We start from the raw sequence: 136416 nt of genomic DNA on the forward strand, positions 1-136416 counted from the left end.
ACACATTTATTAAAGAATCCCCATAATTAAAGGTGTTCTTATATTGTAAAACATGTAAGGATACAGGTATAGCTGGATAAGTTTACAGTACTGTGAAGACGTATTTGCCTCCTTTCTAATTTTCTCTACTTTAGCATATTTTTGAAACGGAATATTATCAGATCTTCAACCAAAACCTACAATTAGACAAAGGGAACCTGAGTGAACAAATAACACAACAATGACATACTTAATTGCCCTCTTACTACACTCAATAACTGATTGTGCCACCTTTAGTTGAAATTACTCCAACCAAACGCAAGCCTGTAGTTGTTGATCAGTCTCTCACGTCGCTGTGGATGCATTTTTACCCACTCTTCCATGCAGAACTGCTTTAACTCAGCGTCATTTGTGGGTTTTCAAGCATGAGCTGCTTTTATTTTTATAAAAAAAAAAAATACAAAAATCACCTTTATTTAAATAGGCCGTAGTGTTGAAGTAATTACAGTTTAGCAATTAACACTGGAGTGATAGGTGTGCAGAAGATGAATGTGCAAGTCAAGATACTGGGGTGCGAGGAGCAACAAACAAAAAAAATAACAATATGACAGCTGATGCTTAAAGTTAGTGAGGGAGATATGAGTCTCCAGCTTCAGTGATTTTTGCAATTCATTCCAGTCATTGGCAGCAGAGAACTGGAAGGAAAGGCAGCCAATGGAGGAGTTGGCTTTGGGGGTGACCAAAGGCCTGCCACAACATCTCAATTGGGATTAGGTCTGGATGTTGACTAGGCCATTCAAAAAGTTTGAATTTGTTGCTTTTTAGCCATTTTCATGCAGACTTGATTGTGTGTATTGGATTATTGTCTTGCTGCATGACCCAGCTGCACTTCAGCTTCAGCTCACAGTAGGATGGCCTGACATTCTCATACAGAGCAGAATTCATGGTTCATTGTGTTAAGGCAAGTCGTCCAGGTGCTGAGGCAGCAAAGCATCCCAAAACCTTCACAATACCACCACCATACTTGACTGTTGGTATAAGGTTCTTACTGTGGAATGCAGTGTTTGGTTTTCGCCAGGCATAATGGGACCCATCATCCAAAAAAATTGCAGTATACTTTTGACTTATCTGTTCATAGAACATTCTTCCAAGAGTCTTGATGATCATCCAGGTGCTTCCAGATGCTTTTGGCAAACTTCAGTCAACCTTTTGGATGAGATGTGTCCAATTATGTTTGGTGAAAACATGTATAAATATATATCTGCAAAATATGACACAGATAATGCCCAGTTATTCCTTCCATCTACACAAAACACCATGCTAATACACGGGAACACAGGAACACCCCCCCCCCCCCCCCCCCCCTCCCCTCTACCGGTATTAGCTTCACTGATTAACAACAAGAAACAGAAAGAGAACGACCTTCACATTCCATGCTAAAAAAATAATTATTCAACCCAAAAACAAATAATAATAATAGATGAATGAAGACAGTAGTAATGAGGCAGCTAAGGTGACGTCTCTAGAAACTGCTGAAAGTCCCCCCAGACATCAGTATATTCATATAATATATAATTCATATAATAGCTGTGCATTTTTTGGCTGCAATGACTGCCAATTGAATGAATCTGGTTTCGCTCTGAATATTAACTGGTAAAACATAATTATCTCCAAGAAGAGCAAGGGAATGATCTAGTGGTACCGTCATATTAGTGACCTGTGATAAGATCTGAATGTCTTTCCAACAATTGCTTAGTTCAGGGCAGGACAAAAACATATGCATAAGTGTGCCCACTCCCGTTTTACACCTTGGGCAACATTTTTCATATTTAGAATTGGTCTTATACAGTCTCTCTGGTGTAAATGTAAAATATTGAATTGCATCAACTTGTGCCTTGTGTTAAATGAAAGACGCTGAGCATCTAAAAAGAGCATCCCCCATTTCTCATCCTCAACAATGAGACCAAGGTCATCATGCCACTTCATGCAAGCTTTCAGCAAATCTTTTTACCCCTTTCCTTTCCAGCCACAGTTTCTCAGTTATGGTTACTCGTGGGCTGAATCCTCCCTCCCTGCTCAGAGGCAATATAATGCCTTACCTATAGGTACTTGAAGAAATGAGTTTGAGGTAACTGAAAACGAGATGCCAGTTGTTGAAAGGATAGTAGTTCTCCTTCTCTATAGAGATTACCAACTGTTTTAATTCCTTTGCTGAACCAAGAAAATGTAATACCATCTCTCAGGGCTTTGGGAAAGATGGTGTTATTATAGAACGGTGTTTGTTCATACAGTAGATCTAAGTCCTTCTGTTAGTTTACAGACTTCAATATATTTAAAGTGTTCTTCATGAAAGGATTGTTTATGAGACCTAGCAAAGCTTTAGTTGGGCTAATATAAGGTATAGATGCCAATGTAGCAGGGGTCAGACGCTCCTCCCCTATTTGTGAGGGTGAACTTGCAGTTGTATCTTGCCATACCCCCACAGCCTTTAAGAAACCTTCCTATTAAGTTGTTTGAAAAAAACTTTGGGAATAGAAAAGGGCAAGGTTTGCAAAAGGTACAAGAATTTTGGGAATATAGTCATCTTTACCCTCCCAATAAGAGAAATTAGTAAATCCCGCCATCTATCCAATTCTTCCCCAACCTTTTTGAGAAGTGGAGTATAGTTCAGTTGATATGTCTTAATAATTTCAGAAGGGATTTGCAATCCAAGATATGTCATTTTCTGTGGTTTCCAACAAAACGGCTGGTCTAAGATTGGGTTCTGCATAGCTGCCCTGTTAAAAGGCATAATTATACTCTTCGATAGGTTTATTTAATATCCTGAAAAAGTCCCATATTCTTTCAGGATATTAACTAATGTTCGGAGTGAAATTTCTGGTTTAGTGAGGTAAAGTAAAATGTCATCAGCTATTTAGCGAGACCAGATGTTCACGCCCACCTATACAAACACCATGGATGGATGGATGAGATCTAAAAGCTTCTGCCAGTGGCTCTACAGCCAAAGAAAAAAGGAGCGGACTAGCGGGACAACCCTGTCTTGTGCCACATGATAGGGAGAACTGTGAGGAAATGTTTCCATTAGTCAGAATCTGAGCTACCGGACATTTGTATAGTAATCTAATCAGACCTATATACTGAGGTCCAATATTCATCCTCTGTAAAACTTCAAACAGGTAGTTCCATTCTATGCGGTCAAAAGCTTTTCCCGCATCTAATAAAGGTTCCAATACAGACAGATTCTTGGCCAATCTCTACATAATGCATAATATGAAATCATCTTCTGATATTATCAGGAGATGAGCGGTTTCTTACAAAGCCTGGTTGGTCCATATCAACCAAGTCCGGAAGAACCTTATCCAGTCTAAGAGCTATGAGTTTCGCAAGAATCAATATTGTTTAATAGAGATATTGGTCTATACGACCCACAAAGCAGAGGATCTTTCCCAGGTTTTAACAAAGCTGTGATCAGTGCATGTTCAAGTGTGTCTGGGAACTTTTCTGTCTCTATGGCATAACTAAACATACTGCAAAGAGGCTCAATTAGTTTGGGTAATAATAATCAATAGGGAATTAGTCTAACCCTGGTGATTGTCCCCCAGCAGTGTTGAAAATGGATTTCTTAATTTCCTCTGATGTAATCTCTTTCTCCAAGTGCTCTCTATCCTCATCAGTTAAAGTTTGTAAATTGAGTTTGTTCAAAAACTCATGCACTGTGGCAGGGAAATCCCCTTCAGACTTGTACAATGTGTCATAAAACTCCCTGAAGACTAGATTAATTTTCTGAGGACTGCGTTATTGGGTAGCTTAATAGAGCTAATAACTCTACCAACATCCCCTCATCTTATCTGCCAAGCAAGCAACTTTCCTGCTTTATCTTCATGTTTGTAGTAGTTTTGTTTTGTTCTCCTAAGAGCATTTTCCACTTTATGGGTTGTCAAGGTGTTATATTCCAATCGTTTGAGTCATATTTTTGTAGAGTTGAGTCGTCAACTGTTACACTATGTTCATTTTCCAGATCTCTTATCTCTTATACATCTTACGAGCACCTGAACCAAAGGATATGTTTTCCTCCTCAGATACGCAAGGAGAGCTTCCCATAAAATTAGGAGGGAGGCAGAGTTGTTATTGGTGCTAAAAAAATATGTCTATATGAGTGTTCAGAAATGTTACAAATGTGGGATTATTTAGTAAGTATGTGCCAAACCTCCATCTTCTTGAGGGTGGTTTTGTTTTACTGACTGGTACTGAAGCCAGCAGGGCAGAATGATCTGATATACATCTTGGTAAGTACTTACACCCAGTAGTTAAACTTCCATTGGCTGCAGGAATAAGAAATAAGTCAATTCTAGAGTAACTGTTATGGACAGGGGAGTAAAATGAGTGTTCTTTAACCTTTTGGTGGTGAAATCTCCATAAGTCTACAAGTCCAAAATATTTCATTTCTGCTTTTAACATTTTAGCTGCCTGTGTGAGGTTGACACTATTAGAGGAAGATCTATCACTGGAAGGGTCCAGTACCAAGTTAAAATCCCCTGCCATTATTATCTCTGATGATGGGCACGTTAACTTCAAATAGATGTCTTGGTAAAATGTAGGATCATCATAGTTAGGCTCATACACGTTCCCAATGGTAATGGAATCAGTGTTAATGAAACCTTGAATGATCACAAACCTACCCCCTTTGTCTTTAACCTGAGATTGTATCTGGAAGGGGCAATGCTTATTAATGAGTATGGCCACCCCTCTTGCCCGAGAGGTGAAAGATGAATAGACCTACGCACTTTCTCTTCCGTTTATCAGAGTCAGTGTGTCTCCTGAAGAAGAGCTACAGTATATCAACCGTATGCTGCTTTAGATCATTCAGAATTCGTTTGTGCTTGACTGGGCATTTTAGTACCCCTAATTTTAAGTGTCATAAATGTATAGTTATTAGGTGCCGACATCTTTAAAGAAAATAAGAAACAGGGAAAAGGAAAGAAACAAAATTGCATTGAGTCTATTCAACTTGTTCAAAAGGAAATTATGAAAGTATAAAGTAGTAAACATCTCAATAGCTAATACCCTGACCCTACCACAAACCCACCCAACCCCCTCCCCAACTGAGGGAGTTAAAGAACCCATATCCTTAGACGCTAGTCTTTAAACTAGATGTAATGTACCTGCTATGCATAGCACTGCTCGAATTAGGTTAATTCTAAATGACATGTATATGGAATTAGAAGTCCATTGACTGTTCCTTGTAGCATGAAAATATTGTTAGTCAAGTAACACAATACAATTTGGTTACAACAATAATGACCAGACTATTTAGCCCCACTTGAGCATGTGTCAACAACAACAACAACAAAAACCTTGGGTACGTTCATAGTCACCAATAGAGCCTACCCGCACACCCAAATGTCAACCAATCGGCAATGGTATCCCCATTGCGCCCTGAAACCTGTGCCGCGCGGCGACAAAAGCGATGACCACAAACGCACCCGAGCAGGTCAAGAAAAAATACATCAAGCTATGATGTATAAATAAAAACATTTACCAGATGATAACTATTATCTCTCAAATATACAATAGGGACAAGTAGTTAAACCATCACCATCCTCCTGAATTCACCCTCCCCAAAGAAATATCATATATATACACACATGTACGCACATACAGAAGTGTAAAGCTATCACCTAGCTGGTAATTAGGCAGCAAGCCAGTGTGTAGCTTATCCCTGCCTCGGTATCACTAACATTAGCATATATCTCTAACAATAAACAAGCCAGAAAACGTAATGGTAGCATACTAACATAGTCAGGCTTGAAACCCAGTCAAAAGCCACATAACTATTTAACCAAACCCGACTGGACCTCTCTGCGTAAAATAAAAGTATATAGAAAAAATGTAACTACCTGGCATAGTGTGTACACCCTTGTAAACTTAGCGAGCTGGCTAAATAGCACAGCCAACATTAGCTATGATACAACTTCAACTCGCCAGTCATTATCACGCTAGCCATCTAGCCAGCCATCCAACCAGCCAGTCGATCATATAGTAATTTTGTTGTTTCCTCATGTGCTAACAGTTCACTATCCACTGTATCCAAGTTCAAAAGACAGTTCCTCGGGGTGCAGTAGACATGTAAAAGTCAGGAAGTTCTTTCCTCATGTATGTTTCAGCCATCTTCACAGAGTCAAATGTGCGCTCACCATTCTTGGTTTCGATCCACAAAGTCGCTGGGTAGCGCAGGCCATATGCCAAGCCAGCCTGATGCAGAGGTCTCTTCAGTGGGGAGAAAGCCATCCTACTCTTGTGTAGTGTGGGAGAAAGATCCGGAAAGATCATGATTCTGGCATCTCCGTACTTGAGCTCTCCTTTTGCTCGGGCAGCAGAGAGGATGCGCACAGTGTCATGGTACAGTAGAAATTTAATGACAAATGCCCTGGGTGCAACCTGGCCAGGCAGCCGCCTCCGTAGGGTGCAATGGGCCCTCTCGATCTCCAGTGGTGGGCGCGGGACATGGTAGATCCAGAATTTTGGGAATCCATTCCTGTATAAAGGAGATTGTGTCTCTTCCCTCCACAGCCTCTGGGAAACCTTGAAGTCTCAAATTAATTTTCGTAATAATCAAATTTCTCCTCAAGTCTTCCAACTTCTTGTATTTTTGGTCCACTTCCTCGCAGACGTCCAGGATGGCAGCCTGGTGGTCAGCATGGTCTTTTTCTAACTTTGTCACTCGTTCCTTTGTGACTTTCTGGTCTTCGTGGAGTTTATCGACCAGTACATCAATTTTGCTGAGGCGTTCAGAAAGTGTCTCTTGGATTTTTGTTATACCCTTGTCCATCTCCATTCTGAACCATGCTGGTGCTTCTTCCGAGCTAGCATCTGCTGAGGCCGAATAAGGGCTGTCAGAGAGGGGCGTTTTTCCATGCCTCGTCTGAGGGTTTGACATATTGGGCATCTTTTGCTTTGGCGATACAATAGATGTTTTAACTTCCAACTCACTATTAACGAACAGGTAAACTGTGTCAAATGCCTTAAAATTGTTTGAAAGTTCGAGGACGCTACGCAGACGCATCTTGTTAGAGCTTCGCCATTGCCGGAAGTCATATGTATATATTTTAATAGCTATATATAATACAAATAGAGGTGCGGGCGATGGAAATGCTTTTGGCGGTTGATCTGCTTCTGTTCTGTGGGTGGCACTGTGTGCTCTTTTCGAAGGATAGGTCCCGGTCTCTATGGGGCCATGGGATTCAGGGTGTCGGGGGTGGTCTGTCGGGCATTGGGTTGACAACCCAACTCGGGATGAGGAGGGGTTTTAGTGGGTAGAATAGTGGGGACCAATTGGAGGTTTACTTTGAATCAATGCAAATATCATGGTACAGCTATATAGACACTCAATCATCATGTTACTTTTTAATGGTATGTTTACAAACATATATATTATGATAAATAGAATTTAAACTTGTGTCTCGTTATGGTAATTGTTGAAATAAGTATTGCCAGTTATAATTCTAATGGCTTAGCAGATAATAATCAAATATGCTCAGTATTTACCTGGCTAAAAGAGAAATAATATAATATCTATTGTTTACATGAAATTCATTCAACAATTTTAGTTTAAGTTTTGTGGAAAAGGACCTGGGGGGGTGAAATATATTTGTCCCATGGGCAAAGAAATTCAAATGGGGTGATGATATTAATTAACAGCAATTTTGATCCAAATGTGCAAATTGTCCAAACAGATCATTGGACAATCAATAAATATGGCTTATTAACCTATACGGTCCAAATAATGATGATCCAAGCTTCTTTGAATATTTATATAAGAATTTATCGGCTCTACAATCTACACTAGACTCTATTGTTATGGTGGGAGATTATAATACGGTTTTAAATACCTCTATGGACCGTAAAGGAAATCACACTACAAATCACACTACAAACTCATGAATGTCATGGAAATATTGGAATTAGTGGATATATGGAGACTTAACTACCCTGACCTAGTGAGATATACATGGTGGAGGCTTAATCAAGCTAGTCGTCTTGATTACTTTCTTATGTCATTCTCTATTCTCACCAAATGTTTAAAAAGTTTGATAGGGGACAGAATGTGAACGGAACATCACATACTTGGCAAAAATATTACTCTTATAGAATTTCCACGTGGGTGAGGATATTGGAAATTTAATCAAAGCCTACTGGATGATAACTTGTTTTTGACTAGGACAGAATCATTTATAACTTTTTCAGACATAACATAGGTAGAGCAGATCCCCTTAATATATGGGACACTTTTAAATGTGCCTTTAGAGGCCATGCAATTCAGTACTCATCTATAAAACAAAAGCAATTTAGGTCAAAAGAGTCCATATTAACAAAGGAAATTGAAGGACTAACAGTACAATTAGATAGCAATAAAAACGGTACTATAGAGGCACAGAATAAGTTAGAGGAAAAACAAAAAGAAATGGAGGAACTTATTCAAGAAAGATCCAGTGTAATATATTCTAAAAATAAAGCGAACTGGATGGAATTTGGGGAAAAATGCACCAAATTGTTTTTTAATCTTCAACATTTCTTTACTGAAATTGTCACGCCCTGACCTTAGAGAGCCTTTTTTATTTAGAGTCTCTTTTTGGTTTGGTCAGGGGGTGATTTGGGTGGGCATTCTATGTCCTTTATTTCTATGATTTGTGTTTCTATGTGTTGGCCGGGTATGGTTCTCAATCAGGGACAGCTGTCTATTGTTGTCTCTGATTGGGAATCATACATAGGTAGCCCTTCCCCCCCCTTCCCCCTCCTTTCAGTGTGGGAAGTTGTCTTTGTTAGTGGCACTATAGCCCCATTAAGCTTCACGGTCGTTTGCTCGTTTTGTTGGAGACATTTATCTTAAATAAATGTACGCACACCGCGCTGCACCTTGGTCCACTTCTTACGACGCCCGTGACAGAACTACCCACCACCAAAGGACCAAGCAGTGTGATAAAGAGGAGTCCTGGACATGGGAGGAGATCCTGGACGGAAAGGGACCCTGGACGCAGGCCGGGGAGTATCGCCGTCCGAGGGAGGAGATGGAGGCAGCTAAGGCGGAGCGGTGGCGATATGAGGAGGCAAGTCAGCGAAGCAGGCACGAGAGGCAGCCCCCTACACCCTACACGGGGAGATGGGGAGATTACCGGAGTCGGAGTTTAGACCTGAGCCAACTCCCCGTGCTTACCGTGGGGAGCATGTGACTGGTCAGGCACCGTGTTATGGGGTGATGCACTCGTGTCTCGAGTGAGCATTCACAGGCCGGTGTGCTCTGTGCCAGCGTCCTGCATTTGCCGGGTGGAAGTGGGCATCCAGCCAGAACGGGTTGTGCCAGCTCTGCACTCGAGACCGCCAGTGCGCCTTCACGGCCCAGTGTATCTGATGCCTGCCCCACGCACCAGGCCTCCTGTGTGTCTCTCCAGCCTGGTGAGTCCTGTGCCTGCTTCAAGGACCAGGCCTCCTGTGTGTCTCCCCAGCCTGGTGAGTCCTGTGCCTGCGTCCAGGAAGAATCCTCCAGTGATGATCCATGGCACGAAGCCTCCAGTGATGATCCATGGCACGAAGCCTCCAGTGATGATCCATGGCACGAAGCCTCCAGTGATGATCCATGGCAAGAAGCCTCCAGTGATGATCCATGGCAAGAAGCCTCCAGTGATGATCCATGGCAAGAAGCCTCCAGTGATGATCCATGGCAAGAAGCATCCAGTGATGATCCATGGCAAGAAGCCTCCAGTGATGATCTATGGCAAGAAGCCCCCAGCGATGCTCTACAGTCCGGAGCTCCCAACGAGGGTGCCCAGTCCAGGGCCCGCAGCGAGGGTCCCCAGTCTGGGGTCGGCGGCGAGGGTCCTCACACCAGAGGCGCCACCAAAGTGGGGTGAGCCAGGGGTGGAGCGGAGTCTACGTCCCGCACCAGAGCCGCCACCGCGGACAGATGCCCACCCAGACCCTCCCCTATAGGTTCAGGTTTTGCGGCGGGAGTCCGCACCTTTCGGGGGGTGTACTGTCACACCCTGACGTTAGAGAGCCTTTTTGTTGTCTCTTTTTGGTTTGGTCAGGGTGTGATTTAGGTGGGCATTCTATGTCCTTTATTTCTATGATTTGTGTTTCTATGTGTTGGCCGGGTATCTTTATCTTAAATAAAAATAAATGTACGCTCACCACGCAGCACCTTGGCCCACTTCTTACGACGCCCATGACAGAAATGTGTTACAAATGGAGTCACACATGATTCACCAAACTATATTTTGAAAGAGGAAGTAAAGTACGTTAAGAATATGTTTTAATTTCAGTCACCTCCATCTCCACTGACCAAAGCTAATTGTATGTATTTTCTTCTTATCAATAATGTAAAATTAACATCTGTACCGAAAGACTCATGTGAAGGCCAAATTACAGAGGGACTTCTTGATGCAATTAAAGCCAATAAGTCTGGGATAACTCCAGGGCTGGATGGCATACCAGTGGAAGTATACCAAACTTTTTTTGATATACTCAGAGGACCATTATTAGCATGTTTTAACCACTCCTGTATAAACGGTAGATTAGCAGACACTCAACAAGGTCTGATTTCATTATTACTGAAACAGGATCCAAGTGGTGTGTGTATATATAGAAATCCAGTCCATTTAAACAATTGGGAGGCCTCTTACATTTCAGTGTTGTGATGCAAAAATTCTAGCTAAATGCTTAGTGCATAGAATTAACAAGTTTTTTTCATATATTATTCATCCTAATCAGACAGTTTTTTTTTTACATGGATGATGCATTGGAGACAATATAAGACAAGTACTGGAAACAATAGAACATTATGAAAAATCGGGGACACCAGGCCTGGTTTTCATAGCTGACTTTGAAAAGACTTTTGATAAAGTACGACTGGAGTTTATATATAAATGCCTGGAATATTTCATGGAGAATCTTTTTTGGAGAATCTCTTATAAAATGGGTTAAAGTTATATAAAGTAACCCTAGGTGTAAAATAGTAAATAATGACTACATCTCAGAAAAAGTTTGAAACTGTCAAGAGGAGTAAAACATGGTTGTCCACTTTCGGCATATCTATTTATTATTGCCATCGAAATGTTAGCTGTTAAAATTAGATCCAACAATAATATTAAGGGATTAGAAATCCATGTCTTAAATACAAAGGTGTCATTGTGCGCTGATGATACATGTTTTCTTTTAAATCCACAATTAGAATCCCTCCACAGCCTCATAGAGGATCTAGATACTTTTTCTAACCTCTCTGGATTAAAACCAAATTATGATGTGTTGGATCACAAAAAAAATTCAACTTTTACATTCCTGTGTAGTTTACCAATAAAATGGTCTGACAGGGATGTGGACATACTCAGTATACATATCCCGAAAGAAAGAAATGATCTCACTCTAATAAATTTTAATAGAACGTTAGCAAAAATAGATAAGATCTTGCTACCATGGAAAGGAAAATACCTGTCTATTTGTGGAAAAATCACCCTGATTAACTATTTAGCTATATCACAGTTTAACTATTTGCTTTTGAAATTATATTTGGAACGGCAAGCCAGTCAAAATTTAAAGGGCCTATTTATATAATGAATATGAATTCGGAGGGCAGAAATGATTAAATATTAAAGCATTAGATCTCTCACTAAAGGCGTCAGTCACACAAAAGGTGTACCTAAATCTGAAATGGTTGTCTAGTAAATTAGTAAGAATGTCTCACCCCATGTTCAAGAATGGCCCTTTTCCCTTTATTCAGATTACAACCGCTCACTTTTGGTTATTTGAAAACAAAATCATCTCCATAATATTGTTATTTTTTAAACAAGCCAAATAAAGTTGTTTACAATTTCAGTTTAATCCACCAGAAAAGACAGAACAAATAATACAACACATATTGAGGTCAAACTCAAATATACTAATTGATTAAAAAAAAATGGAAATGATGTATGTCACACATGCAACTAACACAGACATATGGAAATGTCTGGTCTACCCAAAATTACAATCCACTAATTGCAGCATTACTGCAAAAAATGGAAGAGGCAAGTGGAAGGGGGAAAAGTAAGGAACTTGTCTGTCAGACCTGTATGAAAGACCAAAATTGAAAATTGTGATAAATAAATATATATACCAGTTTCATTTAAGGACCAAAAAATTGACTCCTGTGCATATACTTTCCTAATTAGTAATTATGAATTGACACACAAAACGACGCCGGATTCAAAACTTAGAATTTTTCCATTCAAATTATTATACAAAATGATTGCAAGCAATAGAATGTTATATATATGGGGGATACAATCTTCCCAGCTCTGCAGATTTTACTGCCAGGAGTGAGCAGCATCTTCACAAGGTCCTTTGCTGTTGTACTGGGATTGATTTGCACTTTTCGCACCAAAGTACGTTCATCTTTAGGAGACAGAACGCGTCTCCTTCCTGAGCGGCATGACGACTGCGTGGTCCGATGTTGTTTATAATTGCGTACTATTGTTTGTACAGATGAACGTGGTACCTTCAGGGGTTTGGAAATTGCTCCCAAGGATGAACCAGACTTGTGGAGGCACTGAGTTTGAAGGTAGTCCTTGAAATACATCCACAGTACACCTCCAATTGACTCAAATGATGTCAATTAGCCTATCAGAAGCTTCTAACGCCATGTCATAATTTTCTGGAATTTTCCAAGTTGTTTAAAGTCAAAGTCAACTTAGTGTATGTAAACTCTGACCCACTGGAATTGTGATACAGTGAATGATAAGTGAAATAATCTGTCTGTAAACAATTGTTGGAAAAATTACTTGTGTCATGCACAAAGTAGATGTCCTAACCGACTTGCCAAAACTATAGTTTGTTAACAAGAAATTTGTGGAGTGGTTGAAAAACGAGTTGAAATGACTCCATCCTAAGTGTATATGAACTTCCGACTTCAACTGTATAGGCTGGAAGTAGACGGGGGAGTGGACATGATGCTGACAATTACATTGATGGAAGCAACAATCTATCCTCAATTTTAAAGCTGATCCACCCCCTAACAAAATGTGTGTTTTGGGTAGAGAGATGAGGTAGTTAGTTAAACACTATTATTGCACACAGAGTGAATCCATGCAATTTATTATGTGACTTGTTAAGAGCACATTTTTACTCCTGAACTTATTTAGGCTTGCCATTACAGAGGGGTTGAATATTTATTGACTGAAGACATTTCAGCTTTTCATTTTGAATTCATTTGTTTAAGAAAGTGAAAATTCCACTTTGACATTATGGGTCAGTGACCAAAAAATCTCTACTTAATCCAATTCAGGTGTGAATACTTTCTGAAGGCACTGCATATTTATTATGTCAGTATCATTGTGACGGTGCAGTGATCATTGTACACGAAGGGGATATGAGAGTTGTGAGGAGCATGTCACCACAAACCATCAAAGGAGAAGTCACTACGTATGTGAGGAAGTTCTGGAAATGACCTTTGATGTAAAAAAAAAAATCACAATTGCAATAACTTAATAACCAATGTATGACATGAAATATCTGCAACATACACAATGATCCACAACAATCAACAAAACACACATGACCATAATATACAGTACTGGCATGATTGCAATAGCATACAGTTTTTCGTAAGGCACTGTATTGAATCAATCTAAAAGTCCAATGAAACCAGATCAGTGATACAGCTGTTTAAAGCTGGATGCAATGGTGTCTCTCTTATCTTCAGTCTGAGAGTTAACTCTTCTTCTCCAGCTCACGCGCTTCACCATATTGATTCACAGATTCGCTGTCTGTGCCTAGAGAGAGAGAGAGAGACAGGGAGAGAGAGAGAGAGGCAGTAGACCACTGATCACAGGCTATTGATCGGCATTGGTCGCTCCAGTCGCCAACATGGTGTTCAGTTACCTTCGATGGTATCAGCGTTTTGTTCTGCGGTGACGCTTTAGCACCTCGACCAGGCAAAGGCCACACATCAAAGAGTGAGGAGTATTTGACCGCCTGATGAATCGATTCACACCCTGATTGTCACATACAAAGGCCCCACTGTCTTTCTCCTCCCATTCACAGATATGGGCCACAGTGCCCAGATTAGGAATGAACTCATATTCAGCACTCACCAGTTTGTTAAAAGGTACACAAACTTGGATGTATAGGCATCTAAATGTGTTGCAATATAGGAATGGAAATAGGAAGGTGTTATTATGCGTCATCTGTATGTGTGTCAGATGAGATGAGTTGAGGGACTTCTCAGGGCGGAATGGTCAAATGAAGGTGAAGTTGTGGAGAGTACTACTTATGTGGCAGCTAGTTGTCAGGGGAACAATGCCACCGTTTAAATACAATCTATCACCCTCTCACCAGCAGTCATCTGTATCATCTCGCAACACAAATCTTAGAGGTTTTTAGCTACTGTTTAGGCTGTCCCAAAGTGCCTCTATAGGTGTCTGCACATTAAGACTTTCTTCCATGAATCACACCAATCATGTGTGATTTACAAATCACTCTCTGCGCAAACCCAAAATCGATAGGGTCTTACCAGTTTGTGAACATTATTACACTGCCGAAAAAAATACAGTTTGAAGAAGGGGCGTCCAATGTTGACCCTAATAATGTGATTGATCTAAAAAAGGAGCCTGAAGTGTCAGGAAGTCGGCCATACCTCTGTCTTTGCTGATAAAGTCATCAATATGATAAACTTAAGTCACAATTAGCCCTGGGCCAAGACAATGCAGTGGTCACTGGTGGGAATGTAGTCAGGTCAGGGCAGTAAAAGTGGTCAAGATGAAAGAGATTGGTTACAAACTAAATGGTTGTATAGTGCACTGCTTTTCACAGGGCCCTGGTCAAAAGTAGTGCGCTATTTATGGAATAGGGTGCCATTTGGGATGAAATCATTGTCTCCCTTTAGGGACTGACCTCTGTTCATTTGAGTAAGGAAACAAGGGTTTTCCCTTTCCCTGGTTAACTAACGGTCACCCCTGCAATTCCACTATCCATTCTAGTGCTTCTATTTTTATATTGTGATTTATGACTGAGACTTTTATCCCTTTGATCCCAGAATGGTGAGGATGACACAATGACCTATCAATCACAGGTAATGTCACTGTGACAGACAGGTGGGGGTCACTACAATCAGACTGTAGCTTAATTGAAGTCTGGATTCATTTGGTTTCAGACACACACTTCCCCCATCACATCACAGACTGCAGTAGTGACCTAAAGTGACTCATCTTCTAATCTTACTGTAAGTCTTATCTTAGTCCTTCTAATCATATCCCTGGTGATTTGCCATTTCAACATGTTGAGTGTTTGTTTTGACATTAGTTTCATTGTATCAGTCAGTACCTCCTTTCTCTATTCCAGTGATGAAGAGAAAAGGCTTTAAAATCCTGTGAAGCCATACACTACAGGAGTGAAGAAACCTACCATAGATGTCCTGTATTCAGGAAAGGGACTTTGATTATTTTACTTTGCGTTTCCGTCTTATTGTTGCTCGACCCCTCGCAGTCCACAAATCCAGAGGTTACCACAACTTTGGGCGAAAGGTTTCCAAACATCCTCCTGTTAGCATGACTAAAGGAATATTGAACATTTGTCTTGGACCCAGGACTAGGTTTAATCAAACAGACAGAAAGTGAAGGCGAGGCGGGGAGATGAGGCGGATACACACATCTCTAAACTAACCTGTGGAGATAAACAAGACATTGTTTTTATCATAACTACCTATAGGCAATAGTGATGGGGTGTTGTGTCTGTGTGTCTCTCTGTGTGTGTGTGTGTGTGTGGGGGGGGGGGGGGGGGGGTATCAGAATGAGTCCTCTGGTCCCTATGGGACAGACAGCAACAATGACAAGTTATGCCCAAGGAGATTCCCACCTGATTCTCTGCAGATCCCTGACAGGTTAAAGCCTCCAGAACAATGAGAAGAGGTTTTCCTCTGTTCTGCTGGTCTGAGGCACACACTTCCTCATGCACCCGTTTCCCTTTGCCCAGGGAATGTTCCCAGCATTCCCCTGAGGAAGGGAATCTACTAACCCCCCAAACACATACACTCACTATCACACACACACACAGCCATTTTGCCAAGAGAGGCCGGTGTATTCAGTGACATTATGATTTGCCTTTATTTAACCATGACAACACATTCTCTTATGCTGTATCGACATTGACTGGCAGGTATGTCAGTTGAGGACAAAGAAAAGAAAGCGAGATCTTGCCATGGTTCATTCTCTGATCTGCTTCACACGAGGGATTGTGGGATTGTGGACTCCAAACGGCACAGGTCACAGACTCTCACACAGGGAAGTAGGAAATTAACACGATCACACTCAACCACCACACAACCTTTCACATCAGCCATCTGAACGTCACCTGACCATTCAACCTGAGCACAACATTTCATATCTGCTATTGGTCTCATGAAGCACATTAGTCATGAGATAATAAGAAAAAATAATATATATATATTTTTAAAGTTATAAATATTATTGTCAAACATACATTCATCGCTTTGATTACGCAATTAAAAGGAATGATACTGAATAGCCGGATTATTACAGTTTTAGAGAGCTAGCTATGTTTCTATATTCTACGGGGCTTCAAAAAATGAAGGGTGCATGTGATCTTAACAAGCTGTTGCTTCACAGCTCAGCTTGCTTAAATGGAGGTTGAGGGTCGGATGGTATCTCATATCATATCAATTAGAAAGTGACATTAATCATCTTAAGAAATGTGTCATTTCTAAATGCGGTGATGGAAGATGGAGAGAGGTGGAAGGTGTATGTCTGAGAACACCTGTTACAGTACATGCTACCCTCCTTAACCTCCTCTTCACTCCTCCCCCTCCCCCTTCAAACACCTCTCCCTCCCTCCATTTCCCCCTCAAACAGGTGCTAGTCATAATCAGACCTAGACTAAACATTCATAAAATCACACAGATTATCACACACATGTATTGTATTCACTTCCTGTAGGTCCTGTAGGTCAGTGAATGCACTATGTGTGTTTTAGAATTCATTCGGTTGTTCGTTTGTATATTCATTCATTCATTTGTGTAGGTTTTCATGTCAGATTTGTTCTTCTTTTTTTTGGAATATACAACTTCATGTAAGAGTATTGAAGATATTTATCAAAAAATAGTATGATGGAATATCCACAATAGTATTTTTTCCAATGAATGAACCATAATGTTTAAACTTGAGTAGTAAGTTAATTGGTAACCCTTTGCATGTGAAATCTATGGCTTTGACCAAGTTCAGGCTCTAATAGCCTGTGTGTGTGTCTGGGGATCTGAGTGCTAACATATATACGCCTTCCGTACCAGTGATTTAAACTAACACCACTGCCTCACAACTCAACACAAAGGACTCTGCAGTCTCATTGTGCAATTCCCAAGAAAGCCGCCCACAGACATTTATACAGCAAGTCTGGCGACCAGCAGCTCCACAGTGTGTCAGAACTTGCTTGGAAGGCGGACAGTTTGTGCTGCTATGCCAAGGACAGGAAGTGCTCGCAGAGGGACAGGAAGTGCTCACCGCTGCAGTAGCCGAGGCTGGAACTGAGATAATGCCATTGTGTAAGCAAGCCAAGTGACCTCTCCCTGAGCGCGGAGCCCAGAGGCTGGCGTCGAGAGCCCTGGCCCCCACCCAGCTCCAGACTCCCCAGGCACGGGGTGTGGGACACGGGATGAGGGGGGATGGGCACGGGGAGTGTCGTCTCCCCTTATTGCCCCCTCCCCTCCTCTGGATGGAATCTGAACCTCACCTTGTAGAGGAAATGTGGCCGCAACTCCAGACTTTATGACTTCTTCCATCAAAAGAGTGTATTTTTCTTTCCCACACACCAGGAGAGAGCCAAGGCATACACACACGAGGGTGCATGCACAAACTCTCACACACGCACGCTTTGGCCGCACGCACTCACATATGCATGCACACACACTCGCGCACACACATGCACACACACTGATAGCAAATACACACTCGCACACACACTGATAGCAAATACACACTCGCACACACATGCCTTATGGAAAAAACACATGATTTCACATGTGAAATTGCCACGTTTTTCTCACATACATTTTAATTTCACATGTGAAATTTCACACATGAAAGTTTCACGTGAATATTTTTCACATGAGATTTTGCAGGTGATGCCCTGTGAACAAAAATGACATAGTATGCTACAGCAACATTAGACAACTATACCGAAAACCCTCAAATTGCTGAAATAAATAAATGAAATCAATGATGAGCGAATAGTCAGATTTACTGAAAACTAAAATAGCAGTGCAGATGGCACTCTTTTGCTAGGTGCAGCGATGTATTTTAGGTAATGAATCTGTAGGAGACTTCTAAGTAAGCTGAAGACTTTGGTGCACAGCAGAAAGCTCAGCTGTACCCCAAATCCATAGGTTGTGAGTTCAAATCCCAGGGGGTCATATTGAAAGGTCAGCACTAAGTGATCATGTCAAATGTAATCATGTTGATTAAAGATGTTTACACCCTTTTAGCTGAACAGCATACCACTTACCTTAAAACCCCTGTACCATTTCATTACTTCCCATACAAAAAATCATGTTAAATGTGTATCGCATTTCCACATGTGAAATCCTATTTTTACACGTGAAATAGCTGTTTTCATATCTTTAGTTGAAATTTTAAAACAAAAGAGACACATGAGGTCAATTGTTCACATGTGAAACCAAATGTTGACTATTTAGATTTCAACACCAGCTTTTCACGTGAGGAGAATAACATGTTTTCAACTCACATGTTGAATTTTCATTTTTACACTCTCACATGTGGAACTCAAATGTTGTCAGGTGTAGTTTCATGGCATCACATGTTGAAATGTTGCATCCCCATGTCATCATTTTTATTTCACGAGGTCATGTTTTCACGTGCTCAAATGTTTTCACGTGTAGTTTCATATGATGCTTTTACATGGTCACATATTATCACATTAGTTTCACATAAGATCACATGTGAAATGAAAGTGTTTTTTTACATAAGGAATACAGACACACACACACACACACACTCAAACTCGTGCGGTTTCAGTCCAGTCTCATGGGACTAGAGGCAGAAAACCGTATCAGGTCATCAGTGGTAAAATAGATGATGACAGTATTATAGCACCAGATCCTGCCCAGCGCTGGGCTGGGACAGAGCAAGACCCCTCTAACCCCCCCCCCCCCCCCCCCCTAACCCCCCCTCCCAGTGCGCTCTGGAGCCTCTGCTAGCATCGGGACGGGACACGATGGGGTTGTATAAGCATCTCTCATATTTCTGTCAGCCCTCTTTGACCTGCGAGAGGAAAAGCTAAAGCCTGACATGTTGTATCTGACTGTATATACACAGCGTGATGGGAATGGCCTGCGGACAGACGAAGAAAAGACAGAGCTGACAGGTTAAGCCCTGCCGACACTGATAAGGACCCCTGCAGTCTCTGGCTGGTGTTTGTATTCCTGACCACTATGGACACGGCTTGAATCTCGACTGCTTATTAAAACATTCAAATAGTGTTAGGTGTGTGGGTGCACTAATACTCTGCATGGCTATTTGGCTGCAGCTGATTCAATCAACAGTAGGTCTCTCACCTCTCCTTGTTCTCCTGTCTTATCTAGGCCGATGACTCAGTACAGGCTTGTAGACACTACAAGTGGTAGAGTGTTCTAACACAAACATTTTGTGAGCAGTGGAAAGATGGTCATATCGGGGTTAACTAAAAATAAGTGATTTTTCTGACATTTTAAATATTTCCTTTATTGCCATGTTCAAAACGTTGTACTTCTTTTATTCCAAATTTTTTATGGAGATGTTTTTCTTCTATGACTAAATACATACACTTTCTTACTCTAGGCCTATGTCTCATTCACACATATTACTTTTGTGAAGGAGAGTGTTGTGTACTTGTCCAGGACCTGTGACAGAGTTCACCAAGTTCCTTGGCATCCACATCACCAACAAACAACAAACTAACATGGTCCAAGCACACCAAGACAGTCAGGAGACTGAAAAGATTTGCATGGGTCCTCAGATCCTCAAAAGGTTTTACAGCTGCACCATCGAGAGCATCCTGACGGGTTGCATCACTGCCTGGTATGGCAACTGCTTGGCCTCCAACCACAGGGCACTACAGAGGGTAGTGCGTATGACCCAGTACAACAGAAATCAAAGAATTTCCTGCGCCGACAGAGATGGCCGCCTCGTTTCGCGTTCCTAGGAAACTATGCAGTATTTTGTTTTTTTACGTGTTATTTCTTACATTGGTACCCCAGGTAATCTTAGGTTTGATTACATACAGTCGGGAGGAACTACTGGATATAAGAGCAACGTCAACTCACCATCATTCCGACCAGGAATACGACTTTGCCGAAGCGGATCCTCTGTTTTGCCCACCACCCAGGACAATGGATCGGATCCCATCCGTCGAACCAAAACAACGATGCCATAAAAGGGGCAGACGAAGCGGTCTTCTGGTCAGGCTCCAGAGATGGGCACATCGCGCACTGCTCCCAAGCATACTACTCGCCAATGTCCAGACTCTTGACAACAAGGTTGATGAAGTCCAAGTAAGGGTAGCATTCCAGAGAGACATACGAGACTGTAACGTTCTTTGCTTCACGGAAACATGGCTCACTCGAGACACGCTATCGGAGTCGGTACAGCCAGCTGGTTTCTTCACGCATCGCGCCGACAGAAACAAGCATCTTTCTGGTAAGAAGAGGGGAGTGGAAACTGGAAACCACATATCCTGAGGCTGCATTCATTGTAGCTGTGGATTTTAACAAGGCTAATCTGAAAACAAGACTCCCTAAATTCTATCAGCATATCAATTGTGCAACCAGGGCTGGTAAAACTCTGGATCATTGTTATTCTAACTTCCGCGACGCATATAAGGCCCTCCCCCACCCTCCTTTCGGAAAAGCTGACCACAACTCCATTTTGATGCTCCCAGCCTATAGACAGAAACTAAAACAGGAAGCTCCCGCGCCCCGCGCTCAGGTCTGTTCAACGCTGGTCCGACCAATCTGATTCCACGCTTCAAGATTACTTCGATCACAAGGATTGGGATATGTTCCGCATTGCTCAAACAACAACATTGACCAATGCGCTGATTTGGTGAGCGAGTTTTTTAGCAAGTGCATCGGCGATGCGGTACCCACAGCAACTATTAAAACTTTCCCAAACCAGAAACCGTGGATTGATGGCAGCATTTGCGTTAAACTGAAAGTGTGAACCACTGCTTTTAACCAGGGCAAGGTGACCGGAAGCATGACCGAATACAAACAGTGTAGCTATTCCCTCCGCAAGGCAATCAAACAAGCTAAACATCAGTATAGAGACAAAGTAGAGTCGCAATTCAACGGCTCAGACACGAGAGGTATGTGGCAGGGTCTACAGTCAATCACAGACTACAAAAGGAAAACCAGCCACGTCGCGGACGACGATGTCTTGTTCCCAGTTAGACTAAACAACTTCTTTGCTCGCTTTGAGGACAATACAGTGCCACTGACACGGCCCGCTACCAAAACCTGCAGACTCTCCTTCACTGCAGCCGACGTGAGTAAAATATTTAAACGTGTTAACTCTTGCAAGGCTGCAGGCCCAGAAGGCATCCCCAGCCGCGTGCTCAGAGCATGCGCAGACCAGCTGGCTTATCCCAGTCTGCTGTTCCCACATGCTTCAAGAGGGCCACCATTGTTCCTGTTCCCAAGAAAGCTAAGGTAACTGAGCTAAACAACTACCGCACCGTAGCACTCACTTCTGTCATCATGAAGTGCTTTGAGAGACTACTCAAGGACCATATCACCTCCACCCGACCTGACACCCTAGACCCACTCCAATTTGCTTATCACCCAATAGGTCCACAGACGACGCAATCGCAACGACACTGCACACTGCCCTAACCCATCGGGACAAGAGGAATACCTATGTGAGAATGCTGTTCATCGACTACAGCTCAGCATTTAACACCATAGTACCCTCCAAACTCGTCATCAAGCTCGAGACCCTGGGTCTCGACCCCGCCCTGTGCAACTGGGTACTGGACTTCCTGACGGGCCGCCCCCAGGTGGTGAGGGTAGGTAACAACATCTCCACCCCGCTGATCCTCAACACTGGGACCCCACAAGGGTGCGTTCAGAGCCCTATCCTGTACTCCCTGTTCACCCATGACTGCGTGGCCATGCACGCCTCCAACTCAATCATCAAGTTTGCAGACGACACTACAGTGGTAGGCTTGATTACCAGCGACGACGAGACGGCCTACAGGGAGGAGGTGAGGACCCTCGGATTGTGGTGTCAGGAAAATAACCTCACACTCAACAACAACAAAACAAAAGAGATGATTGTGGACTTCAGGAAACAGCAGAGGGAGCACCCCCCTATCCACATCGACCGGACAGTAGTGGAGAGGGTAGTAAGTTTTAAGTTCCTCGGTGTACACATCACGGACAAACTTAATTGGTCCACCCACACAGACAGCGTGGTGTGGGTGGACCGAAGGCGAAAGGCGCAGCAGCCCCTCTTCAACCTCTTCAACCTCAGCAAACTACCTGCCCTCCAGGACACCTACACCACCCGATGTCACAGGAAGGCCATAAAGATCATCAAGGACAACAACCACCCGAGCCATTGCCTGTTCACCCCGCTATCATCCAGAAGATGAGGTCAAAGCAGGGACCGAGAGACTGAAAAACCGCTTCTATCACAAGGCCATCAGACTGTTAAACAGTCACCACTAACATTGAGTGGCTGCTGCCAACATACTGACTCAACTCCAGTCACTTTAATAATGGAAAAATGTATGTAAAAAATGTATCACTAGCCACTTTAAACAATGCCACTTAATATAATGTTTACATACCCTACATTACTCATCTCATATGTATATACTGTACTCGATACCATCTACTGCATCTTGCCTATGCCATTCTGTACCATCACTCATTCATATATTTGTATGTACATATTCTTCATCCCTTTACACTTGAGTGTATAAGGTAGTTGTTGTGAAATTGTTAGGTTAGATTACTCGTTGGTTATTACTGCATTGTCGGAACTAGAAGCACAAGCATTTCGTTACACCAGCATTAACATCTGCTAACCATTTGTATGTGACAAATAACATTTGATTTGATTTGATCACCGGGGTCAAGCTTCCTGCCATCCAGGACCTCTATTACCAGACAGTGTCAGAGGAAGGCCACAAAGAAGCTTCTACCAGAGAAGCTTCTACCCCCAAGCCATAAGACTCCTGAACAGCTAATCAAATGGCTACCCAGACTATTTGCATTAATTATTTGTTATTCTTATCTCATACTTTTTTTTAGGTCTTTTCTTGAAACTGCAGTGTTGGTTTAGGGCTTGGATGTAAGCATTTCACTGTAAGGTGAATACTTGTTGTATTCAGCGCATGTGACAAATAACATTTTATTTTATTTCATTTGCTTGGTCTTGAAGAGTGAGAACCAATTTTCACCACTATAGACGGCCCTTGTGTCCCCTAGCTGTGGCCCGGGTCCGTCCCTTCTCTTCAGACAACAAAGGCCGATAGATGGGTGTTTATTTAATCTCGACTGTTTGCAAATGTGTATTCACCAGCACCCCATCTAAGAATTTTTATGAACGCTTGATGTTCTTAACATCATTTACATCCAGCCTCAGTCAAAATGATGCGTAAATCTGCGCTTTAGAACTTCCAGTTACCTAATCCATCATCCCAATAGGCCTACACAGATGAGATAGTCCATGTGTATTAGGCTTACATCTGAATAACAGTGAGAATAAAATACAAAACTGGAAAGTAAGATTTGAAAGTGATGGTGCATGAGCAATGGAGAAAGTGTCTCTCACCAAAGCAGCATTTTAGTTGAATTCAAACGTTTTGTGTGCATTAAAGTTTACTTTTTCGGATATTCATTATTTGATAATTGCTCAATTTGATAGGCTGTAGGACAAATTATTTTCCCATATCCTTTTAGAATGATGTATCCCAAATTATTTTGTGGTGTTTATTTCACAAACGCAAGATGTTCTAATTTAATCATAACTCCAAAATGCACAATAGCAATATTCCGTCTGTTTAATATTGAACTGTGTTTGGGCACCTAATGTGTTGTTTGTATTATGCATAGATGACAGCGCTTGTCTCCATGGGTGGCATTGCGCTCCAAATAAGGCTGGAAGGCGGTTACTTCAAACTTTTTGCGCCTCAGGGGTGGGCACTCCCACCTTATGTTGATTGGTTGCTTGTGCTCTTATAGCAAGCATCCCCACCTCAGGGTAAAATAGTCAGCTCCTGGCTATTATCTAACAGTGACGGATATTTCCCATTCAGTTTGGAATCGTTACTCTTGCGTTAACGATCATTGTTATATCTGTACAGCTAGGGGCACTTCTGTTTTGTTGTTTTTTTTGCTCGAGTTTCTGCGGTTGGTGTCGATAGAACAGAGATGAGTAGTCCGGATGCGGGTTACGCCAGTGACGATCAGACCCAGGCTAGGTGCGCGATGTCAGTCATGATGCCTGGAATGGGACACTGTCAGTGGGCAGACCCCCTGAGCCCTCTCGGGGACACCAAAGTGAAGAGCGAGTCGTGCGCTACCAGCTCCGGGAACCAGAACCGTGGAAAGACTGAGCCGCGGATCCGGCGACCCATGAATGCGTTCATGGTGTGGGCAAAGGATGAGCGCAAGCGCCTGGCACAACAAAATCCGGACCTGCACAATGCGGAGTTGAGCAAAATGTTGGGTAAGACAATACAATTATAAAGTATGCGAGCCTGTTACTTCCATGATATTTATAAAGACCAATGTGTATTTCTTTCATATTTCTTTTTTCAAATATATACATGACGAAATCCTTAGTGAATTGTTATTTTAAACAGTGTGTTGTTTTCACGTGAAAGCATAGTGAATTTATTTTACAATAAACATGATAAATATTATTGTAGCCTAGTTCAATGATTTTGGTTTGTAGCATTTGTGTAGTGACACATTTTCATGAAAAAGCTATCTGCCCTTACTTTGGCCATTCAAATATGGAGTAAGTAACTAATATAATTTCCAAATGAACTAATTACAACAATTACTGCTTTTGATCAATAATAATAGTGATGTTATCATGTTATGAAATCAGTGTTCTCCTGTTGTTGCTAAATTGGCAATTAGCTATTTTGGAGCACCACCAGTCTGCATGTCCGATGCCGCCATATAACTCATATGAGCTCTGTTCTTGATCTGTAGGGAAGTCGTGGAAAGCCCTTCCTGTGTCCGAGAAGCGCCCCTTTGTAGAAGAGGCTGAAAGGCTCCGGGTCCAGCACATGCAGGACCACCCTAACTACAAATACCGACCCCGGCGGAGGAAGCAGGTGAAGAGGATTAAGCGTCTGGACTCAGGGTTCCTGGTTCATAGTGTGTCCGAGCACCAGAGCATGGAGGGCCTGGGGCTGGGTTACCACCACGAGCATGGCTACCAGGTGTCGACTCAGTCCCTTGGCCACTACCGCGACGCCCAGGCCCTCGGGGGGGCTTCCTACGAACCCTACAGCCTGCCCACCCCCGACACCTCCCCACTGGATGCCGTGGAATCAGACTCCATGTTCTTCACCGGCCACTCTCAGGAGGAGTGCCACATGATGCCTGCGTACGCCTACCACTCCCAGGGGGCAGAGTACACGCCTCAGGACCCTCAGTCCAACCAGCACGCCAACCACATGCTCCACAGACACCTCTCCTCCCCCACTGAGCAGCAGCAAGGCCACCAGGCTGGCCCCATGCCCCCCTCCTTCAACCAATTGGCTATGTACTACAGCCAGCATTGTAGCCCCAGTCACCCCAAGCGACACCCAGGACATGGGACAGGACAGCGCTCCCCTCCCCCAGACTCCCACCCAGCGGACCAGGTAGAGCAGATGCATCCATCAGAGCTGATAGGTGAGGTGGACCGGAGTGAGTTTGAACAGTACCTGAACTCCTCCAGACCTGGGGACATGACAGGCCTGTCTTATGGGGCACATGAGGCCAACATGCAGGGACCTGAGAGCCTGATATCCTCTGTGCTCTCTGATGCCAGCACAGTGTTCTACTGTAACTACACCTCCTAACCTCCTGGTCCTCCCTGTCTCTACTACTGAAGCCATTACAGCACATAACCTGACCTCAAATGTCTCTTTCTGTCTCCTGTCACTATTTCTCTTCTCTCTTTCTCTCCCTCTCTCTCCCTCCCTGCCTCCCTTTCTCTTTATGTCTTTCTCTTTCATTCTGTTACAATTGAAGGCCAGTGGGAACAGTGGGATCTCTTTAATTTGAGGGTTCAAATTCAGTATGTTATTTTCTTTTTGTGTGAAGGGCGTTCAATGTGTATCACTGTATGAGCTAAGAAGCCATAGTATGACATCTGAATTGTAATGATGATTGTTCACACATTGGTTTGGATTTTCTCTTTGTTCTGAAGAGGAATATAAATACATTTTCTGATAATAAATCATGTACAGTTACTATTTGAACGTTTCATGTATAGCTGTTTTATACTTTTGCACTTTTGAAAAATAAAGTTTTGAACCAAAATATATGTTCCTTTACCGTTTTATGTTTTTGAATTACTTTATCCTACCTTTTCATTGATGAAATACAGCATCACACCAATTATTATATCAATGCACCTTGGTAATAAGTAACCATATAGTTATTAATATAATGTTTTCATTGTTTATTTGAATCAATGTTAACATCAGTTGAAGAGGTTACAGACCATTTAGCCTATACTTCTGTTTTATGTTATTAATAATCAAATTTGTTGAAACCGTTTTTTATCCATAAGATAGATCACTTATTCCTGTACTGTATAGACATTAGTGGTAGCCTAGATTAATTTCACAACAATATTAGAAACATGTATCAGATCATTTTTACATTTAACAAATCCTCCACAGGCCTACAGTTCACAGCCATCTGCTCACATTTGATAGATAATACATATTATATTTGAATTCTTTGTATATTCTCAAGAAAACACATACATGGTGAATAAGCTGATGGTAGCATTGTGGAACATTGTGGAACGGCTCACCGGGCAACAGAGTTAGTCCACAGTGGAAGGCTCTGGTCCGGCTTCCTGCCCCGGTTAGAATAGCGGTGATCGCAGGGTTTGACTTACAAATGACGCCTTGTTTTCGCAGCATGGAAGAACAGTTTATGTCCCGGATATCCTGTCTCTAAATGATTTAGTCTCCCCTGTCTAATGGCAGAGACAATTCAATATTTGTGTATTTACTACACCTATGCTAAATAATGGAGAGTCGTATAATAGGACTAAACATATTTATATGTTATATATATTTTCTTATAGCCAAATAAGAGGTAAACTGTATGTTTTTCATAGCATGGATTAATTCAGAAAACAGATAAAGTATATGGATATTTGATGTGGAATGGATGAGGAAGGTGTTGAGCACATCAAGACAACAATTCCTCTATATTTATAGTTGTGTGTACCATTTTATAAATAAAGATGTTCCTTTTGAAAGGAAGAGGTTCTTCTTCGAGGTGTCAAGCACCATGACCCCAGAATCCATTTTTAGTACTTCAGAGGAAGCATGTTCCAAAGGCGTATATTCCTCCACTTTGTTCATGTCCAGTGTTTTGACATTTCTCCTATGTCACACAAGCAGAGGTTGGATCTCAAGGTAAATATTCCCTGTCCTTCCCACAGACATAATGATGATGTCACTTTAGAGTTTGGAAATATTCAAGAAAAATAAAAGGTGCATTATAATTCTACAGATTAATCATATCCTAGTTTGGTTAAATTGCTCTGTCCAGTCCAATTTAATTAATCTCAACGTATTGTGTTTTTTCTCTCACATAAAACATGCAAGATGGTCATTAATCAAGCATTGCATATGACTGGGATTATTTTCTGTTTATTGTACTATTGTAACATAACCACCCCAAACACACAAAAAACGCAGATAGGCTTCCCGCTTCCACCCCAAAAGGAACATGCCCTACAGATTAAACATTTGCAACCCCACCCCCAACCCGGACTCCGGAGTAGACGTGACTTAGTAAGTACAAATCCGGGACACCCCAATTAGTGTAATATGTTGTTTCATATGGTATGTATTAATTTGTCCATCATCCATTTCGTATATGTTACGAATTAAAATTTGTATGAAATGTTACGAATTGCAATTTGGACAAAATGTAACAAATTCGCAAAATATATGATATGTTACAAATTCCAATTTATTGTTGCTAACGTTGGCTAACTATAGCTAGGTAGCTACTGTTAGCTAGGCTAGGGGTTAGGGGTAAAGGTTAAGGTTAGGGTTAAGTTTGGGATTAGGAGTTAGGTTAAAAGTTGCAAAGTAGCTAAAAAGTAGTAAGTAGTTGCAAAGTTGCTAATTAGCTAAAATGCTGAAGTTGTCTGTGATGATTCGTACAAAATACCTTTTGGGTTGCTAGACGTTCACCCTGACCAATCACCCTACTTTAGTTTTTGCCTTAACCATTTGATGAGTATGAACACATACTGTATGTCTCATCATTGTTGACTGGTCCCTGCAGCAAACCATCACAAACATGTGACTGGAAGAGTAGCAACAGAATGTATAGGGGGTAGAAATCTGGGAAGGTATCATTATCACGTTATAGGGAAGACCCAGATGCAGACAGTGTTGAAGTAACAGGTCAAGGGCAGGAAGAGGTCAGTAATCCAGATCAGAGTCCAAAAGGTACAGTACGGCAGGCAGTCTCAGGATCAGGGCAGGCAGAGGTCAATAATCCAGCGTGGTGGGGCAAGGTGCAGGATGGCAGGCAGGCTCAGGGTCAGGGCAGGCAAAATGGTCAAAACCGGGAAAACTAGAAAACGGGAACTATAGAAAAGACAGGAGCAAGGGGAAAAATGCTGGGAGGCTTGACGAACAAAATTAACTGGCAACAGACAAACAGAGAACACAGGTATAAATACACAGGGAATAATGAGGGGAGATGGGAGACACCTGGAGGGGGTGAAGATGAGCGCAAGACAGCTGAAACAGATCAGGGTGTGACAGAAATATTAAATGGGGGGCAAACACAGGAGAAGTTTATATGCAAAACAAAAATAAAACCCTGGGTCTAAGCTGGCAACCCATAGTCGTCTTGAAAGCACCATAAGTCAGTCGAGTGAACTATCCCTTGTCATAACATCTTTGGTCTGACAGACGCTTACGTGACAACCAGACTGCATTGTATAAAGACAACAAACATGGCACCACACAGAGCTGGAAAATAGCTTAGCATTAGCTGATCATAATCAGTACAACCTTCAAAAAAGTATTTTAAACATCATATGTGTCCATTACAATCTTTGCAAGAATCTGTTTGAATGATTTGTCACAAGTACATGAAAACATGTGAATAAAACAGTAAATACATTATGCTTCATACATACATATGGTATGCTACAGTAGAAACGACAACACGATATTTACAGAAAATAATGCACTTACTTTGATAGGAACACACACATGACCAAAGTTATTATTTGTAAGGAAAACAACAATGAAGGCAATGCGCATCATCAGCCAGAAAATGTGCCAGGGGGAATACGTTTGTGCAAGGCCTGTTCTGTCTAGAGATGCGCAATGTCTCCATACTTGATCTGGGGAAGCACTGGGGAAGTGCTTGGGCTCTCGTTGAAGAGAGAAGTTTGTCCGACTCAGTAAAGTCTCAAACATAAATAGTCTGCAACAGTGAAATGGGCTACTTCTTATGTGAATTAATGAGAAGGTGGAAAACAGCTCAATTCAAAATGTTGTTAGAAATTGAAATTGAAATTGACAAGTTGAAACATAGCCTATAGATAATTAGGAGGCAGCGTGCCTTGGTTTGAGGGCAGCGCGAGTTAACTGTCCTGCTGTGTAACAATCACATTTTGAATTTTCTAATTTGAGTGTCCCGGATTTACATTTACTATGTTACGTCTAGTCTATGAGACCAGGCTGACCCCCTCTATAACAGGTGACACACTTTCCCTAGGGCTAGGCTGGGGAATCCCGTCTAATTGGTGTGAATCTGTGCAAATTCAGTCTGCAGCTGGGTTTAACTTTAGCCTCTCTGTTGTGATAGCTAATGGCTGGCATAAGGACAGGCTCAGACCACTATCACCACAGCAGCACTCAGGATCAGCGGAATTGGTGGGTGGGGGTCACCTGTACAGACTGGGGTGGGGTGGGGTGGGGTGGGTGGGTGGGGAGGCAGTTACCCCCTGTGAGAGCTAATGTTATCTCCCCCCACTAATTTGATACAAATGATGCGCCAAACCGCTGAGTAAATTGTCTGTTTTAATATTCAGGCCAGAGAGAGAGAGAGGGGCAGGTGACTCGAAATATGTGTGCTCAAGAACTGTTGGAATCTCCACAGTGAATAGAAATATGTTGAGCCGACTCAAAGCTCAGAGACTGATCTACAGCTGATATTATCACAGACAAATGTATAGGAGATGACAGGCAATGTTTTGGTGTGGCAAATTGTCATTTTTAAAATACATTATAAAATACAGGGCAATAAGATGGATAACAAAAGATTAGAGAGAGAGAGAGCGAGAGAGAGAGAGAGAGAGAGAGATAGAGAGAGAGAGAGAGAGAGAGAGAGAGAGAAAGAAAGAAAGAAAGAAAGAAAGAAAGAAAGAAAGAAAGAAAGAAAGAAAGAAAGAACAAGACAGAGAGAGAGAGAGAACACTCTGATAGACAGTCTACAGCCCAGGAAACAGGTCCTTAATGTGTGTTCCTGCGTACTGTGCGAAGTGATGAGAGTCCTGAGGCCTGTCTGTCTGACAGCGAGTGGCCAGCCAGACCGGGACGGGGTGGGAGGGGAACAGACAAGGAGATTACCGCTAGGCTTGCCTGGGCGGCTCGCTACATTAACACACAAGCACTTAATCACAGCATTGCACTAATCTCACCTCAGGTAGCTGCCTTTCACAAATACAGCTTTATTCAAACACAAATACAGTTACAAATACAGCTTTGGGGTAAATTTGGGGAGTCATGTTAAAAAAAGTGTAATTCACTACCGTAAAGTCACAAACAGCTTTAGCCAGTACTGAACACAAAGAAATAGAAACACCTCAATATATGTCACAACTGAACACTATTGAAAATGATATATGTCCCTTATGAATGACACAGTCTCTGTGTTGTAATAGAAAGAGAAGACCCATTCTATGTCTTATGAATAGTATTTGTCTTGAAAAATCTGGCTTTGCCCCCGAGCCTCCAGCAGAGTATTTGTCAAGGGTTACTAGCCATATTCAGATGTGGCTAGTATCACCTTAGAACATTGGTTATGTCATTTTTACCCCAGCATGTGCTTTATTCCAGAGGACTTTTCGCACAGCATTCGTTTTTCCAAACTGCCCCCTGTAATTATTTGTTTATTTTATTCAATTGAGTCTTATGACATGGCCTGGAGGCTTTTATTCTAGGCGTTGAAATATTTCAACAGATGATAAAAGGCTAGACTGAAAACTCGTACTTGGCTGCCAAATGTATAGGTGTCCACATAATATTTATAAATTCGGTTTCACATCCACATCTCAAACCAAAAATCTAAGTGAAAGAATAGGACTAAATCAACTCAAAATGTAGTGCCTTTGAAGTTTGATTTGATGTAGTTCTATTCTTTAACTTAAATGTTTGGTTGAGATGGACATGTGAATCCAACATATCAATGTTCTTTTGTGCCATTGTCAGTGGCACAAAAAATACATCTCCTTCAAATGTTGATATTTGGTTGAGTTGACAACCTAACACAATTCAATATAACTTTTACAATACAGTATATAGCCTACTAACTTGTCGACAAGTTAAGGAATTATGTTGAATTCACATATCCAACTAATCCCAAAATACAAGTGGAAGAAAAGGATTGAGCAAGTGGCTAAAATTTAACTTAAGCATTAGTTACATCTCATTTAAATGTTGATGTTTGGTTGCGTCAACTACACACAATTCAATAGGACTTTTGTAATATAGTAAATAGCCTAAAGTTAAGGCTATCTTACAAACTAATGTAACAGCATTTATTCAACCTTAAAATGAGTAAAACATCCATGGCCACATTTTGAGGTTACTGTAACTACAAATGTCTTCTTATGCAATCATAGAAAGTGTGCATGTTCAAGATAGCATGCAAAGGTCGCAGGTCTGTGGAGATCTTCACAAATGCTCTAATAATCTGCACAGAATCTCAAACAGCGTTGATCACTTTCACTATGTACTTTTCATGTAATCTCAACTGCAATCCAGGTAATTTGGTTGTGCTATTAGATTAAACGTTGATAACACATTAACTCATTGTACAAATACAACATATTTGACATTGCATTACCATTTGAACGTTGTTGTACTTTTAGATGGTTGAAAGCATAGTGATGACACATTGGGAATTCAACAAACATCTGGCTGTCTTTTTGAGTAGGTGAATAAAGGATGAAATCTCATTGATCAACGTCTCAACCAATCATTACCCACATTTCCACATTGAAAGGACATTGTGTGCCCAGTAGGCTGGCTGTCAATTAAGTTATTGATAGCGGATTGCATACAGTATGTGAGACAGCTGCAGAAACAGAGGAGGGTGTGTCTGCTCCCTGTCTAAACCAGGGTTTGGTGTGGATGGTTGTTCTATTGTATAATCCCAGGCAAATGCACTCCTTCTCTGGGCCTGATCAGTTTCATAGCCCCTGCCTGTCAGAACGACCAGTGTCCATTTGTGTTGCCACTAAATATAGTCCACATCAAGTCAATATCTGCTCCATGCAGTGACACAATAGTTTATTTTTCCTCTGATTCGGGCCCTTGTCTTGTCTAATACGATTATAAATAGCTATCGCAGGAGTGGGTGTGGGGTGGTGTATAAAAATTATCTGGATTCCTTCATTTTGTCATAACCTCAGTGACGATATCAGTGATTCTCTAAGTGGGTCTACACACCATTTCCTGAGACATCAGCCTTACAAGACAATGCAATATTACTACACAGCTTTTATAGATGTATGCTAAATTAGTACACCGTGTAATTTATACCTGAAGGAAAAGGGGCAATGTAAACATGAACAAACTAATAAATACTAGTACTCAAATAAAAACAATCTTAACAGCAGAAGAGACACTGCGAATGTATTTACATGAAAAGTTCATAGCTCTAGCCTTGGTCGTCGGAAAAAGGGATTGAGTCAGAGGTAAATAAACTCCAGGGCTGTTCTGATCAGCTCTCTGTACTCTTGTTCCAAGTCCCTCATGGCATCTCCAGGCATTTTTAGCTTGTGTCCAAGCGGGTAGTGATTAGAAGATGACTACATCAGCAGTCAGTTTCCTCTCCGCTGTGTTTTCCTATGGAGGGCGGATAGGTGGGGGTATTGGGAAGCGAGGCCATGGTAGAACTCACACATACAGTGCCTTCAGAAAGTATTCACAGTATCCACATTTAGTTGTGTACAGCCTGAATTTAGAATGGATTAGATTTTTTTTTTTTGGGGGGGGGGGGGTCACTGGCCTACACACAATACCCCATAATGTCAAAGTGGAATTCTGTATTTTGATTATTTTTTTTAACGAATGAATCAAAAACAAAAATGTGAAATGTCTTAAGTCAATAAGTATTCAACACATTTGTTATGGCAAGCCTAAACAAGTTCTGGAGTAAAAATGTGCTTAACAAGTCACATAATAAGCATGGATTTTTCAATGACTACCTTATCTCTGTACCCCACACAGACATCTGTACAGTCCCTCAGTCGAACAGTGAATTTCAAACACAGATTCAACCAGAAAGACCAGGGAGGGTTTCCAATGCTGCACAAAGAAGGGCACTTATTGGTAGTAGACATTGAATATCCCTTTGAGCATGGTGAAGTTATTAATTACACTTTGAATGGTGTATCAATACACCCAGTCACTACAAAGATACAGGTGTCCTTCCTAACTCAGTTGCCGGAAAGGAAGGAAACCGCTCAGGGATTTCACCATGAGACCAATGGTGACTTTAAAACAGTTACAACGTTTAATGGCTGTGATCAGAGAAAACTGAGGATGGATCAACAACATGGTAGTTACTCCACAATACTAACCTAATTGACAGAGTGAAATGAAGGAAGCAAGTAAAGAATGAAAATATTCCAAAACATGCATCCTGTTCGAAATAAGGCAATAAAGTAAAACTGCCGAAAGTGTGGCAAAGAAATTAACTTTATGTCCTGAATACAAACCGTTATGTTTGGGGCAAATCCAACACAACACATCACTGAGTACCACTCTTCAAATTTTCAAGCATGATGGTGGCTGCATCCTGCTATGTGTATGCTTGTCATCGGCAAGGACTAGGAAACTTTTTATGATAAAAAGAAACGGAATAGAACTGCGCTAAGCACAGGCAAAATCTTAGAGGAAAACTTGGTTCAGTCTGCTTTCCAACAGACACTTGGAGACAAATTCACCTTTCAGCAGAACAGTAACATACAACACAAGGCCAAATATACACTGGAATTGCTTACCAAGACAACATTAAATGTTCCTGAGTAGCCTAGTTAGAGTTGTGACTTAAAATGGCTTGAAAATCTATGTCAAGACAATGATCAAAAATCAACTTGACAGAACTTGAAGAATTTAAAAAATAATAATTTGCTAATATTGTACAATCCAGGGGTTCAAAGCTCTTAGACTCACAGCTGTAATCACTGCCAAAGGTGATTCTAACATGTATTGACTCAGGAGGTTCAATACTTACCGTATCAATATATATTAGTATTTTATTTTTTTATATATATGTTTTTTACAAATGTTAGAATTGCTCTTCCATTTTGACATTACAGAGTATTTTCTGTAGTTGGTTGACAAAAAAATAACAATTAAATCAATTTGAACTTTGTAACACAACAACATATGTAAAAAGTCAAGGGATGTGAATACTGGTAGTAGTGGTGGTGGTGTTTGTGCCCAGTTTCCCCTGTATGTCAAGACTACTTAATTAAGGAAACCTCAGGAAATAGTCTCAGTGAGTTTCAATAGTCTCAACCTCTGCAGGTCTGTCACCGGACATTGTAGTTTACTCATTGACAAACAGTGAATAACTTTTACCAGTAATATGATGGGTTCAGCATAACAAGGAATAAAAAATAAAAAATGTGTTTTGAATAGAACCACCCATAAAAGAAAAGTTACACATGACTGAATGCTGGCATTTTATTGCCAAATAAATAACTAAATTAGTATAAGTTTATAATAATTGGAAACAAGGTATAATGAAGCTCATTTCTATTCACAAAACGATTTTGTTTGTGAATAAATTATATACACAATATGTTAATCGATATGACATAATATTTTAGAATAAACATTTCCTTTGATAATATGCCTACTAATATAACCAGAATTTTGTTTTTTAAAATCCATTAAACAAAATTCCTATTGAAAAAATATACTATTATCACTGGCAGTGATAATATGATAAATGTGGACCATTGTGTTTTATTTCTGTGGATTTTTGATTCTTTCCGAGAGCACCTGTCCACACTTCCTCGTCCCAATGACTCCTGTTTGCTCTATCCATGAAAGATTGGCTGGGAACATCCTCCATCCGGGAGGAAACCTTGCTCCATAAAATTCACACCGCTCTTCCCATTTTGGGATCACCAGGAGGATTTCCTAAAAAAAAATTATACATGAAAATAAAATCTAAATAAAGTGAGAGAGGGCAGAGTGTCATGGCCCGGGTCAGGCCCCTTTGTTGTGTGTGTGTGTGTGTGCGTGTGTGCATATGTGTCAGTTCAGGTGCAGTTTTAAAAACACCGGCGTAGCATAAACAACAGGGATATAGCCTCACACCAAGTGCTGAGAACGCCAGTAACAGGATTTACCCACACGGGTGCATCTGCAACAACAGATAGTCCCTAGCTGCTATGATTCTTTTCTCATATTGTCATCTATGGCGTAGGTAGGTGGCCTATACTTTAATGCTTGGTAGTTACTGTTGATAGACTGTCTAACTAATAATAACTTATTATTACGTAGTATTCAAAGTTGAAGGATTAAAATGTAAATATAACAGATTTATCTTAATTCATTAAATCAAAATGTGCCAATATGTTTACCCACAGTACTCAATTAATTAATAGTGGATCTAAAGTTAGGATTTCAGAGGTCTGTCCTGCTTTTTTAGATTGTGTCCTATACAGGAAAGTAATGTCTCTCTTTAAGTTGGAGCTTATAAGAACTTCAAATAAATTATAAACACATTGTATCATTAAAATAGCAAACAGTTTACTTTCAGTTCCCCAAGAACAGACAACGGGTTCTCCTCCATTTTTCAAGTAGACCTACAGTCTCTTTTCCAGTATCTAGGCCCAGTTTATTATTATCCATAAATTGACACCGGTTCAACAGGCATTCAACTACTGAAGGCTAACTCTCCTGCTTTCTCAGAAGTTTCTACATGCAATTAGTTTTATGTTCATAGTTGTATGTTTATAGTTCTATATAATGAATGAATATAATATTATACAGGTTTTTTTTGTACCAGAAAATTAATGCCTTTAGAAAAAGTTAAAAGCTGAGCGGAGAAGAGAAATAAGATTTCCCGCCAGAGGGCAGCCTCGCGCAGTTTTTCAGCGTAGCACGCGTTCAACTGAATATTTCCACAGGCACCAGCTGCTGCTGCTAACTAATACATCGTTTTCCCGCGGTTTGGCAAATGATTACAAAGTGTCACCAAACTATTCCTTTCTAGCAACATGGTTCATGTTGAAGTGGTAGCCTATGCCAAATAACCACTTACAATTTGAAATGGTAAGGTTACACAGGACACTACTCTTCTTATTTTTTACTCAAAATGCACCAGTCTGCCTAAACTAATCTGACGTTTTCCTGATCCACATACTGTGACATTGAGCAATACTTTTGTTGTTTTCTCGACATAGACACGGATAGGGTGGGTTAACTGGCTAATTGTTTTACCGTGTTACTAATAATAGAAAATCAATGAGCACACATGTCCTCACTCCCAATACATATCTTGGAGAAATAACTAAGATTACAGTTGTGTTTAGTACTATAGTAGCCCAGGAAAATAGGCTAAATTGTTGTTTTTGTTGATGATGATGAGCGATTTGTCTTCGGGCCAGTTTATTTTAGTTTTTTATTTTACCTTTATTTAACTAGGCAAGTCAGCTAAGAACAAATTCTTATTTTGTGAACCTATGTTTTGGCAAATTAGGCCAAATATTGTATTTGCTGTGTTTTTTGCAGACTTGTACGTTGGGCCAGAACAGAAGCAGTTTGACACTGACTGTGTTAAGAGACTCCAGTATGCCAATATAAAGTTAATGGGATGCCTACTGTGTGCCACATACTAAACCGTGTCAGATGTCAGGGCCTGAGGTGTGCAGGTGATGTTGGGATTTGCAGATGGAGTTGTTGGTAGGTAACGGAAGTGTGGACAGGTGCTCTCAGAAAGATTCAAAGATACCATCATGTGAACAACAGTGGGTCCTATATGAGCATACAGTAGAGGGAGGGGTATCCTGGGCCCTAGTAATCCCCATCACAGCTCACTGTTTGGTCACTCTACCACACAGGGTCACGGTTTAGTTTCAGACTTCTGCTTGTGTGCTCTATTTGCATAGATTTTGTTTTTGAAAGTAAATCCTACAGGGGGATGTCATTCTGTGCTGTTGTGTGGTTATGCTGTCTCATTTTAATGTTAGAACAGGGTTGTGTGTTAAACAAGAATTGCAAATTATATAGAGAGATACAGAGGGGAGGAGAGGAGGGCAGAGAAATAGCTGAGGGATAGAGGAGAGGGGGGTAGGGTGTGTTTGTGTGTGAATGTGAACAATTTGATTGAGTGTTGTGGGCTATATGTAGGCTACAGTTTGAAGGGATAAAGCCTGAGTGGCTATACTTGAATTACACATGTGGTCTTCTTAAATTAGGTTTATACAAGTAATCAATGATATGTAATAATAACATTTCAGTCCGTTGCATCACACAATTCCTATGTAGTCATATTTTTCACAAGGACTACAGTTCTTCCCATTTACAGGAAGAACTGTGCAGATACACATTTTGGTAACAGAATAAAACTGAGGGAGATTTTACCATAATTCTGTCACCAAACTTGACATCTGCACAGTTTTTCCAGTTTTTTTTTACTGTGTAAATTGTTCAAAGTAGTTATTGTGCATAAAGTTTGTTAAACTTTTAAACCAGTGGTTTTGGTTTGGATTTTTTTTTTAAAGTGAAAAATCGGAGTCTCAGTGTAATTTCATTACCGTGTATCGAAAGAGGGCTGCTAATCGCACAAAAATGGGCACTAAATGTCCTGCATGTACTCTGTATGAGATTGTTTAGTATATTTCCAGGCTTTGCCAATCTGAAAAGGAAAAGGGGGATGGGTACCTAGTTAACTGCTTTGCTCAAGGGCAAAACAGCAGATTTTTCCACCTTGCCAGCTCGGCGATTCGATCCAGCGACTTTTAGGTTACTGACCCAATGCTCTTAATCTCTAGGCTACCTGCCACCCTGTATACTGTAGAAGAGAATGTCAGATGGTTATGGCTGTAAGAGTTATGAACAGTCTGGAAATAGTTGTGTAGATCGTTGTATTGTTCAGCGCTTTTAATCTGTACTGATTGGCAGTCTTGAATGACTGGAAAATGACTTCTTCGTCATATGGTAGCGTATAATAATTATCTACAAAAAACTGTGACGATAACATAATCAGACATTTATGAACAAACAAAGCAAAATTATGAAACACTGATAATTGATGAAATACAGAATTATAGTTGTAACTGTGAAATTAAGATTATAAATGACAGGAACTGAAGGGGTGTGCATTTATTTCATTTTAAGATATCGAAAGAGTCCGCTATTGCTAACAATGTTCATAAAATGCCTACAATGGACCCAGGGCCTCAGGGTTGGCAGTAACCTTTAAGTGAACCTTGAGAGTTAGGAAGACAGTGGTGTTTAATAGTCCACTGGGACAGGAGTTTAACAGTGGGGGACTGAGATTCACCACATCCTTTTGTTGTTGGGTTGAGGGAATGTCAAGGCCACCTCAATTGAGTTGACTCCTGGCTCACTGATGTGTGTTTGGGGCCGCGTATGGAAATTCCATTTGTTTGGTGGTCAGTGTCTCGGTCGCGCTGGAGGCAGGCTGCCCATCTGGTCTGATCTGGTCTGCTTTGCTTTGCTCGGTGGCTGGCTGGCTGCTCTGGCTGAGACTGACCCCTAATCAGAGGAAGGTCGTCTGATTTAGACCCTGTCCAGAACACAGACGGATAAATCACTCCTCACCCCTGAATGCTATCTGGGGCGCTGACTGACCCTCCGCCCACCCACGTCTCTCCAAAACTAACAGCCATGTGGCACTCAGCCCTGGGGTCAGTACTCGCACAGTGACCTCTGGGCACATACAGAGACACGTTTCTGCTTTTTATTACAATGTTATTGAATGATTGAGTGAGCTATTAAGTGATCATTGTAGACTGTATCTCCCAACTGACCCAAAATAGAGGTCTACTCTGCACACTTCAAGATTGTAAAATGTAAAACATAACAATGGGATGTAGGGATGTGACGGTCATGGAATTTTGGATGACAGTTATTGGCCAGCCAAATGACCGCAGTCACCTTAATAATATGTACAGTACGAGTCAAAAGTTTGGGCACACCTACTCATTTCAGGGTTTTCCTTGATTTTTTTACTATTTTCTACATTGTGGAATAATAGTAAAGACATCAAAACTGTGAAATAACACATATGGAATCATGTTGTAGCCAAAAAAGCGTTAAAGTAGCCACCCATTGCCTTGATGACAGCTTTGCACACTCTTGGCATTCTCTCAACCAGCTTCATGAGGTAGTCACCTGGAATGCATTTCAATTAACAGGTGTGCCTTGTTAAAAGTTAATTTGTGGAATTTCTTTCCTTCTTATTGTGTTTGAGCCAATCAGTTGTGTTGTGACAAGGTAGGGGTGGTATACAGAAGATAGCGCTATTTGGTAAAAGATCAAGCCAATATTATGGCAAGAACAGCTCAAATAAGCAAAGAGAAACGACCTGTCCTGCATTACTTTAAGACATGAAGGTCAGTCAATCCAGGAAATTTCTAGGACTTTTAACGTTTTTTTCAAGTGCAGTCGCAAAAACCATAAAACGCAATGCTGAAACTGGCTTTCATGAGCATTGCCACAGGAAAGGAAGACCCAGAGTTACCTCTACTGCAGAGGACAAGTTCATTGCAGTTACCAGCCAGAAATTGCAGCCCAAATAAATGTAAGTAACAGACACATCTCAACTGTTCAGAGGAGACTGCGTGAATCAGGCCTTCATGGTCGAATTGCTGCAAAGAAACCACTACTAAAGGACACCAATAATAATAAGAAACTTGCTTGGGCCAAGACACATGAGCAATGGATATTAGACCTTTGGTCTGATGAGTCCAAATTTAGATTTTTGGTTCCAACCGCTGTGTCTTTGTGAGACGCAGAGTAGGTGAACAGATTATCTCTGCATGTGTAGTTCCCACCGTGAAGCATGGAGGAGGTGTAGATGGTGTGGGGGTGTTTTGCTGATGACACTGTCAATGATTTATTTAGAATTTAAGGCACACTTAGCCAGCAATTAGTGGGACAATTATTTGTTTTTCAACAAGACAATGACCCAACACATCTCCAGGCTGTGTAAGGGATATTTGACCAAGAAAGAGAGTGATGGAGTGCTGCATCAGATTACCTGGCCTACACAATCACCCGACCTCAACCTAATTGAGATGGTTTGGGATGAGTTGGACGACAGAGTGAGGGAAAAGCAGCCAAAAAGTGCTCAGCATATGTGGGAATTCCTGGAAAAGCATTTCAGGTGAAGTTGGTTGAGAGAATGCCAAAAGTGTGCAAAGCTGTCATCAAGGCAAAGGGTGACTAATCTAAAATCTAAAATATATTTAGATAATGTGTAACACTTTTTTGGTTACTACATGATTCCGTATGTGTTATTTCATAGTTTTTCATTTTGCAAAAATAAAGAAAAATCCTTGAAAGAGTAGCTCTGTCCAAACTTTTGACATGTACTGTCATTGTCATTGGCTAATTACTGTGTAGAAACTGTTTTGTTGTATTATTATAAAAGTATGTTAGGGTATTGTAGCCACTGTGAGAGCAGGCTAATTGAATAGTAGTAAACAAGTGAATGAGTGGGTGTGTAGAGTGATTTACCGCACAGAGGAGTGTGCTTATTTCTCCCTCTGCCCCATGGCGGAAACACAGGGATGTCACTGGGCAGATTAAAAGCCTGGCACAGCTAGCTGAAAATGGAAGGGGTGGGGGACTTCTGAGTGTGTGTGTTGTGTGTGTGGTGTCTGTCTGTCTGTTTGCAAATGTGTGTTTTGGGAGGATCTGTCTTTTGGAAGTAAGTGTGTGTGTGTGTGTGCGTGCGTGCGTGCGTGCGTGCGTGCGTGCGTGCGTGCGTGCGCGCGTGCGCGCGTGCGTGCGTGCGTGCGTGCGAGTGGGTGGGTGGGTGGATTGACCGCATGAGTCCTGTTTGGCAGACACTGCTCATTCAAAAGTTGGGAATTCCACTGATAAGGGGAAGGGAATAAGGTGTAACCCTAAAACATGATGTCATCATGTAATTTTGACTAGCAGGCATATTTTGGGAAGTTAACAAATTTGTCTGGAACAATTTTTCACTCTACTCCACATTTAACTGTCCTCTCAGGACAAATGGAATTTGTACCATTACATACTGTACTAAGAATTCTCCCAAAATATGAACATTTTTCCTGTGGTGTATGTTACAGAGTAAAGCTTAGATAAGAGCTTGATCAGCTGCTTGGTCTTTAATTGGAGTGGCTAGTCGTAGTCGTGACTCTTGTTGGTGAGATTGCAGTTGAGTTACATATAATTGATTGCCTGGCAGCTGCAATGGTTGGAATCTTAGCAGGCATTGGCCATATAAGCATATTTTAATTCAAGACAATGCATTCAATAAGCTTTTCTTTCTCGCCTCCCATAACACAGAGCAAAGCAAGGTGCTTAGTTTTGTGAATGCTGGATGTTGTTGACCTGAAGAGCAGGAGTTGACCCTAACACTTGGTGTGTGACATACTGGAGGAGTGTGGCCGTGGATTGAAGCATTACATCGGAGTACAGCCAGACAGATCTGCAGGAGCAGCTGCATAGAGAACACCAGGCCAAATATAGCAAGAGTACAAGGGCCAAAACATATCACACATTTTTTCCCATTAACAGCATAGGTTTGAATCTAACTTGGCGCCAATTAGTTATAGATGGTAAGGGTTAAAAATAGAGCGTGGTACATTATGTGTGGCAATGCACAGGGAATGTTGAAACAGATATCTGTTGTGGCAGTGTGTGATTTTAAGTGTAATCGGGACTTTGCGAAAAGAAGACAAAAAACACAAATGATCATATCAACAGCTGATTTAATAGAATTTGGCTGAAAAAGTTAAAGAAACAGAACACTTGTGTTAACATTGAAGGGAGATGAAGCTTGAAGCTTGGGTGTATTTTCAGTATCAACAAGGCATAAAGCCTCAACCCAAACCCCCTGCTTTAAAAACATTCCCCAGTCTCTTATCACTGGAGGAGAGGGTTGGAGTGAGGGGTATGCAGGCTCCAAGCTTACCTGTTTGCTCTGAGACCTTACTCCATTGTTCATGTCAGCTTCCTTTTAAGGATTCTTCAAAATGTTCAGCTCTGTTTGGTTTTGGGAACAGGCCACATGGTGGATGCACGGGGAGCCCGCAGTGGCAGTTGTGAATTCTTCCAGGTCTGTCTGTTGGGGCTCAGACAAAATAATTTCCTGGAACATCATGCAAGCACACGTAAACTCACAGAAACACATGCTGCTCCCACACACACACAATCAGCATTTTAAAATGGTATCTGCCTTGGGATGTGATGCATGTTGGCTGTTACATCATGTCACTCGGATATGTTTTGTTTTGAAACATTTGTTACTGTAAGTAGAACTGCCATTAGTATTTTCCTTGGGTTCCTTACTACAGTGCATTGCGAAAGTATTCGGCCCCCTTGAACTTTGCGACCTTTTGCCACATTTCAGGCTTCAAACATAAAGATATAAAACTGTATTTTTTTGTGAAGAATCAACAACAAGTGGGACACAATCATGAAGTGGAACGACATTTATTGGATATTTCAAACTTTTTTAACAAATCAAAAACTGAAAAATTGGGCGTGCAAAATTATTCAGCCCCTTTACTTTCAGTGCAGCAAACTCTCTCCAGAAGTTCAGTGAGGATCTCTAAATGATCCAATGTTGACCTAAATGACTAATGATGATAAATTACAATCCACCTGTGTGTAATCAAGTCTCCGTATAACTGCACCTGCACTGTGATAGTCTCAGAGGTCCGTTAAAAGCGCAGAGAGCATCATGAAGAACAAGGAACACACCAGGCAGGTCCGAGATACAGTTGTGAAGAAGTTTAAAGCCGGATTTGGATACAAAAATATTTCCCAAGCTTTAAACATGCCAAGGAGCACTGTGCAAGCGATAATATTGAAATGGAAGGAGTATCAGACCACTGCAAATCTACCAAGACCTGGCCGTCCCTCTAAACTTTCAGCTCATACAAGGAGAATACTGATCAGAGATGCAGCCAAGAGGCCCATGATCACTCTGGATGAACTGCAGAGATCTACAGCTGACTCTGTCCATAGGACAACAATCAGTCGTTTATTGCACAAATCTGGCCTTTATGGAAGAGTGGCAAGAAGAAAGCCATTTCTTAAAAAAATCCATAAAAAGTGTTGTTTAAAGTTTGCCACAAGCCACCTGGGAGACACACCAAACATGTGGAAGAAGGTGCTCTGGTCAGATGAAACCAAAATGGAACTTTTTGGCAACAATGCAAGACGTTATGTTTGGCGTAAAAGCAACACAGCTCATCACCCTGAACACACCATCCCCACTGTCAAACATGGTGATGGCAGCATCATGGTTTGGGCCTGCTTTTCTTCAGCAGGGACAGGGAAGATGGTTAAAATTGATGGGAAGATGGATGGAGCCAAATACAGGACCATTCTGGAAGAAAACCTGATGGAGTCTGCAAAAGACCTGAGACTGGGACGGAGATTTGTCTTCCAACAAGACAATGATCTAAAACATAAAGCAAAATCTACAATGGAATGGTTCAAAAATAAACATCTCCAGGTGTTAGAATGGCCAAGTCAAAGTCCAGACCTGAATCCAATCGAGAATCTGTGGAAAGAACTGAAAACTGCTGTTCACAAATGCTCTCCATCCAACCTCACTGAGCTCGACATTTATTTAACATTATTTAACAACCCGGCTCGTGGGAAGTGACAAAGAGCTCTTATAGGACCAGGGCACAAATAATAATATAATAATAATAATCAATAATTTTGCTCTTTATTTAACCATCTTACATATAAAACCTTATTTGTTCCTAGAAAATTGTGAATAACTCACCACAAGTTAATGAGAAGTGTGTGCTTGAAACGATGCACATAACTCTGCAATGTTGGGTTGTATTGGAGAGAGTCTCAGTCTTAAATAATTTTCCACACACAGTCTGTGCCTGTATCTAGTTTTCATTCTAGTGAGGGCCGAGAATCCACTCTCACATAGGTACGTGGTTGCAAAAGGAATCAGTGTTTTAACAGCGCGATTTGCCAAGGCAGGATACTCTGAGCGCAGCCCAATCCAAAAATCTGGCAGTGGCTTCTGATTAAATTACATTTTCACAGAACCGCTTGTTGCAATTTCAATGAGGCTCTCTTGTTCAGATGTTGGTAAGTGGACTGGAGGCAGGGCATGAAAGAGATAACGAATCCAGTTGTTTGTCATCCGTTTCGGGAAAGTACCTGCGTAATTGCGCACCCAACTCACTCAGGTGCTTCGCTATATCACATTTGACATTGTCCATAAGCTTGAGTTCATTTGCACACAAAAAAATCATACAATGATGGAAAAACCTGTGTGTTGTCCATGTTAATGCAGACAGAGAAGCGTTCCAACTTCTTAATCATACCCTCAATTTTGTCCCGCACACTAAATATAGTCCCTGTAAATCCTAGATTCAGATCATTCAGGCGAGAAAAAACATCACCCAGAGAGGCCAGTCGTGTGAGAAACTTGTCATCATGCAAGCGGTCAGACAAGTGAAAATTATGGTCAGTAAAGAAAACTTTAAGCTCGTCTCTCAATTTAAAAAAAACGTGCCAATACTTTGCCCCTTGATAAGCAGAGCACTTCTGTATGTTGTAAAAGGTTTACATGGTCGCTGCCCACATCATTGAATAGTGCTGAAAATACACAAGAGTTTAGGAGCCTTGCTTTAACAAAGTTAACAATTTTCACTGTAATATCCAATATGTCTTTCAAGCTGTCAGGCATTCCCTTGGCAGCAAGAGCCTCTCGGGGGATGCTGTAGTGTACCTAAGTGGCGTCGGGAGCAATTGCTTGCATGCGCGTTACCATTCCACTATGTCTCCCTGTCATGGCTTTTGCGCCATCAGTACAGATACCAACATGAGCAGCAGTTACGTTTGACTACATACGGAGTTAGTGGAATTCCCACGAGTGAGTAATGTGACTGGATGTTAATTATTTGACCCAAATGAATGTTGGAAAATATAAATGGACTGTTTGAAAATGTGAAGGGAAAAAAAAGTACATTTTTATTTTATTTTATATATATATATATGTTTATGTGAATCACATTTTTATTTGGTGTACCTCCGACAGCATTGCGAGTACCCCTGTTTTTTCTCGCTTGTAGGATCTGAATCTAGGATTACCATTTGGGAATACCTGCTATAGGGAAATGTGGAATCACAAAAGTAGAACATTTAGAAGGTACAAGTACGTTTTTCTCGGAATAGAAATGCCATAATATTAATCATTATTTATTAAGCCAAATTTCTTAAAATCAATCCCATGTACTATGTTATTACAAAAAAAGGTTTTCAATTCTCTGGTAATGCCAATATGGGAGACTATCAAATGCTTCTCAAAGATGCCCTCTGGTGGTCAAACTAGCACTATCTTGCACTAACGTAAAAAAATGGCTGGCAATTAAATAACGTGACATAGAATGCTGCAGCAGCCTGCAAGGTGTGCTGCAGTATGACACATCTTTTAAAGGAGGAACCAATGTACGGGTGAATGAAACAACGTATCCCTCATTTTAGGCCTACTGCTGCCTATCCTAACTGACTGATGTTGCTACAGGTAGGAGGAGTGGGAAGGTGGCCTAAACTTGAAGTAAAGGTTGTATCCCTGAATTGACAATGCCAAGGCAGAGCGTGACGTGCTGTGCACACCTCATATCACCTCATTGAGAATAAAGTGCTACTCTCTGAGGGTCCTCTGATCGAAAGCCCCCTAATCCTTATTACCTAAAGAAGTCTCCAATGAGATTAGGCCTTGCCTTGCTAGAAAATTAGAATTGACTAAGCTACCATCTGCTCATCTGCTGGCCCTAGTGGTCAGAATGGACAATCCTGCAAATGTGCATTAATTACACTTTCTATTATCAGTATTTCATGTTATTCTCACTGGTAGTGTAATAAGAAAAGGGGTGTCGTACATTTGAATTATTAGGCTAACACTCAAAATTAAAGTTTAATGAGCCTAGATACAAATGTGGTCAGATTTCAATCGCGGTCATGGTTTTGCAGAGAAATACAAAATGGTAAGGTACACATTATCTCCTCAGGTGGGAATCTCTCTTAAATATATGTTCTAAAAACAATGAATGACAGCTGAATAAATGGTATTATTTGATCTGGGCAGTGTACAGGCCTATTACACACAGTCCCTCTCTTCTCCCACAACACTGTTGTAGGGGAGATTATTTTAGAGCAAAGATTAAGCAAATTAACCATGATGTTGTCTCCCAAAATAACCCTTAGCTCCCAGCACAGAGCTGGCCAACAGTAGCCAAAATGCAGAGCACGGGACAACATTTTGTGGATACATTTGTGGATACACCAACTGGGATTTCTGGGATTTTTATGATGGGATATTAGGTACGTTTACTCAATCTTTTTATGTTATTGAAATTTTCATTCACTTATGTATTTGTTTTATTGTCAATGAGAGGAGTTGTTGAGCTATCGCACGTACCTGTGTTCAGGTTAATCTATGTTTAGCCTAGCTATCTTGTAGGTCTAACATAGATAACCTTGTAGGTAAAAGATAGATAACGGTATATATTTTTCTATATAACAGTGGCTTTAATATTTTGTGATGGATATGAAAGGGACTATGTGATAAATAATTACACTATATTTACAAACGTTTATTTGTACAAATTCCTGATCAGAAATAGGATCAGACTATTTTCAACTGCTTTGATATTACCAAATAGTCTGAAATAGCTAAGAATGATACATAATGAATTACGATGTTGTTTCATGGTTGTAGTTTATTGTTGTCAATAATTGCTTAACATGGGTAATTAAGTAATTGAACATGTCAGTTGCTTGGTAAGGTTCCTGCTTCCTAGTAGTCTGTTAAACCTGATGTCACCATATCCCGTAAACAACATATGCCCTCAAGATGTCACTCCATCTGCCACGAGTAAACAATTAGGCCTAACGAGGAAAATAGCTAGAAGTCAAATGTTTTGACAGGGTTTTGTTTACATCCTTTATTCATAATGAGTATTGCTCATCCTTTATTCATAATGAGTATTGCTAATGGGACTTCCCTCTTGTGATAATTCTGTAATCATAATGATCATGTGTTCACAAATCCGAAATAATTGAAATAGCATACCCATTCAAGTACATTAGGAAACACAATTGTTGCATTTCCCCCCCAGACTCTTATGACCTATTTCCCATGTAGATATTTTTTTTTACAGCACTGTAAGAATAATATAATTTTTCTGAATTGTTTTAACAGCACATAAATTATCACAATGACCTTCATTTTTCAAAATTATATACTACTGATTTCAGTCTAATGACTGATGACATGATTCTGCAGCCATAATGAATGACGCCAACAAAGATCAAGCCTGCCTAACAATGTTTACACAATGTGTTTGTTTAGACAACTCCTTATTACATTTTTGACACTGGAAAAATCTAGAAGAACCTTGAGGGGAGTCAACCTGCTAATGAACCACTGTCCAAAACTATTCTGTCGTTTTATTTGATTTAGAGAAAAAATAACATACCACTGGTGATACCACTGCAATGCAGGTTTGATATTTATTCTTGAAAGTTAATCTGATATACTACAACAGATATCACAATCTCATAATAATCAAGTAACTAATGTTTATCATTATTTCTTCTTCATCCGTCTCCCCTTTCTCTCTGTAGCCTATTAACCAATCAAAATGAGTGACGTGGTGCTCACAAAGTGCGCCCAGGACCAGTTCTCAGGGAGTGGGCACACAGTGACCACGTCACGCCACCCATATATCACAGACCCCATCGCCTCCAAGCGCATCTGCTTCTACAAGAGCGGTGACCCTCAGTTCAGTGGCCTGCGCATGGTCATCAACAACCGCACCTTCAAGACTTTCGATGCCCTCCTAGACAGCCTCTCCAAGAAAGTCCCGCTGCCATTCGGAGTAAGGAACATCACCACTCCCCGAGGGGTCCATGCAGTGCACACACTAGATGAACTGGAGGATGGGAAGGCCTACATCTGCTCTGACCAGCGGAAGGTCAAACCCATTAACATGGCAGTAGCCAATAAGAAGCTACCACCCTGGTACAATGCCCGCCCCATGAGCGCCCGGCATCGGGCCTTGCAGCTGGCCAAACAGAACCCTGGCAGGCCCATGCACATAAATACCCCTGTCATTGTACGCACACCTAAGAGGTTGATGGTATTCCAGAATGGGGACCCCAGTGTCAAACATAATCTGATGCTACAGAAGAGAACCACTCACACATTTGAGGCTCTGCTGGATTACTTGTCCGAGTTGATGCACTTTCCTGTGGTAAAACTACACACACCAGATGGAAGAAGGGTAAGTGCTCTCCCCATGCCTATGGACACTAAAGTTACTGCAATTAGTAATTCAGATTTGCTTGATATTGTTTAGAAACACATATTTTATATGTTTAATCTCAAGGTCTAGTTAGACAGGAAACCAGTGCTGATACTGTAACCAAACACATGGAGGTTCAGGCACTCAACTCTTATCTCACACATCATGCATTGGCATTATTCTGTGATGGCCTCACCTCATGATTGGAGGTGACCTGGCCCCAACTGATTGGCAACTGATTGGCCTTACTGACCCATAATAGTTGGACTCACAGCAGGACTCATAAATAACTGACAGAAAAAGGGAAAGTGTTAAGCTCCTCAATTGTTATATCCTTTTAACTGAGAAGGGATTTTGGGATAGTGTTGCTAAGGACCTCAGGATGTGTATCTTCTGCTGATGTGCCATGAGATTTCATACATAGCCCTGGTGTCACATATTTCTTGAATGATACATTTATCAATTCAATTAATCAATTCAATTGATGAAATCAATTAAATTGTACCTCTGATTTAGGTACAAACATGATTTAAGTACATACCAGTATTTAGGTACATACAGTGCCTTGTGAAAGTATTCGGCCCCCTTGAACTTTGCGACCTTTTGCCACATTTCAGGCTTCAAATATAAAGATATAAAACTGTATTTTTTTGTGAAGAATCAACAACAAGTGGGACACAATCATGAAGTGGAACGACATTTATTGGATATTTCAAACTTTTTTAACAAATCAAAAACTGAAATATTGTCAGTGCAAAATTATTCAGCCCCTTTACTTTCAGTGCAGCAAACTCTCTCCAGAAGTTCAGTGAGGATCTCTGAATGATCCAATGTTGACCTAAATGACTAATGATGATAAATACAATCCACCTGTGTGTAATCAAGTCTCTGTATAAATGCACCTGCACTGTGATAGTCTCAGAGGTCCGTTAAAAGCGCAGAGAGCATCATGAAGAACAAGGAACACACCAGGCAGGTCCGAGATACTGTTGTGAAGAAGTTTAAAGCCGGATTTGGATACAAAAAGATTTCCCAAGCTTTAAACATCCCAAGGAGCACTGTGCAAGCGATAATATTGAAATGGAAGGAGTATCAGACCACTGCAAATCTACCAAGACCTGGCCGTCCCTCTAAACTTTCAGCTCATACAAGGAGAAGACTGATCAGAGATGCAGCCAAGAGGCCCATGATCACTCTGGATGAACTGCAGAGATCTACAGCTGAGGTGGGTGACTCTGTCCATAGGACAACAATCAGTCGTATATTGCACAAATCTGGCCTTTATGGAAGAGTGGCAAGAAGAAAGCCATTTCTTAAAGATATCCATAAAAAGTGTCATTTAAAGTTTGCCACAAGCCACCTGGGAGACACACCAAACATGTGGAAGAAGGTGCTCTGGTCAGATGAAACCAAAATTTAACTTTTTGGCAACAATGCAAAACGTTATGTTTGGCGTAAAAGCAACACAGCTGAACACACCATCCCCACTGTCAAACATGGTGGTGGCAGCATCATGGTTTGGGCCTGCTTTTCTTCAGCAGGGACAGGGAAGATGGTTAAAATTGATGGGAAGATGGATGGAGCCAAATACAGGACCATTCTGGAAGAAAACCTGATGGAGTCTGCAAAAGACCTGAGACTGGGACGGAGATTTGTCTTCCAACAAGACAATGATCCAAAACATAAAGCAAAATCTACAATGGAATGGTTCAAAAATAAACATATCCAGGTGTTAGAATGGCCAAGTCAAAGTCCAGACCTGAATCCAATCGAGAATCTGTGGAAAGAACTGAAAACTGCTGTTCACAAATGCTCTCCATCCAACCTCACTGAGCTCGAGCTGTTTTGCAAGGAGGAATGGGAAAAAATGTCAGTCTCTCGATGTGCAAAACTGATAGAGACATACCCCAAGCGACTTACAGCTGTAATCGCAGCAAAAGGTGGCGCTACAAAGTATTAACTTAAGGGGGCTGAATAATTTTGCACGCCCAATTTTTCAGTTTTTGATTTGTTAAAAAAGTTTGAAATATCCAATAAATGTCGTTCCACTTCATGATTGTGTCCCACTTGTTGTTGATTCTTCACAAAAAAATACAGTTTTATATCTTTATGTTTGAAGCCTGAAATGTGGCAAAAGGTCGCAAAGTTCAAGGGGGCCGAATACTTTCGCAAGGCACTGTATTTAGGTACATACAGTATGGAAATATTTTGGATACATACAGTATTAGTCTTAAGTCATGATTCTAAAAGTAAGCTATTTTAATCATTAATAGATGCCGTTCACAACAACATTTTATTCCACTATTACAGTTAAAATATTTCATTCGTCTGTCTGCAGGTGGATGGGCTCCCAGCTCTGATTATATGCTCTGGGATTGTAGTAGCTGCTGGTCGCGAGGCCTTTAAATCTGGGAACTACAAGACACAAAAATCTTCTGCTTCAACATGGCTGCCTGCTAGACGAATGGCATCTAAAAGACTAAAGCAACCAGCATCCCGTAAGTCTCATTATGTTCACTCAACATTTTGTATGTATTTTGAAGCATGTTTTTGTCTTGAATTTTTGAAAAATAATTTGGATAGCATCTGCCTATTAACTGGCATGTTTTCCATTACTTTGAGAATATTGAGAATGTATTGTTAAACATTCATGTGTCACATCTACAGTGCTACTGTCTGTCCAGTAGTAATCTATCCCCTCCGTGTCTACATGCTTGTACGGGATAAGCAGTGGGAAAGTGCTGAGACATTACTATCATCCATAATACCATGAATGACCTACAAAGGCCTACTCTCTTCATATGCGGTCAGTCATTATGCAGTATGAACTGTGTAGACTGTGGATCTGGTTTTCCTAACTATTGTTTTTGATCTCTTTTTCTTTGCTGACCTGCTGAAACATTCTTGCCTCCCAAAAAATACCCATCCATCGTTCTACACTCTCTCCTTTGATCCACTCCAAAGGGAAAAAGAAACCTATATCTAGCGGCAAATCAAAACTTTTCTCCCCATCGTCAGAGAGATACTTTGTGAATCAGATAAACCACTGCATTGCAGGAAGTGAGTGTGACCTCCCCAGTAACAACGCAGAATCTGTAGAACTGGAGGCTGGCCATTTTCTAGAGTCAGTGGCCGAAACAGATGGCGACTCCTACCATGGAGATAGGGGTGAAGGTGCAGTCAACTGCATGCCCGGTGACGATGACATTGAGAAGTCCTTTCGGGTGAACCAGGATGGCAGCATGACAGTGGAGATGAAGGTGCGACTAACCATCCGGGAGGAAGAAACCATCCACTGGACCACCACCCTGAGCAGGTCCAGTGTGGCCAACCAGCTCAGTGCGGCTGAGTCTGAGCTGGAGAACAGTTCACCTGAGTCCAACATCCTACCACCAACACAACCCAACACCATGGGCACCATCAATGGGTACAATGTTAAAAAGGATGATCATGATGATAAGGATGATATGCCTCCAGAGACCAGCAGACTTACCAGTGTGGAAGTAGACAATGAGGATGATGCTACAACACATGTGGGTGTGGTCTCTCCCAGGAGGGCTCCTACCCCAGGACCCAGGAGATACAGACAGAAGCAGGCCTCAGTGGAGAGCCTCAAAACAATGTTGGGAGATGAGATTCAGGAGAACATGGTAGGTTCTAACTCCTACAGAGAGACAACTGAGAACGGAGAGGTAAAGGAGGAATACCGCATGGTCAGACAGTGCAGCAGCAAGCCAGTTCCTAAACCAAGAGGAGTTGGATCTGTGGATATCAACAATTACAATAAGACTCAATCGACTTTTAAATCAGGCATGGCTGAGATCTTGCAGATCCAAAATGGCGGGGAGGAAGTCATAGAAAGTGTAATGCACATATACGAGCAGCAGACCTGTCAGGACAATTTCCTGGCTAACAGCCAGTATAATGTCCAGGGTGTGTCCATATATGGGATGATGTACGGAAGAACAGCCACCTCTGACACAGCCCACTTGTCCTCCAGTAATGACTTGGAGCTGGAGCTGGGTAGACCCTCTACGGCCTCAAAGTCAATCAGCGTGTGGAGGGCTGACCAGTCTCTTTCATCTGAGTTCACCATCCCCAAATTTAAGGCTGGAGGATCTCTCCTACGCAACAGGGTACTAAATGTCCATAAAAGCCCTCTCTCCATGCCCACCAAAGACAATGACACCCCAGAGTGGGTCTCTGAAGCAAGCAAAGAAAACTCCACCACTGGTGTAAAGAAAGTCAAGAAAATGTTCTCAAAGCCCAAAGTCAAAAAGAACCAGGTTCGTAAGGTTACAACACCAGACAAAAGACGTAAAGAGAGTAATGAAAATGCTCATGGAAACAATAAAAGAGTGAAAACTGGGGGGTTTAGCAGCAATGTATCCATAAGGAAAATGTATGGACCAAAACCTGCCAGAAGTCTCATCAAAAACAAAAAGAAACTAAAAGGAAAGGAAATCAAGTTAAATATTGAAAACCCAAAGGAATCGGCAGTGAAAGAATTACACGTTACTGAAAATAGAAACAATACTTCAGTTTCAGTAAAGAAGAACGTATTGCATGTTACATTTCCGACGGAGGCCCTGGTGGAGGGAACACTAAAAAGGCAGAGGTCTATGCACGAGGAGAGAAGGATTGATAAAGATAGTCATGATCTGAGCTCTTCTAATATCAATGAATATGTTGAGAATTGGTTAGAGAAAGCCCTCCCAACTGTGTACCCAGACCCAGTGGAGGAAACTCAAAATGTGGAGACAACAACAATGTCTCCGGTAGAAACTGAGGGAGACATTGTTCCAGATGTATCAGAATCCAATTGTGAAATGGATACTGAAGAAGATGTGCCTTCATTGTTTAAGGAAATAACACAAATAACAAGTAGTCTATCTTTGGAAACGACTGCATTTCCAAATAGAACATTTGAAAATATAGCAACACAGACCAACCTGGCTTTGGAAAACACAACATTACCATGTCCTTCTGACCAATCATCGCAAAAGACTCCATTACACAGTGATACTACACAGGAAAGGTTGCCCATTAATCCCTCAGTGGAAAATACACTTTTCTCCAACGGTCTCTCCGTCTCTCCTACTGCAATAATCTTAGTAGAAAAGCCATCACCATCTGGCAGTCATTCATTGGAAGAAACATCAATGCCTAAAAATATCTCAGAAGAGAAGCCACCTATCACAAATGGTCTGTCATTGGAAAATAAATCAGTACCAAATAGCTCCTCAATAGAGAAGACCCCAGTCTCAAACAGTCTCTCGCCTGAGAAGACACAACTGCCTGCTAAAACGCAGATGGAGAAGGCACCATTATCCAACAAAGACTTAGATGTGTCTTCCATAGGTAGCAGTCCTTCATATTTCATGTGTTCATCACCTAGTAGTCTAGGTGATGAAGAACAACCCTTATCAAGTAGTCCTTCATCAGATAAGGCTCCATCACCTACTGGCCATGTATTTGAAAAGACAACATTGTTCAACCACTCCACTCTGAAATCACCACCATCACCTAAACTCCCAACAAAAAAGGCAAGATTGGTCAGTAATCTCACCCTGGAAAAGCAACTAACACTTAGAAAAGCTTCAGCTGAGAAGTCTTCAATATCCAGTGATCCTACTGTGGAAAAGGTGTTGATGGATAAGGCACCAATCTCCAATGGTCTCTCATCTGAGAAGCCTGCTAAAACTCGGATATCCAACATTGTCTTAGATGAGGCTCCCTTAGCTAGTAGTCCCTCATGTTTCATGTCGACATCATCTACTAGTCTCACGTCAGATGAAAGACCCATATCAACCACTGGCCATGTTTTGGAAAAAACAACATTGTTTAACCACTCCACTCTGAAAGGACCATCAACACCTAAACTCCCAATGAAGAAGAAGCCAATACCTCCCAGTCCCACTTTAGTGAATCACAAAGAGATGAATGGGGATGATAAGCTGAGCAATTCAGATCAGGGAGACAGTACCAAAGTAACAGCAGAGGAGCCCCTAACAAAAACACAGATACCGTCACCCACAGACAAACTTCCTCCCCAGCCAGATATGAAACCTGTGCTAGAGAAGCTCTGTTTCTCAATTCAGTCAATTAGACAAATCACACACAACAACCGTCCATCTTGTCTTGAAAAGTCAAACAGCTTGCCTGATTTCTCCTCCCATGTGGCCTCTACATTTGGGTCATCTACTAAAGCTCTCCTTTCTTTCTTATCTGTTATTACTTTAAAGGAAAGCTTCACTAACTGGAACATACCTGAACTGAATGCAAACAGTGTAAGCTGTACTGAGGCTTTGAAAATGATGGAGTCTCTGAGAGAAATTGCCAATATGGAGGGTGCAGAGGAGTTGAAAGCTAGTCTGTCAGAATTGCAAAAGTCAACTTCCACACAACTGCTTCAAAGTTGGAAGGGTTTCCAGGAACTCAACAGCAAAGTCAGAAGTCGCAGCTCAACACCGAACAGTTCAGAGCACAATGTCTTGTTTGAAACATGCCCAGAGAAGGACTACATCATTGAAGAAAAGTCATTGGATATCGATGAGCTAATACATGAGCTTGACTTGCCTGGAAAGCTGATGGAAGCATTGGCAGCCCTTCCAACCGGGGTGAGCGAAAGCATGGAGGGGGATGAAATAGAAATGTCTAAAGAAGCGAATGAAAAAGTGGAGTCATTCCCAGAGGAAAGGGTAAATGCCAAATCAACTGCAGTCCCTAAGGAAGAGGCTTCAAATGATAATGTGCTTAATATTGATGCTAATGTTGATGTTAAATCCATCGTTAAAAGATTTATAAATATTTACCATCCCAAAGAGGTGACTGAAAACAAGATGTCACCAATCCCAGAGAGCCAAAGCAGTAGGCAAGAGCAACCCTTCTCCTCAGAAGAACAAAACTTTAAAGAGGATTTTACTTGCCATAGAAGCAGACAGGCAGCGAATAAGGAAGGTTCTGAACTCGAGCAGGACAACTGGGAAGGAGAGGCTAAATGTAGCGACAAACAGATTGACCATGATAAAGAACAGACATACTCAGACATAGAGCAGGCTTACAGTTTAGCATTGCATGATGGCTATTTGGAACTGCAAGCGTGTCCCTTGGAGACCAAAGTGAAGGATGGGGACATACAGTCAAGCTATGTGGAGGAGGAGGAAAGCTTGGAGGAAGAGCAGGAATACTATATTGAGAATGCACTTGTGGAGCAGGAGAACAAATGTATGGAGCTGCAGGTTAGCTGTAAGGAAAGCTTAGAAAAAGACCAAGCTAGCTCGGAGGAAGAACAGGAATGTCATGTTGAGGACCAACTAAGCTATATGGTATCAGAAAATAGATGTATGGAGAATGAATGCTTGGAGGAAGAGCAGCAATGTCACATAGAGGATCAGCCAAGTTATGTGGGGCTGCAGGTTAGCTATGAGGAAAGAGTATGCAGCCTCAAGGAGCAGGCTACCTCAGAGGAAGAATATGAATGTCATATAGAGGATCAGCCAAACCATGAGGAGCCAGAGGTCAAATGCTTGGCGCTGCAGGATAGCAGTGAGGACGGAAAGTCGACCCCTGAAGAAGACCAGGCTATCTCAGATGAAGAGCTGGAACATCATGTTGAGAACCAACCAAACCATGAAGACACTGAGATTAAATGTATGGATGCAAAGGTTAGCAGTGAGGAAAGCATGTCTAATCTTGAAGAACAGCAGGCTAGCTCAGAGGAAGAGCTGGAATGTCACATTGAGAACCAGCCAAGTCATGAAGAGAAGGGGGTTAAATGTATGAAGATGCAGGTTAGTAGAGAAAAAATAGAGTTCACCCCTGAAGAAGACAAGGCTAGCTTGGGGGAGGAAGAGGAAAGCCATGAAGATGACTTGAGCTATGCAAATGCACACATTAACGTGCAGGATGAGCAGACTCACTTATGGGTGGAGCAGACTACTCAAAAAGAAACGGAGTGTACTGTCAGAGAAACACTGTCTAGATTGTTCAAACAGCATTCTATTGCTGACAGGATGGATAAGGATAGTGGGAAGAATAGTGCGCAGCATGTTAGCTTCGAACAACAAACTGATACTGCAGAAGAAGCAAACTTTGAGGATAATCAGTGTAGCTCAGAGGAGAAGCGAGTAAGCTATGAAGAGAAGCTGTCTGGCTCTGATGTAGAACATGTTAGTGTAGAGGATGAGCCATACCCAGAGGAGGAGTATCAGGAAACCTTAGAGGAAGAGCCTTCTGAGGAGGATAAACATTATGAAAAGACTGAAGCAAAAACAACCAACTGTTTTGAGGAGCCATTACCATCTGTAGCAGAGCGAGTAAAAATACTGGACAAGAAGATTGCTGATATAAAGCAAGGGAAAAGCATTACTATAGCGACAACTGGCATCAAACCGTTTGGCCAAATAGAGGTTTCTGCTGTCTCAGGCGGTGATGATGCCAAAGAGCAAGACAAAGCTCATGTGCACACTTTTAAAAGGACAACATGGCCTATAAATACATCAGAGACTGTAGTCATGTCCCCCCCAGCTCCACGATCCTTGTTGGCATTTAGCTATGATGGCTGTATAACTAGAGAGCCTGACGGAAATAGGGTCAAGTCAATAAAGGAATTGTTTATAGCAAAAAGCGTTGTGGACAATCTGTATGGACAAACAAGACTACCCAGCCCAAACACCTCAGATCTGTCTGACAACAGACCGGAGACTTCTGGCAGTGGTGGTCATCAATCACAGACATCAACTGAGACGTCCAGTGGTGAGGATGATTCAGTGAAGAAATCCATCACCAAATGCGTTGTCAGGAGAACAATCGAAAGGCTTTATGGAAAGAAAGATACCAATGTCAAAGACCGTGCCCGTGAAAGTCTGCCCCCATCTCCCCTGAAACCAAAGTCCAGAAAATGTCCTGGTAAGATCAGCCTTTCCCCATTTCATAATGCACAGACCAAAGGGATGTCTGACTTATCATACTTCAATGCCACAAGCTCTGTAGGCACATACAGTGATCCAACACGGTATATCGCCTTCAATGCACAGGTCGAGCCTGGAGACTGTTTCCTGATAGACAAAGACAGGTGGCTCCTCAGAGAGAGCGTGATCAGAAAGTCTGTCTCAGAGCCTATTGATATCAACAAGAACACATCTGCATCAACTGAAGATGTGTGCAAAAATACAGAAGAAGACGTCCCTTACTCCCTTTTCGGCCACACTGATTTCGAGGACATAGTGAAGTCTGTGAAGCCTTTGGTGCAAAAGTGCACCTATTTCAACCTGCCTCATGGCTGTGACTCAGACCCGCACCAGGATGACCTAAGCCCCGTCAGCAAGGGCAGTGCTAAGGGTGACGTCTCAAAGGACAGTAAAGACAAGACAGAGAAACCAAAACTGTGGGCTGAGAAGAATGGAATAGCTTTTGCCCCTACTGACTTCAAGATGCCAGATAATAAAGTGCACCCTCTAATAGAAGGCCCGGGAGGTGGAAAGGTTGTTGTGGTACAGCCTGGCAAACGTCAGCCTGGCAAAGGTCAGACAGATGTCATGAAAATTCCACAGGAGCCAGATGCGCTAGAGATGCTCTACTTCTCCTGTGGCCAGCATTGCCCCATCCTGTGACTGTAACACACTTAAATGTGGACTTTTTTTCTCCACAGGCAGCTTAGAATCTTACTGAGGCTATTCAAAGGTACCAGGAGATGTCATATACAGTGCCTATAGAAAGTCTATACCCCTTTAACATTTTTTCAAATCTTGCTGCCTTAAAATTCTATTTTAAAAAGGATTACATTAGACCCCCCCCCCCCCCCCTACAGATCTACACAATCTTCTCAAAGGAGACACTGGACTGATCTTATGGCACATATTGTTAGTTGATCACATGCTCTAGAAATGTATTGTCTGTAAGTAACCCCCTGATACTTAATGTTGTATTGTGTATTAGCTGTAGTTAATTTATCTGTGTAAATGCATTTCTCTTGCATCATTACATGGGAGTGAACTCCGAAAGCTCCAGCTTGCATTTACAAACATAACTTGCAATAACAGATCAACTTTTATTACAGTAGTTGTATATAGATGTTTATGACCTTTCTACATTTCTGGCAGCTGTGATCTATTGTTCTGTTGAGTTTCTTCACTTTATTTTTGTGATATGTCAATTAAACAAAACAGAATCTATACCTGTTTCGTCTACCCTGTGTTTGTCTATTCCCTTTGGTCATTGTAGCCACAAGGCTGACGAGTATAGTAAAAGCACCTGTAAATGGATCATCTACTGTAATGTCCATTTTCTGTGAATATACTCATTTTGTGGGTGTTCATGTTTAATGGCTCATCAGCAGACCCTGCATTTGAGGAAATCATTTTCTCTATAGTGTTTGGAAGTAGTCATTCATTATGCTGTAATGGTGACTGACCTCCTGGTTTTTATCTTTTCAGATTTACTGCTGGCCTGTTAGATCTTTTTTTCATAAATGTCCATTCGTTTCCAGCATTTTTCCTGATCAGTATCAGAGCAGCTCTGAGGATCAACGTAGCTCAGTGTTTTCTCACGCCCTCCGTATGAGGAAGTATCCATGTTGTTCTAAGGTTCTTTTGTTTCTCTGAAGTAACCATGGAGCAGGCCCGGTGTTGTGACAGGAGAGGCGAGGAATGCACTAACAGGAGAGAGTGTTTACATCAATCCATCTACAAAGACACAGAATGAGAGCATGGTGGCCAGATTTAAGACAGACAAAATCCCTTTCAGTTGAGACGGTGGCCAGGTCAGATCCATTGATTTGCTATGACTGGTGTCATAGCATCGATTATTTTCTGTACCAGCATCAGCCAGTCTCAGAGACTTATGAAACTCACAGGGAAATGTGTGACTGACTATAATACATGCGATTGACAGTAATAGAACACCCACCCATTCATGCTGTGGCGGTAATGACTGTGGCTCTAATTAGAACATTCAACAGCAAGACGGATAGAAACCCGTCTGTCAAATAGAGGCACTATGAATGATAAGATGCCAAACAATGCATCAACTTCATGGTAACATTGGGCTTTGTCTGTACTGGCCACCACTGGTCCAAAGAAAATATGTTGGAATGTACTATGTCCACTAGGTGGTAGAATAAGCCTTCATCACCCAACCTATTCAAAGTCGTGATATGTAACCATGAAGCTTAACTTGTGAAGGTTATCACATTATGAATGCTACATTCATGCTCAAAACACATCAATTCAACCAAAGCAGGGCAGGATAGTTTATTTTTAAATAACTATTTACATGACAGCTCTTTATAAATCAAATGTGTTTTCTTACATGACCCACAATATTTCTAAAAGAAAATGTTTCAAAATGAAGGGCAATGTGATGAATAAATCATTGATACCAGAAAATGTATGACTCACAACCCTTTTTGATGGCTGAGCAACTGTCCCTTGGTTTGCTGTGATAATCACCTTTGACATGGATGGTGTTTTCAACTCCCTCAAAAAACAAATAACCCTGAGCTTTTAAACCCTTTCAATGACATTTATATGAATCATATTACGTGATTTACTTTTAACTCTTAATGTCTTATCAATGAGGTCCTAAATGTGAATAAAACTTCCTGCCAATAGAAGAAATGGTCAATTATTAAAAATTGTGATTTCAGGGGGGGGGCCTTCAAATAAGGGCAGTTTGGATGAGAATATTTGAGGGAGTCTACAGTACGATCAGTCTGTCAGTGAAATCTAACAGTCAGGTTGAGTTTTATGATTCATGGCAGGCACAAACATACACAGGCAGAAACGAGCGAATGCTCACTTCACTGCCTTTACCAATTCACTTATATCACAGCTCACATTTAACATTTCTGCAGTTAGATATATTTCTGAGGCAACTTGGGTAAAGAGCCTTGACTAGAAGCACTACAGAAAAATGCCCCATACAGAAATCCAACCATTATTACCTCAGTTTTTCTTCCTGTTAGTCCATGCAACTTACTGCCTAAGGAGTATAACTATCCCAAATAGGACTCTCCATTTTAATAATGGACATGATTAGGACACATGGCAACAAGACTGAGAACAATCATGAAGTGAAGAAATTGGTGAGTGAAAACTTCACTCAACAGAATCAAACCACCACATTTTGATAAATTCTGTGAGAGTGACCTTAACAATAATGTACTCTGTATCACATAATGGAACGTCAGGTGGCCAACGCATCCCTTCATTAAAAGTAAAGTGATGATGAACATGGAAGTGTGTAAGAACAACCCCTTGTGTACACATGACAACTCATCTTAATATTAGCAACTTCTAACAGTTTTTAAGATGCTCAACATGAATGAAAAGCATTATTAGAACAGGACAACATTGTTTTAGAACCGTTTGAGTAAAATTAAGTGGATCTTCAAAAACTATGAATTGTGAAATGCTCTGTTTTCTATTGATGTCAAGCTTAATGCATGTTTTCTCTTTAATACTGCCAATAAAAACTTGTTTCTTATTTAAAAAACATAAATAAAAATATTATTTGTCTCAAAATACTATGCAGGGATTAAAGGGAGATTTTAAATCTTTTAAACAACACCTTGTTGTTTTCAACCTGAGATTAAAAACCAAGATTTCCCCTCAGAAGAGTCAGTAGAGTAGTCTTTGATGAGTCTAAACGTTCAGTCTAAAAGAGCCACAATGTGCTTGTGACAGGATGTCCACGACAAGATTGGTTGGTGAGGAGTCGCTGGGCCTCAACAAAAATCCACCTTGATGCGATTGGTTACACCAAATTAGGACTTGGTTGGTCTGAACGAGTTCCACTGACAAAGTTATAAACCAGGAACTGCGAGGTGCCACAGTAGTGTGTAGCAAAGAGCTTCCCGTCGGGCGTGGGGTCGGAGAAAGCGATCTCCTCCTTGCTCAAGTAGGAGCCGTAGATGAAGTTGTTCCTGTGGGAGGCCAATGAGAGAAGAAAACGACATATTTCAATTATATATACACCCCTTGACTTTCTCAAAACAAAATTGTGTTACAGCCTACATTTTAAATGGATTCATTTCAAATTGCGTCACTGGCCTATACACAATACTCCATAATGTCAAAGTGGAATTATATGTTTTTAATATTTTTTTTTAATTACTAAAAAGTGTAAAGCTGTAATGTCTCGAGTCAATAAGTATTCAACCCCTTTGTTATGGCAAGCCTAAATCAGTTGGGAGAAAACATTTGCTTAACAAGTCACATAAGTTGCATGGACTCACTGAGTGCAATAATAGCGTTCAACACAATTTTTCAAATGACTACCTTATCTCTGTACCCCACACATGCAATTATCTGTAAGGTCCCTCAGTCGAGCAGTGAATTTTAAAAACTGATTAAACCAAAAGACCAAGGAGGTTTTCCAATGTCTCGCAAAGAAGAGAGCCTATTGGTAGATGGGTAAAAATAAAAGCTGACACTGAATATCCCTTTGAGCATGGTGAAGTTATTACTTACACTGGATAGTGTATCAATACACCCAGTCACTACAAAGATACAAGCGTCCTTCCTAACTCAGTTGCCGGAGAAGAAAACCGCTCAGGGATTTCACCATGAGACCAATGGTGACTTTAAAACAGTTACAGAGTTTAATGGCTGTGATAGGAGAAAACTGAAGATAGATCAACATTGCTGTAGTTACTCCACAATACTAACCGAAATGACAGAGTGAAAAGGAAGCATGTACAGAATAAAAAATATTCCAAAAACATGCATCTTGTTTGCATTAAGGCACATAAGTAAAAATTCAAAAATGTGGCAAAGAAGTTAACTGTCCTGAATACAAAGCGTTATGTTTGGGGCAAATCCAACAACATCGCTGAGTACCACCCTACATATTTTTCCAGGCACAGTGGTGGCTTCATCATGTTATGGGTATGCTTGTTGTCGGCAAGGACTAGGGAGTTTGTTAAGCTGAAAATAAACAGAATAGAGCTAAGCAAAGGCAAAAACCTTGTTCAGTCTGCAGGACAATAACCTAAAACAATTTGACAGAGGTTAAAGCATTTTTAAAAGAATGTGCAAATATTGTACAACCCAGGTACAACCCAGGTATGCAAAGCTCTTAGAGACATACCCAAAACTCACAACTCAAGCTGATTCTAATTTGTATTGACTCAGGGGTGTGAATACTTATGTTAATGAGATATTTTGTTTTCACCTTGTCATTATGGGGGTATTGTGTGAAAGAAAGAAAATCTGTCTAACAGGAAAATGTGGAATAAGTCAAGGGGTATGAATACTTTCTGAAGGCACTGATAGATATATATATATATATATGTAGATAGTACATACATACATACATACATACCACACATATCTGAGATTTTAAACAGTTGGAAACAGAAGGGGAGATGCAAGTGGGAGTACAGTAGAAAGGGTGAACATGGGGATTGGACCAGTCTCTGGTGGGTAGCAGTATATACACTGAGTGTACAAAACATTAAGGACATCTGCTCTTTCCATGACAGACTGACCAGGTGAAAGCTTTGATCCCTTATTGATGTCACTTGTTAAAGCCACTTCAATACGTGTAGATGAAGGGGAGGAAGCAGGTTAAATAACGATTTTTAAGCCTTGAGACATGGATTGTGTATGTGAGCCATTCAGAGGGTGAATGGGTAAGACAAAAGTTGTACAGTGCTTTCGGAAAGTATTCAGACCCCTTGGCTTTTTCCACATTTTGTTACATTACAGCCTTATTCTAAAATTGATTCAGTTGTTTTTTCTTCTCATCAATCGACACACAATACCCCATAGTGACAAAGCAAAAACAGGTTTTTAGACATTTTTGCAAATGTATTAAAAATAAACTGAAATATATTTACACAAGTATTCAGACCCTTTAAATCTTTTTTGGCAGTGATTACAGCCTCAAGTCTTCTTGTGTATGACGCTACAAGCTTGGCACACCTGTATTTGGAGAGTTTCTCCCATTCATCTCTGCATATCCTCTCAAGCCCTGTCAGGTTGGATGGGGAGCATCACTGTACAGCTATTCTTAGGTCTCTCCAGAGATGTTTGATCGGGTTTAGGTCCGGGCTCTGGCTGGGCCACTCATGGAAATTCAGAGACTTGTCCCAAATCCACTCCTGCGTTGTCTTGGCTGTGTGCTTAGGGGATTGTCCTTTTGGAAGGTGAACCTTCGCCCCAGTCTGAGGTCCTGAGCGCTCTGGAGTAGGTTTTCATTGGCAATTTTACTGAGGAGTGGCTTCCGTCTGACCACTCCACCATAAAGGCCTGATTGGTGGAGTGCTGCAGAGATGGTTGTCCTTCTGGAAGGTTCTCCCATCTCCACAGAGGAACTCTGGAGCTCTTTCAGAGTTGGTCACCTCTCTGACCAAGGCCCTTCTCCCCCAATTGCTCTAGGAAGAGACTTGGTGCATCCATTTAAGAATGATGGAGGCCACTGTGTTCTTGGGGATCTTCAATGCTGCAGACATTTTTTGGTACCCTTCCCCAGATCTGTGCCTCGACACAATCCTGCCTCGGGGGACCACAGACAATTCCTTCGACCTCATGGCTTGGTTTTTGCTCAGACATGCACTGTCAACTGTGGGACCTTCTATAGACAGGTGTGTGCCTTTCCAAATCATGTCCTATCAATTGAATTCACCACAGGTAGACTCCAAATCAAGTTGTAGAAACATCTCAAGGATGATAAATGAAAACAGGATGCACCTGAGCTAAATGTCGAGGCTCATCGCAAAGGGTCTGAATACTTATGTAAATTAAGGTATCTTTAAAAAAATATATATAAATTAGCAAACATTTCTAAAAATCTATTTTTGCTTTGTCATGATGTGGCATTGTGTGTAGATTGATGAGGGAAAAAATGAATGTAATACATTTTAGAATAAGTCTGTAATATATCAAAATGTGGAAAAAGTCGAGGGGTCTGAATACTTTCCGAATGCACTGTGTGTGCCTTTGAACGGGGCTTGCTAGTAAGTGCCAGGTGCACCGGTTTGTTACAAGATCTCCAACGCTGCTGGGTTTTTCACACAACATTTTCCCAAATGGTCCACCACCCAAAGGACATCCAGCCAACTTGGCACAACTGCGGGAAGCATTGGAGTCAACATGGGCCAGCATCCCTATGGAACCTTGTAGTCCATGACCTGACGAATTGAAGCTGTTCTGAGGGCAAAAGGGAGTGCAACTCAATATGAGGAATGTGTTCCTATGTTTTGTACACTCAGTGTATGTGACTGAATCGGGGGGCATTAAGGCGTCAGCATGCTTCCGTCAGGCTGGCACCTAGCTGAATTTACTCCTTTAAAATAACTTTGCTTGAAAAATGTGGAACAAAAGTGGCAATAGTACTGTTTGTCCATTTTGGGACGCCGCAGCCATTATTCACTTCTTCAAAATAGTCAGAATTAGCTCAAGAAATCTGTCATTCATTTTGACATTTTTGCAGAGGAGCTCTTATATGTCAAATTGCGTGACTAACTAAGATGATTGGTGCAGTATTCTCCATGACAAATTGTTCATGAAAATGAGTCGTCTCTTGTTGAATGACAAAGACTATTGAAGAACACCTAGTCTTGACCAATCACCAACAAAGGCCGACTTCGGCTTTGCCTTGAGAATTTTTTTGTGCACGAACAGCAAAAGAAACAAACAAAATGCCACAAAATACGCAAACACTCTTCCGAACTGTTTCGGAAGCATGCGGACTTTACCCCCTCCCCACGGAGCAAATTATGTTGATTTTTCTACCCCCTTCGATTCATGCCCAAGTAAGACTGACGGACTGACCTGAGACACTCGATCATGCGTGAGGCCATGCCCCTCCGTCTCATCATGCTGAAGACCCAGATGCGACTGATGCCACATAGGGCTGGCTCTGGGTTGGTGGAACAGCACCAGGCTCTCTGACGCTCAAACATCACCTTCTCTCCCTCTGAGCCCTCGGGCACCGCTTCCTCAATGACCCTGTAGCCCTGCACACGCACATACAATCATCGTCACAATAAAGTCTCTTGACTTTGCATCTCAACCACCCTCCCAACAAACACACACATTCACCCTCCCAACAAACACACACATTCCCAGCCTTAACCCACACAGTCTTTCTCACCTCCTGAATGTGCTCAGCGATAAGGCAACCAGCTACCTTCTTGTCATTGGAGATAAACAGGAAGGTTTTAGTCTGGGAGGGACACTTGGTCTCAACCTGCTGGAAGCCCAGGTCATTGTCCACCATCTCTCTAATCTCCTCAACCTGACAAACCACCAATAAACAGGCTGTGTAAGACTTCTTTGCAGGGTCGTATTCATTAGTGCACACCGTAGCAATACCTTTTGCAACAGATAACCAGTGTTTCTTATCCCTCACTGTTACGGTCAGTTTTCATTCTGTTTGATGGCTAGTGAATATGACCCTGGACTACAGGACAATTAAACTGTAGTGATGTACAGAGGTTATTGGCACCCTTGATAAATATGAGCAAAAAAATTCTGTATAAAATAAAATACTGTATATTGTATAAAATAAGCAATACAAACACATATTGTAGGCTAAAAAAAGATCTAATAATAATAATAATAATAATAAGACAATATTATTTTACATTACTACAACTGCTCAGAGAAATACATTTTGTTTAACCCATTACACTCACAGCACCCGTCATCCCATATACGGGTTGAAAATGGCAGATTTTGTGGATATAAAGTAACATGCTATACATGGCGTCAGAGCTCAGGTTCTCCGCTTCACAACGCTGGGTTTTGACTGACAGAAGTTAAACTTGAGCACTGTGCATGACAAGATGCCAAGATGTGTTGTCTAAGTGAGGGAAATCCTGTAAATCAAGATTGGTCTGTGTTCTGAAAGATGAGGTGTTGAGGATTATAATAATAGATACCGCTTTATTGGTCATACAAGCGAACCACCCACCCATGAGTTAAAATGTGCACTTCACATTTCGATATTTGAAAACTCGTAATTTACAGTATCAACGTTTCATAATCGGTATGTTGGATCCACAGTTACAAAGTGTTCAAAGCCGTGGATAGTAGGGGTGCCGAGGGTGCTGCGGCACCCCCTGATAGATAAACGGCATTGGCACTTGGATCGGAACCGGTGCTATGAAAATAAGGCTCTTTGGCCACGCACACCAGTGGTGGGTTTGGCGTTGAAAGCATATGCAGAAAAGTACCTAATATCTACAGTAAAATATGGTGGTGGATCTTTGATGTTATGGGGCTATTTTGCTTCCACTGGTCCTGGGGCCGTTGAAGCTAGGGGGCACTATTTTTATTTTTGGAAAAATAACGTTCCCAAAGTAAACTGCCTATTTCTCAGGACCAGATGCCAGAATATGCATATAATTGACAGCTTAGGATAGAAAACTCTAAAGTTTCCAAAACTGTAAAAATATTGTCTGTGAGTATAACAGAACTGATATTGCAGGCGAAATCCGGAGAAAAATCCAATCAGGAAGTGACCCGTCTTTCTATGCATCCCTATTGCCCATTGAAAGGGATATCAACCAGATTCCTTTTTCTGTGGCTTCCCTAAGGTGTCTACAGCCTTTAGTTTCAGGCCTTTATTTTGAAGAATGAGCGTAATTGCATTGCGTAAGTGGTCAGTTGTTGGCTCTGTGATTTTTGCGCTAAATAGAGAGGTAGCCATTTTTCCTCCCAGTCCTAGTGAAAAGCCAACTGTCCCGGTTGATATATTATCGAATAGATATTTGAAAAACACCTTGAGGATTGATTATAAAAAACGTTTGCCATGTTTCTGTCGATATTATGGATATAATTTGGAATTCTTGTCTGCGTTGTCGGGACCGCTATTTTCGGTGGATTCCTAGGCATAACGCATCAAACTAACGGAGGTATTTGGATATAAAAAAAAATATCTTTATGGAACATTTGCTGTCTAACTGGGAGTCTCGTGAGTGAAAACATCCGAAGCTCAAAAGGTAAACGATTAATTTGATTGCTTTTCTGATTTTCGGGACCAAGTTACCTGCCGCTAGGTGTACATATTGTTTCGCTAGTATATCGATAAAAACTTACAAACACTTGTATTGTTTTCGCTGTAAAGCATAATTTCAAAATCTGAGACAACAGGGTGATTAACAAAAGGCTAAGCTGTGTTTCGTTATATTTCACTTGTGATTTCATGAATATGAATATTTTCTAGCAAGATTATTTGACCGTTGCACTATGCTATTTAGCGTAGTTGATGACAATTATCCCGGATCCGGGGGGGTGGTTCCAAAAGGTTAAGGTCAACGGCATCATGAACTTTACCTAGTACCAGGTAATTTTAGCCAAAAACCTGGTTGCCTCTGCCAGGAGGAGGAATCTTGGCCGCAAGTGGATTTTCCAGTAAGACAATAAGCACTGATCAAAATCCACAAAGAAACAGTTAACTTACCACAAAAATCTACATTTTGCAATGGCCATCTCAGTCTACGGACTTGAACCCCATTGAAAACCTGTGGTTTGAATTGAAGAGGGCAGTCCATAAGCACAGACAAAGGATATCAAGGATCTGGAAAGATTCTATATGGAGGAATGGTCTAAGATCCACAAGTTGTTCCCAATCTCAAAAAACATTTTAGAAAAAGGCTTTGTCGTTATCCTCGCAAGGGGAGGGTGCTAGAGTACTGAAAAACAGGGGTGCCAATCAATGTTCCCTTTAAGCTCCCCTGGGACTGCCTTGCAGAAGAAATATCAGCCCACGCAAAGCAGCACAAGATTGAACTTCAATTTTCTAGAGTTTTCCCTGTTAGTTAACAGTATCAACGTTTCCCTTCACTGTGGGAATTGTGATCGAATCAACGGAATATTAGCCACTTTCAATGCAACATCCCAAAACAAAAACCATGCAATAGATTTTGTTGTGGGCAGAACGCATCCGAGAAGGATTCTATTGCATTGACAGGCCAGACTCAGGCCCGTACCCTACACAGACTATGTGCGCCATAACCAATTAGAGCTACAGTAGGCCTTTATGCAAATATACCTTTGCCATTCACTTTGAACTGGACTGTGTTTACAGCATGAGCGGTCGTGAGTAGATGCACTTGTTTTGAGATCAAAGCGAGAGCTACATGTACAAATGTGCACACGTCGCTACAGTACATTTGTTCATATCCTTTGCTAGTTAGTTATTAGCCCAGTTATAAACTATTTGCAGTCAGCAATGGGGGAGTGATTGCTTCCTACAAGGGCACAAAATGGGTGCATTTCTTTGAAAAGTGAGTCAGATAAATAGTTTTTTTTTTAGAGGGGCAGTGTTGTATTTTGAAAAAAATACTTGAATAAGCTAACTAGACAATAGGGAGAGGGTATCATCATTTTCCTGATTCTCTGATAATGGTATGGGAATAATGATGCATTTTATTTTGTAAAGTGTTTGTTTTTATTACTTGTTAAACAAAACCTCTTTCTTTCTCTGTGCAATTGTATTAATGTAAAATAATGTAATTGTCCAATTTCCTGCAATTTCCTATTTGTATTATTTATTTTATAGTATTTTTTGCTTATCGTTATCAAGGGTGACAATAATTATGGACCCCACTGTATATCAGGGGTTTACAAAGTCTAGACACATGTAGTAGTGTGTATCAGGGGGATTTAAAGTACAGTAGTTTAGATTAATAATGCCCTTTTTTTTATATCGTATTACAGTCAATGTTTTTACCATATGTGATAATATGTACATTTGGAGCCTGAAGCACACATACCTTCTTCAGTGCATATTTGGGGTCATCTGGAAGGACAAGAATGATCTTGCCATCGGGGTACTCCCCCAAAATCCTCTCCTTCTTCCACCCCTGTGGACGGTATGACAAATCAGTGGTTTATAGGTTGAGAGATGTGTGTGCCTGTGAGAGATGTTTGAGTCAGAGGGGACGAGTTGGCACACATAGTCTGCGTCCCAAACGGCTCCCCATTTCCTATATACAGTAGTGCGTTACTTTTGACCAGAGTCCTATGGGACGCATTCATGCTGTGGGATACAGCTCATTCTCACCACATATCTGACAGCACTGGTGAACTGGTTGTGGAAGAGCAAATGCTGGGATTCATCCTCTGGGTTGGCAGCGGAATACAGCATCCCACACACACTGCAGGTTACTGGGCCAAAGTGCTTCTGCCCTGCATCCTAGGAAGTGACACGCACAGACTCTAGGTCAGTTCTGACTTACGTTAAAATAGATTATATCTAAATGTAGGAACTTACTAGCCTGAGTGCCAGTCTGTGCAATCATGCCAACTCCTTGTCATGCCAAACCTTTGGCCTGACAATGACAGCAAGTAAGAGCACAAACAGATCTGGGACCAAGCTAGGAACATGCATAGTCTTTGAATAACACCACTGTGTTACAAAAGAGAACTCAAAGTACAGTAATACAGTGGGCACTATTCGGCGAAGGACTGAAACACTCACAATAATGGCTTGATTTCCGTCTTTGTCGGTCTCCTTTAGTTTCTTGATTTCTTTCTGCAGACATTCGTCAGAGAGGGGACTGCTATTACCTGCTGATTGAACCACCCCACTGCCATGGAAACACAGACATTGTTCGGATTGCTCCGGAAAATTGTTTTTGTGCAGAAAACTATTTGGTCATTGTAATTTGAGTGTAAATTCTTACGAGTCAACGGCATTCTCTGTTGTTGTCTTGTCCTCTGGGGATGCGGGTTTAATCTCAGTAACTGATAAGTAAGAGACATTCTATAAGAAGCATGTTACACAATGTATGATAACACTGTTCAAACGGTCATTTGGATGTTATCAAACATGAGAATACCAGCAGGCTTTTCTTCACACTGCTCTTTGTCAACAGAATCTCTTGGGGGCTCTTCAGAGGGAGGGGAGGACACTGGTGCTATGGAATCCTGTGGAAAGACAAGAGGTTAAGGGGGATACATTTTGGCGACCAATTAATTTTTACCATAAAAATGGCTGGATGATGATCCACACGGCTTCTAATGCGTCACTGAAGTGCCCTGTACAGTTATTGAATGGGATTTTAATATAATTTCTAAAACAAACCTACCATTCTTACATGCTAATAAAGAAATAACAGTTCCAAGGATGTTACCTCATCTTCGCCAGTTTTGGCCGTAGGTGGTGCTTCTGCTTTCTGCTCCGTTTTGGGGGAAGATATAGGTACCACCGCTGCCTTCTGTACACTGGGTCTAGGCATGTCTGCCTTGCGTACGGTAGGTACTACTGCATTCTGTACAGTAAGTTTGCAGTCCTGTGGAAGGAGGGGAGATAAAGACAGTTACAGTACCACACAAGACAATATTTAACAAATGATAAGGATGTGTTTAAGAGCGTTGCTAGGGCTACACTCTAGCAGGTCGTGGGTTCAAATCCAACAGGGACACACAAAAAAATGCATGGTCGCTTTCAATGTCTGATAGCATAAAAAACAAGTAAAATATCAACCAAGAAAGTTACCTCAAGTAGCATAACAACCAAGAAAGTTATTTCAAGTAGGATAGTTCTATAGTTGCCAATGTGCCCTAATAGCAACCTAAGCATACAGCTACTGCAAATGTGTACATAGTTATTTTTTTAGGTGTTTATAAATTGTTGATTTTTAAAATCAGCTCTTTTGTTTTTGATAAGAGTATTTCTTGCATATATATCTGGTGTTTTTAAACTACAGATTAGCAGATTAACACTTTTTTTGTCATGGCTAGCAAGCTAAAGTGCATCTGGACATAGTACCAGCTTTTTTTTGTTTCACCTGGCTGCCAATTCCAAAATCCTCAAACCAGAAGTGGACGGTTGGGTATGGGGGCTAGCAACCCCATCCCGTAAAACATTTTGAAGTACAGAAACAGCAACAAATGACAGTCCTACAACTGGATGAAAAGATCCCCCAGACTTGTATGACTGCCATCAGTTTAAGCCTACGGAAAACTGCTGAGTGAAGATGGGAGCACTGAACACCAAATACAAACTGCACGTTGGCTTATGGAATGTTCAAATAAAGTTGGACTCCGGAAAAGCTGGCACAGGTTACCAACGAAGTGAGGAGATACAAGCTACAGATCCTGGGAGTGAGTGAAGCCAGGTGGACTAGCTCTGGTTCCACGAGAACCAGCACTGGAGAACCAGTACGACACTCTGGGTGGGAGGACGGACAACATTGTGAAGGTGTCGCCATCATCCTACAAAAAGGTGTAGAGAAAACTAATGGAAAGGAAACCAACGGCAAGCTGAGAAGCTCACTGAGGGACATCAAGGTGCGAAAGGGAGCAGATGTGGCCAGCGGCCACCATCTTCTGACTGCCGACATCGATCTAAAGCTGAAACGTTCAAGACCACTGACAAAAAGGGACAAGATTTGACGTTGGCATGCTGAGGTACCAAAACGTCAAGAAAACCTTCATAATGCAAGTTCGCAACAAGTATCAAACACAGAAGAAAAAGATGAGGCGGCGACTGAGGAAAATAGACAGGAAGTGGGGGGAAAGTGGTTAGAGCTTACAGTGAAAGCAGCAGGAAAACCATAGGACACAGAAGGCAACGCGAGGAATGGATCACCCCAGAAACATGGGAAGTGTTTCCAAATCAAAAGGCTAAAAGTAGAATTGGAGGAGCAGTACAGAAAAGTCTACACAAGCCAAAAGGCCAGTAAGAAGAAACAAAAGGGCCTACCTGAAAAAGCATCCGCAAGCAACCAGCGAGGAAAATCACTAACCTAATCTGTGGCAGAAAATTCAAGTCAAATACTCAAATCAAAAAGGCAAGCAAGGCAATCTCCTGACGACGGAAAATGAACAGCAGGCAAAATGGACAGAACATTTCAGAGGTCTCAACAGAGAACCCCAGGTGGATCCAATTACCACACAACACCTGAAGCTGCTCTAGAAGATCTAAACATAAACACCAACCCACCAACCAAAGAAGAAATAATCACCATCATCAAGTCACTAAATGAGAAAGCTACAGTTCCTGATAACCTCAATGCCGAGCTGTTCAAAATCGATCCAGTAGTGGCTGCAAACATCCTTTCACTTTTCACTGATATCTGGTTGAAGGGAAAGATACCTTCAGATTGGACCCAGGGGGGGTCAGCATACGGGTACCAAAGGGCACTCTATTCGATTGCAACAACTGGAGGGGCAACGCACCTTTATCTCTTCCCAGCGAGACCTTTTGCAAAATGATCGTACAACGGATGTCTTCAGCTGTAGACAAAGTGCTTAGGAACAAACAAGGGAGGGAGGAAGGAGCCCTACAGGCCAGATCTTTGCCCTCAGAAACATCATTGAGCAATGTAGTGAGTGGCAACAAACTCAACAATTTTATTGACTTCCAGAAGGCCTATGGAAGATCTTACGAACTTATGGAATCCCCACCCATGTTGTTAAACATCATAAAACAGTTCTACAGCAACTTTCTCATCCTCTGTGGTAACGAGCAACATGAGCTTTGTTGTGAAGCGGAGTTCGTCAAGGTTGTGTGAGGTCAGCCGTACTCTTCAACCTGACAATAGATTGGGTCATGTGGCGAACCACAGAAGATCAGGCAAGAGGAATATAACTGTACTCTATATCATCTACTGCCTCTTTATGTAATACATGTATCACTAGCCACTTTAACTATGCCACTTTGTTTACATACTCATCTCATATGTATATACTGTACTCAATACCATCTACTGTATCTTGCCTATGCCGCTCTGTACCATCACTCATTCATATATCTTTATGTACATATTCATTATCCCCTTACACTTGTGTCTATAAGGTAGTAGTTTTGGAATTGTTAGCTAGATTACTTGTTGGTTATTACTGCATTGTCGGAACTAGAAGCACAAGCATTTCGCTACACTCGCATTAACTGCTAACCATGTGTATGTGACAAATAAAATTTGATTTGATTTAATGGACCTGGTATTCTACTCTAGAAAGACCTTGACTTCACAGATGACCTGGCCCTTTTATCACACACACACACGAGAAAACTGTCCAGCCGTTTGGCCAGCAAGTCAGCCTGGTTATCAACTGCAGCAAGACAAAGGTCATGTCCATCAACACAGCAAAATCAGTCAAAATCAAGGAACAGGACCTGGAGTTAAGCTACAGTTTTAGTTACCTTGGGAGCCAGCAAAGACATCTGCACCAGAATCAATAAAGCAATCTTTATGAAGTTCAATAACGTCTGGAAATCCGGACAACACAAATACAAAACTCTAAATATTGCAGAGCTGTGTACTGGCAACTCTCCTTTATGGTTCAGATTGCTGGAAAATGACAGAAGCAGATCTGAAAAAACAATCTACCTTCCACACAACTTCATGAACATCTTCTGGCCAAACACAATAGCAAACACCAACCTCCTTATATAAACGAAGCAGGAAGCAATAGCTGCCGTACTCAAGAGACACCGCTGGAGTACATGAGAAAGAGTACAGACTCTATCCCAAGAATAGCAGTCCATTGGACTCCAGAGGACAGATGTAAGAGGGGGAGGCCACAACATGGAGGAGAACAATCGAGACTGAGCTTCAACAACATCAGCAGAGCTGGGGCACAGTGGAGAAGGCGGCTAGAGACAGACAGAAATGGAGTGCCTTTGTTACAGCCCTATGCGCCAGCCGGAGCTATGGGGATGAGTGAGTGAGAGTGAGTGGCTGCCAATTATTGATCTTCTTAGAACATCATTTGAGGAGTCGCCTGAAGTGTGAGAGGAATGGGAGATCTAGTAATACATCTCAGGCAGAAGACTCGTAATGAGGACGACTGGCTATTATACTGAACTGTGTGTGATGAGCTTTATTGTTCCCAGAGCATCACCTAAGTGGTTATAAGAGTCAGGCTGGTACCCAGTTTTTCCCTATACAAGATCATCAGCAGACTCCATCCTCTACCATCCTCTGAACAGCTCTCTCCGCTCAAGCTATTAAAGTATCCCTCCTCTCCATCTTTGAAGGATGCAGCTTTCAAAGACTTGGCCTCTATTGGTTGACCCGTCATGATATATTGCTTGTATGTATGAAAAGCGCTATAGAAATGTAAATAATACATTTGTATTATCACAACTAAGAAACTTACCTCATGTTTACCATTTTTGGACATAGGGGTTGGTATCTCTACGGCCTTCTGTACAGTTGGTACTGTATTCTGCACGGTAGGTCCTACTGTTTTCTGTGTGATATGTCCTGTTTTCGGCGTGGTAGGTCCTACTGTTTTCAGGGCAGTAGGTCCTACTGTTTTCTGACCCCTGTTTTCTGGCTTCTGCACGGTAGGTTTTGAGTCCTGTGGAAGGAGAAATTAAGAGGGTAAGAATTAATTTCAATACCATTTTTGACCCCAAAACTCATCCTTGCATTTTATAATTTTAGATCAATGTTTAAGAAACTAACTTCATGTTTGCCATTTTCGGACACTGGTGTAGATCTCCCTGCTTCCCTCTGAATGGTGGTAGGTGTAGGTCTCCCTGCTTCCCTCTGAATGGTGGTAGGTGTAGGTCTCCCTGCTTCCCTCTGAATGGTGGCAGGTGTAGGTCTCCCTGCTTCCCTCTGAATGGTGGTAGGTGTAGGTCTCCCTGCTGCCCTCTGAATGGTGGTAGGTGTAGGTCTCCCTGCTTCCCTCTGAATGGTGGTAGGTGTAGGTCTCCCTGCTTCCCTCTGAATGGTGGTAGGTGTAGGTCTCCCTGCTTCCCTCTGAATGGTGGCAGGTGTAGGTCTCCCTGCTTCCCTCTGAATGGTGGTAGGTGTAGGTCTCCCTGCTTCCCTCTGAATGGTGGTAGGTGTAGGTCTCCCTGCTGCCCTCTGAATGGTGGTAGGTGTAGGTCTCCCTGCTTCCCTCTGAATGGTGGTAGGTGTAGGTCTCCCTGCTGCCCTCTGAATGGTGGTAGGTGTAGGTCTCCCTGCTTCCCTCTGAATGGTGGTAGGTATCACTGCTGCCCTCTGAATGGTGGTAAGTGTCACTGCTGCCCTCTGAATGGTGGTAAGTGTCACTGCTGCCCTCTGAATGGTACTAGGTGTCGGTCTCACTGCTGCCCTCTGAACGGCTGTAGGTTTAACTGTTGCCCTCTGAATAGTAGTAGCTGTAGGTCTCACTGCTGCCTTCTGCACTGTGGGTTTCGGCTCGTCATCACATTCAAAGTCATCAAAGGAGTACTTGGGCCTGGATTTGTAAGGCTTATACTCCACCACAGGCTTGGCCTTCTGAGCTTTCAGCCCGTTGGGCATCGGCGGGGGTTCTGCTGGAAGCGTCCTCTTTCTCAGGGTGGGTCCCTTACTGGGGGTCACTTTGGGGGGCTCAACTTTTGGGGGCTCAACTTTTGGGGGCTCAACTTTTGGGGTCACTTCTTGACTGGTTGGGGAGAGTGCAGCTACTGTGGGTGCTGCTGGACTGGATGAGGGGGGTGGGGGGGTGGTCAATTGGACAGGTGCTGCTGCTGGAGGGGAAGGTTTAGTCTCAGTCTCTGGAATCATCTTCTGATCGGACTTGAGCTTCTTCACCATGGTCCAGGACATATTCTTCTCCCGCTGCAGTTCCACCTGCCGCAGCCTCTGGAACCTGGTAAGCTTCTTCTTCTCGTGGATTTTGAGGGGTACCGTCACTTGGCTGATGAAGAAACGCCTCTGAGGTGGCTCTGGAGCTGGGGGCTTGGCTGGAGCAGGCTCCTCAGTGGAGGGTTCTACTGCTGGAGACGGTTCCTCGGGCCGGGCAGGAGTAGGAGGTATCGGAACAGTCTCAGCCTGTGTGACAGGCGGTGTGCATTCTGGCTCCTTGCTGGGTTCAGCCTTAACTGTTACAACCTGCTCCTCCTCCTCCTTCGTCTTTATTAACATTGTGTCAGTGGCGATATCATCTGCTATTTCTTCACATAGGGCCAGGAGGTTGAGCTGCCTGCTCGCTTTTTTGGAGGCAGCTGCCTTTTGCTCAGCGAGCGCTGCTAGTCGGGCTTTGGTCCGGGCCTGAGGGTTCATCTGCTGTTTCTTGGGTTTTTCCAAGCTACCCTGTGTTTTTTTAGTAGCTTCCTTCTTCCCACTATTTGTGCTGTCTTGGTTAGAGGAACTTGTGCCTTTCTTTTCAATACCATCTTCACTTTTATCCACACTGCACTCTTCTTCAGACCCTTTGGTTAGCTCAAGTGTCTTCTCTGGCCTCTCAGAATTGTCTATGATTTCCAGATCACTATCCACCTCATCTCCATTCTCTCCCACCACCTCCACAACACAGTGGCCGATCTCCATATCCTCGACAATAATCGGAGTCTCCAGGTCTAAAGTACACTCAATGCTCTCCGTTACACCAAAGTCACAGTCTTTTTTAGTGATTTCTAAAGAATCCTCTACTCCCAGAAACTCTTTGACATTTGAGCGCATCGTATGAGACAGGGGATGTTTGCAAAGACTGGACTCCTTTAGAGCACTGAAAAGCACCTCTAAGGGTGGAGACTTTATTTTAGCACCCAACTTTGTTCCTAAACTTTCCCTAAGTTCATCTGTAGGGGTGGTCATGGAATCTTCCTGGACTTCCTGTCTCTCACTGCTCTGCAGCACCTGTTCTGAGACAGAGACAATGTCTGAAGTCTCCTCAGAGGATAGTTCTACAGGTGGAGCAGAATTTACTTCGATATCAAGCTTGGCGTCTACACTCTCACTTACTTGATCTGCATGGGTTGGCGTGGAATCTCCCTGCATCTCAGTGCTCTGTGTCACATGTTCAGGTGAAAGTTCTGAACACTTGGTCTCTACACTCTCACTAACTTCAAATGTATGGGTCTCCTCAGAGGATGCTTCTAAAGGTAGAAGGGACATTATTTCTGCATCAAGCGTGCCATCTAAAAGTTCACGTACTTCATCTGTTGGGGTGGTCATGGAATCTTCTTGCACCTTCTCTATTTCAATGTATATCTGATTCACCTGTTCAGGATTCACCTGTTCAGGGACAGGGTCTGAAGCCTCCTCTGAATATACTTCTATAGATGGAGGAGGCTTTATATTTGCATCAAGCTTGGTGTCTACACTCTCACTAGGGGTGGTCATGGAATCCTCGGTAACTTCATATGTAGGGGTGGTCATGGAATCCTCGGTAACTTCATATGTAGGGGTGGTCATGGAATCCTCGGTAACTTCATATGTAGGGGTGGTCATGGGATCCTCCTGCATCTGCCTCGTCTCACTGCTCTCCTTCACCTGTTCAGGGACAGGGTCTGAAGCCTTCTCTGAAGATGCTTGAGTTTTCATCTTCACATCTATTGACTCTGTGACTCCCGTCCTGTCATTTCCCTCACTTTCACATTCAGAATCACTACTGCTACTATATGCTACTAAGCCGATGGCTGGAGGAGACAATATTTTTGCACCGACCTTAGTCTCTAAATGTTCATTAACTTTATCTGTATGGGTGGTCATGGAATTTTCCTGCATATCCTGTGTCTCAGTGCTCTGTTTTAGTAGTTCAGGTATGGGGTCTGCAGACTTTTTATATGCATCCATCTTGCTTGCTACACTCTCACTAACTTGATATGTAGGGATGGTCACGGAATCATTCTGCTCCTCATGTTTCACTCTACTCTGGTTCACCTGCTTATGGATGGGGTCTGAAGCTTTCTCAGGGGAAGCTGGAGGATACATTTGTAAGTCAGGCTTGGTGTTGACACTCTCACTAAATTCATCTGTTGGGGTGGTCATGGAATTATTCTGGTTCACCTGCTTATGGATGGGGTCTGAAGCTTTCTCAGGGGATGCTGGAGGAGACATTTTTAAGTCAGGCTTGGTGTTGACACTCTCACTAAATTCATCTGTTGGGGTGGTCATGGAATTATTCTGGTTCACCTGCTTATGGATGGGGTCTGAAGCTTTCTCTGGGGATGCTGGAGGAGACATTTTTAAGTCAGGCTTGGTGTTGACACTCTCACTAAATTCATCTGTTGGGGTGGTCATGGAATTATTCTGGTTCACCTGCTTATGGATGGGGTCTGAAGCTTTCTCAGGGGATGCTGGAGGAGACATTTTTATGTCAGGCTTGGTGTTGACACTCTCACTAAATTCATCTGTTGGGGTGGTCATTGAATTATTCTGGTTCATCTGCTTATGGATGGGGTCTGAAGCTTTCTCAGGGGATGCTGGAGGAGACATTTTTATGTCAGGCTTGGTGTTGACACTCTCACTAAATTCATCTGTTGGGGTGGTCATGGAATTATTCTGGTTCATCTGCTTATGGATGGGGTCTGAAGCTTTCTCAGGGGATGCTGGAGGAGACATTTTTATGTCAGGCTTGGTGTTGACACTCTCACTAAATTCATCTGTTGGGGTGGTCATGGAATTATTCTGGTTCATCTGCTTATGGATGGGGTCTGAAGCTTTCTCAGGGGATGCTGGAGGAGACATTTTTATGTCAGGCTTGGTGTTGACACTCTCACTAAATTCATCTGTTGGGGTGGTCATGGAATTATTCTGGTTCATCTGCTTATGGATGGGGTCTGAAGCTTTCTCAGGGGATGCTGGAGGAGACATTTTTATGTCAGGCTTGGTGTTGACAATCTCACTAAATTCATCTGTTGGGGTGGTCATGGAATTATCCTGCACCTCATGCGTCTCACTGCTCCGCTTCATCTGTCCAGATTGTTCAGGTAAGGGTTCTGAAGACATTTGAGATTCCATCTTCACATCTCTCTGGGTCTCTGGGCCTCTGGTGGACTCTCTGACTCTTTTCCTTTTATTTTCCTCAACTTCAGAATGACTACCATAAGACGCAGAGGGTATACCATAATTGTGATCCCTCTGCACAGGGTCTGAGAGCAATACTTCTTCATTCAGGTTAGACTGTGACCCTTTACGCTTACCTCGATCCCCATTAGAGTATTTTCTGATGCAATGGGGTTTATGAGTTCTGATAAGCTCCTCATCGGACTCTGTGGAAGCAGTTTTGAAGATCTTGGCTGGTCTTTTTAGGGTTCCTTTAGAGTTGGGATTCTTTGAGGGGGCACTTATGGCTTTCAGCAGCTTGGCGTTCTTTACAGGTGGATTGAACTTGGTCCTAGTCCTGGCCTTTTGAGTTGATTTGGTCTTGGAGGAATGGCGGCTGGACCCTGCAGGTTTATTTCCCTCTTTTAGTTCTGCGGGGGGCTTTTTCTTATTCCTTCTCCGCAAAGGTGCTTCTCTTTGGGGGTTGCTTGACGTTGCAGAGGCTGGTGTCGTTTTGTTGGATGGCATGGCGACTTCATTCTGATCCTCCTTTCTTCTCTTCGCTTGAGGATCCTGAAAAGACTTGTGTCTTTTAGGGGCAGGCATTCTATAAAGAAAAAGGAAGGCAACATATGAATGGTAATAGGCACGTGTTTGTTATCATAGTTATTATTGAACATGTATAACAGTCAATTCCATTGAGGCTACAATAACCACTAAATGGGGTAAGTAAGCTGTATGTCAGTATTAAGTTATTGCTAACTATCAGAGTAAGCCAGCCAATGACAGAGATAGAGCTACCATGCAAATGACCGTTAAATACTTACTCGAAGCATGGGATATATATGGTTATTGTTCAACTATTTTACTGTAGCCTAATAGCTAGTAATATAATTTGCGAGTTACCTAAGTAACAGCACGAAAACGAACTAGCCTGCTGTAATGAGCGCAACAGCTTAATACTGACTGACTGGTTAGACAGTTAGCTATGTTGTTAGCTAGCTGCAACAATGTAACAAGAAAGCTACCTAGCTAGTTACTCCAATAACAAACTCCCATCCATTCACGATGCAGGATAACATTAGCACGCTAGTTGTTGTGGAATCGATTGCAAGCAAACCACTTTGCTTGCAGAAGATAAGACACTTGGGAATTACCGTTAAACGACAGCATAGCGTCGTTGCGAGTTAGCTAGCTCATGTTGGCTAGCTACAAATGCGCAAGAAGCAAAGTAAGATGCAAAACTAAATCACATCTCGTAAATTATTATGATACGTATTACTATAGTAAAACTACAAATGATCACATTCGTCACTAAAACTCACTTTGCTGTTTTGTTTCCCAACAGCAGTTTTTTTTCCTTTTCCTGTGAACCAAAAAAAGTACGGTACTTCCGGAGCCAAAATGCCGGAACTGAGGAGGCGGGGCTATGGTGAGTTGAGCGTTCCAAAATTTGACACATATGATGCACACACTTAAAGTTTGTACTGATAAGATAATAAGCGATAGTTCTTCTTCGATTTGGTTTAACGGCGGTTGGCATCCAATATATGTTGCATCACCGCCACCTACTGGACTGGAGTATAACACCCTTATGCTTTGCTTTGTTTTTTTTTTTATCCTTTAAAAAAAGGATCCTTTTACCTTTTATCCTTTTAATTCCTTCCATCCTTAAATACCCTAACATCTAACCCAACACTCACAAAAAAAAAACACCACCATACTCCACTATTTAAATCTATTTAGTCTGTCCTCAGGCCAATAACGGGCACCACCACTTAACACACCCTGTAACTCTTCTGACATCAAGTCTCGTACACCCAAATACCCCTCTGCAGCGATCACCACAACCTAAATTTTCTGTGACTTACGTTCCATCCCTGCAGTACTTTTGATAACCATTGCTATAAATGCAAAACAATCCAATCTTACTGAAACATATCACTTGTTTGCTTATCCCTCTGTACTGGTATAACTCTCCTACTCACACCACTCCTCTCCGGATCCCACCCCCTTGACCCACCTTCCTCTACTTTCTTCACTGCCTCAGCATACGACAACTTCTGCACTACTGTAACCCTGGAAACCTCAACCTGCCTCTCTCCCACCGGACATTTCCGGCTCCCCAGCCATGCCTACAATTAACACATACCACTACTTTACCCGATGCTACACATTCCTTTGTCTCATGCCCTTCTGCACACTTTTCACACCTAGGAACCTCCCTCCTACACACTGCTGCCACACGCCCATACGCTTGACACCTGTAACAACATAACGTATTCGGCGCAAAAGCTTGTACGGGATAACTTATATATCCTAGCATCCCTTTGTTGGGCAAAGACTCAACATCAAAACTCAAAAGACAGACGACTCTTCTGTTTCACCATTCACGCCACCCTGTCTGCATCGCACCAAATGACGAGCGTCACAAACACCGGGAATCTTCCCCTTCAGTTGGTTAACTTTCACATTTACCCCTACCCCAGTAAATCACTCCTCTCAATGGCACCCTTTCCTTGAGAGAAAAAACAAATGTCACTGCTACTGTCACAGACCAATCTTTAACCTGACCCTCGGATTCCAAGAACTTCACCACACCTACCACCTCCAATATTTCACCCTCATTCACTTCCATTTCTCCTCCGGTCTTCAATATGGCGTATAGCTCACTCTGCTTACACTTTCTACCATTCTTCTTTAACAAATCATCTCCCTTTTTTTTGCCATTATTAACCAACTCAAGCTCACCCTCTTAAACCTCTTTCCCTCCAAGTACAGTGGGGCAAAAAAGTATTTAGTCAGCCACCAATTGTGCAAGTTCTCCCACTTAAAAAGATGAGGCCTGTAATTTTCATCATGGTTACACTTCAACTATGACAGACAAAATGAGAAAAAAAATCATGAAAATCATATTGTAGGATTTTTAATGAATTTATTTGCAAAGTAAGTACGTCTGTAAGTCTTCACAAGGTTTTCACACACTGTTGCTGGTATTTTGGCCCATTCCTCCATGCAGATCTCCTCTAGAGCAGTGATGTTTTGGGGCTGTTGCTGGGCAACTCGGACTTTCCACTCCCTATGGGGTTGAGATCTGGAGACTGGCTAGGCCACTCCAGGACCTTGAAATGCTTCTTACGAAGCCACTCCTTCCTTGCCCGGGCGGTGTGTTTGGGATCATTGTCATGCTGAAAGACCCAGCCACGTTTCATCTTTAATGCCCTTGTTGATTCCTTTCCTTTACACGGATCAGTCGTCCTGGTCCCTTTGCAGAAAAACTGGGATTTTTGCTCACCGTTCTTGTGATCATTTTGACCCCACGGGGTGAGATCTTGCATGGAGCCCCAGATCGAGGGAGATTATCAGTGTTCTTGTATGTCTTTCATTTCCTAATAATTGCTCGCACAGTTGATTTCTTCAAACCAAGCTGCTTACCTATTGCAGATTCAGTCTTCCCAGCCTGGTGCAGGTCTACAATTTTGTTTCTGGTGTCCTTTGACAGCTCTTTGGTCTTGGCCATAGTGGAGTTTGGAGTGTGACTGTTTGAGGTTGTGGACAGGTGTCTTTTATACTGATAACAAGTTCAAACAGGTGCTATTAATACAGGTAACGAGTGGAGGACAGAGGAGCCTCTTAAAGAAGAAGTTACAGGTCAATGAGAGCCAGAAATCTTGCTTGTTTGTCAGTGACCAAATACTTATTTATTTTCCACCATAATTTGCAAATAAATTAATTAAAAATCCTACAATGTGATTTTCTGGATTTTTTCTCTCATTTTGTCTGTCATAGTTGAAGTGTACACCTATGATGAAAATTACAGGCCTCATCTTTTTAAGTGGGAGAACTTGCACAATTGGTGGCTGACTAAATACTTTTTTGCCCCACAGTATATGTCTCTTTATGAGAATACTGCACTTCTCCTGACATAAATCTGGTTCTTGCCCTCTCAAGGGACGCCATTTAACCGGCTGTCACAATCTCCGCACAATCAGTACGAATGCCTCAGGATTTAGCGCTCAACAATGCATCCCACTTGTAAAATAGCTGCTTCGTCTTTGTTTTTCTTAGTCAGTTTTCAGAGCACGACAACGTCATTGGACAGATCTACAAGAAAAGGATATCCAACAAAAATATTGTTTGAAGATGCTGTAGACAGGGCCGTGTTATCTAAGCAGAGTGTAGTCCTCAATAGAACAAGTGATACCTTCCAAGAAATGTAATGTCACTGAAGACCAAAAGTCTTGTCATTCTTGTAGAGAATTTGTAGGTCCATTACTAAATACAGTATATTATTTAATGAGCTACGGTGGAAATTATAGATCACTTTTAACACACATTGAGATTTCAAAAGCCTTTTATTTGGAATCCTAAATTCATTGATCATTGAGGTTCAAAGCAAATTGCAAGAAGTGAATTAAGAGGAAATAGAGCAGCATTTCTTATTTTATTTTGGTAACAGTTAAAGGTAGACTCAACGAAATGACGTGGCCACAGGCAGCACCACAAATATTGGGATGAGTGAGATGCAAGACTGCGCTCTCACACAGTCACAGTTTCTGCGCTCTCACACAGTCATACAGTTTCTGCGCATGTGCACAGGTTCGCGTCACACGGTTACAGCCTTGTAGCCAGGGAGCCAAAACAGCAGAGAAGTTGAGCCTCGTACTTCAATGCTCTTAGTTGTTGCGGAAATTGACCCACTATGCTGTTTACTTTCTGCCTCTATGTCATATCACGGAGTCTACCTTTAACATTACAACATATTATGCATTTGATACAACAGAGCACACTGTGACAGAGGAACAAGCTAAAATCTATCAACCCAGAGATTACCATTCACTCCAATTGGGGAAAGAGGAAGTGATGGCATGGGAAGGTGAGCATTTCCTGTTACTTCTTCATCTCCAGTATTCCACTTCCTGGCCCTCTCCGCTTCGCACTGCAGATGTTGCAAAACTGGACCCCAGGAATCTGAAAGAAGAGAAAAGGCAAAAGCCATATTAGGCAGGAAATCTGCTGCTCTCATCTGAAAGTCCATACTCTATATGAAGTGAGGAAGAGAGGGGGGTGAAAGGAGATTGGGTAGATACTTACCGTTCCAGGAGAAGGTAAACACTCCTTGTGGAACATGTGTCTGCAGTGGAAGACCACCACACTGAAGTTCTGGGCCATATCTACGCCAAAGGAGCAAAACATGAACGCAGGTGTTTTGAATAGCTTCAAATGCAACGATGGAAAGAAGCATCCCAATTATAATACTAAAGTGTAGACACTACATATGAATATGCAACATTATACTGTCTAATGCTTAATAAGGTAAGCCCACCTGATGGTAATATTGAAGCGTGACAGGATTCACAGATGTTCTCTTCTGAAAAAGAAATCAACAATTCAAACACAAACAATAAAACACATCAAAACGAATGCTTAACGAAGTCATTATGTTCCAACAGTTTGCACATCCACACACAAAAACAACTACCCACCATCCACCCTGACCCCTCTCATCTGAGTCCTATGCATCTTCTGGAGCAGTGACAGCGAGTCAGCCACCAAGATCTTCTTACAACCCTCCCGGAGCAAGATCTGAGAGACAGTGAAACAAAACCGTTTAAGAGGCAAGGCTGTTGTTACAGTGATATTCTAGGTACACTATGTGATGGCTGATGTTTTGACATATGATAATGATATATTTATCATATTTCATTGGAAATGTGTTTTTTTTTTGCATATGCCACTATCCCGAGACACCCTCTGAGAGTGGGGTCCATCCATTATCAACCGCGACCCTGGAGTAATTAGGGGTAAGTGCATTGCTCAAGGGCACATTGACAGATTTTTCACTATGTCGGGTCAGGGATTCGATCTAGTGACCTTTCGGATACTGGCCAAACGCTCTAACCGCTAGGCTACCTGCAGGTTGTAGTCTTGGAGGATCTTGACCAGTGAGTCTCTGAGGTTAGGAATCTCCATGCCCTCCTTTATGCGGTGGATGAGTAAAATGGGATCCACATGTGTCCCAATGTTATTGAGGAGACCAGTAATGAAGGCTTGAGAGAGAAAAAAGACAAACTTAAAATGACACCTGTGGAAACACTATGCAGTAGGCCTGATCATTTGAAAGTGCTTCTGTATTCACGTGACCTACGTGGCTTATCGATGGAATACGAGATGAGATCCTCCCACAGCTCAGCGTCATCCTGCTCCTTGGCGAACTCTATGGCCTTGTCCACATCCTCCAGTTCCTCCATGATCATCTGAAGAGCCCGTCTACAGTTCCCCATTCTGCCTATGAAGGACAAGTTACAGTGGGTCAGTTTCCTCAGACCAAATGCAATTAGTTACCTGACTGGATGGAGGTATAGTTCAAGCTTTTCCCCCCGATCTAAAAGCATTTCTATCCATTTATAAAGCACTTATGAGCATTTCTAACCAGTTCTAATGGTTTATTCAGTAACGTTAATGTCACAGAAACTGTAAGGGGACACTTACTGAGCAGGAAGACAGTTTCCTCCACAAAGTTTCTCTCCTGACAAATTTCCAGAGCCTAAAAAACATAGGGAAGGCAGTTGCAACACACTTGAGTTTCAGAAGTAAGATGATTAATTATTCTTCTAGTGTAGTAATCTGACATACATGATAAGATAATATAGATCTAAATTCGAAGAAATGTACTTCATTCCATGTGTAACTCTGTGTTGTTGTTTGTGTCGCACTGCTTTGCTTTATCTTGGCCAGGTCGCAGTTGTAAATGAGAACTTGTTCTCAACTGGCCTACCTGGTTAAATAAAGGTGAAATAAAAAAATAAAAAAATATTTGTATTTGAGCACACAGTTTTGAAAGTGTCTCAATACCTTTTCTAGTGGGCAGTGGATGCTGTCTCTCAGGAATGGCAGTAGGTTGGGCCGATCGTATTCAGCATACAGGCCAATTTGTCTCTCATGGTACCGCTGACCCTTGTGGTGGTCCCTCTTGAATAGTTTGTGGAGATACTGAGAGAAGGAGGTGAAATGCCATGTTAAACACAATTTTCAAATCAAGATAATCATAGGAAATTAAAAACGTATAATCACTAAAGAACTTGTAGTGTGACTCACAATGTGTAGCAGCTCAGGCCTGTCCCTGAGTTCCTCCACCACTCTGTCAATCTGTAGAACATTGAAGACAGAAACATCATTAGCGAACAGCATGTGCTTTCATTTCAAACTCCCCAAGAAAGATTAAGGGAAGCCAAGTACACATACCAATATTTTGTCTTCGTTATCCAGGAGCATGTCGACAGCTTTCTGACAACACAAATGAAAAGGCCATTCTTCAGACAAAGAGACACACAAAGTGACTTATGACCTTTGTGGCCAGACAATCCAAATGCAATAAGAGCTGTGTGTACGAGGCACAAGGACTCAAGACGGAGGGTTTCCATGACTTTTGCACAGTTTAAAGCACTCAAAAACAGACTTTCAAAAAAGACAAGTTGATATTACTATTCAAGTAAGGACAATTATACGCATAACACAGCCTTAAACAGTAGCAAGGTCCTATGATACAGTAAGGAGTCTACTTAATAAAACAATTGTGCATGTGCTGGCGAATCACCTCTTTATCAAAGTCCATGAGGAGCACAATCTTGTCTTCTATGGAGGAGAAGAGGTCGTGTTTGTGGATCAGCTGGTAAACATCTTTATGCCTCAGTCTCAGGTAGATCTCCAGGGCTCGGTCATACCGCTGGTCATATGTATACCTGCATGGACAGAAGAAACACACAGCTTAGTGGTACTAATATATATATATATATATATATATATATATATATATATATATATATATATATATATATATATATATATATATATAAATAAATAGGAAAATAAGCATTGCAGCAATAGAGAGGTAATGAAGTCAATCAAAATGCTCAAACCAGTATAGAGTCACTCACAGTTCAGCCAGTGTGGTGAGCAGGGTGCTGTTCATGGGGTCCTTCTTGAGGTGGTCGGTGACTGCCTGAACAATGGTCATGTTATTGTAGAGCTCTCCTGGCCACTCACGGATCAAGGTGGCAAAGCCCTTGGAGAAAGAGGTTGCAGAGAGAGGCTTGGTTAATGCTATTAAATTTGTTTCTTCTTGAGTGCTTGTTATAATACGAGTTATAACGTAAGGCAGTAAGAAGACCACCAGACCATCAGGAACAGACAGACATACCTCATAGTCTGACTTTAGAAACTCGTGTAAGATCATCTCATAGATGGCAGGTCTGAGACGCAGGTCCCCTCTAGGCAAGTACTGACTGATGGCCTGAAGATGCAGAGACAGGAGGAGAGGTGGGAAAACAAAAGGAGAGATATGGGAGGGAGTTACATGAGGGAAAGAAAACGATACAGAGAATTACAACAGTTAATACTGAGGGCAATACTGAGAGTATTGTTCATTCCAAAACTTGCTCAAAGTCTCTAATGCCATCATTTTCCACAAGTTGCAAGCTCACAATGTGGCCCGACTCACCTTCAACTGCCCAATGGTTTTAAACCTGTACACCTCATTCTCCCAGAGTTCCATGTTTTTTCCCAGCACCTTCTGACACTTCCTAGACTTAAAAGAACACGAGAGAGAGAGAGAGAGAACACGAGAGAGAGAACGAGAGAGAGAGAGAGCAAGACAGAGAGAAAATAATCACCACATCTACTCTTTACACTGGTATTTTGCAGAAGAAACACTAAACTGAAATAACTAAAAGGCTGAAGTACCTGGCAGCGGTGTCATAGTCACCTTTCTCCACCAGGTGATTGATGTAGGCCATCCCAATTTTCTGATTACAAAAGAAAAGACACTCCATGAGGGAACACAACATGAGTAATGGACTGTATCTGTAATTTCATCAAATGTTGTTTCCAAAAATCTACTTCATTCTTTTCCTTGACCTCAACAGATCTGTAAGTCATTATTAATGTCAAGAAATCCTGTAAAATCACAGCCCCATCTAACTTAAAGTGAAGAAAGTAGAGGTCTTAGATCTTCGTTAGAAAATTAGACAACTAAGGGATCGCAATGTGTCAAGGCTTGAAGACATGCAGTGGACTACAAAAGTATTGGGAAAGTGACTATTTTTTCCCCCCAGCAGTTTGGATTTGAAATGAAAATGACTGAGGTTAAAGTGCAGACAGTCAGCTTTAATCCATATCAGGTGAATCGTTTAGAAAGTACAGCACTTTTTGTACATAAGCCCCCCCCCCCCCCAAATTTAGGGGACTAATTCACTTGTATGTGTATTAAAGTAGTAAAAAGTTCAGTTTTTGGTGGATGCTACCATGCTTACGGATAATCCTGACTGAATCGTGAATAATGATGAGTGAGAAAGTTAGATGCACAAACATCAAAACCCCCAAGACATGCTCACCGCTCAACATTACAAGAACTGGGGAGGTGATCATTTTTGGGAGAAACTATATTTGTGCATCTGTAACTTTCTCACTCATCATTATTCACGATTCATTCCAGATTATCTGTAGTCATGGCAGCATCCACATTAATGCAGAAGTGTTGAGAAACATACTGTATTCTACTCTTATTTTACAATAAATGTGACTCCAAAATGACACAGTACATTATTTACCTCACCCTCCATTTCTCAAATCTGACCATAACTCTATCCTCCTGATTCCTTCTTACAAGCTAAAATTAAAAGCAGGAAGCACCAGTGGCACGGTCTATAAAAAAAAAGTGGTCAGATGAAGCACATGCTAAACTACAGGACTGTTTTGCAAGCACAGACTGGAATATGTTCCGGGATTCTTCCGATGGCATTGAGGAGTACACCACATCAGTCACTGGCTTTATCAATAAGTGCATCGAGGACGTCCTCCCCACAGTGACTGTACGTACATACCCCAACTAGAAGCCACGGATTACAGGCAACATTCGCACTTAGCTAAAGGGTAGAGCTGCCACTTTCAAGTAGCGAGACTCTAACCCAGAAGCTTCTAAGAAATTCCGCCATGCCCTCTGACGAACCATCAAACAAGCAAAGCGTCAATACAGAACTAAGATCGAATCGTACTACACCGGCTCCGACGCTCGTCGGATGTGGCAGGGCTTGCAAACTATCACAGACTACAAAGGGAAGCAGAGCCAAGAGCTGCCCAGTGACACGAGCCTACCAGACGAGCAAAATAACTTCTATGCTCGCTTCGAGGCAAGTAACACTGAAACATGCATGAGCGCATTAGCTGTTCCGGATGACTGTGTGATCACGCTCTCCGCAGAAGATGTAATTAAGACCTTTAAACAGGTCAACATTCACAAGGCCACTGGGCCAGACGGATTACCAGGATGTGTACTCCAAGCATGCACTGACCAACTGGCAGGTGTCTTCACTGACATTTTCAACCTCTCCCTGTCTGAGTCTGTAATACCAACATGTTTCAAGCAGACCACCATAGTCCCTGTGCCCAAGAACACTAAGGAAACCTGCCTAGATGACTACCGACACGTAGCACTCACTTTCTGTAGCCATGAAATGCTTTGAAAGGCTGGTCATGGCTCACATCAACACCATTATCCCAGACCCACTCCAATTAGACCCACTCCAATTTGCATTCCGCACTAACAAATCCACAGATGATGTAATCTATATTGCACTCCACACTGCCCTTTCCCACCTGGACAAAAGGAACACCTATGTGAGAATGCTATTCATTGACTACAGCTCAGCGTTCAACACCATAGTGCCCTCAAAGCTCATCACTAAGCTAAGGACCCTGGAACTAAACACCTCTCTCTGCAACTGGATCCTAGATTTCTTGATGGGCCGTCCCCATGTGGTAAGGGTATGTAACAACTCCAACACCATCATTAAGTTTTCTGATGACAACAGTGGTAGGCCTGATCACCGACAACAATGAGACGGCCTATAGGGAGGAGGTCAGAGATCTGACCGTGTGGTGCAAGGACAACAACCTCTCCCTCAATGTGATCAAAACAAAGGAGATGGATTGTGGACTACAGGAAAAAGAGGACCGATCACGCCCCCATTCTCCTCGACGGGGCTGTAGTGGAGCAGGTTGAGAGCTTCAAGTTCCTTGGCATCCACATCACAACAAACTAACATGGTGCAAGCACACCAAGACAATCGTGAAGAGGGCACGACAAAACCTATTCCCTCTCACTAAATCTGAAAAGATTTGGCATGGGTCCTCAGATCCTCAAAAGGTTTTACAGCTGCACCATCAAGAGCATCCTGACGGGTTGCATCACTGCCTGGTATGGCAACTGCTCAACCTCCGACCGCAAGGCACTACAGAGGGTAGTGCATACAACCCAGTACATCACCGGGGTCAAGCTTCCTGCCATCCAGGACCTCTATTCCAGGCGGTGTCAGAGGAAGGCCCTAAATAATTGTCAAAGACTCCAGCCACCCTAGTCATAGACTGTTCTCTCTGCTACCGCACAGCAAACGGTACCAGAGCGCGAAGTCTAGGTCCAAGAGGCTTCTAAACAGCTTCTAGCCCCAAGCCATAAGACTCCCGAACAGCTAATCAAACGGCTACCCAGACTACCCCCCCCCCCCCCCACTACTCGCTGTTATTATCTATGCATTGCCACTTTAATAACCTTACCTGCAAGTACATAATTACCCAAATTACCTCAGCACCGGTGCCCCCGCACATTGACTCTATACCGGTACCCCCTGTATATTGCCCCGCTATTGTTATTTACTGCTGCTCTTTAATTATTTTTTATTCTTGTCTCTTACTTTTAGTGTGGTATTTTCTTAAACTGCATTGTTGGTTAAGGGCTTGTAAGTAAGCATTTCGCTGTAAGGTCTACCTACACCTGTTGTATTCGGCGCATGTGACAAATCAAATTTGATTTCTAGTGGGCACAAAAAAAATTCTGAAACACAACCTTAACAAGCAGCAAATGCATCCAACAAATGTTTCTAGTGAAACGCTTGATTTAGTCATTGTGTACTATGAATACAGGACAAAATTTTTTACTTTTTGTACTTTAATACGCATATGTGAATTTGTCCCAATACTTTCGGTCCCCTAAACTGGGGGGGACTATGCACAAAAAGTGTACTAATTTCAAAACAGCTCACCCATATGGATAAAAATACACTCAAATTAAAGCTGACAGTCTGCACTTTAACCTCAGTCATTGTATTTCAAATCTAAAGTGCTGAAATACAGAGCACCCCCCCCCCCCCCCCAAATAAATGTTTGTTTCTATCCCAATACTATGAGCTCACTATGGTAAACGCAAATAGTATTTACGTACTACAGGTTGAATGCTCTGGTCTGATGTTACTTGGGTTCAACCCATTTTTTATTTTTATTTTTTTATTTCACCTTTATTTAACCAGGTAGGCTAGTTGAGAACAAGTTCTCATTTGCAACTGCGACCTGGCCAAGATAAGGCATAGCAGTGTGAACAGACAACACAGAGTTACACATGGAGTAAACAATTAACAAGTCAATAACACAGTAGAAAAAAAGGGGAGTCTATATATACATTGTGTGCAAAAGGCATGAGGTAGGCAAATAATTACAATTATGCAGATTAACACTGGATTAAGTAAATGGGTGAAACACAGTAAAAGGTACTGCATTGACTGGCTCCCAAAGTTGTTTTTTTTAAACCCATAAAATGCTTGTAAGTAAGTTAGGACGTGGTTTGAAAAATATATATATATATTTTTTAAAGAGGTCTAGCCTTCCATCCAAGGAACAACGACATTTCAGAAAGAGCAATACACTGTTCATAATCCTTGGGCCAGGAAAGACATTTTAAAATGTAACCCAATTATTTTAGTAAGAAAAAGAGAGCCAATGAGGCTTCTTTCACTGCAGCACAGTGAGAAAGGAGAAGATGGTTTTGTAGCTAGTGTGTGTGAGACATGAGAGAATCTGTATGAGGGGGACAGGCGCACAGGCGATGTGTCCTCTGCAGTTTAGGGTTAGCAGTAGGTATGGTCGGGTGTGAAAGGTAATATTCATACTGTTAGTTTGCTGAAGTGGGTTGGGATTTGGTCAAATACATACATGTAGGTAAAATAGGAATAGGAATAACACATGATTAGCAAGGAATTGCACTACTCTGGGAAGGAATAGCACTTAACATGTCCAATGCCTATACAGTACCTGGACTTCATGGCGTTTAATGTTCTTGAAGCTGATCTCGGCAGCCATCAGAGCTTCCTGTGAGAGAGACAATACGTTTTGGTAACACGGTAACAGCCGACAGTTATAATGCATTAGTACTGAACACAGATGATATATCGCAGCAAAATACGAAGTTCCCACATGAAGTCTGCTTGATTGGATGATTATAACACCAACCTCATACTTCTTCTTGTCCAGCAGCCAGTCAATGTGGTCATCTTGGTCTCTCTCTTTGGCCACCACAATGTCTTTAGGGCTGATGATGTAGTAGAGGGATTCTCCCTCGGAATGTTCTGTTGACACATGAGAATGCTGGAATGATCTTTAGTACATGATATATCCTGCACAGTAGTTTATAGTAGCTAGAATAATCTGTAAATACAGAGTGTCACTGAGTAGTGTTTGCCGGGGCTTTTCTGATGGGCTCACCCAGTCGGTAGTCTCGACACTCGTTCTCCTGGAAATTGCGGACGGTCAGGGCGTCTGATGAGATTTCCTCATAGCCCTCTGGAAGAGGCTGGATGATGTCCAGACAAGGCCGCGCTCGGAACTCCTCCTCCTGATCTCACACACACACACACACAAATGGTATATAAAGTGATTTCAGAAAGTATTCACACCAAACTTTATTTTTTTATTACAAAGTGGGATTGAAATGGATTTGTCATTTTTTGTTAACGATCTACTCATAAATAACATTTAAAAAAAATTATTTATGAAAAATAAAACACTAATATATCCTGATTAGAAGAGCATTCACCCACGAGTCAATATTAGAAGAAACGCCTTTGGCAATCACTATGATTACAGATGTGAGTTTTTGGGGGCAAGTCTCTAATAGTTTTGCACACCTGGATTGTACAATATTTGCCATTATTTTTTTATTTTTATTATTCAAGCACTGTCAAGTTGGTTGTTGATAATAGCTAGACAGCCATTTTCAAGTCAAGCCGACTTAAGTCAAAACAGTAGCTCAGGAGCATTCAATTGCGTCTTGGTAAGCAACTTCAGTTTAGATTTGGCCTTGTGTTTAAGGTTTTGTCTTGCTGAAAGGTGGATTTGTCTTCCAGCATTCAGAACCAGGTTTTTCCTCCAGGATTTTGCCTATGCTTAGCTCTTTTCCATTTATTTTTATCCTAAAAATCTCCCTTCTCCTTGCAGATGATAAGCATACCCGTAATATTATGCAGCCACCACCGTGCTTGACAATATGCCACAAACATAACGCTTTGTATTCAAGACAAAAAGTACATTTCTTTGCCATTTTTTTGCAGTATTACTTAAGTGTTGAAAACAGGATGCATATTTTATTTTCACTGTCATTTAAAGTTAATATTGTGGAATAACTACAATGTTGTTGATCCATCCTCAATTCTCATATCACAATCATTAAACTCTGTTTTAAAATCACCATTGGCCTCATGGTGAAATCCCTGAGCGGTTTCCTTCCTCTCCGGTAACGGAGTTAGGAAGGATGCATGTATTGATAGACCATCCAAAGCCTAATTTCTAACTTAACCATGCTCAAAGGGACATTCACTGTCTGCTTTATTTTCATATATTTTTTTTTGACATCTACCCATCAGTGCCCTTCTTTGCAAGGCATTGGAAACCCTCCCTGGTCTTTGTGGCTGAATCGGTGCTTGAAATTCTCTACTCGATTGAAGGACCTTATATATACAGATAGTTGTATGTGTGGGATACAGAGGTGGGGGTAGTCATTAAAACGTCATGTTAACCACTATTATGGAATACAGAATGTGTCCATGCAACTTATTATGTGATATTTACTCCTGAACTTACTTAGGGCAGCCATAACAATGGGGATGAATACTTGACTGAAGACATTTCAGCTTTTCATAAAAAAAAAAAATATATGTTTTCACTTTGACATTATGTGGTATTGTGTGTAGAACAGTGACAAAATCTCACATTTGAATCCATTTTACATTCAGGCTGTAACACAACAAAATGTGGAAAAGGTCAAATGGGTGTGAATACTTTTACTTTAGACAAACGCACGCACAAACCAGCGAGCGCGCACAGACAGACGTAAACACACACATACAGACAATATCAACATTTAAATACCATGGCTGTGACCGCTTAAGCCATTCCATCATGCAACATATATACGGTTTCAAACCAAACATTACCATGTGATCAGAGTTCTCCTTCACAAAGTACAGGGTGACCAGCTGGTCTGCTAGAGGCGCCAGGCCACTGATGAAGAACTCCGTTTCAAACGCAGACACTACAAGAGAGAAGAAACCCACATTACTACAACTCCAAACTAATGCGCTTACCCCCACATTATATTACATTAAAAGTTCCACAAAACATTTTTGTTATCTAACAATACACTACATGTTCTCACCAATTTCCACATAACGGCTAGGAAGGTCTCTCAACTCTGTGTGGCCCCTCTCCTTCACAACACAGATCTTAATAGAGGAGCCCCAACCGATGATGAGGGTGGAGTTGTCTTTCCAGCACAGACTGCAGGGGTACATATCAGGCCGCAGGCTGACGTTATCCCGCAGGACGTTGGTGATTCGCTGTTTGGTGCTGATGTCATAAATCTTCACACCCTGGAAGAGACCAAGACAAACAGAGCATGTTTACTATGTGTACGTCCAATGCACTAATCTATGTAAGTTGACATGCTATAAGATGCAATAAAAATCCTAACATATACAATAAAGTAAATCATCATCATAAAGATTAAATATATAAGTATAAATTAAAACGACAAACTAATCGCCGTGTTTCTTGTTGCCACGTATCTGCAGCTTTGACGGTTCTCCTTACTTACCATATTGTTGGCCCAGGCGATGAGATTGGCCCTCCATTGGACGTTAGTGATGGTGCCCTCCCCCTCGTGCAGAGTGGACGTCTTCCAGCGGTTCAGCCAGTTCTTCTCGTACAGCAGCAGCTTGGGAAGGCAACATTAAAAATAAAAACACACATCAGAATCACGTGTGTCACCAATGATATCCAAATCAGCACCAGTTTCAAAAACAGACAAACAATCGTGTCCTTGGAGCGGTGGTTTGTGGTTCTGTATTTCCACCACCAGAGGGCAGTAGAGCACAAGGACAGGAGGGTCGTCTTCTGTGTCAGTGGGCCACCCAGAGCAGGAGGATTGTGTTTCACTTTATCATAAACGTAAAGTAAACGGACACAGTGTTTTCCAACTTACTTCAAGTCAGTGAGCAGACATGATCCATCTTCACATGATTCAACTAACCTATCAGTGTGTGTGACATGTGACAAAAGAAGTGGAAGGAAAAACTACAGATTGCATTAAAGATGTGGTCTTTGAAACACAGATCAGCTTCAAAATAAAAGACTGGCAAAATCAATTCCTGATTACTTCAGTAGGTTTGACAGACAAAGCCTGCACCATATTTCTCTAAATCTCTGATTCTCGCCAATGGCTTTGAGACATTGATGGCTGTAGTCACTCTTTCCAGTCATTATGTAAACGGCGGAGGCATCACCTCAAAGGCCATATACATAAAAGGCCTTTCAGGCCCTTTAAAAACATCTCTCAGTGTCATACAGATGGATGTACAATACCACATAGGTATTATGTTCTGGGGAGTGAGATGAGAGAGAGAGAGCCCCGGCCTCTCTAATTCAAAAAAAAAAGTCTGAAAATGTTAACAGTTCTCTCCAAAGAGAGGACATAACACTGGCAGAACTGTGGAGACAGAATTGAATTGCCTTTGACAGGATGTGGCTCCAGTTGAGGCTTATTGATTTTCATCACAGGGCGCTTTATGGAGGGTCTTGAGAACAGGGAGAGGAAAGAAATCAGTACCAATTGAAAGAAAATGGTTACACTAACAATGAGCGTTTCCTTAGAAAAGAAAGGTGGATTGGATTATTCCAGAAGCTCTCTCTCACCAGTGCTGTAGATATGTATACATCTTGTTTTGTCTCTCTCCAATGGTCATTGAAATACAGTACTGTACAGATTTTCGGTCTATTTTAATCATTTATACTAAGTGATGCCGCAGACTGCAGCCTTTGTAACTCAAAAGGGAACATTAATACCTAATATATAGCAAGTTTTTTTCTGGAGTCTGAGACAAATTAGAGAGGAAACTGCTGTGTGCCTGCCTGTCCAGGACCCTAAGACTATGGGCCTTCCTGATAATGACATCTATTTGGTGTGCTTGTGAAGCATTGTCTTTCAAACACTGTTGAGCGAGCAGCACTTTGTGAAAATGGGCCGTTCTCCCCGGAGTGCACTCCAGAAGAGAGACAGGGGAAAGTAAGAGCCTTTCACACCACCCAGCAAAGGCCTACAGTGTGTGTGCACAGCCATCAGCCAAGCACAAGGGAGGAGGAGGCTCACAAGAACAAAATCTAAATTAATTAATTTTGAAAAACAAATGGCTAATATTCTATCCACATTAGCTAACGCTCAACAGTTTTCAACTACACTGCTAACACAGTTGAGATGGGCTATATAGTGTAATCACATTGGGGGAAAAAAATACCTTTCAATCTCACCTTGTTGCCTCCGGTGACAAATTGTTTGTAGTTTGAACTGCTGAACCGAGGGTGTAACGCCACCACCTGGAGAACATAGCAAGTGGATCCATTTAGAACGCATCAAGTTTAGAAGCAATGATGGGGGCTATCTTGAGATGCACTGAATATATTAGTATACCACCTCGTACATATACTCTCAACGAAAAGTATGAAGTTAAAAGAAGTACATGCATTTGACATCAGCTTACTTTGACAGGACAGTCAAAGTTCTCATGGAAGCCCTCCCTCGTGTAGAGTCCAAACACTTGAACCTGCAATAGAGAAAGTGTTGAATGTCAGTATAAAAAAATATATCTGTACTGTGTTTGCAGCTGTTTCTGAGGCACTCTTGTGTATGCAGGGGGAGTTCTGGACAGCAAGACTGATTGGATCACTGCTACCCTTCCACTGGGTCACCAATTAGTGGCCAGGTTGAATCTCTGAACCCTCTGGTGCTTTGATACGAGCATCCTAATCTTTGGCTTTACCACAGCCGCAGTTACAGCAATACTATGTAACAATTACACTGTACCACAGCCTGACTGTCTGGGAGTCAAAAAAGAACAAAAAGAAAGTTTCAAAAAGAAACATCACGCCCTTTTCACGCTCCATTTTCAATCCCATCGATGATTCAGGATTATTTGAAGGGATTGACACAGATTAATGGCAAACTGAATTGGCCGAGGACGGACAACTGCAGCGGCGTCGGTTTTAATTGTCAACGCCACTTTCTGCGCGACAAGATCTTGTTTCGCCGCTGGAGTGCGAGCGAGGAGGCGATATCAGAGAGCATATCTGGACTGCAGGATCCATGAAGCATGGTAATAATGATCAGGAGAGGAGCGATAACAAGAAGGTAGAGAGCACTGAGAGGGTATCCATAGAGACCTGATGACTGACAGCCAGGCAGACAGATGGATGGGAGAGTCTTTCCCCTTAGAACATGAGCATGAACATGTGCTTGTTCAAAACCCTATACATTCGTAGATTTATGAAAGTAAACAGGTATGAGGAAGACAAAGCTTGTGGTTTGTAAAACTTATATGAGTACTGGGGCACATTCCGTATATCTAAATTCCCTTTCTCCAGGCAACAAGTTCCATTAAATTCTAAATATGAACAAGAATGTCCTTTGCTTTTGGCATTGATGAAATGAGTTCAACACATTGCATAGTTTCATGGTAAATGCAAAGTGATGTTCAACGTATTACACAGAATACCTTGCCACTTAATGGAGATCTAGGCTACATTCCAAATGGCACCCTATTCCCTAATTGAATCAACGTTGTTTCCATGTAATTCCCATGAATTTACGTTGAACTAACGTGGAATAGACGTTGAATTGACATCTGTGCCCAGTGGAGTGTCACCCTTTCTGTACGGGAGCAGAGAGATGATCTCACCTTGCCGTCCTCAGAGCAGATCCCCATATGCTCTCCACTCTCATCCAGACTGATCTGGTTGATCTTCACTGGACTCTGAGGAGAGACCACAACCACAACAACAACAACATTGACACAGAATGACTGGGAACGTTCTGAGAGCAGGTGATTACTTGGAATTGAGTTGAGTACTTACAATTTCAAACTTCTGAGTCAGATTTCCTTGGATGTCCAGAAGGAAAACCTTCCCAAAGTGAGTGCCCAGTGCAAGGAACTGAAATGGAATGAACCTGAGATTAATCTTTAGGACAATTCAAAATGTTTAGCAAAAACGTGTACTACTGGTGAAAGCTGAGGCAAGAGGATTAAAAAGGCACTATGTCTAGCATAGCTGGGGAAGGCGAGTAGTGGGGTGGAATCAGTGGGCTCTGGGGCAAAAACTGTGAAATTACAGAGGGTGCGAAAAAAACCCTGTTTATTAAAGCAGACAGTGTGAAATGGTATTTTGTCTCTCAAATTAAAACGCTTAAACATAATAAATGCGCTGTACATCTGGCTTCTCCTCGCGTCGCCAGCAACCCAACCACCGCCTCTCCTGCCCACCGTAAAGCTATTATTTTCTACAGAGCAGCAACTGGTTTCCCACGTTTCCTGCTTTTGTACAGTATGTGAGTGTGTTGAAGTGTGTGTGTGTGAGAGAGAGAGAGAGTATGTATGTGTAGGTCCGCTGGGACAAGAAATTATCAAAACTGGGAGGCTTTTTGGCATTAGATTAAGTGTGCGTTCTTCCACACAGGCCCAGCTCGAGCCCCTCCCCCTAATCCCTCTCCCCTTCCTCCCCTGTGTGTGCGGTGAGCCCACCATGCTTCAGTGCAGCCTATAATGAAATGCTTATATTTACAGGCACAGCTGAGCATGTCAGACAGAGCCCCTGCAATCTCCCCAAATAAAATACCCCAAAATAAATAAATAAAAAAGGGGTCAACCTTGCGAGGCGGAGTGACTTTTAAAAAGGATTTATTAGAATGGAATTGTTCAAATTAAATTCCGATTCAGGCACTGAAAATATGAGGCAACATCAGGCAATGCGGAGTGTTGGTGGTTTTAAAGGCGGCGGGGGTTGGCTGGGTCGGGGGTTTGTGTCACAGTACAGGTAGCATAGCTGGCAGGCGGTACACAAGCACAAAAACACCGGCAAGAAGGGAAGTCGGGTAAAATGTGGAATTGCACAGGAATCTGCACAGCAATGTCTCTCACTCTGGCAGGATTGCTTTTTTTATAGGATCAAAGAGAGGAGAGAAAGAAAAAAGAAATAAGTGAAAATCAATAGTGGTTAATAAAACATCAGGTGAGCAGACATAACCAGGTATGACTCGCCCTCTGCCCAGACGTGCATGAGTGCACTCGGTGCCATAACGATTAGCCATCCAGCTCAGAGATGGCCCGCTGAAAAACAGAAACGTTCAAAAAGAGAACAGGGGAGCAAAAAGCTATAAGAAACGGAAATAAGAAAGGGATAAAGAAAATGGCCGGCAGCGGCTGATGTGTACCTCCCTGAGTGAAAGGGATGAGTGGAGGGTGAGAAAGAAATGGCCTGCCTCTCCATATTGTAGAAAGAGAATGCTAACCGACATTGAATATATCAAACGTGCGTAAACAATGACATTTGAAATCTAGTGTAGTTTAGACTGAAAAGCTCTGGTAGGTTAGGACCTGTACCTTATCATGGACAGTCATACAGCTGGCAGCATCCTTTTGGAGAATCTCAGTCACCCCATTGGCCAGTCGCTCATACTTCAGCTTAGGCTCCTCCTCGCTGTCCTCTTCCTAGTTTGAAAGAGGGATCCAGTTAAAACAATCCAGCATAATTCATCTATAATACACAGAATATTACACTGGCACAGATTCATGCATTAACCTTGCTGATAGGGAATCTGAATTTGGTATGGAAATTCCCTATCAGCAAGGTAGGAAATTCAATACAAAAATTCCATAGAAAATTCCCTTTCACTATCAGCAAGGTAAATGTTTCTAGATACACAAATAAATGTCCAAGGCCAGTCCACTCTCCATCTGTAACCAGATCATCCTTCCTCTCTACTGGCTGTGCCACAGTGTCCCAGGAACATAAATTGATTACAACCCTCCTAGGAACCCCAAGCATGTGCGCTGCTGCCATATTCTCCTGTGGTACATTTGCGGTCACAGCCTGAATATTCCCCATAACCCAGTTTATAACCAATGCTGCATAGACTGTGGCCGTATATATGGTGCATCAACACAAAACAAAGACTGCTATTATATGCACTATGTGAGAAGGTGGGTGGGTGGGGGGGGGGGGGTTCAAGAATGTGTGGAAAGAATGTCATTTACAAGAACCATCCTTTCCCACTCTACACCAGTATGTCTATTTCCTGTTTATTCCCTTGTGAAATTTCTAATGCATGGGCATTTGTCACAGTTTTACAAAGCTATAACACAGAACAAACAAATTTACACCCCATAAAAGGTCTACAGGCACCATTTTTCATATGTTTGTTAAGGTGGTAAATTTCCTTTTTGTTAGACTTACGAGACTTTGCCACAACACCCCATTTCAATTAATATATATTCATATAGGCTAAATGTCTAGTAGGGCATGCTAAAATCAAGGGTCTAATCAGAAAGTCATATTACAACAGCCCATGGGGGACACAATCAAGTGAACGTGAATCTGTCTAAAGAGCATGAACCAAGGGACTGGTGGGAGTATGTAACTTGGTTCCGATCTAGCCATTCTGGCAAAGCCTTCAGCACACAGGCTACACTCTCACTTCATTCATCAAGTCGGTCTACTGACAACCCACTCACGGAGACAGGTGCCTAGCGAATGGGCAAGCTACACCACAATAACTAAATAAGCGGAGGCTTGTAGCGATTCAGAGGGGGACATACAATCATGCAGTCCCAGGTGCTTGTTTACCTGTGAGTGTTAGTGTGCCGAGAGGATTCTGTTTGTGGACTGGTGATAGGGGGCAGGCAGACTTTTCATTTACTGGTGAAGATTTCCTTTCTCTATTCGGAATGGTTTTTCTTTGGGGAGTAGGGGGTGGAATTGCTCAATGTACTGGCTATTCCTTACATTTCATTCTCTGTATCATTTAAAGACAGGCTGCTCCTCACCCTCTCTAGCAGTCTGACATGCTATATAGAATCAAAAGGTGTGGTGCAACAGTGTACTTCACAACTGCGTGCGTCTCTGACATGGTCAGACATTTTATCTTCTGCTGTTAACCCAGATGATTTTCACAACATCTGGAAAATTGCATAATAACATGTCTAAATCTGCTTAGTTTTTGATGTAAAAAAAAATATATGTTGTTTGTTTACAGGTGGGAAGAGAATAAATGCACAGACAGCACATGCATTTTCTACAATTACTTCTGCCTAAATTAATCAAAGATGTTCCACTTTTTATTAGCGGGCCATATACATAGTTTGCACACAGTATCTTACCTCAGAGTCATCTGTGGATTCTTCACTTGGTTTTCTTCCCTAGAAGACATACAATCATGCTTATTAAAAGACAAGAGAGATCTAAAGCAAAAATGACATTACATTATGGATGCAATGTTTGCTTTAGACCAGTTTGGTTTGAGTTTTACTTGGCTAATTATCTGTCAAACTCAACTCCACGATGTACTTCACATCAACAGAGTTGAGCGGAGATGAGTGGGCGGAGTGTACCTCCGACGACATCGAGTCGCTCTCAGTCGATACGAGGAAACAGTCGGTGGTTGTATTTTATTATCGTTTTATTAAAAAGTATGGATTTCAGCAAACAAAGGAAGGCACACAACAGAGGGCAAACATGGGTAGGCTACACGGTAAGGGTTTAAAAGGGCAACTGCACTTCCTGACTTGGCCTGGTTTTAGATTTGGTTCATTAAGGGCAATTCCGCCACTTTTCAACCTCAAATTCATCATTTCCAGCACCAAACCAGTGTCTACATACAGATAACTGCCAAAATAAAGGAAATACCAACACAAATTGTCTTAATATAGATTCTGTAAGTGTCTGGAACTCTACTGAAGGGATGCGTCACCAATCTTCCGCAAGAAATCGCATCATTTGGTATTTTGTTGATGGTGGTAGAAAACGCTGTCTCAGGCACCGCTCCAGAATCTCCCCTAAGTATTCAATTGGGTTGAAATCTGGTGAATGAGATGGCCAAGGCATATGGTTTGCATAGTTTTCATGCTCATCAAACCAGTCAGTGCCCTGTGGATGGGGGCATTGTCCTCCTATGGGGACATGGCCCTGTGGATGGGGACATGGCCCTGTGGATGGGGACATGGCCCTGTGGATGGGGACATGGCCCTGTGGATGGGGACATGGCCCTGTGGATGGGGACATGGCCCTGTGGATGGGGACATGGCCCTGTGGATGGGGACATGGCCCTGTGGATGGGGACATGGCCCTGTGGATGGGGACATGGCCCTGTGGATGGGGACATAGCCATGGTAGCCAAAATAATGGCCTGCCCAATATTTTGTTATACATGACCCTAAGCATGATGGGACATTAATTAATCATATTGTTTTCTCCAAAACCTAGAAATGCACCATTTTCACATGTTGACACTGGTATTGTGCTGGACATAATGCAAATGAGGTTGAAAAGTGGTGAAATTGCCCTTTAAGAAATGCTAGTGGCCATGACTGTGGTTTGATTGATGTGGGTGTCTTGTGTGTGTTCGCAGGTAGAAAGAGTTAGCCAAATGATTTCGCCAATTAGCTTCAACCGGCTGGTGTGCATCCGTGGCAAAGTAAGTTTGACTTGTCTTACAGAATTTTTTTTTTAAAGCATATGCATAACCGTGGTAGCGATTGAAAGGGACCAGTTAGTCAATTATGGGGAAATTATTAGACCAAAAAGGTGAGGACAAATAGACACAATCAATGGGGTAATGTTTGGATTCTGTGGATTATACAAATACTCTTTGTGAACGAAATCTTAAATGACTCTGGATACATTCAGTAACATGATAAGAATATTTCTGGAAGATATGTTGTAGGTGAAAGATAAGACAAACACATTTCAAAGGTTTGAGTGAGAGGACTAACTAGTGGACATTCATTTCAATGCACTTATGAATGAAAGAAGACTCGCAATCTGGGTCAGGTGGGCACAATTTTGTTGTTATATTGCCAACATGACTAGTGAAGTTAGAAAAGACGACATTACTGTGTTAGGCTTTCACAATGCAATTCAGGGAAACAAATCGTAATTTAAAAAAAAGAGTCATGAGCAGTGGCGACCCGTCATTCAGGGCAGGTGGGGCAGAGCGTGTTACATATCAGTTTGCAAGCAATGTAAAAAAATATATATATAATTCAGTTAATAAAGCTGCACACACACGGTCTCTTTTTTGTTTTCTTGAGTAAGGCAGCTCCAAAATGCAGGTGTTTCAGCCTAGCTCAGTGCTTTCTGTGGTGGTGGGGCGAGCCAGCAGAAAATAGGAGCATTGCGCCGTGATTGACTCAGTGTTCTGTCACTCATGGGGACAGTACGGCATCTGCAAGTTTAAGTCCTTAGCAAGGGTAGACATCCACAATTTCAGTCCTTTCGGGTCCTGCCATAGAGTTATATTACAATTGCCCTTCCAAGAAGGCTCAAGGTCATTGGCCACAGATAAAATGAAGGTGAAATCCAGTTATATGTACAGTAGCTTTGAACTGATCATGTCAACATCTTCCTTTCAAAGTCTTAGCTAGCAGTCATCATCATGAATAAAGTTGACAATCTACTGGAAAATCCTTTTTAATCCTTGTCATATGAAGAGAAATAATGAAGATAAATTGAAGATAAAATGAATCGGTGCTCATTGGCCATTGGACATGAAGATTACTCAACAAGTTGGATATCGCAAATTCAACAATGAGTCGTTTTGAAGGAATCAATGGCTAACTGCAAGCGTTGCAAAGCAAACACTAATCTGCTATTCAATGGAGTGGCTGTGTGTTTTCTCCCCCCAAGTTCCCACCATGAATCCAGAGAATGCCAGACCTTGATAACAAAAAACTTGCCCACAAAGGAACGCTGCGTCGCCTTCACAAGGCGAGTCCAAAAATGTCTTGCATGCTGCTGCATAAATAAGGAAATATACAAGGGAAATACAGTTGAAGTCAGAAGTTTACATACACTTAGGTTGGAGTCATTAAAACTAGTTTTTCAACCACTTCACAAATTTTCATGTTAACAAACTATAGTTTTGGCAAGTTGGTTAGGACATCTACTTTGTGCATGACAAGTAATTTTTCCAACAATTATTTACAGACACATTATTTCACTTATAATTCCCTGCATCATAATTCCAGTGGGTCAGAAATGTACATACACTAAGTTGACTGTGCCTTCAAACAACTTGGAAAATTCCAGAAAATGTCATGGCTTTAGCAGCTTCTGATAGGCTAATTGACATAATTGGAGTCAAATGGAGGTGTACCTTTGTATGTATTTCAAGGCCTACCTTCAAACTCAGTGCCTCTTTGCTTGACATCATGGGAAAATCAAAAGAAATCAGCCTAGACCTCAGAAAACAAAATTGGAGACCTTCACAAGTCTGGTTCACCCTTGGGAGGAATTTCCAAACGCCTGAAGGTACCATGTTCATCTGTACAAACAATAGTATGCAAGTATAAACACCATGGGACCACGCAGCCGTCATACCACTCAGGAAGGAGACGCATTCTGTCTCCTAGAGATGAACGTACTTTGGTGCAAAAAGTGCAAATCAATCCCAGAACAACGACAAAGGACCTTGTGAAGATGCTGGAGGAAACCGGTACAAAATTATCTATATCCACAGTTAAATGAGTCCTTTATTGACATAACCTGAAAGGACGCTCAGCGAGGAAGAAGCCACTACTACAAAACCGCCATAAAAAAGCCAGACGACGGTTTGCAACCGGTTTGCAAAATTGTACTTGTTGGAGAAATGTCCTCTGGTCTGATGAAACAAAAATAGAACTGTTTGGCCATAATGACCATCGTTATGTTTGGAGGAAAAAGGGGGAGGCTTGCAAGCCAAAGAACATCATCCCAACCGTGAAGCACAGGGGTGGCAGCATCATGTTGTGGGGGTGCTTTGCTGCAGGAGGGACTGGTGCACTTCACAAAATAGATGGCATCATGAGGAAGCAACATCTCAAGACATCAGTCAGGAAGTTAAAGCTTGGTCGCAAATGGGGCTTCCAAATGGACAATGACCCCAAGCATACTTCCCAAGGTTGTGGCTAAATGACGTAAGGACAACAAAGTCAAGGTATTGGAGTGGCAATCACAAAGCCCTGACCTCATCCTATAGAACATTTGTGGGCAGAACTGAAAAACTGTGAGCGAGCAAAGAGGCTTACAAACCTGACTCCGTTACACCAGCTCTGTCAGGAGGAATGGGCCAAAGTTCACACATCTTATTGTGGGAAGCTTGTGGAAGGCTAAATGTCAGGAATTGTTAAACACTGAGTTTAAATGTATTTGGCTAAGGTGTATGTAAACTTCCAACTTAAACTGTATGTATGCTGAAGCTAACAAATGTAACACTAAGTGTATGTTGTGAAATAAGCAGTTAGTAGGCCATGTGTCTCACCCTAATCATTTGGTCTATTTTCACCAACGCGGTATTGTAAACACATCGTTCGTGTCCGGTGTGTGCTTGTTTGCAAACTTATTTTGGACAGCTTTGACAGTGCTACTGATAGTAGTGGTGGAACTTGGCTTGCACGTGCAAATTCAGCACACACAACATTCTATAATAGAAATGTGTTATTTGATGTGTCAAGTTAAAAGCTGATTTAACTTGTCAAATAGTGTTGTATGACGTGTATCTTTTTTGACACGCAAAGACCCAAACGGTGTTCAATGCGCCTCACCCTAATAATTTGGCATATTTTCACCTCTTAATTTTGCCTACTGTTCTAACTTCGTGGTGCACATGTAGCCTATAACCTGTTTTAGAGAAATATAATAAAATATTGTTAGAGCTCTCATTGTCTGTTTATATGCCCCCTTTTTTATCCTACGGTTCTGACTTGTTGTACAGAGAGTACACTAAGAACGGCCCATAATCGGAATTCTGTCGCTGTTCATTTCAAAAGTGCTGAATAAATAGTTATAATGACTACGTCCATCCTAGCTCGCTCATTATTGTCTTAATCGAAATAACGGATTGCCTCTTATCCGCTTGTCGTCCACATATGCCATAGTTTGTACATCTCAATTGTCAGTAGAAACCACATTTGTTGTAGCAAGTCTGCCATATCAGCAATGTTTTTTCTAAAAGGCAGTAAATAATGCTGAATGAACTACTTCGATGCCAGACAAGGCTCCGCTGATAGCCAGGTGTAGCAGTGGTAAGGTGTTTGGACTTCTGTTGGGACAGCTTTATGTAGGCCCTAACAGTTTGTGGGCACGGTTTGTCACCATTATAGTGCAATGAATGTATTGTTTAGTGTTGTGTAGTGGCATGCATCCCACTTTTTTTTCTCCTTTGGACCCACCAAGATTTACATGCTTAAAATCGCCACTGGTCACGAGTGCATTCAGCGTGCCGCGGCAAATTTTCTTCACGGTAGACAAACATACAATGCCAATTTTAGCATGTAAATCTTGGTGGGGCGAACTCCACATTTTTTTTAGATGCATGCCAGCAAAGTCACTACACAACACTAAACAATACATGAATTGCCGTATAACGGTGACAAACGGTGCCCACAAACTGTTAGGGCCTACATAAAGCTCTCCCAACAGCAGCTTTCCTTTCAGCACCATGGAGTGAATCCTTACCAACGCTACACCTGGCTATTTGCAGAGCCTTGTCTGGCAGCGAAACAGTTCATTAAGCCTCATTTACAACCTTTTTAAAAACCATAGCTGATATGGCTGACTTGCTTAAACAAATGTGGTTTCTACTGACTCCTTGTGGATTTGTGTAAGTCGATAAGAGCCGCATTCTCCTCAAATAACGAACGCCAAATTAGTTTTTACTTTTGAACCATACAAACATTATTACATTTATGTTCAGCAAAATCATAACGTTCAATCTTATATCATTAACACTTAGCTCTAAGTATAAGCAAGTGCATGCAAACAAGCTGCGACGAGGTAGGCCTTCGCTCAGCACTTTCAAAATGGAAACCAAGAGAAATTCTGATTGATTCTAGTTCAGATACAGTGCCTTGCGAAAGTATTCGGCCCCCTTGAACTTTGCGACCTTTTGCCACATTTCAGGCTTCAAACATAAAGATATAAAACTGTATTTCTTTGTGAAGAATCAACAGCAAGTGGGACACAATCATGAAGTGGAACGACATTTATTGGATATTTCAAACTTTTTTAACAAATCAAAAACTGAAAAATTGGGCGTGCAAAATTATTCAGCCCCTTTACTTTCAGTGCAGCAAACTCTCTCCAGAAGTTCAGTGAGGATCTCTGAATGATCCAATGTTGACCTAAATGACTAATGATGATAAATACAATCCACCTGTGTGTAATCAAGTCTCCGTAGAAATGCACCTGCACTGTGATAGTCTCAGAGGTCCGTTAAAAGCGCAGAGAGCATCATGAAGAACAAGGAACACACCAGGCAGGTCCGAGATACTGTTGTGAAGAAGTTTAAAGCCGGATTTGGATACAAAAAGATTTCCCAAGCTTTAAACATCCCAAGGAGCACTGTGCAAGCGATAATATTGAAATGGAAGGAGTATCAGATCACTGCAAATCTACCAAGACCTGGCCGTCCCTCTAAACGTTCAGCTCATACAAGGAGAAGACTGATCAGAGATGCAGCCAAGAGGCCCATGATCACTCTGGATGAACTGCAGAGATCTACAGCTGAGGTGGGAGACTCTGTCCATAGGACAACAATCAGTCGTATATTGCACAAATCTGGCCTTTATGGAAGAGTGGCAAGAAGAAAGCCATTTCTTAAAGATATCCATAAAAAGTGTTGTTTAAAGTTTGCCACAAGCCACCTGGGAGACACACCAAACATGTGGAAGAAGGTGCTCTGGTCAGATGAAACCAAAATTGAACTTTTTGCCAACAATGCAAAACGTTATGTTTGGCGTAAAAGCAACACAGCTGAACACACCATCCCCACTGTCAAACATGGTGGTGGCAGCATCATGGTTTGAGCCTGCTTTTCTTCAGCAGGGACAGGGAATATGGTTCAAATTGATGGGAAGATGGATGGAGCCAAATACAGGACCATTCTGGAAGAAAACCTGATGGAGTCTGCAAAAGACCTGAGACTGGGACGGAGATTTGTCTTCCAACAAGACAATGATCCAAAACATAAAGCAAAATCTACAATGGAATGGTTCAAAAATAAACATATCCAGGTGTTAGAATGGCCAAGTCAAAGTCCAGACCTGAATCCAATCGAGAATCTGTGGAAAGAACTGAAAACTGCTGTTCACAAATGCTCTCCATCCAACCTCACTGAGCTCGAGCTGTTTTGCAAGGAGGAATGGGAAAAAATGTCAGTCTCTCGATGTGCAAAACTGATAGAGACATACCCCAAGCGACTTACAGCTGTAATCGCAGCAAAAGGTGGCGCTACAAAGTATTAACTTAAGGGGGCTGAATAATTTTGCACGCCCAATTTTTCAGTTTTTGATTTGTTAAAAAAGTTTGAAATATCCAATAAATGTCGTTCCACTTCATGATTGTGTCCCACTTGTTGTTGATTCTTCACAAAAAAATACAGTTTTATATCTTTATGTTTGAAGCCTGAAATGTGGCAAAAGGTCGCAAAGTTCAAGGGGGCCGAATACTTTTGCAAGGCACTGTACATTCATCAAGATGTTGAGGCCTTAACTCCTACGTCACCACACACACACACAGAGACAGAGAGACCTAATGTGGTCAAAAAAGGAAGGAACATACAATCATGAGTATCCACCTTTCTATACCGAAGCACATATGCATTGCGCAAACAAAACAACTCTCGCAATATCAACTGGAATTACATGGGTCTTTTACTGAACTGTTTGTTGAAAACAAATATTTGGTTACAAACCCAACAACATTATATAGCATCTCCTCCTCGTCAATAAAAGCACATGAGCTAATTATAATACGCAAAGTAAGCAAAACAATTACATCATTCCAACATTGCCTAAAATTATGAATACAATACTAATGAGATAGACCTATATAAGCAATAGGCCTATAACAATTAAGATGTACAAACTACGGCATAAGGGAATGATGAGCAGATAAGAGGCAAGCCGTAATTTCGATTAAGACAATGAGCGAGCTAAGACGGATGTAGTCAATATAATGATTTGTTCAGCACTTTTGAAACGTATAGAGACAGAATTCCGAACATGGGCCGTTCTTACAGTATTCTTCCTGTACACCAAGTCAGAACCATAGGATAAATAAAGGGGGCACATAAGCAGACTGTGAAAGCTATTAAAATATTAAATGATGACATTTATATTAAAACAGGCTATAGACTACATGTGCACCACCACAGAACAGTAGGCTACGTTCTGAGGGGGAAAGGGACCAAATGATTAGGGTGAGGCACATGGGCTACTAATAGCTTACTACACAACAGACACTTAGTATTACTTTCTTAGCTACAGTATACATATCTCCCTGGCATATTACATAATTTATGCAGCAGTCTACAAGACATTTTGGGACGTTTTGGACTGTTGTGCTGTGCTCCCTTGAACAGGAAGGTGGAGGGTGGTCCTTCTTGTGGGCATATTTGTCATCAAAGTCTGGCATTCTGTGGATTTATGGTGCTTTCAAGTAGAGGTCGACCGATTATGATTTTTCAACGCCGATACCGATTATTGGAGGACCAAAAAAAGCAGATACCGATTAATCGGACGATTTTTTATTTATTTGTAATAATGACAACTACAACAATACTGAATGAACACTTATTTTAACTTAATATAATACATAAATAAAATCAATTTAGCCTCAAATAAATAATGAAACATGTTTAATTTGGTTTAAATAATGCAAAAACAAAGTTTTGGAGAAGAAAGTAAGTGCAATATGTGCCATGGAAGAAAGCTAACTTTCAAGTTCCTTGCTCAGAACATATGAAAGCTAGTGGTTCCTTTTAACATGAGTCTTCAATATTCCCAGGTAAGAAGTTTTAGGTTGTAGTTATTATAGGAATTATAGGACTCTCTCTCTCTATACCATTTGTATTTCAATAACCTTTGACTATTTGATGTTTTTATAGGCACTTTAGTATTGCCAGTGTAACAGTATAGCTTCCGTCCCTCTCCTCGCTCCTACCTGGGCTCGAACCAGGAAGACAACGACAACAGCCACCCTCGCTCCACAAAAGCCGCGGCCCTTGCAGAGAAAGGGGAACAACCACTCCAAGTCTCAGAGCAAGTGACGTTTGAAACGCTATTAGCGCGCACCCCGCTAACTAGCTAGCCATTTCACATCGGTTACACCAGCCTAATCTCGGGTGTTGATAGGTTTGAAGTCATAAACAGCTGCTGGCAAACGCACGAAAGTGCTGTTTGAATGAATGCTTACGAGCCTGCTGCTGCCTACCATCGCTCAGTCAGACTGCTCTATCAAATCATAGGCTTAATTATAACATAATAACACACAGAAATACGAGCCTTAGGCCATTAATATGGTCGAATCCGGAAACTATTATCTCGAAAACAAAACGTTTATTCTTTCAGTGAAATACGGAACCATTCCGTATTTTATCTAACGTGTGGCATCCATAAGTCTAAATATTCCTGTTACGTTGCACAATCTTCAATGTTATGTCATAACAAATTAGGCGGCCCAAACTGTTGCATATAAACTGGCTCTGCGTGCAATGAACGTAAGATAAGTGACAATTTCACCTGGTTAATATTGCCTGCTAACCTGGATTTCTTTTAGCTAAATATGCAGGTTTATAAATATATACTTCTGTGTGTTGATTTTAAGAAAGGCATTGATGTTTATGGTTAGGTAGACATTGGAGCAACGATACGCACTGTAACAGGCAGTCTCCTCGTGGAGTGCAATGAGGCAGGTGGTTAGAGCATTGGACTAGTTAACTGTAAGGTTGCAAGATTGAATCCCCCGAACTGACAAGGTAAAAATCTGTCGTTCTGCCCCTGAACGAGGCAGTTAACCCACCGTTCCTAGGCCGTCATTGAAAATAAGAATGTGTTCTTAACTGACTTTCCTAGTTAGATTGATTGTTATGAAAACTTGAAATCGGCCCTAATTAATCGACCTCTACTTTCAAGACAACTGGGAACTCTGAAAAAACAAGTTTGAATCACGACATTAGTGATCTTCAGGTCAGAGCTGATGTCTGAGATTTCCCAGTTTACAGTTGTTGTTTTTCTTTGTTTGTTTTAAATTTTACCCCGTTTTCTCCCCAATTTCGTGGTATCCAATTGTTTTTAGTAGCTACTATCTTGTCACATCGCTACAACTCCCGTACGGGCTCAGGAGAGACGAAGGTTGAAAGTCATGCGTCCTCCGATACACCACCCAACCAAGCCGCACTGCTTCTTAACACAGAGCGCATCCGACCCGGAAGCCAGCCGCACCTATGTGTCGGAGGAAACACTGTGCACCTGGCAACCTTGGTTAGCGCGCACTGTGCCCGGCCCGCCACAGGATTCGCTGGTGCGCGATGAGACAAGGATATCCCTACCGGCCAACGCCTCCCTAACCCGGACGACGCTAGGCCAATTGTGCGTCACCCCACGGACCTCCCGGTCGCGGCCGGTTACGACAGAGCCTGAACCCAGAGTCTCTGGTGGCACAGCTGGCGCTGTAGCGCTGCGCCCTTAACCACTGCGCCACCCGGGAGGTCCCAGTTTCCAGTTGTTTTGAACACTGCAGAAGTCATACTGGACTGACAGCATGGCCAAGGCATTCAACCATTTCTGGCACATGGTGTTACGTGTGAATATTTATCCTTTAAGCTTGGAAAAGAGACCCATTCAGACAGATGTTTTAAATCCTTAAACCCAGACATGGACCACACACACCCTCTCCACCGTATAGCAGGCAGGGGAAGCAAAACAGTGACTGCTTTGCAACGCCTGCAGTTAGCCACTGATTCTGTCCAAACCACTCATTGTTGAATTTGCAATTCCGACTTGTGATTTTACATAATTTTATCTGTGGCCAATGACCTTGAGCCTTCTTGGATGGGCACTTCAAATGTAAATCTATGGCAATGTTTTCATTGTTTGCAAAGGGTGACACAAATGAATGACAACATAACATGCAAAACAGGCAACAACTCTGCCCCAGGTGCCCGGAAGACGCGTCACCACTGCAAGCATAGGCACAATTTCTTCAGAATAACCCAGGGTATGGCGCCAAGCAATTTTATGATATCGAAATGTGAAGTGCACATTTGGACTCACTAGTGTTTGGCTTGCTGGTATGACAAAGCAGTTTTTATTATATTCCTCAACATCTCGTCTTTCAAAATACATAGAGTCCTCTTAATATACAGCATTTCCTTCACTGAATCAACAAAAATGTGCTAAAGCTTCCCATTTAGTGGGAGGGATGAGCGCAACTTCTTGTCGGGCGCAGTGTTCAAGTTCAGAACGACTGTCGGTCAAAACCCATACAGCACTGTGAAGTGCAGAGCCTGAGCTCATATATAGCATGTTACTGTACAGCCACTGTATTCCAATTTAGCCATTTATCAGTGCCCAAATCTGCCATTTTCAACCTCTATGGTATGAGTGTAAAGGGTTACATCATCAAAATTTGGAGCTATTGAACTTTTAAAATAATGTCCCATGTACATTGTGCAATTTCCTTATGGTATTTTATTAACCCTATGTTGCCAGTGAATGTTACACCAAATTCACCATGGGCATTATTATCAGGCTAAATGCAGGTGCACTGCGAATTGGCGATTACTTGGGCGCTGACAGTTGTGGGCAAGTGGGCAGGATTAAAATAAATCCAACCCACAGAAAACTGTGGGTACCTCCATTCCGTGACACACCATTTTTTCCTATCATCTCGCAAATCTCTGTTTTGGACGAGACTGACTTTATGACCAAAACTATCCTGTTTACACTTTGTATTCAATTTTGACACTAGAATAAATGTTTGACTCATATCAATGCCACATAGGTCAAATGAGAAATTACGTTTTAGGGGCAGTACCTCTAGAATTTAAAAAAATGTAAGTATCAACTGCAAAGTAAATCAAAGGAGTCTGAGATTTATTTCAAAAACTAGTCTGCTCTCAACTCTGTGGAGGAGTTGAGGTACTTGGCTAACAGGGGCTTATTCATTAGGCCTATTCTGGTGAAAGCATTTCTTAAAACGGAAACAATACCCCCGTGCACAAAGCGAGGTCCAAAAACAAATGGTTTGTCGAGATCGGTGTGGAAGAACTTGACCGACCTGCACAAAGCCCTGACCTCAACCCCATTGAACACCTTTGGGATGAATTGGAAAGCCGACTGCAAGCCAGGCCTTAATCACCCAACATCAGTGCCCGATCTCAATAATGCTCGTGGCTGAATGGAAGAAAGTCCCTGCAGCAATGTCCCAACATCTAGTGGAAAGCCTTCCCAGATGAGTGGAGGCTGTTATAATCAGCAAAGGGCGGGACCAACTTCATATTAATTCCCATGATTTTGGAATGAGATGTTCAACAAGCAGGTGTCCACATATTTTTGGTAATGTAGTGTACATAAACAAAATCAAACAAGATCCTATAAAGATACCAGGAGTATCTTAAGAAACAAAAAGAAAGATAACGCAAGAGAAAAGAAAGTGGTACACTGAAATCCACCTCACAACTTTCCCAGCGAGAAAAAAAGAGAAAAAAGGAGGCAATGGAAAATAAACCAAAAAAACAGACAATGAACTATCCAGAAAAGAGTGGTTATGGTGTCATACCTGTCAAGGAACACACCGCCACACTCACCTGAAGTCTTACAGCTACACAATGATGACCTACCCACCCCTCAAATCATTCCACTTCTATGTGATTGTTGAATTATTACAGTCTGTGGGCCAAAACAGAGGCAGACAAAGCACAACCTTCTACGTTAACCTGCACAGCCATCTCCTAGCACAATACAGCCCATTTCTGACATACATGAGGGACTGATTGGAAAGTGGTGTGTTGTGAAATATTATTTATATATGACCCTTACCCTGGTATTATACAAGATGTTGATGCAGAGAGCTACGCTCTAGTCAAGACGATGAGTTGTGTGGGAGACAACCAATTATTTTGGCCAATGAGAGAGGACATTGTATGTTACCAACCAGAGAATGTGTTTGGGCTTGTCCCTGAGCCTTGATAGCACAGTCTGGGAGGAAATTTGCTCTCTCGTTAAGCAATAGAGGGTATTAAGGGCAAAATCTAATATTGAGTGAGCACACACCTATCTCACGAGTCTGACTTAATAGATTGCAACCAGTGAACAATCATTTGTTTAATGTCAACCAGTGTTTCCAACTATGTATTTCTGCCTAATGCATTGAATCCCAAAATTGTGAGGTTTGAATGGTGTGTTCTATATCTTCAACGAAATTAAACATATACAACTGTGACATAAAAAATATTTAATGGTATTTTCATCAGTTGTTTATATTATATGTCATTCCCACCACGCTGTCATTACCACAACACTAAGTCATTACCATCACGGTACATATTTTTGAGGAAAAGGTGTATTAAATTACAATTGATATTGATGTTTCCCATATGTGAACGTGTTCTTAAGATAAGTCCTAAAATAATGTAAAATATTACAGTTTTGATGTGGTAAATACATGTTTCTGAGTATCATCAAGGCATATATGGATATCTAGGCATGATGAATTCATATAATTAAGAAAACTTCCCAAAAAATAAATAACGTGAAATGTTATATAAAATATCTTGGGCACAATTTCTGTTATTACCTTTTCAACTAAAATAGGAATATTTATGACGTGGTGGTACTGACATTTCCCCTCCGGGATTTGGGGAAACCGATCAAAATCTTTATATTTTTTAAATAGTGTGATCTCAGACACTATTAGATCTTGTTTCCAGACAGAGTGAAGAAAATATTCTGATAGATAAAAAGCAGTTTAAAGAGGTTTCATTTAAAAAAAAAATAAATAAAAGTGCCCGAAATGTGCTAAATCAAACCATAATTGCCGAAAATAAGGTCCGTGGTGAAGAAGGGTTCTCGATAATCTTCATCAGCTAACATCACTTTGTGAATTTTTTAGAATTGATGTAACAAAAACACAAAGGGCTCATAATTCAAAGGTCATGGTAACTGACTGCTATTATCTAATAGAACAAAATATATAACCTCAGGCCTTATTTTCGACGTTTATTCCAAAGCCCTAATCTTTCCCCCATTTTTCAAACGGGGTGCCTAAAGAAACAGAGGTAACTTATTTCCGGGTTTTAGGACTACAAGCTGGCGTTATACGAATAACTAGCAAAATACTGTTGTCTTTCTTTACATTTTTCAGCAACGCACTGTCTTCATCACATGCATACTAGGTTACAAATGCAAATAAATCATTTTAATGTTAGAATCATATCATAGAAAAGCCAATGCACGAAGTCAATTGATTTGATTGCAAAACAGATGAGATAGGCTACGCTTACCTTCTCTACTTCTGCCATGATGATTGAGATTGGAAACGATAACAGAACAGCGTTCTATTTTCAACTATCCATTGGTGATTTTAACTATTTAGCTAGCTAATGGTACGCAAAAGAAAACTAAAGGAATTCACTGAATTCTCCAGATATCAAAACGGTTTCTTGTTGACAAACGCACTATGCAAGTCATGTAAAATCACATGACAGAAACGTGTGGCATTATGGGTCTTTGAGGTTTTCTTGTCAAATGGACTGCACCAAAGAGGATCTATTATTTTGCCAAGATGGTCGACTGAGCGCTCTACTAATGGAAATACATTGCGAGAGGAGGCACGATCAGGTGAGAACATTCTAGCCAATTATATTTTTGCAGCAGACATATCACACTCATTATAACTTAAGCATTATGAAACGTATAAAATAAGCCTCACCTATAAAAATAGCAATTCACCTTGACCAAATTCGACACTCCCTCATTGTCCCAATGACTGTATGTATATATATGATGCATTGCCCTCTTAAGCATTAGAGCTGCAATATGTCACTTTTTGGGCGACCTGAACACATTCACATAGAGATTATGTGTTATAGATCTGTTATTATCATTGAACGCAAGTCTAAGAAGCAGTAGATCTGTTCTATGTGCATTATTTCTATGTTTCCCATTTTTAAGTTTCGTTTTTCCCGGCTTTTTCGGTTTTATGCCAGCTTCAAACAGCGGACAATACAATATTTTTGGTAATGGAAAGTATATTTCACAGTATTTAGATGGTACAATGATTCGCTACACTATGCCTGCTTGTTTTGTGACATAAATTGAAATGAGGCAAACTATTAGCATTTTAGCAACCAGGAAATGGAGGAGCGATTTCTGCACAGTGCGTCTTTAAGCAGACCAAGTCGACCCTTTCACTTCGGCCTCTACCTCTTTGACTGCACCCAAAGATTATCTACAGTGTATAATTAGCCTCTGCAGAATCCATTCCTGCTGCTGCTATAATAATAAATATGTAGCAACCCAGGTTTATAAGTGGATATTATTTCATTCATGATCTATTGACTTCATAGCAATAATATTGTTATTATTAATGATTCATTATTATTCTACTAAACATAACAGGCATAGCCCCAACTGAGATTTGAACCCAGGTCCAATAACTGTCAAGCCAACACCTTAACCATTACACCAAGATGTCTGAACTGCTTGATAATATTGCTAGGTGTTGAATTCAGGTCACTCACTATATTACCCATTCCTTGAGGAGAGAGTATCCCGACACCTCTCTATACCAAGTCCTCACGCCATCCCACTTCTGACACCAATGCAGCTACTAAAAATAGACATGTTTAGAAAGACATTATCATTCTCCCAACAGTATTTTGTCATTGCACTAACACTCTTGTGATCTGTTCTTGTCAATGTGATATCAAGACAGCAAGCGTTTTTTTAAACTAGGTAAGTCAGTTAAGAACAAATTCTTATTTTCAATGACAGCCTAGGAACAGTGGGTTAACTGCCTTGTTCAGGGGCAAAACGACAGACTTTTACATTGTCAGCTCAAAGATTCGCTCTAGCAACCTTTGCGGTTACTAGTCCAACGCACTAACCACTAGGCTACCTGCCTATCCTTAGTCTTCAATCATACAAGGTGGGGGCGTGAACATTTTTCCTGTGGGTATATGCCTTTCTACCTAGTTCTATCTCACTATAGTAGTGTATTAGCCTAAACAATATATCCTGACAAAAACACATTATATTTAGCCAAAGCAACTAGTGTTAAGTGCCTTGCTCTAGGGCACATCAACAGATTTTCACCTAGTCAGCTCAGGGATTAGAACTAGCAACCTTTCAGATACTGGCCCAATGCTCTTAGCTGCTAGGCTATCACAGCATGCTGCAGGTTGTGGAGGGTGTGAGAAGGTAAATTCTAGTGAGTTTTTAAAAGGACACTACTCTAAAGTGAATTCAAATAGAATGATGCTGACATCTAAAATATTATTTCCCCCTCCACAAATTAGCCCAATAACATTGGTCCATATTATCAGGCAGATGCTCTATTTAAGCATAATCACCCAATTTACCCCACCTGATGCAGCATAGTGGCTATAAATAAATAGGCTGAGAGTTGCCCATCTGCATTTACCCAATTGAGCTAATTATTAGCTAGATCACAAACTCTAAAAACCAACATATTGATGACTTGAATGTCCAAAAAACATTCCAGTGGCACTCAGGCAACCAAGGATCATGCACTGTGAATATAATGTAACAGGCCTACCTGTTACACCTTTCCTATGCATTCAATGCCATTGACGCATAAACCAATGCTGCTGCTAAAAACTCACGTTATAAAATTGTGCATTTTACACATTTCTTGGTTTAAAGAAACAAGTGTAACCTATTAAGACCAGAAAGCTCCTTGATCCTCCTCTTTTAACAGTGGCCATCAACACTGCTTTCAATGGTGTGTTTTCACTCAACTGCATTAACCCATAACAGTCTAAGCCCTATCTAAGCAAGGGCAGGGGGGTGGGTTCTACTAAGCTACAGTATATGGAATTGTTTTAAGAAGGTCATACCAAGGACCACTTAGCTATTTGATTTGAAATGTAAAGACCCCATGAAGTATCCAACAAATATATATAAAATTGTTTGATGAAAAATTATTTTTGGCCTTACTGCTATTTGCCCATACAAACGCATTGAATGACAGATTCACTACATGGAACAACAGATAGTACCCCGGAAAATCTAAAGGAAGTTTGTTCTGAAGTGTCTGTCCTACAGTATATCTGAGAGATATATGAAAGATCAGTAAACATGTATTTATCCTCTTATTTTTGGCACAGTATATACAGTACTTCCATACATTTTTTTCAACTGGTACAGGGAGACTTCCCGACGAGTCTTGTGAGGCCTGCAGGCCTTCTAGAGCAAAACAACCGACATGTACGTATTCGTGAGAGTCTTATTAGTATGGTGGCCAAACTGTTCGGACGCTACAGACAGAAGTTGTCAGATTGGCTGTACCAAATTCAAACGATTCCCAAGACGCTTACGGAGGTCGCAGCGCAAAACAGAGAAGGCCATCGGGTTCGTGAGAGTCTCATCTTTCCAGAGATATAATAGTTTGTCAGCCACACCGATTGAACTGTCAACTTTCTCCTCCAATGTGGAAGTGCGACACCGGGCGGATGCGGGAGATGCGGTGGATTGAGATGCATCCAGTGCAAAACTGATATCTCTAGCTTAAACTGACAGGTTTTTATGGGGATTGTTTGATTACTCTAATTACATTTCCATTGGCTCTAGGTTTTTTTTTATGTTGTAGAATGACTGGGCATGAATATTTCTCTCCCTGTGTGGAGGGAGTGGAATATTATCACCTGAAGAGGAATATTATTTTCTTGCATAGAATGTAACAAGCTGAACAATTAAATAAGTAAACATTCTCCTACGGGGTTATATGATTTTGCTGTTGCTTAATCGTATTGTTGACTGTGGTAAATTGGGCAACAATTTTTAATTTGTGAATTCCAATAACCAAAGGTACTGGGTTCCAGCTGTGCCCAACTCTCATTTGGATTATAAACTCAGCAAAAAAATAAACATCCTCTCACTGTCAACTGCGTTTATTTTCAGCAAACTTAACATGTGTAAATATTTGGATGAACATAACAAGATTCAACAACTGAGACATAAACTGAACAAGTTCCACAGACATGCAACTAACAGAAATTGAATAATGTGTCCCTGAACAAAGGGGGGGTCAAAATCAAAAGCAACAGTCAGTATCTGGTGTGGCCACCAGCTGCATTAAGTACTGCAGTGTATCTCCTCCTCATGGACTGCACACCAGATTTGTCAGTTCTTGCTGTGAGATGTTACCCCACTCTTCCACCTAGGCACCTGCAAGTTCCTGGACACTTCTGGGGGGAATGGCCCTAGCCCTAACCCTCCAATCCAACATGTCCCAGACGTGCTCAATGGGATTGAGACCCGCTTGCCATGGCAGAACACTGACATTCCTGTCTTGCAGGAAATCACGCACAGAACGAGCAGTATTGCTGGTGGCATTGTCATGCTGGAGGGTCATGTCAGGATGAGCCTGCAGGAAGTGTACCACATGAGGGAGGAGGATGTCTTCCCTGTAACGCACAACATTGAGATTGCCTGCAATGACAACAAGCTCAGTCCGATGACGCTGTGACACACCGCCTCAGACCATGACGGACCCTGCACCTTGAAATCGATCCCGCTCCAGAGTACAGGCCTCGGTGTAACGCTCATTCCTTCAACGATAAATGCGAATCCGACCATCACCCCTGGTGAGACAAAACCGCGACTCGTCAGTGAAGAGCACTTTTTGCCAGTCCTGTCTGGTCCAGCGATGGTGGGTTTGTGCCCTTAGGTGACGTTGTTGCCGGTGATGTCTGGTGAGGACCTGCCTTACAACAGGCCTACAAGCCCTCAGTCCAGCCTCTCTCAGACTATTGCGGACAGTGAGCACTGATGGAGGGATTGTGCATTCCTGGTGTTGCCATCCTGTACCTGTCCCGCAGGTGTGATGTTCGGATGTACCGATCCTGTGCAGGTGTTGTTTCACGTTGTCTGCCACTAAGGACGATCAGCTGTCCTTCCTGTCTCCCTGTAGCGCTGTCTTAGGTGTCTCACAGTACAGACATTGCAATTTATTGCCCTGACCACATCTACAGTCCTCACGTCTCCTTGCAGCATGCCTAAGGCACGTTCATGCAGATGAGCAGAGACCCTGGGCATCTTTCTTTTGGGGTTTTTCAGAGTCAGTAGAAAGGCCTCTTTAGTGTCTTAAGTTTTCAAAACTGTGACCTTAATTGCCTACTGTCTGTAAACTGTTAGTGTCTTAACGACCGTTCCACAGGTGCATGTTCATTCATTGTTTATGTTTCATTGAACAAGCATGGGAAACAGTGTTTAAACCCTTTACAATGAAGATCTGTGAAGTTATTTGGATATTTACGAATTATCTTTGAAAGACAGGGTCCTAAAAAGGGGCTGTTTCTTTTTTTGCTGAGTTTAGGTGCCGGGTCTCGGACCCAGCGGGACCTGGCCCAATTTAAACCCTGCTTATTTGGTATTTTTGGTATTTTATTAGGATCCCCATGTTGCGAACGCCGCAGCTACTCTTCCAAGCTACGCTTATACCTCCCAAAATCGATGCAAGCAGAGCGCTGCATCTTAGCTAGAGATGGCTTTACCTCTTACCTCCTCTATCCCACCGGGCCACCGCATCACTAGAAGAAGGACCTGCTGGGAAACAATCAACTAACACATTTCTCTCAGATCTGAGTGATTCCAGCCAAATCAATACTCCATGCTGGTCTACTTTGAACACATGAGAGGCTTTGGCCCTGCAGGTATCAGAGAAGGTACATTTGTTGTAACCTTGTCTTAAAAGCACGTCATAAGCACCCATTTCCCTTTTATATTTTATCCAGTTCTGGACATTTGTAGGATATCAAATATGTGTTCTCCCATTGTGGGCCTATCAGTGTTGTCTGAGTAAGTTTAGTCTATGCATTTTCTAGAAATAGGCTACAGTGCAACACAAAATAAACATATTTTGATAATAGAAAAAACATCTAGCCTCATTATGTATTATAGAGAGTATACTGTATAAATGTTTAGAGTATTATAATAAGTGAACACATTCACACTTGAAAGACAATGCAATTTGACATTACTGTCCGCACGTGACGTCAAAGAAAAAAAATATATATACATTTTTGGCCGTTTTGTTGGGTTGAAATCAATCAAGGTAGCATGTGTAGCTGAGGAAAGCTCAACTCTGTTCTATTGCATCGAGCCAGAGTTGAGTTTTGTTAACTGGTCCCTGGATTGGCTAGCAATATTGCGTCACCATCAATCAATTAATTGTTATATTTGTTATGCCACATGTTAGAAGCATGTAACTAGCATGTAACTATGTAACTGTTAATAAGAAAATGTTTGCCATGTGAGTATTTTGGTGGTCAGCATTGCCACTTTCGGCTACTCAGATGAAAAAAGGGTAGCCTATTGTTAAAATAGTATGAAACACCTAGCTGCCTGTTGTGTCCAATAACAATACGATACATTGTAAATCCCTATAATCTCTATAGATTTATGACAGCAGTACATAGGCTAAGTGTATTTGGCTATGACCTAGGCCTAGGACCTATCTACATTTGAGGGCCAATACTCCAGACTAGTGGCCAATAATAGATGCCCAGCTGTTTTTATTAGAAATAACTGAGGGTATTATATTAACATATTGCCTTTAGAAACACCTGCTATTGGCATTCCCTGTAACATATGAGCCTTGAGAGCAGCCATAGAGCAGTTCTGGCCAATACAGCTTTGGGACTCAAAATCGAGAGTCTGTATTGGTTGGGCACCCTGAGTTGTGTTTAGTTCTGGTGGTTGGCGACAAAAAAAGAGCCATACCACAATATAAGTAACGGTAAGTAACGTTCCTAGAGATTACACATATGCTTTTGTTGACAGGAATGTTTTTTTGCGGGGGTGAAGACATTGTAGTATGCTTATTTTCTGTCGCCAACGACCAGAACAATGCACAACTCCAGGAGCCCAACCAATACACAAAGCTAGCCAACACACACAGTAACTACATTAGTAGGCAGTGAAAGAATAGTTATTCCAGTTTATCATTAAACATCAAACAAGGTATCAAGAGGAATGTAATGTGTTTCAACAGGTAGATAATATTGTAAGTCATTTCCATGTAATTGCAGGCAGGGAATAGCTATTAATTTCTCTCTGAGCAGGAATAAAATGTCATCTAGTTGACATTCAAAGTATTGCTTCTCCCCCAAATTATGATCAACCAACAGTAGATATGACCCACTACCCCCTTCTGCAATTACTTTATATTAGACAGTTAATGACTAACAATCTCTGGTGACTTAAAAACCCAATGAGGTGATACATTCAAAGAGGTTCAAAAACTCTGCTAAACGTGGAGGACAAGTTACTGCTGGCATCTGAGGCCGCTGTTGTCGTGTGGGCTTGTCCTGAAAAACGTTACAGGCTATGATAGGCTCATACTCTATTTGTTGGTCAGGGCTTATGTAGTTTATGTAGAACATTTTGAAATTGTTTTTTTTTTTTTTTACATTGGATAAAAGCAGAGACACAGAGCTACATAATGGTATATCATACACTGTATTTGAGGAACAATGGGAAAGTAATTCTGCTTTGAAAGTTGATCAACTTTGTAACTTCACTTTGAGAAAATGGCCTTTGAAGGTGTTGGTACCAACTGGAGAGCTCTTCTTTGTCTACACCCATTTGGCATCATTCACACCCTCTTAAGCTTTAGCCCCACCCATCTCTTTTTTTTACCTTAATTTAACTAGGCAAGTCAGTTAAGAACAAACTCTTATTTTCAATGACAGCCTAGGAACAGTGGGATAACTGCCTTGTTCAGGGGCAGAATGATAGATGTTTATATTGTCAGCTAGGGGATTTGGTCTTGCAACCTTTCGGTTACTAGTCTAAGGCTCTAACCAATAGGCTACCTGCCGCCCCTCTTTAAGGGTTGATCCGAGCATTCTGTCCTAACAACAACATTAAACACTCAAGCTAACTGGCAAACGTAAAAGAACCGTTCACTGACCATTTTACTCATCCTAGCAGAGCTGGTTAGGCTGTTTTCATGTTATCCAGAGCGTTGGTGACTACAACTGTGCTGCTGGCAACAATTTACGTTTTTTTGCCAACCTTTACTGACACCGGCCATATTCAACAGGTGTTGAGCGTTCGTAAATGTGTCAGTAATTCTGCGCTCTGAAATAGGGGTAGATAGAATTTACCAGCTACATCTATCAACAGTTGTCGCAGTGACATTCTAATGAAATGGTTACTTGCATAGTGGTGTATTTTGTTAAGACATGAACCGTAATCCCAACTCATGACCTTGCTACCCTGCTTGAATCTGCAGGTAGCTAACCAACCAGGTTCAATGTTAGCTAGCTAATATTAGGCTATAACTAGCAAAGTAAATGGCTCTCAGATACGAATAATAAGATCATACATGTAACGTTAACTAGCGAGCCAGCCAGTTAACGTTAGCTAGCTAGCTAACAATACACTTTAACTAGAAATGAAAACTACTTTCTGTTGAAATTAGAAATGTGTAATATCTGAAAATGTAGCTAGCTAGACTATCTTACCCATATACATCATGGATGGACGCCTCTCCCTATCACAGATGCTGTGGTTTGAAGATGTAATCCGGAGATAGGTGTTTTTTCCTTCTCCTTAGCTATCATACTCTAATTCCACTGATTTCAAAACTCGGCCCTCCAGAAAGTGGAGCGCAACCCCGTGCCTGTTCTACTACGCGACACATAAATAAAGCTACGTTAGACAGGATTACCTACACGTACTGACCAGCTCAAATAGACAGAAGTGTGATGTATGGCAGAGAAATCCGAACTCATCCCTCAGCATGTCCAGCTCACTCATTATCTCAGCCAATCATGGCTAGCGGGAAGGTTTTTGTCTTTTTCTGTGGCTAAACCAACTGGACTCATAATGTAACAATTTTATTCATATTTACAGATGGCATTTTGATAACAAAAAAGGTTTACATTCAAATGGCTCTCCTGTGAAGTAGTGACCCGTGACATACACCTAGATTCCTGAAACAAGTCACATTTTGGTGTCATTCCTATCAAATCCCAGTAGAGCATACGTCATTGACAGAAAAACTTGAATTGATGCATCTCATTGTGTTGTTGTCCTCTGGTGGCTAGCTAGCTAGCTAAAATTGTCCCTTTCCTAAATTAGCCATAGATGGAGATAGGGATTTGGACTTGTGGTTTTACTTAATTCTCCATACTGGCTAATGATTATAACAGCGATTCTGATCCAACCATTAATTCATACATTTTTTGTGCCACTGGTCTGAGAGGATGGACATTCAATATGTAGCTAGATGTAGAAGGCTAATATTAACTAGCTAACGTTGCCCATGAATGGAAGTTAGGCTAGCGAGCAAGCATTTTAGCCAGGTAGCCTAGAACAACAAAAAATAAAAGCATGTACTGTGATAGACCATTTTGTCAACATGAAAGAGAAGAAGATGGCACTTGGCGTTTCTCTACAAGTAGAGTGAGTCAATATGTTTTGCTACTGGTTTTCCTGCTTGTTTGGACTGGATATTTACCAACTAACCAGCTAGCTAGCTAGGTTGCAATGGAGACAGATTCGCCTGGAATAGCTAATGAACAGTTTCCAGTGTTGTAGAAGTTGTGTTTATTACGCTCTTGTCCGTGACAATATTAGCCATCCGGAATTACAACGTGGCAATTGTTTGCTTGCGGAGGATTACAGGAATGATGTAGCTATTCTAGCAAAAAGCTCATTTCAATTCTGCACAAACGCATCCGGAAAATGCAAATTGGAACTTTCTTGTTCTCAACTGCTGTGGCTAAACGCCGCTCGGGCTTGATGGATGTATCCCCACCTTGTCATCTGTCCCTATCCGAAAGCCCTGTGCTACCTGGAACTTTCCTGCCAAGGAAGTCATCTCCATCTGCTTCTCCTCCTCCATCTTGTGGTGGAGTAGACGAAGAACAGAAATAAGATTGTTCCAATCAGCGCTGGTCCCATGTCACAAGTCGTGGGGACCGAAGGCAGTGGCATGCTGCTAAACGGACTGGAGTGTCTGCGAGAGGTTAAGAGCAGATCGACATGAAGAATAGCTTCGCCTCCTTGATGCCTGATCTACCTGCGCCTTAATCGCTGGACCTGTATGTGTCTGTGACAGCTGTGCTGACTCCAACTACACTGACTCCAACTACACAGACTCCAACAGCAACTTTGTCGCCGAGCTTGGCTCCTTTCCCTCTCCCTGGATCTGACTGTGGGAGGTTCTGGGCCTATAGCCAGGAGCTGTGGGTGTACGCTATCCTGCTTCTCATGGGCTCGTGAAAGGCTCCACAAAGGGGGTAGGAAGGGGTGGATTTCTCAAGGGGTGGAAGGGGTGGATTTCCCTTCTCTGGCCGTTGTATTGGGGAGTTCAATGGTGAGAAATATCACAAAAACGTTGTGCTATCCAGAAGCAGTAAAGTACAGAGTACAGGACATCAATAAGCTGCTCCCAAATATTTTAAACTTGCATCTGGAAATGGAGTCTATCATAATTCATGTGGGATTCAATGACATTAGGAAGGGAAGCTCAGAGCAGCTGAAGATAACTGATTGGGTCTCTACTTGACACCAACAAACGCCCCATAATATCTGGCCCTGTGCCTTCCTTAAAACGTGGCATTGAACGTTTCAGCAGACTTTTATCCCTCCATAACTGGCTACATGACTATTGCAGCTCTGTGGGTATAACATTCATTGCAATTTTGATACCTTCTGGAAACAAAGCTTTTAGTTTTTTAAGGAGTCATTTGTGTTCCTGGATCCTTTCACCACATTATAAGGCTGCACTGAGACAAGGATTTATCAATGACCAAAGTCCAGCTCAGTTAATCCCTAACATTGTGTCGCTGAGTTGTCATAATGCTTCAGCAAATGTACAGTATCCCATGGGCGTTGGTAGACACAATATGAGTAACCTAATTTATGTCTATCTAACTGCCATAATTGCCTCTGCTGATCCTACAGCTATTGTATGTAGTAATCATGTGCCTATGAACAAGAGTTATACTGTTAGCAATGAGACTGTGTGCCCTAGTAGGAAGTACTCTGTGTGCAGCTCACCCTGCGCTAACATAAATAGCATGAGTATGTCTACTTCTGCTAAGCTTCCCAGTAAAGCAATGGAAACAATCAAGCATCCCAGAAAAGTGCAAAAAAATGACCCACGTTAAAAAAATGACCCACGTTAACATACACAGTTTAAGAAACAATAATTTGCTAGTAACAGATTACATTCATATTCTGACAATCTCTGAAACTCACATAGATAATACCTTTGATGATACAGTAATTGCAAAACATGTTTACAGCATCTACAGAAAAGACAGAACCAGGTTGAAGGCATCTGTCAACCTACCAGGGTAGTTGCAAACAGCACAAGAATGAAATCATCAACATGTATTGATCACATCTTTACTAATGCTGCAGAAATTTGCTTTAAAGCAGTATCCAAATACATTCGATGTAGGATAGTAGCCATATCTAGGGTAACCAAAGTTCCAAAGGCTGGGCCTAAGATATTGTATAAGAGGTCATACAATAAGTTTTGTAGCGATTCCTATGTTTTTGATGTAAATAATATTTGTTGCTCTGTGGTGTGTAATGAGGAGCAACCAGACACTGCACTTGACACATTTATGAAATTGCTTATTCCATTAATTGAAAAATGTTATGGTTGAGAGGGATGAGACAAAAGGATTGGCAAATAAGTCTGGCTGCAAAACCGACTGGCAAACGTACTGCAAATTCAGAAATAATGTGACTAAACTGAATAAAAAGAAGAAGAAACTATGCTATGAATGATAAATAATATAAAGAATGCTAGTAAACAGCTTTGGACCACTTTAAAGGAAATGAGGGACAAAAAGGCAAACTCAGCTTCATCATTCATTGAACCAGACGCTCATTCATCACAAACCCCATTGATATTGCCAATGACTTTGATGATTTTTTAATTCGCAAGTTTAAGCAAATTTAGGCATGACATGCCAGCAACAAATACTTACACTACACATCCAAGTATAACTGATCAAATTATGAAAGACAAGCATTGTCATTTTGAATTCTGTAAAGTGAGTGTGGAAGAGATTACTTTTTGTTGTTGTTGTCTGTCAACAATGACAAGCCACCAGGGTCTGACAACTTGGATGGAAAATTCCTGAGGATATTAGCAGATGATATTGCCACATCTTCAACCTAAGCCTACTAGAAAGTCTGTGCCCTCAGGCCTGGAGGGAAGCAAAAGTAATTCCGCTACCCAAGAATAGTACAGCCCCCTTTACTGGCTTAAGTAGTTTACCAATCCGCCTGTTACCAACAGACTTTCAGCACGCTTATAGGGAAGGACATTCAACAAGCACGGCACTTACACAAATGACTGATGATTGGCTGAGAGAAATTGCTGATAAATATATTCTGGGAGCTGTTTTGTTAGACTTCAGTGTGGCTATCGATCATAGTCTGCTGATGGAAAAACATGTGTTATGGCTTTACACCCCCTGCTATATTGTGGATAAAGAATACAGAGGGTGTTCTTTAATGGAAGCCTCTCCAACATAATGCAGGTAGAATAAGGGTTTCCCCAGGGCAGCTGTCTAGGCCCCTTACTTTTTTCAATCTTTACTAACGATATGCCACTGGCTTTGAGTAAAGGCACTGTGTCTATGTATGTGGATGAGTCAACACTATACATGTCAGCTAAGGTTGAAGTCGTAAGTTTACATACACTTAGGTTGGAGTCATTAAAACTCATTTTTCAACCACTCCACACATTTCTTGTTAACAAACTATAGTTTTGGCAAGTCGGTTAGGACATCTACTTTGTGCATGACACAAGTAATTTTTACAACAATTGTTTACAGACAGATTATTTCACTTATAATTCACTGTATCACAATTCCAGTGGGTCAGAAGTTTACATACACTATGTTGACTGTGCCTTTAAACAGCTTGGAAATTTCCAGAAAAGGATGTCATGGCTTTAGAAGCTTCTGATAGGCTAATTGACATCATTCGAGTCAATTGGAGGTGTACCTGTGGATGTGTTTCAAGGCCTACCTTCAAACTCAGTGCCTCTTTGCTTGACATAATGGGAAAATAAAAAGAAATCAGCCAAGACCCCAGAAAAATAATTGTAGACCTCCACAAGTCTGGTTCATCCTTGGGAGCAATTTCCAAACGCCTGAAGGAACCACGTTCATCTGTACAAACAATAGTACGCAAGCATAAACACCATGGGACCACTCAGCCGTCATACCGCTCAGAAAGGAGACGCGTTCTGTCTCCTGGAGATGAATGTCACCTGAGTGGGTTGAGTCACTGATGTGATCATCCTGTCTGGGTTGCCCCCCCCCCCTTGGGTTGTGCCATGGCGGAGATCTTTGTGGGCTATACTCAGCCTTGTCTTAGGATGGTACGTTTTTGGTTGAAGATATCCCTCTAGTGGTGTGGGGGCTGTGCTTTGGCAAAGTGGGTGGGGTTATATCCTTCCTGTTTGGCCTTGTCCGGGGGTGTCCTCGGATGGGGCCACAGTGTCTCCTGACCCCTCCTGTCTCAGCCTCCAGTATTTATGCTGCAGTAGTTTATGTGTCGGGGGGCTAGGGCCAGTTTGTTATATCTGGAGTTCTTCTCCTGTCCTATTCGGTGTCCTGTGTGAATTTAAGTGTGCTCTCTCTAATTCTCTCTTTCTCTCTTTCTTTCTCTCTCTCGGAGGACCTGAGCCCTAGGACCATGCCTCAGGACTACCTGACATGATGACTCCTTGCTGTCCCCAGTCCACCTGGCCGTGCTGCTGCTCCAGTTCAACTGTTCTGCCGTATTATTATTGGACCATGCTGGTCATTTATGAACATTTGAACATCTTGGCCATGTTCTGTTATAATCTCCACCCCGCACAGCCAGAAGAGGACTGGCCACCCCACATTGCCTGGTTCCTCTCTAGGTTTCTTCCTAGGTTTTGGCCTTTCTAAGGAGTTTTTCCTAGCCACCGTGCTTCTACACCTGCATTGCTTGCTGTTTGGGGTTTTAGGCTGGGTTTCTGTACAGCACTGAGATATCAGCTGATGTACGAAGGGCTATATACTGTAAATACATTTGATTTGATTTGATGTACTTTGGTGCGAAAAGTGCAAATCAATCCCAGAACAACAACAAAGGACCTTGTGACGATGCTGGAGGAAACCGGTACAAAAGTATCTATATCCACAGTACAACTAGTCCTATATCGACATAACCTGAAAGGCCGCTCAGCAAGGAAGAAGTCACTGCTCCAAAACTGCCATACAAAAGGCAGACTACGGTTTGCAACTGCACATGGGGACAAAGATCATACTTTTTGGAGAAATGTCCTCTGGTCTAATGAAACAAAAATATAACTGTTTGGCCATAATGACCATCGTTATGTTTGGAGGAAAAAGGGGGAGGCTTGCAAGCCGAAAAACACCATCCCAACCTTGAAGCACGGGGGTGGCAGCATCCTGTTGTGGGGGTGCTTTGCTGCAGGAGGGACTGGTGCACTTCCCAAAATATATGGCATTATGAGGAAAGGAAAATTATGTTGATGTACTGAAGCAACATCTCAAGATATCAGTCAAGAAGTTAAAGCTTGGTCACAAATGGGTCTTTCAAATGGACAATGACCCCAAGCATACTTCCAAATTTGTGGCAAAATGGCTTAAGGATAACAAAGTCAAGGTATTGGAGTGGCCATCAAAAAGCCCTGACCTCAATCCTATAGAATATTTGTGGGCAGAACTGAAAAAGTGTGTGCGAGCAAGGAGGCCTACAAACCTGACTCAGTTACACCAGCTCTGTCAGGAGGAATGGGCCAAAATTCACCCATTTTATTGTGGGAAGCTTGTGGAAGGGTACCCAAAACTTTTGACACAAGTTAAACAAGTTAAAGGCAATGCTACCAAATACTAATTGAGTGTATGTACACTTCTGACCCACTGGGAATGTGATGAAAGAAATAAAAGCTGAAATAAATCATTCTCTCTACTATCATTCTGACATTTCACATTCTTAAAATAAAGTGGTGATCCTAACTGACCTAAGACATGGAATTTTTACTAGGATTAAATGTCAGGAATAGTGAAAAACTGAGTTTAAATGTATTTGGCCAAGGTGTATGTAAACTTCCGACTTCAACTGTACTACAGCGAATGAAATCCCTGCAACACTTAACAAATATCTGCAGTTAGTTTCAGAATGGGTGGCAAGGAAGAAGTTAGTTTTAAAATATTTCGAAAACTAAAAGCGACAAATCATTCACTAAGCCCTGGGGCGGCAGGGTAGCCGAGTGGTTAGAGCGTTGGCCTAGCAACCAAATGGTTGTTCAAATCCCTGAGCTGACAAGGTACAGATCTGTCGTTCTGCCCCTGAACAAGGCAGCTAACTCACTGTTCCTTGGCCGTCATTGAAAATAAGAATTTGGTCTTAACTGACTTGCCTAGTTAAATAAAGGTTAAAAAAAACAACTAAATTGTGTAATAAATCATGTGGAAATTGAGCAAGTTGAGGTCACTAAGCTGTTTGAAGTAACCCTGGACTGTAAAGTGTCACTGTCAAAACATGTTGATACAACAGTAGCTAAAATGGGGAGAAATCTGTCCATAATAAAGCGTAGATCTGCCTTTTTAACAAAACTATCAACAATGCAGGTCCTACAGGCCCTAGTTTTGTTGCACCTGGAATACTGTTCAGGCATGTGGTCAGGTGCCACAAAGAGGGACCTTGGAAAATTACAATGGGCTCAGAACAGGGCAGCATGGCTCGCCCTTACATGTACGCTGAAAGCTAATGTTAATAATATGCATGTAAATCTCTCATGGTTCAAAGTGGATGAGCAATTGACTTCATCCACTACTTGTTTTTGTAAGAAATATTGACATGCTGAATGCACCAAGGCGTCTGTATAAACTCCTAGCACACAGTTCAGACACCCATGCAAACCCCACAAGACAAGTCAAGAACAGATTATGGGAGGTGCACAGTACTACATATAGCCATGGCTACATGGAACTTTATTCCACATCAGGTAAGTGATGCAAGCAGTAGAATCAGATAGAAATACACCTTATGGAACAGCGGGGACTGTGAAGACACGCGCACACACACACAAACACATGCATACACACATGATAAGACACACACACTACACACACGTACACACATTACATTGTAGATATATAATAGTAGAGTAGTGGCCTGAGGGACCACACTTAATGTGTTGTGAAAAGTGTTATAAAATGTAATGTCACGTAATATTTAAAATGGTATATAACTGCCTTAATGTTGCTGGACCCCAGGAAGAGAAGCTGCTGCCTTGGCAGGAACTTATGGAGATCCTTAATAAAAACAAATACGCACACACATGCACAAACACACACACACCCACACACCCACACACACACACACACACACACACACACACACACACACACACACACACACACACACACACACACAGGCACACATATATCAGAACCATGGACAGCCATATCATATTTAGTATACGTTGATGGACTAAATTATTTTGGTGTCTTTTAATTGTCACTGTATTAGACTAAGCAGAGGTGATTTGTTGATGTTGGAATGGTGCTGGAATAGTGGAGGCAGCTCCTGTTTTCTTTGTGACTTGCTGTAACTCTCTGTGGCTCTAAAACAATAGTTGTTTAGTGGTCCGAAAAGGTTGGAAACATTAACTTGCTTGACCATGCTGCAGGTCATGTAACTGTCTGTTATTGTACGTGCAATATGCTTTGTGAACTGCAATAGATAGAGGTTCAGTAGCGGTGTGTGGGTAAAATCTGTGTGTGCGTGTGTGTGTGTGTGTGTGTGTGTGTGTGTGTGTGTGTGTGTGTGTGTGTGTGTGTGTGTGTGTGTGTGTGTGTGCGCGCATGTGTGTGTGTGTGTGTGTGTGTGTGTGTGTGTGTGCGTGCACGTTCATGCAAGTAGAAAAACATATTGACATATAGGACCTGCCTTGTTGATAGTGTTGCACCCTACTTGTAGAGAAACGCCGATGCCATCCTTCTCTATTTCATGTTGACGATAAGGTCTATCAATCTGTCATACAGCACATGCTTTTATTTTTTGTTGTCCTAGGCTACCTGGCTAAAATGCTTGCTCGCTAGCCTAACTTCCATTAACGGGCAACGTTAGCTAGTTAACATTAGCCTTCTACATCTAGCTACATAGTGAATGTCCATCTTTTCAGGCCAGCGGCACAACAATGTATGAATTAATGGTTGGATCAGAATAGCCGTCATAATCATTGGCCAGTACAGTATGGAGAATTAAGTAAAACCACAAGTCCAAATCCCTATCTCCATCCATGGCTTTATCAAGGCAGGCCAAATGCTTGCTGGCTTCCCTTGCTTTCAATACTACGGACGGCAACAATATCATACTCTTTTGGACCGGACAGCATCAGACAGATGTGCTCCACGTAGAGAGACAGAGGGGCGCTCTTTCACTTGCTTGGATGCTTTTTCCTGTGAGAAATATTCAGGCTCTGAAGGAACATTATGAAACACAGAGAGGCTAAATATCTATTTGTATTGGTACATTTTTGGGGGAAGCCTGGCTTCCCTTGGCATCAATGAATACACGCCACTGCAGAGCTTGCTGTCCGGTTTTGTCATAACACAAAAGTGTGGTTGAATTTATTCTGCCACTGTGTCTTGTTATTGTCTCGGCCTTTAGGCCTAAATATCACGGTCTCGAGGCATATGAACTAGCAGGTTATAGAGCAAACAACACAGTTATCACAACACATAGGTTGTAATATGGCTTTTTGCGGGTGGGGGGGATTGGCTTCCCCAGTGATTTCACTCAACCACTGCTACTGCTGGAGACTAGTCTCTTTCTAGGTGCCTTTGGCAAAAATGTAATCATGTGCATCAGACAAAACACAAGCGTGGTAACCAGCGGAGAGAAACGTATGTTCTCATTCTCCTGCCCATCAAACTAGCATGATATTTATAAGGCTCTACTCCGCTGTGATCGTGGTGTGGCTTGGGTCCAGATGGGTGCTAAAGGCATGATTTGTCTCTGCTTTATTGAGATTGAGTTCTACACCCACCTCCTCCTCTTCTCCATCCTCAGTAGAATCCTAATGCAGTGACACCAGCGGGGATACTTTTTTCTTTACAATCTACTTAGCAATGATTTATCGATCACTGCCTCTTCCCTCATAGAGAATTAGCAATCCTTTTTGGGAAATCAGATTTTCACACCTTTCATGAGAATGTGGATATGGTGCGGGGGGGGGGGGGGGGGGGGGGGGGGGCCTTGGGGAAGTTGACTTTGAGGAGAAGTCCCATGGTGCTGTGTGGTTCTGTGGGCGTGTCAGTCGTGATATTGGCGAAAGCACAGGTTGCTGAGGGGAGGACGGCTCCTAATAATGTCTGGAACGGCGCAAACGGAATGGCATTAAACACATGGAAGCCATTGACGTATTAGATACCATTCCACTGATTCTGCTCCAGCCATTACCACGAGCCCGTCCTCCCCAGTTAATGTGCCACCAACCTCCTGTGGCTGAATTATGCACTGCACAACTTAAAAAAATAATAATAATTATAACTGCAGAGTAGATTTAGTTAAATGCTGACTACAGGCAGTTAGAGCGTTGGACTAGTAACCGGAAGGTTGCGAGTTCAAACCCCCGAGCTGACAAGGTACAAATCTGTCGTTCTGCCCCTGAACAGGCAGTTAACCCACTGTTCCCAGGCCGTCATTGAAAATAAGAATTTGTTCCTAACTGACTTGCCTGGTTAAATAAAGGTAAAATAATTTTTTTTTTTTAATTAACATGAAGATGAAAGCCCCTTCTTAGAGTTAAATTGCTGTTCCAACCAAGCTAATTTTGAGCAGATCTATGAATGGATCTACAGTGGATCTATATGGATCTACAGTCGTTCAGTAGAATGCTGTGTTAGATGCATCACAAAACGACCTTTGTCATATGTCGCACCGTCTCCCTAAGGTAAAAGCTTGTTACATATTCCACAGGGAAAGCTTCCCGAGGCCGTTGTAGAGTCAGATTAGCACAGCGAAGGCTTTGATGCTCCAGAATGAGAGCCCTGTGGATTGATGTACAGAAAACACACTCCTGACCAATCGGGGCCTTTTATTTGTTGTGGACCTGCTGATTTACAAGCTTCAAAGAGTCTTTCCCGTTGGACGGTTTAAACTGTTATTCTGGGAAAAGTTGGTTTAGTCCATCCAGAGAATCTATGCCTTACATTGTATTCCAAATTAGCCATCAGTTTACTATATGATACTGGTGTCTTGAAGAAGACATTTGAATGAATCGCACTGGGGTCTAGTGTATATAAAGGATAAGAAAGTATCAGAGCATGTTTATTCAACGGCCTACATTAGGCTGCTGACAGAAAGAAAAAGCCATATTTACACTACATCTGTAAGTATTGTAGACGTTTCATATTTGATTTGAGTACATTTTAGATTTCACTTGACCTTTTTTCTTATATATATATATATATAGATATATATAAAGTGCGAAAAATAAATATATATATATATATATATTTATATATATTTATATATATTTATTTTTCGCACTTTTGTCTTAACAGGAGAATAGCTGGACTCTAATGTACAGGCTTCCCAGTCCACAACAGACATGCCATACTGAGGGAACAGTATGTTTCCCTACCTTAAGGGGGAGACAAATCATCATCTCTCGTAGCGCACACATACAGCATACCATAGAGGTCCTGGAACATTATAGCAGCTAATTCTAGGGGTGTTGGATGCATTATTTTTTTCACCTCTTACTTAACCTTTTATAGACATTTGGTTCTCCGAAAGTCAGATAACTTCTCCTTGTCTTACTTCTGGGACCCTGTGCTTTTTTGTGTGATTTTAAGACAATGCTTCTTTAGGTGAAAAGAAGGACTTATTTACCCTCCATCTGGCACCCAAACACACTATAAACCATCAAAAAGTCTAATAACTCTGCTTTCTCCTCAGGGGCATCAACTGTGATCTAAATTTAAGCAACACACATTCTGCCACAAAGAATGAACTGTTCTTAATTTATGACAAGTAACTGTGTTTATGTCAATGATGCCTTAATAAAATAAGACAGTAGTTGTCATACTCAATCAGCTTATGGATTTGCTGTCAAATACCTTAGAAAACAAATGACCACTAAAATTGAACCATTTACCATTCTAACCATCATTTTACATTTAGAAAATTACGATGATTTATTTCAACTGTGGAA

General features: G+C 41.7%; 4 protein-coding genes across 8 annotated transcripts; 2 read left to right on the forward strand and 2 right to left on the reverse strand.

Annotated features, from left to right (window-relative positions):
• Positions 1-24282: 24282 nt before the first annotated feature.
• On the forward strand, positions 24283-26562 carry sox17 (SRY-box transcription factor 17). The gene is made up of 2 exons (XM_021620744.2): positions 24283-24743; positions 25238-26562. The coding sequence occupies exons 1-2, from the start codon at positions 24446-24448 to the stop codon at positions 26095-26097; spliced, it is 1158 nt and encodes a 385-aa protein (XP_021476419.2). The 5' UTR covers positions 24283-24445; the 3' UTR covers positions 26098-26562.
• Positions 26563-48390: 21828 nt separating this feature from the next.
• LOC110535634 (oxygen-regulated protein 1-like) lies at positions 48391-59242 on the forward strand. Its single transcript, XM_021620745.2, has 3 exons — positions 48391-49046; positions 51406-51565; positions 52032-59242. The coding sequence occupies exons 1-3, from the start codon at positions 48405-48407 to the stop codon at positions 58679-58681; spliced, it is 7452 nt and encodes a 2483-aa protein (XP_021476420.2). The 5' UTR covers positions 48391-48404; the 3' UTR covers positions 58682-59242.
• Positions 59243-60294: 1052 nt separating this feature from the next.
• Positions 60295-81528, reverse strand: LOC110535635 (microtubule-associated protein futsch). 5 transcript variants are annotated; one of them, XM_036935366.1, is made up of 12 exons: positions 81051-81527; positions 75445-80332; positions 75134-75337; positions 71158-71316; positions 70864-70951; positions 70708-70768; positions 70503-70611; positions 70086-70217; positions 69796-69885; positions 66204-66311; positions 65846-66030; positions 60295-61992 (listed from the first exon to the last, which is right to left on the reverse strand). In XM_036935366.1, the coding sequence occupies exons 1-12, from the start codon at positions 81266-81268 to the stop codon at positions 61824-61826; spliced, it is 6411 nt and encodes a 2136-aa protein (XP_036791261.1). In that variant the 5' UTR covers positions 81269-81527; the 3' UTR covers positions 60295-61823. The 5 variants fall into 5 exon arrangements, with proteins under 5 accessions (XP_036791261.1, XP_036791264.1, XP_036791260.1 ...); XM_036935369.1 differs by having other exon boundaries at positions 66168-66311; positions 80883-81525; XM_036935365.1 differs by having other exon boundaries at positions 66168-66311; positions 81051-81523.
• A 2533-nt stretch (positions 81529-84061) lies between these two features.
• On the reverse strand, positions 84062-116698 carry LOC110535636 (vacuolar protein sorting-associated protein 41 homolog). The gene is made up of 28 exons (XM_021620749.2): positions 116465-116698; positions 102306-102344; positions 100530-100637; positions 99007-99084; positions 98832-98906; positions 97638-97700; positions 97408-97473; positions 95699-95818; positions 95261-95474; positions 95040-95137; positions 93313-93442; positions 93061-93176; positions 92863-92919; positions 88468-88529; positions 88226-88307; positions 87926-88018; positions 87663-87790; positions 87323-87467; positions 86971-87012; positions 86824-86874; positions 86581-86718; positions 86218-86272; positions 85874-86014; positions 85639-85775; positions 85212-85311; positions 85052-85096; positions 84820-84899; positions 84062-84696 (listed from the first exon to the last, which is right to left on the reverse strand). Exons 1-28 carry the CDS (start codon positions 116480-116482, stop codon positions 84616-84618), a joined length of 2562 nt encoding a protein of 853 aa, XP_021476424.1. The 5' UTR covers positions 116483-116698; the 3' UTR covers positions 84062-84615.
• Between the last annotated feature and the right edge of the window lie 19718 nt (positions 116699-136416).

Source organism: Oncorhynchus mykiss, chromosome 11 (genome assembly GCF_013265735.2).
Source record: "Oncorhynchus mykiss isolate Arlee chromosome 11, USDA_OmykA_1.1, whole genome shotgun sequence".
Classification (NCBI taxonomy): Eukaryota; Metazoa; Chordata; class Actinopteri; order Salmoniformes; family Salmonidae; genus Oncorhynchus; species Oncorhynchus mykiss.

Excerpts from the sequence above, each read along its gene's own strand:
- sox17 (XM_021620744.2), top strand. The coding sequence starts at position 24,446 with ATGAGTAGTCCGGATGCGGGTTACGCCAGTGACGATCAGACCCAGGCT. Across the intron at positions 24,744-25,237 it reads GGAGTTGAGCAAAATGTTGG|GGAAGTCGTGGAAAGCCCTT; the intron begins GTAAGACAATAC and ends CTTGATCTGTAG.
- LOC110535634 (XM_021620745.2), top strand. The coding sequence starts at position 48,405 with ATGAGTGACGTGGTGCTCACAAAGTGCGCCCAGGACCAGTTCTCAGGG. Across the intron at positions 49,047-51,405 it reads ACACACCAGATGGAAGAAGG|GTGGATGGGCTCCCAGCTCT; the intron begins GTAAGTGCTCTC and ends GTCTGTCTGCAG. Across the intron at positions 51,566-52,031 it reads ACTAAAGCAACCAGCATCCC|GGAAAAAGAAACCTATATCT; the intron begins GTAAGTCTCATT and ends TCCACTCCAAAG.
- LOC110535635 (XM_036935365.1), bottom strand. The coding sequence starts at position 81,268 with ATGCCAACCGCCGTTAAACCAAATCGAAGAAGAACTATCGCTTATTAT. Across the intron at positions 80,333-81,050 it reads TTGGGAAACAAAACAGCAAA|AATGCCTGCCCCTAAAAGAC; the intron begins GTGAGTTTTAGT and ends TTTTCTTTATAG. Across the intron at positions 69,886-70,085 it reads CCAGTGCTGTCAGATATGTG|GGGTGGAAGAAGGAGAGGAT; the intron begins GTGAGAATGAGC and ends TACCGTCCACAG.
- LOC110535636 (XM_021620749.2), bottom strand. Across the intron at positions 95,475-95,698 it reads TCGCCTGGGCCAACAATATG|GGTGTGAAGATTTATGACAT; the intron begins GTAAGTAAGGAG and ends GGTCTCTTCCAG. Across the intron at positions 85,312-85,638 it reads TCCAAGACTACAACCTGCAG|ATCTTGCTCCGGGAGGGTTG; the intron begins GTAGCCTAGCGG and ends ACTGTCTCTCAG.